Source organism: Salvelinus namaycush, chromosome 11, assembly GCF_016432855.1.
Source record: "Salvelinus namaycush isolate Seneca chromosome 11, SaNama_1.0, whole genome shotgun sequence".
NCBI lineage: Eukaryota > Metazoa > Chordata > Actinopteri > Salmoniformes > Salmonidae > Salvelinus > Salvelinus namaycush.
Window position 1 is genome coordinate 24,523,796 of NC_052317.1, and position 144,179 is coordinate 24,667,974.

Here is a 144,179-nt window from a genome sequence, read left to right on the forward strand (position 1 = left end):
AGGGGTTTTGTTTGTATATGAGTAACATGCTGTGAAGAGACAGAACAGGAAAAAGGCTTTATTTTTGGATATATATATATTTTGTATTCATTCTCGATAACCCTTGGGTTGAGATTTAGAGCCATTTATTTTGCCCGCTTTATGCACTTGAGCCATGGATCACTTCCATCTATAAAGAAAAATGGTGGATTCTGAACTGCTCTTGACCAGACTCCTGTGCTGTGGCCAGAGAATACAACTCTGACAACTCATCTCTATTGTTTCACTGTAAATAAGAAAGTTTTCAGGAAAAGTGCCAGAGAAAACTTTATTTTTATGTAACTTTATGTAACTAAGAAATCATGTAGAAATAACTGCAGTTTTAATATTGTTTTTGTAAATATATTGTGGCAATATAAGCCAATATAAATAAAGATAATTTATATTCAGAACAAGATGTACATGTGCAAGCATGAGAAACGACACTAACAGTTATGAATGTTATTTACTTTTCTATTTTTCTGCATGCAGAAAAATAAACGATGACACAATGTATTTTTAAGTAATGTGTTTATTGAATTTAGTTTTTGGCTGTAGATTTGCACCACCATATTTAACTGTTTTGCAATCCAAATTAAAAGTGTTTGGGTAAATCAATTTGCTTATTATGATAATCCTGAATGCGGCAGGTAGCCTAGTGGTTTGAGCGTTAGGCCAGTAACCGAAAGGTTGCTAGCTTGAATCCCTGAGCTGACAAGGTAAAAATCTGTTGTTCTGCCCCTGATCAAGGCAGTTAACCCACTGTTCCTAGGCGGTCATTGTAAATACGAATTTGTTCTTAACTGACTTGCCTAGTTAAATAAATAAAAATGGAATTGATGTAATCTTTTTATGACTGCCATGCACATTAATGATTTACCTTCATACAGTATAACACATTTTTATGCACTTCTCTAATAGACCTTATTTGACAGACATGTCTGAACACTGCCACCTACTAGTGGTTAAGAGCTGCACTGCAGGCATATCCACAGCTATTCTAAGATTGACCATCACGTGGAGTCCTGAGAGTACTCGAATTTAGATAGCAGGTTAAGTAAATTTAGTCTGAGGCTCAGAGCATACCAACAGAAGTTTCTCCCTTCTCTTTTGAAGTTCCATGCTAGAAACTATTGGAGTGCTCCTATGACATTGAAATTGTTTACACATTAGGGAGTTGCTTCTATAATTAGAATATTTCAAGGAAATAAAATGTCATCAAGCCACACACATACCAACAAACATCTCCCTCCAAAGCTGTTCTACATCAGCTTTCAAGTAAAGGGTAGAGTTCCTCGGAAAACACTATTGACCTTCCCAAGACCATTCCAAGGATTTCTGAACACCAGCCACAAGGTGACAGTCTAATACAAGTGGTATTTGTCACTAACCACCATGTGATTGTATGATATATAGACAGACTGTGAAGGTTAGCAGAATGTCATTTCATAGCACTCATATGACACCAGATATTCTGCTCCAAATTCACCAACAAAATAATATTTATTTATAGGCATGATATATTCCATATATTCACAGGCAAGATAAACAAGCAGGAGGCTGTCAGTCTGTATGTGGGGTAGGAATGGCACTGTAATCTCAATGGATCTGGATCTACTGCAAAGGTAAAAACTAGTATTTTTCTTGATACTGGTCTTGGATCAGCAGTGAGGATGAAATCTCCCAACACCTTGTAGCCCTAAAGCAGGAGGGCTTATTGGCTTGCTGGCCTGTGTCTGATCTGACTGCTTATCTCTCTCACACACACACAAAAACACACACTGGACGTTCCCTTGAAAGTGTAAGGGTGATTTAAAATTCTCCTTCTTCGAAGCTTGTCATGTATTTTATATGCATGGAGAGAAGGGCTTGAGAGGGGCTCAAACTCAAATGAACTTCACTCTGTTCCTCTCCTCAGGCATATCTCTCATTCTCTCTCTCCCTCTCTCTTTCTCTCTCTAGCATTAGTTTTACTGCATCATGCTGTTCACTAATTCTGTGAAGCAGCACACGTCCCTGGCCTTTGAAGACAAGTGTGATATGAATGAGGAGGAAAGTGTAAAATCCAGACCTCGGGGCATTTGGTTTTTACACGTTGCATTTATCTGCAGTCGGAGAGGGCTGAGAAACTGCGTTTCAGGGTGGGCTTTGATGTCTTGTGGGGTGCAGCTGCTGTTCCTCTACAGAGCTCATTAGAATAGGAGGCTGTGGGTCTCATACAGCCATGTCAAGCCAGCCACCCGTATGGACTGACTAGACAGCAGCACACAGCCACACAGATGAGGAAAAGCACTATGATCACACTTCTCATAAAGGTCTCACTCTTTCTCTTTCCCTTCCACTCCCTCCTCTCTCTCTTTTTCCCTCCCAATCCCTCTCTCTGTCATTCTCTCTATGTAGTAGTGCACAGACAGGGTGGATGCCATATTTGAGATCAATATTGGTGTCCATTATTTTTCCATAAACACAATATAACACAACACAATCTTAAATATTAAGGATTTTCTTTTGAGCAGAACATACATGCTGTATATATATCACCACCCAAAACAATACCAAACCACATGCCGAAAACACACATGACAAACTGCAAACTCATGCTGCAGGAAAGATGTGGTTTATTGGGAACAGCATGATCCCATCTAGCTTATTGTGATACATACATAGCATAAACAATGGTAACACATTTGATTTGACCTCTTAAGTGCCACAGGTTGAGGATTATATTTACAACACTATAACCATGGTGTGATGTAGGCTACATTAATTTAAACAGAATCACAGAAGGGAATATGAGAATGCTTCAAATGATTCCTCCTCACATACAAATCTTTACACATTTTATTTATGAACAAGTCAGTTAGTGACTTATTATCTTATTATACTCCTACTATACTCCTTATTATTAAACTCCTGAAAAAAATGTCATACTAATTTCTGTTTTCATATGTACATATCACTGGAGGGTTTATGATGAGTAGGGGGATTCACCTCTGGTATAATAGAGAAAGAAGGGTGCCCTTGGTTATGATGATAGAATCTAGCAGGTCAAAAGCACAAGATGTGGAGACTTGTCTGTCACTACATAAGCTTGAGAAGGAATTCATTACTATGTTAACAATTACCACACATACATGTTTATCAATAAAGCAGCGGTTAACACATGTCCAGTTGGATGCATTCGGGTGCTACGGTATCTACTGAAATGTTATGAACACCAAGCAGGCTAATATTTACTGTCTCCCAAATAGCACCCTATTCCTGACATAGTGCACTACTTTACTATGGAGCCCTTTGGTCCCTGGTCAAAAGTAGTGCACTATAAAGGGAATAGGTTGCCAGACAAACCCTTCCTGCAAAATCTCACTCCGACAATATTTAAAAGAAGTGAAAGTGAATTGGCATGTGTTTATCTCTTCATGCTACATCTTACTAACACAATGTTACTTACAGGTTCACTTTGGTTTACAGCTTTCTATAACAATATACTGTATCTGTGTGGCAGTTTGAAGCTGTGAGTTAAGTTAAATCAGGACTATACAGTACAGCAGTGTTAAACCAATATTAACACATTAACATGTCTTACACAGAAATGTTACTCTACTGTTGATACAATAGCAGCCCCAAATAGTGTATTGTTACAGTGTGGTTCCATTAATAAAACGAAAGATACAATTTATCAAGACATTTGAGTGTCTCCATGATCTTAACTTTTCATCTCATCTATGATTTAAATATCTGTGTTCTGGTACCTCTCAATAAATAAAAATCATAAGTTGGTATGTGTAACATTTAACATAAATATGGGTATACATAGTGAATACTCATTCTATGAAAACTTCAGACGACATATGTTTTGCGTTGATAAAAGAAGACTGAAACAAAGAGAGAGATTTTTGCTGAGAGAAATCATTGCGATGAGTTAACAACATGCTCTCTACACATGCTTATCTACATACACGTGTGTGTGTGTGTGTGTGTGTGTGTGTGTGTGTGTGTGTGTGTGTGTGTGTGTGTGTGTGTGTGTGTGTGTGTGTGTGTGTGAGAAAGAGAGAGCAAAATAGTAAATATTATGGATGGTAAGCCTTTCCAAGAAGGTTATGTCATCTCCAACACTAGACAACACCTAACGTATTCTGGGAAATGATTGTTTACTCTAAAGAGATGTTGTGATCTGTGCCATTGCAGCGACAGACTCGCAGCAAGGGGGTTCAAATATATCAGTTACTGGGAATACAATGGACACCACTTCAAAACAGAGAGTCTTTGTATCCAATAGGGATTTTTCTTGTTGGGTATCCCATGTTGGAGTCTGCTACGGTTTGAGAAACTGAGAGAGGTGCACATTGGGAGGTCCTCCTAAATGTGGAATCAACCATTAGCGTAGGCCGTGGGGGGGTATGTGGGGCCTCTTTGTCCCCTAGATCAGAGCCCAGCAGCAGCTGGAGGACATGTTCTGGGAGATTTGGCAGTTTGGTTCAGTCCCCTTTCAGCGGTGGCTTGACTTGGGTGGGTGAGACCTTGAGTTCTGGTCAGACATATGGGCAGCGGGGGAGACAGACACCAAGAGAGAGAGAGATTGAGAAAGGGAGAAAGAGAGCGAGAGAGAGAGTAATACAAAGAGGCTGTGAGAGTACAAGAAATGCATTTCAGAGACATCTGACGGGGAGGGAGTGACGTGAGGCCAAACAGAACCATGCCAGGCCATTCAGGGACACAGTTCTTCCTCCAAGTAAGACATCTTAGAACAGGCTGTAGAGGCGCCTCAAGCATCTGGAGAGGGAGGCTCACTGTCACTGAACCTTTGGAATGAATCCACATCTTCAGTTTGACCCCAACACCTTTATCTCTTTTTGTCTGTATCCACATTTCTGCTCATTCTATGACTTTCGCTCCCTCTTTTTGTCTCTTACACATTCTCTTTCTCTGTATCTACCTCTATCCCTCAATCCCGACTAAGCCAGAAACCCAGCTAGGTGGAATCATATTTTTCACTTTCTGTCAGTAACATCTGATCAAACAGGGGTTTGGGCTGCCAAAAGCTCTAACTAACCTGCTGTTCACGCCTTCAATACCTCCCTCTCTCCTCTTTTCAATACCTCCCTCTATCCTCTCTTCAATACCTCCCTCTATCCTCTCTTCAATACCTCCCTCTCTCCTCTCTTTAATACCTCCCTCTATCCTCTCTTCAATACCTCCCTCTCTCCTCTCTTTAATACCTCCCTCTATCCTCTCTTTAATACCTCCCTCTATCCTCTCTTTAATACCTCCCTCTATCCTCTCTTTAATACCTCCCTCTATTCTCTCTTTAATACCTCCCTCTATCCTCTCTTTAATACCTCCCTCTATCCTCTCTTTAATACCTCCCTCTATTATCTCTTTAATACCTCCCTCTATCCTCTCTTTAATACCTCCCTCTATTCTCTCTTTAATACCTCCCTTGATCCTCTCTTTAATACCTCCCTCTATTCTCTCTTTAATACCTCCCTCTATCCTCTCTTCAATACTTCCCTCTATCCTCTCTTTAATACCTCCCTCTATTCTCTCTTTAATACCTCCCTCGATCCTCTCTTTAATACCTCCCTCTATTCTCTCTTTAATACCTCCCTCTATCCTCTCTTTAATACCTCCCTCTATTCTCTCTTTAATACCTCCCTCTATCCTCTCTTTAATACCTCCCTCTATCCTCTCTTTAATACCTCCCTCTATCCTCTCTTTAATACCTCCCTCTATTCTCTCTTTAATACCTCCCTCTATTCTCTCTTTAATACCTCCCTCTATCCTCTCTTCAATACTTCCCTCTATCCTCTCTTTAATACCTCCCTCTATTCTCTCTTTAATACCTCCCTCTATCCTCTCTTCAATACTTCCCTCTATCCTCTCTTTAATACCTCCCTCTATTCTCTCTTTAATACCTCCCTCGATCCTCTCTTTAATACCTCCCTCTATTCTCTCTTTAATACCTCCCTCTATCCTCTCTTTAATACCTCCCTCTATTCTCTCTTTAATACCTCCCTCTATCCTCTCTTTAATACCTCCCTCTATCCTCTCTTTAATACCTCCCTCTATCCTCTCTTTAATACCTCCCTCTATCCTCTCTTTAATACCTCCCTCTATCCTCTCTTTAATACCTCCCTCTATCCTCTCTTTAATACCTCCCTCTATTCTCTCTTTAATACCTCCCTCTATCCTCTCTTCAATACCTCCCTCTATTCTCTCTTTAATACCTCCCTCTATCCTCTCTTTAATACCTCCCTCTATTCTCTCTTTAATACCTCCCTCTATTCTCTCTTTAATACCTCCCTCGATCTTTCTCTTATTACATTTCATATGGGTCAAATGCAAAAAAAGTGACTCTACTGCATTGTCCAACAGATCTCTCTAAGATCTCTGCAGAGCAAGTTGCGTCTGTGGCGCCTAGAAGACGTGTTGTCAGAGCTGGTGTGTGTAACTAACGGTTCTGTGTTCAGAGTTGTCATGCTCCTGGTATCCTGGTATATTGCAGTGTAGAAGCGGTGGGTGGACAGACACACCGTGCTGGTTAGAGCTCCTTCCATTATACATTCAGAGCAGCTGTTGTGTGGAGGAAGTCCTTTGAAGGCGGGTTGAAGGGAGTCCCCATAGCGGAACCTTTTGAAAAAAAATGTGGGGTTCCATGTAGAATCCTTTCCACAGAGGGTTCTACATGGAACACCAAACGGTTCTACCTGAAACCAAAAAGGGTTCTCCTATGGGGACAGTCGAGTAACCATTTTGGAACCCTTTTTCTAAGAGTGTCTATGCTTTCTTTTGCCTCACCGACACATGCTACACAAGTCTACACGAGCACACAAAGGTTTCATGCTACAACTAGTACTCAAGCAGGCAGAACAAAAACGACACCAACCCTCCCTTCCTCTCGTCTCTTTTCAAGCCAAACTTTTTGTGATGACAGTTAAATGGCACAACTTTCATGACATATTTTCGTCTGTGTGGGCAGTGACTCCGTTTCCTGCTGTTGTTTGATTTGTGCCTGTTTTTTAAGTGAGGAAGAGGGATGTTTTTTCGAGAACGGGGAGAGAAGCTTTGAAGACAGGCAGGTTGGGGATCTTGGAGGGGGCCTTTGAAAAGAGAAAGGAGTGAGAGCGGGAGGGAGGACAAAAAGAAAGAGAGAGAGAGGGGGACTCCTTCACTTCTGTGTAAGGTAAGCTCCGATGGTAAGGCTTGCGGCCCCCAGTGCAGCCAGGCCAAAGACAGTCTTGATGGACGGCCACGAACAGAACACGGAGTCCCTCTGTCTGTCATAGAGCTCAACAAAGGCCTCCTGAAAGATAGACAGTGAGAGAGGCAGAGTTAAAGAGACTGAACAGGATCTTAAGCACTTAGAAATTTGTAACATATTGTACGAATTTGAATTCGTAACATATCATACGAATTGCAGGAAACATTTTAAAAAATGTGTAAGACGTAACATATCATAAAAAATGAATGCCATTGTACACAATAGTGCACAAAATTCGGGGACCCGTTTTGTCTTGTGAGAACAACTTTCAAAACTACTGGCTGACATTATACAAAACCTTTATAATGCATCTTTAATACAAGCAGTGTGTGTATTCCCGTGTTCAAAGCTTGCTGGGGGGTCTCCTTTGGAAGTGCCTGCAGATCTAAATGCCCTTGGCCACCATCCAAATGCTGTGTTATTACATGCATGCAGGAAGCCGGATCCATTTCAAACCAGCGCCCCTCACACCCCTTGTGCCTACCCCTTCATAAACACCACACACACATGAAAGAACGCGCACACACACACACACACACACACACACACACACACACACACACACACACATACACACAAACCCTGGGATACTCATGGAAACAACCCAAGACAAACGCTCCACATGAAAACATACACTCTCAAACCCATGTCATGTGATACACTACTTCCTATTGATGTATTGATGGGAGCTACAGTATACTGTATGTCAGGGATCACGAACTAGATTCAGCCGCAGGCCGATTTTTTCTTGAGTGGAAGGTCGGGGGGCCAGAACATAATTACAAATAATTTGTAGATTGCAAAGAGACCACAAGAAGCCCAAACAGATATAATGTTTGACTCAAACATAATAATTTCAAATCTTGCTTACATTTGTGTACGATCACATGTCTCTCTATTATGTGTTGGAATACTTGCGAACAGATTTCTTAAATTAAAATAAATTGGAGCTGATTTCCTGGTGTTTTTACAGTCTTTTATGTCCAACAATTAATTGAAAATATATATTTTTTTATGCTCAGAAAACCTCGGGGGCCAAATAAAACCACCCGCGGGCCAAATTCGGCCCGCAAGCCACCAGTTGGTGTCATTAATATATTATTGGCAAACACCATATAGCAGCTGTGATTCTCCATATACAGTGAGCGCCAAATGTATTGGGACAGTAACACATGTTTTGTTGTTTTGGCTCTGTACTCCAGCACTTTGGATTTTAAATGATACAATGACTACGAGGTTAAAATGCAGACTGTCAGCTTTATTTTGAGGGTATTTTCAATCATATCAGGTGAACGGTTTTGAAATTACTGCACTTTTTGTACATAGTCCCCCCATTTTAGGGGACCGAAAGTATTAATACAAATTCACTTGTAAGTGTATTAAAGTACAGTAGTCAAAAGTGTAGTATTTGGGCCCATATTCCTAGCATGGAATGATTACATCAAGCTTGTGTCTCTACAAACTTGTTGGATGCATTTGCAGTTTGTTTTGCCTCTGTAACTTTCTCACTTATCATTATTCACGATTCATTCAGGATTATCCATAATCATGGTAGCATCCCACATTAATGTTGAAGTGTTTAGAAACATATTCTATTCTTATTTACAATAAAAGTGACTCCAAAATGACACAATACATTATTTACCATTCATTTCTATTGTGCACAAAATAATCTGAAACACATCCAAAACAAACAGCAAAGTCACAAGCTTGATGTAATCATCGTGTGCTAGGAATATGGGACCAAATATTAAACTTTTGACTACTTTAATGCACATATAAGTGAATTTGTCCCAATACTTTTGGTCCCCTAAAATGGGGGGACTATGTACAGAAAGTGTTCACCCGATACGGATGAAAATACCCTAAAATTAAAGCTGACAGTCTGCACTTTGACCTCATAGTCATTGTATCATTTCAACACGTGTCACTGTCTAAATACTTTAGGAGCTCACTGTAGATGCTTCATGGGCCTACAACAGTCTGTTAAAGGTGCAACTGCTTCTCCATAATCTCAGTGAAGACAGCCTGTTATAAAACGATCACATATTGTATGTCCTTTTCATGTACAGTGGGATATTCACCCTGGCTTAATGTATTTATGACCCATTTGTTGTATGAGGAAATCAAGACGTCCGTTTATAAGCCTTCAGGCCTTGACAGTGGAAACAGCTGTACAGGAAGCTACAGTACAAAGATCCCCCCCTGAAAACCCCATAAATGGTTGCTGTTGATTGTTCTGTATCAAACTGGTCAATGTGGGAAGGAGTGCACCATTGGCTATAAGAGGGGTGTGAGGGTTGAGGGATCAGCACACATGATTGTGTAGCCTTTTCCTCATAGCTGAAGGAGGCCCCGTTGCTCAAACCCCTGCCCTACAGTAAATCCCTAACCCTAGACTGGTAATACATTGTCGTTACAGCAGTAGCACTAACCCTAACTGTCTCAACACTGACAATCATATAAGATAATAAACAATTAATTTGAGATTCAATGGATTATAGGTACAAAACACATACCCATCACCTCAGTAGTGGAGTACTGTTATGACTGGTAACCTGATTATGGGTGAACTTAATTCAATTAAATTCTACTTTATTAGTACCCTGAAGACCAAGTCTACTTCAGCCTGTCTTGATTAGATCAAGGCTACATTTACCTACATGAATTATGTTATGCACTATTTGTAAAGCAACACAAATATATGTTTGTTTTAAATTTGCCCTTGAGAGAGAAACTGGGGCATCTTCTTTGAAGAGTCACACTGTTAGCAAATATTTCCAGTAAAGCAACGCAAAGCCTCACAGGATGACTAAAAAAGGCAATCTGTTTCAAATGGCTACAGAAAAGTATTTCCTGACTCCCTCCTCTCCCTCTCCTTTCCTGTAGCGTTCCTGGGGTCAGAGGCCATTGACACAGTCAGGAGAAAGATCAGATCAGCAGTTTCTTCACTTTAGGCCCTCTGGTATCGAAACAAACAACCATTCCTAGTCAGACACCATTCATTTAACCAACAGACATTTATCCTATTGTTAGCATTGTTATAATTCATTTTTTTGTTGTTGCTGAAATTAGTTTAATAGAAAAATATAGAATTTAATGCAAAAATGACCAATTGAAAAGGCATGTACTGTAGGTCATTCAACACACTGAAAATGCTCCCTCTCCCCTCCCTGATAATACCCACCCACCAACACACACCCTTCCATCCCTCTCCCTTCATCCTATAAGGCAGTTTTCAGGTATTAATTAGTGTGCGGGTACCTCAGTCAGACCTCCTACTGTGAGGAATGTGTTCACAGTAAGGCTCCTCTGGCAAAAACACAGGTTGCCTGATACCCCCCCCCCACCCACCAAAGGAAAAACAGTTTGCTGAGACAACTACACAGACCTGCTACTGGATGCTTCTACCAGCTGGTGCATGACACCTTACTGACCATAGTGTGATACAGCTACAGTAGGTACATGATTCAATGCCAGAGAACAGGCAAAGAGACAATGTGCATCATGTTTGAGCAACCAAAAATGCAATGTCAATGGGATTGTGCAGCCAGTCAAAATAATTAAAGTGGAACTAACAGCATTTTCGCAACATTAAATCTTATTAAAATATGTTCTTATAAACTCCCAGGAAGAATATGATACATTTTGAAAAATGTTCTGACAAGCCAGTACTTAGATATGGTCATTTTCACATTTTCACAAATTCTTAGAATGTTTGGGAATGACGTATACTAAGGCATTTGTTGAAATTCTACAGCAATATAGAGTGGGAAAGCGGTCATGCGTTTGAACAATTCATTGACACTGCAGTAAATAAAACCGAATAAAAACATCCGTCTCGTCCAGGACCGGTGTCTACGCAGACCGGTGCACCATAGCCAATCAAAGCTACAGAAGTCCTTTGCAAACAAGCCATTTGCCACACAGGCCTGCCATCATTCACTTTCAACTGGACTGTGTGGCGCAACAGCACAACTTTAGAACATTAGAACGCATTCGCCATAAGCCACAAAATACACCTGAATGGATTTCTGCAAATACAGTGCATTCAGAAAGTACTCAGGCCCCTTCCCTTTTTCCACATTTTGTTACGTTACAGCCTTATTCTAAAATCGGGTTAAATAAATAAAAATCCTCATCAATCTACACACAATACCCCATAATGACAAAGTGAAAACAGGTTTTTCGAAATGTTTGCAAATGTGTTAAAAATCAAAACAGTAATACCTTATTTACATAAGTATTCAGACCCTTTGTTATGAGACTCGAAATTGAGCTCAGGTGCATCCTGTTTCCATTGATCATCCTTGAGAGGTTTCTACAACTTGGTTGGAATCCACCTGTGGTAAATTCAATTGATTGGACATGATTTGGAAAGGCACACACCTGTGTATATAAGGTCCCACAGTTGACAGTGCATGTCAGAGCAAAAACCAGGCCATGAGGTTGAAGGAATTGTCCATAGAGATCTGAGACAGGATTGTGTCAAGGCACAGATCTGGGGAAGGGTACCAAAACATTTCTGCAGTATTGAAAGTCCCGAAGAACACAGTGGCCTCCATCATTCTTAAATGGAAGATGTTTGGAACCACCAAGACTCACCCTAGAGCTGGCCGCAAGGCCAAACTGAGCAATCGGAGGAGAAGGGCCTTGGTCAGGGAGGTGACCAAGAACCCGATGTGCACTCTGACATAGCTCCAGAGTTCCTCTGTGGAGATGGGAGAATCTTTCAGGAGGACAACCATCTCTGCAGCACTCCTCCAATCAGGCCTTTATGGTAGAGTGGCCAGACAGAAGCCACTCCTCATTAAAAGGCACATGACAAAAGGCCAAAAGGCAACTAAAGACTCTCAGACCATGAGAAACAAGATTCTCTTGTCTGATGCAACCAAGATTGAACTCTTTGGCCTGAATGCCAAGCGTCACGTCTGGAGGAAACCTGGCACCATCCCTACGGTGAAGCATGGTGGTGGCAGTATCATGCTGTGGGGATGTTTTTAGCGGCAGGGACTGGGAGACTCGTCAGGATAGAGGGAAAAATGAACGAAGCAAAGTACAGAGAGATCCTTGATGAAAACCTGCTCCAGAGCGCTCAGGACCTCAGAATGGGGAGAAGGTTCATCTTCCAACAGGACAACGACTCTAAGCACACAGCCAAGACAACACAGGAGTGACTTCGGGACAAGTCTCTGAATGTCCTTGAGTGGCACAGCCAGAGCCTGGACTTGAACTCGATCGAACATCTCTGGAGAGACCTGAAAATAGCTGTGCAGCGAAGCTCCCCTTCCAACCTGACAGAGCTTGAGAGGATCTGCAGAGAAGAATGGGAGAAACTCCCCAAATACAAGTGTGCCAAGCTTTTAGCGTCATACCCAAGAAGACCCGAGGCTGTAATCACTGCCAAACGTGCTTCAACAAAGTGCTGAGTAAAGGGTCTGAATACTTATGCAAATGTAATATCAGTTAATTTTTTGATATACACAAAAAAAAATGTTTTGCTTTGTCATTATGGGGTATAGATTGATGAGCGGGAAAAAACGATTTAATACATTTTAGAATAAGGCTGTAATGTAACAAAATGTGGAATAAGTCTGTGTCTGAATACTTTCCCAATGCACTGTACAATGAACAGAGTAGCAGCAGCGTATGTGAAGTGTGAAAGTGTATGTGTGGTGTCAATATGCATGTGTGTGTGTGTGTGTGTGTGTGTTGGAGTGTCAGTGAAGTATGTGTGAGCGTATTTAGTGTGCGTTTTGTGTGTGTGTGTGTGTGTGTGTGTGTGTGTGTGTGTGTGTGTGTGTGTGTGTGTGTGTGTGTGTGTGTGTCTGCGTGCGTGCATGTGTGTGTGTGTGTGTGGTTACTGGAGTGTGTGGGTAGAGTCTAGTGAGTGTGCATAGAGCCAGTGCAAGAGAGTCCAGTGCAAAACAATTAAGATGAATAAATAATAAAGGGGGTCAATGTAAATAGTCCGCTAGGCATTTGATTAACTGTTCAGCAGTCTTATGGCTTGGGGGTAGAAGGTGTTCAGGTGCCTTTTGGTCACTGACTTGGCGCTCCAGTACTGCTTGCTGTGCGCTAGCAGAGAGAGCAGTCTATGACTTCTGTGGCTGGAGTCTTTGACAATTTTTAGGTCCTTCCTCTGACACTGCCTGGTATAGAGGTCCTGGATGGCAGGAAGCTTGGCCCCAGTGATGTACTGGGCCGTACACACTACCCTCTGTAGTGCCTTGAGTTCGGATGCCAGGCAGTTGCCATACCAAGCCGTTATGCAGCCAGTCAAGATGCTCTCAATGGTGCAGCTGTATAACCTTTTGAGGATCTGAGGGCCCATGCCAAATCTTTTCAGCTTCCTGAAGCAAAAGAGGCGTTGTCGTGCCCTCTTCACGACTGTGTTGGTGTGTTTGGACCATGATAGGTCCTTAGTGATGTGGACACAGAGGAACTTGAAGCTCTCGACCCGCTCTACTACCACCCCGTCGATTTGAATGGGGGCTTTTTCGGCCCTCCATTTCCTGTAGTCCACGATCAACTCCTTTGTCTTGAGGGAGAGGTTGTTCTCCTGGCACCACACTGCCAGTTCTCTGACCTCCTCCCTATAGGTTGTCTCATCGTCGTCGGTGATCAGGCCTACCACCTTCACGTCGTCGGCAAACTTAATGATGGTGTTGGAGTCGTGCGTGGCCATGCAGTCGTGGGAAAATAAATTGCCTAACTCTCCAACTTTTTTTGGAATGGAAAGATCTCAAGAGTCAAATTGAATGTTTTACACGTACCTTATAAAGCTGGGCCGCACAACTGCATTCACTTAAACAATGGACAGCAGACTGGCCTTGTGGTTGGAAGAGTATTGAAACAATAACTGTAATACCCTATGATTTAAAATATATTCACTACTTTGGGTCCAAGGCTTTAAAGAAAAAAAGACAATCCAATGATTTTCAATTAAATTTGTATTTGGGAAAATGTACTTCATGAAATGGAAGAAACCCGTGTGGCCAGGCACCCCTTTTTGGAACAACCCCACATGACCTCCAAATCAAATCAAATCAAAGTTTATTTGTCACGTGCGCCGAATACAACAGGTGTAGACCTTACAGTGAAATGCTTACTTACAGGCTCTAACCAATAGTGCAAAAAAGGTATTAGGTGAACAATAGGTAAGTAAAGAAATAAAACAGTAAAATGACAATACTTTTAAGTCAAGGTTCCAAAGTGGCATCATGAATTTTGAGCATATGTGCTATGATGGCTCTCTACTGTCATTCAATCAATTACAAGAGAAATGTGGGTTATCCAAGACCAATTTCTTTGAAGTTCTTACAACTATGAAATCATATTCAATCGCTTCAACAGAATTTGGATTAACCTGAAGCATCTAGCATTGGAAAAAATGCTGAAAGAAGCTGTAACACCAAATAATTTGATTTCCAGTTTATATCAATTATATCAAGTTGAATCTCTACCTGATAGCTCAGAATATCAGAACTCAGGAAATTACCCAGATGCAGACAGCTAGAGTCACAGATGTTTATTGACCCAAACAGGGGGCAGGCAAAAGACAGGTCAAAGGCAGGCAGAGGTCTGTAATCCAGGTCAAAGTCCATACGGTACAGCACAGCAGGCAGTCAGGACAGGCAGAGGTTCGTAAACTTGTCAGGGCAGGCAGAATGGTCAGAAACACACATGGAGGGGGTGGCGACAAGCACAAAGACAGGTGAAACAGATCAGGGTGTGACACAGAACCTATAAATAAAAAATGGGAAACACATCTCAAGGAAGAAATGTATTGGTCACATATACAGTACCAGTCAAAAGTTTGGACACACCTACTCTCTTTGCTTATTTGAGCTGTTCTTGCCATAATATGGACTTGGTTTTTTACCAAATAGGGCTATCTTCTGTATACCACCCCTACCTTGTCACAACACAACTGATTGGCTCAAACGCATTAAGGAAAGAAATTCTACAAATGAACTTTTAACAGGGCACACCTGTTAATTGAAATGCATTCCAGGTGACTACCTCATTAAGCTGGTTGAGAGAATACCAAGAGTGTGCAAAGCTGTCATCAAGATCAAAGGGTAGCTACTTTGAAGAATCTCAAATATTTATTTGTTTAACACTTTTTTTGGTTACTACATGATTCCATGTGTGTTATTTCATAGTTTTGATGTCTTCACTATTATTCTACAATGTAGAAAATAGTCAAAATAAAGAAAAACCCTGGAATGAGTAGGTGTGTCCAAACTTTTGACTGGTACTGTATGTGAAAATTTTCATATTTTCTCCTACAACCTTATCAAGATAATCCGTACGATTTACTACAATCCTGAAAGAATGCATGTAAGGCACCCAGAAATGTGATATCTTTGTTGGAGATGCAAAAAACCCAAAAAGGAACCGTATTACGTATGCTGTGGTCCTTTGACAAACTGACACCATTTTGGGATAATGTCTGTGCTATCATATCATTGTGTCTAGTAATTTATATCCATCCATCTCCACAACTGTGTATGTTGGGAAAAGTAAATATTGGTGACCAAAGAAAGTTTTGTTAACCTAGGTGTAATTGCTGCAAACAAAATTATAACTATCATTTGAAAAGCATCATGCTCACCTTCAATAACTGGTGGCATGGAAGTGAAATGTAGGAGAGCAGAACTTGGTAAATAGCCGGAGCCGTTTAATGTACATAACTACCGGTATACAAAAATACCAAAACACATGGGCACAAAAACTCGTATCGCACCAGTCACATAAAGCACACATACTTACAATAAACAATTCCCGACAAGGACATGGGGGAAATATATACAACATGTAATTAGGGAATTGATACCAGGTGAGTGCGACAACCAGACAAAACAAATGGAAAATGAAAAATAGATCGATGATGGCTAAAAGACCGGTGACGTCGACCGCCGAACACCGTCCGAACAAGGAGAGTTTTGTATTGTTTCAGTTTATTTCTGTTTCATTTTTGCTTTGTTGTTTGTACTTATATTGTTTTTAAAGAGAGTTATTATATATTCCGGTCCTATACATTGAATGTTTTGTACGTGACAACTGGGTCAACATTCCATTTCAAAAAGGCCAGAAGGGTGATGTGTGTAATAACTTCTGACAGGGAGCATCAGGGGTTGAGGGGCAACAGAGGGTCAGTCAGTCAGGTGGATATCAAAAGACAATGGTGTGGTAAAGTATCATGCTCTAGTTCTCTAGTTCAGCTCCCAGACACCAGTTAGCATAACATGTGACTACTGTTGAAAAAAACAACAACTAGAGGTTAGTCTCTCTCTCTCCCTGTCCTCCCCTCTCCCCCTCTCCTTCTCTCTCTCTCTCTTGCTCCCTCCCTCTCACCCTTCCTCCCTCCCCTTTGCCAAATGCAAGGTCCGAGGAGACAGGGAAGTGGCCTTTGGCTTACGCTGAGATAGTGAAATATCATTACGCTATCCACAATAACAAAAACAAGACAAGTAGTTTGCCCTTCACCAAGACCATCTTCTAGCTTCAGTAGGTGATTGGCTGGGGAATCAGTCCAAGGTTACAGTCTTTCAGCGCTGAAGTTCACCAAGAGTGTTTTGTTGATTAACACTTTTTAAAAGGTCAGTAGGAGCCACACCGGTGCCAAGAATCTAACAAAAATCTACCTTCCAACCTTCAGTATCAGGCCTAATAAATCTTTTTTGCTTTATATTTATGACAACATTCACATTGCCACATTAACACATCCCTTGGAGACCCAGAGCAGCACTCTCTGGGAAAAAGGAGAGAAACAAAATGAGGGAAAGAGAGGATCACTGGCTTGACACCATGTAGTCACAGCGTCTTGGTTACCCCTGTAGCTTGCCACATCTCCTGATGCCATAATATTACGACATTAGGTTTACTTTTCTCACCAGCAGGACTGTCTTCTCCTGACCTCTGGTTTACTTTTCTCACCCGCAGGACTGTCTTCTCCTGACCTCTGGTTTACTTTTCTCACCCGCAGGACTGTCTTCTCCTGACCTCTGGTTTACTTTTCTCACCAGCAGGACTGTCTTCTCCTGACCTCTGGTTTACTTTTCTCACCCGCAGGACTGTCTTCTCCTGACCTCTGGTTTACTTTTCTCACCCGCAGGACTGTCTTCTCCTGACCTCTGGTTTACTTTTCTCACCAGCAGGACTGTCTTCTCCTGACCTCTGGTTTACTTTTCTCACCCGCAGGACTGTCTTCTCCTGACCTCTGGTTTACTTTTCTCACCCGCAGGACTGTCTTCTCCTGACCTCTGGTTTACTTTTCTCACCCGCAGGACTGTCTTCTCCTGACCTCTGGTTTACTTTTCTCACCAGCAGCACTGTCTTCTCCTGACCTCTGGTTTACTTTTCTCACCAGCAGGACTGTCTTCTCCTGACCTCTGGTTTACTTTTCTCACCAGCAGGACTGTCTTCTCCTGACCTCTGGTTTACTTTTCTCACCAGCAGGACTGTCTTCTCCTGACCTCTGGTTTACTTTTCTCACCAGCAGGACTGTCTTCTCCTGACCTCTGGTTTACTTTTCTCACCAGCAGGACTGTCTTCTCCTGACCTCTGGTTTACTTTTCTCACCAGCAGGACTGTCTTCTCCTGACCTCTGGTTTACTTTTCTCACCCGCAGGACTGTCTTCTCCTGACCTCTGGTTTACTTTTCTCACCAGCAGGACTGTCTTCTCCTGACCTCTGGTTTACTTTTCTCACCAGCAGAACTGTCTTCTCCTGACCTCTGGTTTACTTTTCTCACCAGCAGGACTGTCTTCTCTTGACCTCTGGTTTACTTTTCTCACCCGCAGGACTGTCTTCTCTTGACCTCTGGTTTACTTTTCTCATCAGCAGGACTGTCTTCTCCTGACCTCTGGTTTACTTTTCTCACCAGCAGGACTGTCTTCTCCTGACCTCTGGTTTACTTTTCTCACCAGCAGGACTGTCTTCTCTTGACCTCTGGTTTACTTTTCTCATCAGCAGGACTGTCTTCTCCTGACCTCTGGTTTACTTTTCTCACCAGCAGGACTGTCTTCTCCTGACCTCTGGTTTACTTTTCTCACCAGCAGGACTGTCTTCTCCTGACCTCTGGTTTAGTTTTCTCACCAGCAGGACTGTCTTCTCTTGACCTCTGGTTTGCTTTTCTCATGATGCAGATCTTCAGCATTGTCTCTTGTAGAGTGTACCTCAGTGTAGAGGGAGTTTAACTATACTGTCCCTAAGAGTGGAACAGGAAATTCCCAAATTCCTCTCCAGTCCTGGGTATCCTGGGTTTCCCCTGTTCGTTATTGTGAATGGATAACTAGCCCACACTTGCCTTGTGTGTGAAAGAGGAGTAGCCTTGTACGCTTGGCTGGCCTCTAAGACAGACAGACAGACAGACAGACAGACAGACAGACAGACAGACAGACAGACAGACAGACAGACAGACAGACAGACAGACAGACAGACAGACAGACAGACAGAGACAGACAGACAGACAGACAGACAGACAGACAGACAGACAGACAGACAGACAGACAGACAGACAGACAGACAGACAGACAGACAGACAGTTGATTTAAACACCACCAGGCAGCAGGGCCTTTGCCAAAACAGATAAATTATTAAGCCAGATATCTTTGTTGTTTTAAGACATTTCACTGGCTAAGTACGGCCAGCCTGGGAGTTCTCTTCTCCTTATTACGGCCACAGAGAAGGAGGGATGAGAGGAGGAGGAGGATAAATGTGGGTTAAAGTTCAGACATTCATTAAAGTGTCTCTAAACGTTGTGGCTTCAGAGCAACATCCACTAAAGCAAGCGTGTCCCAATGATGTGTCTGCACTACACTACCATAACATACACAAAGGGTATAGCACATACTCTGCAGACAGGATATTAAAGTGTGTTGTCTAATGAGGATCTTGCTGTTTCCCCAAAAGCTCATTAAACATAAAACTCATAGAGAAAGAAGTCTGTGAGGGGAAGAGGGTGGGCAGAGAGAAATAAGGAGCCAGATAAGGGAAAGGCTAAAAGTACAGAAAAACAGAAACTATAAGCAAGCTATTGGGGAGAATCTCTCATTGAGTAAATATTGCTACATATGTTTATTGATCAAGCAGGAAATCCTGCCTGTATCTATACATATTTCTGTTTACAATGTGCAACTATGGTTGTTGCTGTGACCATATTACCGCCACACCGGCGGTCACGAGTCATGAAGGCAGTCAAATTACACGTGACCGTTTAGTCACGGTAATTAGGTTTTTCCAAGCTCTGATGCTGCTGATGGTCATTAGTAGCCCACCAAACTTGCTAACAGCCTGTCACTCAACACTCTATTGTCCCTCTTTGTTAACCGCTCAACACAGAATAGCCGCATGTGCGCACTCCCTCAAATCGCTTGGAGAAAATACCCTTTCTATTTTATTCAGCTTTGTTCAATTGTATTCTTCATACTATAAAATAATGCCACGGATTCTAAGCAAATCTTGTCTGCTAAATGAACTAGTGTAGCCCACAGCCATTTGGCATAGCCAGATCAGGACCTAACATAAGGGCAACTCAGAGTATGCTATTCTGTTCTTCCGAAATGGACTACATTTTCCTCATTTCATACTGTTTAAAATAGTTGTAGGCTTTATTACATAGATTTGTTAGACTTTTTAAAATGTAGATGTTCCAAAAGTCTGCATCAGTGTGTGGGAGCCAGGAGATGCTAAATGTGTTTATGTTAATTAACGGTCAATTAACGTGAGACCGACTGTTATTTGCTTGACAATCACCGGCTGACAAACTTTTGTGACCGCCACAGCCCAAACAGATGCCGTCCAGACATCATCCACACGATCCTGTCCACTCCAGACAAAATAGGTGACAAGATGGCAACCTGGAGTCTGAGGCGACCAGGTCGCTCGGTGTGTTTAGAGTCTCTGGAGTGTCATCCATCGACCTGCTGCCTGCTCGAAAACAGATGACTGAGGAGTTTTCAGACACTCATTACCCAGAAAGAAACATGGCGTCAGCAGCATAGGCTCAGGAGATAAAGCTAGGGACACTGTCTGAGTCCTTGGATAGCATCGATAATAGGATACACCCAGAAGAAAACTGAAAGCCTGGCTGTACAGTCAACAAAGAAAATAGAGAAGGGGAGCTATAATCAATCAATATGGAATGTTTGTTATGTGGGGGGGTTTAAACAACAACAAGCAATATAACTTTTAATTTATCATATTAGCTACCAAATCATAGAGAATGAGTATTGAATGGGAAGAAAGGTCACTTAATGTCACGATCGTCATAATAAGCGGACCAAGGCGCAGCGGGATATGAAGACATCTTCTTTTATTAAAGATGACGAAACACGAAACGAACACTTTTACAAAACAAAACAACAAACGACCGTGAAGCTACAAACGTAAGTGCATACACAAGCTACAAACGTTCAACATAGACAATTACCCACAAACACCTAAAGCCTATGGCTGCCTTAAATATGGCTCCCAATCAGAGACAACAATAAACAGCTGTCTCTGATTGAGAATCAAATCAGGCAACCATAGACTTTCCTAAACACCTACACTGAACACAACCCCATACATACTAAAACCCCTAAACAATACACACACCCTAAACTAGACAAAACACACAAACATCCCCCATGTCACACCCTGACCTAACTAAACTAATAAAGAAAATCAATATAACAGAGGCCAGGGTGTGACACTTAACTGTACATTGCTACTGTAGAGATGCCTACTTAGGACCAGGACATACTGAAAAACATGTATTGCATTATCATGACAATATGCCTGCTTCCACCTAATGGCAAGTTTCAATGCTTGTCTGACCATGATCGTCTTTGATAAAGAGGACATGACTGTATGTATAAATGAAGTAATATCAGCAATCATGATGGATTGTTTGGGCATATGTCTGTGTTTTAGGTAGTGGCTGCACTATTGCTGGGGGAAAATGCCATGGAACAAGTGAACTCTATCCTCTCTCCAAAATAACCTGCAAATGGCCCTGTTGCTTCTGATAAATATTAAAATATGTGTCAGCATCATCGGTGTGTTTACAAAACAGTGAGCTCCCACGGGTCTTCTTCTCCTCTCCTGGAACATGTAACGTGAGAGCCCAGAAAATCACCAGAGGCTGTCATGACAGTTCACATTTTGATCATCTCAATTATTCATCTGTTAACACCACCAGCAGACCATGAGAAAGCTGTTATCTACACTTTATGCATGTGATACTGTTCCACGGGAGTCGGGAGAGGAGTAACTGTAGGCCTTAAGTGTATTTTGGATTTATGTTCCTCAGTGACTGTAAAACAAGAGTGAAATCAGATCCTATTTAGGTGGGTGTATGACACCTTGGCTCTTTCATATCATATGCTGTTGACTCTTTGAATTGTAAAAACAACTCTCATATTCTACAAACAACCTTTGTTACCCTTGACTGAACTCCAGTGTAATTTGATTATAGTTGGTCCTGTATTGTAACAGAATTAATTGTATGAGACATCTTTGATCCTGAAGCAAACCAAGAGCAGTTTGACCTGGCTGGATGCAGACAGATGCAGACTACCTCCTCCTGTCCAGGCTGGGTGGATTAGTTTATAGGCGCTCTGCAGCACACCTTAGTCTACGCTCAGAGCTCAGAGAGCATATTATTTACAGGCACAGTGGGGCACATTCTGAATAAACGTGACAGAGAAAATATATCAAAGGCTAAAAACTCCCCTTAGTGAGGTAACAAAAGGAGAGCATCAGCTGTGAGCCTCTGCTGTCTGTCTGTACACGCAGGGTAAGAAGAGGATCAGGAGCAGGAAGTGGCTGAAAGGAACACAACCCACTGCTGGTCTCTCTCCCTGCTATAAATAACAGCAGGCTAGCTGGCCAGGTCAGAGCTGCTGCTGCCCAATCTAATAAAGCTGCTCTCTCTCATCTCCCCATCTCCAGAGCCCTGGCTGTTTAAAAGGCCAGCGATGACACGTGAGGAGGAGAGGAGAGAATGGAACAGAACAGGGTGGCTGAGTCACCACGTACCTCACCCCGAAGGAGGGGTGAGGTATGGGTCATTTGGGCATGAGGATAGGAAGTCTGCCACTTTGTTCTCTCCCTGGATGCCCAGCCGAGTGGACTGATAGGATTGCTAGATATCCTAGTGATGACGTCTGTTGGCTTTAACAATTTAACACTGATACCATGGGGTCTACCGAAAATGAGTCAACTGTGGGTTCTTTGCCTGGATTAGGTGCATGAGAAGATTCTACCTAACTGGTTTGTTTTCTTGAATCATTCACTTGGACAAGAGAAGGAAATCTTGAAAAGAGGTACTTAGTGGTGTGTGTGGTATCTGAAGCACGTCAAAGTAAAATCCCCTTACATGGAAAAACGTATGCCGCAATGCTTGATTACCACCCTGTGGTAAATTGTTCAAGTAATGATTAGAAACCAGGTTTTACGGCTGCTCATTCCCAGTCCTGTGCTGCATTCCCCATTCACTGCCAGCACGCTATCAGCCTGAAATCAGTGCAACAAGGGGGTGGGATCCAGAATTATTGACACAAAGTGGTGGCAACTGAGCGAGCGTGGGATGCCCAAGCCCCAGTGCCACTGTAGGCCTGATACGGCCTCACAGACTGTGGGAACTGGCAGATTTTTAGGTGGCCTGTAGCTTCTCTTCTCTTGTGACAAGTACCCCCTGTGGGAGAGGTTCATTTCCTGTGACAGCGGCTGCACCCCAGGTCTGTCCTTCAGACCACACATCACACCATCTCTGTGGGCTTCTCTCATATGGTTTTTATGACGTGCTTATTACACTGCTTATGAGCACTTAGAGTGTTTTCTGTGGAGTGGATACTTGTGATTTTACTGTTTCCAGGCCCCTGACTGAGTTTTACGCAAACTTATTGGAAAAAGTTAGTGTTCTCTAGGAAAAGCATGGGTCAGTTCCCCCTTGTCTCCCCTGGCTAAACTCTCAGTAGATCAGTTGTTGTGAGATCACTTCCTGTGGGGGCGGGTGTGGAGATGACGATAACATCACTGTCTGGTTTGAGGCTGTATGGCTTCTCTGCTGTGGTAAAGCAAACCATGATCCATGGCCAAATCACAGAGGCTGTATGTTCCTGTAACTAAGGGAGGCCTCCAGACAAGCCAAACACTCCTTCAAACTAATACCATGGAGAAAGGGTGGAGGCACAGCTGGAGTGAACTCAAGCTAGGGTGGGCTATGATCTGCTAGTGTTTAATGTTTGTAGGCCTACCTAAAACCAGTAAGGCTAACCAACAGACTACACAGGCAGTTCAACTTCAAAGATAGCTCACACAATTTAATACAAAGAGCTACTAATATGCTTTTAATACTAATATTTTTCTTTAACCTTTATTTAACTAGGCAAGTCAGTTAAGAACAAATTCTTATTTTCAATGACGGCATAGGAACAGTGGGTTAACTGCCTTGTTCAGGGGCAGAACGATATATTTTTACATTGTCAGCTCGGGGATTCGATCTTGCAACCTTTCGGTTACTAGTCCAACACTCTATGCTTTTAATACTAATATGCTTTAAATACACACCAAAAAGGTAGTGTGGTGCTTGATTAACATTATATGCTTTAGTAAATGAAATCAAGCTTTTCAAGAGTGAGCTAATTACACCCCCTCAGTTTATGAGGTTTGGTAGTAGCCCACATTATCAGCATCCAAGAGAGACTTATCTAAGTCAGTGGAGGAGTAAGTATTAGCTAGAACATCAAAGCCTGACAGCTGCTGTATCACAGGAGTATCTCCTTTCATGACAGAGATGTCTTGTAATGTAGAGTGAGCCTGTGATGAGCTCTCGTCAGTTTTGGCATCAAGATAGAAGAAGGGAGCAGGTTTCGTGATGTGATTGGTGTACATGAGGCTGCAGTTTCAGGTTCGTCTTTTGGGACATGTAAATGAGAGGCCAGTCTGCTGGGAGCTGCAGGATCTCAGATGACTGCTTATTGTCAGGTAAAACAATCATTTTCATGAAGTAGGCTCTCCCTCTGGAACTGCTTTGGTGAGGAAAGGAGCTGAGATTCACTAACCTTCATCTGAAATAGCACCCTATTCCCTATATAGTATGGGCCCCTAGTCACAAGAAGAGCACTATATAAGGAATAAGGAAGGGAATTAGGGAAAGCTGAAGGACTACCCACAAAAGTTGTCGATTTACCGCAGACTGGGATTCTGGAATGCGTGACAAAGCTGTCTCTCTTTCTCGGAGCATGAGGTCATTGTCAAAGAGGGGGAGTACGAATGTGTTTCACACAAAACAATTTTCAGACTGAGTTTGACAGAAGCATGACCAAAACAATACTTTTTCAGTCGTTCAATATTGACAGAAACGTCCGTCATGCCAAAACCAACTAATTTTATGTCTCCAGCAACAACAAAAAAGACCCTCTCCTCCCCCTCCCCTTCCGCCTGGGAAACAAGGTAAAAGTTCACCAATCCAATCTCTCTCTCTCTCTCTCTCTCTCTCTCTCTCTCTCTCTCTCTCTCTCTCTCTCTCTCTCTCTCTCTCTCTCTCTCTCTCTCTCTCTCTCTCTCTCTCTCTCTCTCTCTCTCTCTCTCTCTCTCTCTCTCTCTCTCTCTCTCTCTCTCTCTCTCTCTCTCTCTCTCTCTCTCTCTCTCTCTCTCTCTCTCTCTCTCTCTCTCTCTCTCTCTCTCTCTCTCTCTCTCTCTCTGTCTTCAGAAACCAGCTGATTTTCATCCCAGACCAAGGGGAAGGAATGAGAAGAATGCATTGATGTGAGGAGACAAACAACTCCACTCAGTGTCTAAACTGAGGGGGCTATGACAGCTTTTCACCCTGTTCTCCCTCAGATGAGCTAGCTAGCTTGCTGCCCATGAAGAACATAGCTTAGCTCACTACTACACCAGCATTACACAATAAAAATAATACACCCTCGTTAAGGACAGGCCAACACTCCTCGATTGTCTGGTCTGATGTATTAAGACAATGAGAAGCAGAAGGACAGAAAGACACAATACACTGAGTACATATTTGCCTCTTATTTCTTTAGCCCTGCTGCAACTTTCTTCTGCTGCAACTAAAGACCTGAATAGCCTTCTCTGTTTGGTTAGCAATTTCTTCATTAACTACTCATTGGAGAGAGCATAACACATTGTAAATATTGGGCCTGTGACCTTCACTGTCTATGTGCAGAGAGTCAAAATGGAAACAGGCCCAGCCCGTCTGATGAACGTCAATAAATAGTCTATTGTGACATTATAAGTCTAATGTGAAAAAGTGTGGAGAGCTAGGTGTCACTTTCACAATAGAGTGAGGTTTCTAGCATTTTTTCAACAGCTCCTTACTCCCTAGTACACACATAAGGATCCACGGAATATGTCAATGGAGTGGCAACAAACGGCCTATTGGCTGTCTATTTAGAGGCCAAATAAACAAGTACATGATGGCCTGAGTGCTACAACTGAAAAGATCTGAACTAAAATGTTTGCTTTTCTTAAACCAAGAAGTTACTTCAAATTGCTTGACAAGTGAAAAATGTACTTGAGACTATGGGCCCATAATCCATTTTCTGATTATAACCATTTGTCATGTAATGTTTAACGACGTTACTGTTTTTCTTTGCCAGTTTATTATCAGCAGAAGAATCTGAGGGGAAACAGATGACTCGTGTCAGATTGCTTTTCACATTCAAAAAAAGTTGTACATCCAGTTCATTACACAAGTGTGTTCCAATTCTTGGTTTGGCATCAGTTATCCAGATTCTGTCATAATTTACCCTTAACCTATGCAATTACTTTCTGGCTGTGACAACCCTTTACCCTGGTGTTAAGCCATCCATCCCTCACTGGCCTTGCCACTCATTACCCTGGTGTTAAGCCATCCATCCCTCACTGGCCTTGCCACTCATTACCCTGGTGTTAAGCCATCCATCCCTCACTGGCCTTGCCACTCATTACCCTGGTGTTAAGCCATCCATCCCTCACTGGCCTTGCCACTCATTACCCTGGTGTTAAGCCATCCATCCCTCACTGGCCTTGCCACTCATTACCCTGGTGTTAAGCCATCCATCCCTCACTGGCCTTGCCACTCATTACCCTGGTGTTAAGCCATCCATCCCTCACTGGCCTTGCCACTCATTACCCTGGCGTAGCACAAGCTGTCTCTTCCTGGTCCTGCAGCTTGTGTGGCTGGATGCTATGCCAGAGGACCACAGTGTCTGTGTGATGTGGTGGAGCTAGAGCTCCTGTTTAGCCTGTGGTCCTGTACTATGGCCTTAATTAAGCAGACTGTTTGTAGTTTGATGAGCCCCCCACCCCTCAACCGGTCTCCTTCCTCACTCCAAACCCGCCTCTCCCTCCTCACCCAACCTCCCAATGCACCTCCTTCACTCCCTTGCCTCCCTCCCGACCCGTCTCCCAACCTGCCTCCCCAACCTTCCAACCCTTCCTCTCCTCTCCTCACCTGTTAACATCACCTATTGATCAAAGCCATTCTAATCACTACTTCTGTGGTCGGCCGTTTTATCCAGTGTCACTTTTTTACCCACACGCCCTTTTTGTAATGGAGCGCCGTGTGCGCAATATTCTTCATCCATTAACTTGGAGCTAGATTAAAGGACAGGAATGGAAGCTCCATGGGTCTTGTTTCTGCATGGCTGGACTGAACCTGTTGATGGTGGACATACTGTGTCAGTCCCAAATGGAACCCTATTCCCTATTTAGTGCACTACTTTTGACCAGGGCCCAAGAAGCCACTGTATGATGGATGGATGGATAGAGGGATAATCAAACAAGTCAAATGAATTGCCAACTGTTTTCCCTAGTCAGAATATAAATCAGAAGATGTGTCAAGAGTTTCTTGAGTGTTCTGTACTGAGTGTTCTGTACTGAATGTTCTGTACTGAGTGTTCTGTACTGAGTGTTCTGTACTGAGTGTTCTGTACTGAGTGTTCTGTACTGAGAGTTCTGTACTGAGTGTTCTGTACTGAGTGTTCTGTACTGAGTGTTCTGTACTGAGTGTTCTGTACTGAGTGTTCTGTACTGAGAGTTCTGTACTGAATGTTCTGTACTGAGTGTTCTGTACTGAGTGTTCTGTACTGAGTGTTCTGTACTGAGTGTTCTGTACTTGTGCCCTAACGGAAGGCCCTATGGGGAGTCAACAACATTTGAAAGAGAAAGGTGTTGTGGTTCTTTCTTCATAACACTGGGTGTTTTTCTTTTGTAGCGCTGCTGCTCACCACCAAGTGTCATAAAATTGCTGGGAAGATAAATTAAACCCGTTTATGGGTCTTATTACTGACTTAATGAACTTGTGTTGGCAATATTCAGGACGTAAACCCTGTCTAGACGTGTCTATGGGCTGCTTGTATTCTTCTTGTTTGGTCCTAACAAGCAAACAGGAGCACTTCATAACTGGATCTAGTCATAACAAGGTTGTTTGAACTTTCTCACTTAAAACTATGATGCTAAACAGACCAGTGTAGAATAGAGGGGTAGTGTGCCGTCTTCCTGATATACCGCAGTCTATCCCCGATACTCCTCCACCATCCCCTTGACAATGACAAGGTTCCTAGATTAACATAATGTAGATCCTTCAGAATAACATAGACATCTTCTAGGAGCCTGAGGAAGAGTGTGTCCCAAAATGGAATGTTTTCTCCCTTAAGCTGACAGGATCTGCTTGTTGGTGTGTGAGGAGGACATGTGGCTCATTGCTTGAGAAGTTTACATGAGTGAAGTTTACTTGATCGTTGTGGAACACTTTGGCGTACCCTCCCCGTACCGTAGGTGGGAACGATGCCCCAGTGAGCTTTCGTCTCTTTGACATCACATGCGCATCACTTTCCCCACACCATCAAAAGTCTGGAGGAGTTTCCTCGGTTACAAGAAATCACATGAAGAACGAGCAGAAAATATGCCTACCTCACAACACTATTGTGAGTCTATTTACCAATCATCCTAATTTATTTTGGACACATTGTGCTTTGCTCAGCATTTCAGAGAAATGTCGATAATGCCCAGGCTGTTTGTTAATGACCAGTGTTGTGCCCAGTGGCTTGTGGGATTTCCCAGCGGTGGAGGCTGGGCTGGGCTGATGTGGCTGTAGTTGTATCACCATGGTATCGCATGGCTAACAGGAAGCTAAGCTACGCAACCCAGGGCCATCTGCTCACTGCCCTCCATGGCACACATGTCACCCTGTGACAACACAACATTATTGATTCAGACCACTACAGCCGCTTCTCTCTATATGTGTGTACTGTATGTGTGTGTTTGTGTGTCTGCAGTGCGCAAGGCTACTGTGACAACAGAAGATAATTGATTCACACAAACACATCCACTACTGTATTTTCTGTGCTTGTGTGTGTACTGTATGTGTCTGTGTGTGTGCGTGCGCGCGCGCGCGTGCATGGCTACTATTTGGTCAGTGAACCTTAACAACTGCTAGGCTTACTCTCCATGCCACAGTCTCCCTGAGAGAGCTTTGTACGGCAATGATAAGGCACATATAGTAATATTATTATTATTATTTTATTGTGTCCCTTTCGGGAAACGTGCATCTCAACAAATCACCACATAAGTGCATAAATACATACATAAAGCATCACCAAGTGCATAAATACATACATAAAGCATCACCAAGTGCATAAATACATACATAAATCACAAGCAAGAACTACAGCAGACAACACATGTGGATACAGTTCCTAATTCAGATCGTAGGTTCACATTCCAGTGGGGCGGTGGGTGGGGTGGGGTGGGGTGGGGGGGGGGGTATATCGTTGATTGTATATTGTACAGCGTTAGCCAATAGCCATGGTTGCCTTCTAAATAATGACAAAGATGGAATTTTCCCTGCCAGCCTTTTTGGAACAGGTCCCAAAATATCCCTAGTAGCCAGCTACTGGGCGAACCATTCAACCTTCCCCACACTGATATATAATGGAACCCGTTGGGGTTTGCCCAGTGTCAAAGTCAACTTATGTCTCAATAGACCCCTCATTATCTACTACCAAGTGTGAATGTCTACTACCAAGTGTGACTGATATATGAAACAACCTTTTTATCTCCAACTTCAAATAGTTCATTAAAGGCACATAGATTATTCTAACTATGTGATGATGCGTGATGTTAGTAGTGGTGGTGCCATGATACCGTGCAGTGTTTTGTTCATATGGTAATAAGACAAATAAAGGGCGCAGGGGACCAGTAATAGCAACACATCTATATTTAGAGGCCTCTCACATGGCCCTGCATTTTTCATGGGACTCTACTGTCACCTGACACTGCAAGCCAGGTCACGAGGTAGTAAGTGTGTGTGTGTGTGTGTGTGTGCCTGTGTGTTTGTGTGTGTGTGTGTGTGTCTCTGTGTGTGTGTCTCTCTCTGTGTGTGTGTGTGTGTGTGTGTGTGTGTGTGTGTGTGTGTGTGTGTGTGTGTGTGTGTGTGTGTGTGTGTGTGTGTGTGTGTGTGTGTGTGTGTGTGTGTGTGTGTGTGTGTGTGTGTAAGGTATCTCCCCATCACTACATCAGCAGCCCTGGGGCTCTATTTGGGGGATATCCATTTAGTGTCAGAGTTTATTGTGCCCATATATTACTAATCTATGTGTTCTGAAATGGTAGTGCCTAAGAGACGCACAGTACAGCATAATGGAAGAATGGGTCAATAGACACAAGCACAGGGTAAACATGAACAACCACATCAAATACATACAGTGCTCTTAGGGCTATGGGCAGTATCCTGAATTTCCGGATGACTGACATGCCCAAAGTAAACTGCCTGAAAGTAAATGGCCCAGAAGCTAGGATATGCATATAATTGGTAGCATTAGATAGAAAACACTCTGAAGTTTCTAAAACTGTTAAAATAATGTCTGTGAGTATAACAGAACTGATATTGCAGGCAAAAACCAGAGGATTTTTAGGTCACAGGCCTTTTCAATGCTAGCCTATGGGATATACAGAAAATAGGCCCCAGATTGCAGTTCCTATGGCTTCCACTAGATGTCAACAGTCTTTAGAAAGGGTTTCAGGCTTGTTTCTTGAAAAACGAACAAGTAGTTCTCATCAGGACAGGTAGACTTTTGTCGCACGTGAACAAGGGCGTGTTCTTCGTTATTTTCCTTTTCTATTGAACACCATTCTTTCCGTCTGAATTATGATAATTTATTTACATATTAGGGTACCTGAGGATTGATTCGAAACATTGTTTGACTTGTTTGGACGAAGTTTACCGGTAGCTTTTTGGATTCCTTTGTATGCATGTTGAAGGAGTGGATTACTGAAATCAATGGCGCCAACTAAACTGACTTTTTGGGATATATAGAAGGACTTTATCTTAAAAAAAGAACATTCATTGTGTAGCTGGGACCCTTGGGATTGCAAACAGAGGAAGATCATCAAAGGTAAGTGATTTATTTTATTGCTATTTGTGATTTTTGTGAAGCCGGTGCTGGTTGAAAAGGTATTTTGATGTGGGGCGCTGTCCTCAGATAATCGCATGGTATGCTTTCGCTGTAAAGCCTTTTTGAAATCTGAAAACAAGGTTAGATTAACAAGAAGTGAAGCTTTTAAATGATGTAAGACTTGTATGTTCATGAATGTTTAATATTACAATTTTGCAATTTGAATTTGGCGCGCTCCAGCTAGCTCCCGCTAGCGGGATCTGAGCCCTAAGAGGTTTTTTAAAATGCACACACTGTGACAATGTACAATCACATGAACAACACTCATGCTGTATATGCAAGCATACAACCGATGGGCAAAACTTACAAAATACAATTACAAAATACCATAAAGATCAATGTATTAAAATAAACTTCAAAATACTTGTTATTTTGAAATATATTTAATTAAAATACATGCATTTTGTATTTTAAAATACAGAAATACATTTGCAAGTAGCCGGCCCGAACAGCAACAATATTTTCAGTAACCGTTACAGAAACGTCTTACTTGCTATGACAGTGATATGTGTTGTTTATCTAACTTAGTTGAATGCACTGACTGTAAATCACTCTGGATAAGAGTGTCTGCTAAATGACCAAAATGTAAATGTATATGTGAAAATGAACATACCAAATTGAACTGCAAAGCACACTGGGTATTATTATTGGCCTAATTTCAGGGTCATGTCTAGATGGGATACATTCATAATTCTCCTGACTTGCTGCATAAGTTTTCCTAAACCTGCTAAGTATTATTCTCATTAGAATAATACTCAGCATGATCTTCCTCTGTTTGCAATCCCAATTGTCCATTTGAACATAAACATTTGTATTTAGTTAATTTAGCAGATGCTCTTATCACACCATAGTGCCATCAGACTTCTGATACCAATGCAGGGGACTGCAAAATTATGAACCACTACAAAAAAATAGTATAGAAAGTATTTTGAAAATAGAAATTACAGCTCTCGAAAGTAGTTCAGCCCAGTGTAATACAAATGACAAAATACTCAGAAGTAATTGAAATACATATTTCAAATACATGGAACAGAAATACTACCCATCTCTGAGTTCAACCATGGACTAACAGGCCCACAATAACAGAAACACACTGATACACCCACACGGAAACAGACACACAGTCTACTGCTCTGGTGGTCTGTGTATGAACTATGCATGGCCTGGCCAAAGCGATTGTCCACGAAATAACAAACCGCCAAGCGTCCAGTGCCGTCCACATCCTTGGCTGTTCTGGTCTGGTCACTCAGGAAAGCTATACCCAGGACTTCTCCATTATTTATTTACAGTCTCTGTTCCTGAGCAGACATTCCAATGACTCTCCTAAGAAGAGCCAGAAATAAGCACAGGACAGGAGAGTTGTGTAGGGTTCTGGGGTAGGAGAGTTGTGTAGGGTTCTAGAGGGAGAGGACCATAGGCCATATCCTCTCCCTCTAGACATAAAACACAGAAAAAGTCACTTGTACGGTATTACCCATTCAAAGTTAGTTAGAAAGTGTTGGTTGTACACCGAGTATACAAAACATAAGGAAAACCTGCTTTTTCCATGACATAGACTGACCAGGGGAATCCAGGTAAAAGCTATGATCCCTTATTGATGTCACTTGTTAAATTCACTTCAATCAGTGTACATGAAGGGGATGAGACAGGTTAAAGAAGGATTTTTAAGCCTTGAGACGATTGAGACATGGATTGTGTATGTGTGCCATTCAGAGGGTGAATGGGCAAGACAAAATATTTAAGTGCCTTTGAATGGGGTATGGTAGTAGGTGCCAGGTTCACCGGTTTGTGTCAAGAACTGCAACGTTGCTGGGTTTTTCACGCTCAACAGTTTCCCGTGTGTATCAAGAATGGTCCACCACCCAAAGGACATCCAGCCAACTTGACACAACTGTGGGAAGCATTGGAGTCAACATGGGCCAGCAATGCTTTCGACAGAGTCCATGCCCTGACAAATTGAGGCTGTTCTGAGGGCAAAAGGTGGGGGGGGGGGGTGTCACTGAATATCAGGAAGGTGTTCTTAATGTTTGGTATACTCAGTGAGAGCTCATCTCAGGGGATTCATTTGGAGCTCAGGTGACTGTTGTAAATGAAAAGAAAAGTGTCCTTCAAACAGTATTATATTTATGATCTTGATTGATGTGCTATGGTAGCGTAACGTCATATAAAAACTAGTGAAGTCATGTCAGGGAAGATATATGCAACTTTATCACTCAGAGACAAACACAGTAAGGCAAGTTGCCTCTCCTTAGAAACACTCTAATAGCAAAATAAATGGTAGCCACTGAGAAAGGGGATGGAGAGAAGAAAGTGACTTCACCAGGCCTGGTACTGAAAGAGTGGATTCATGTCAGAGAGGTCTGAGTCAGAGAGTCAGAGACCTGGCTCTGTCAGTAGGAAATGTTTCTGACATTACAGTGGCTGACTCTCTGTCTCTCTCTCTCTCTCTTTTTCTCTCCCTCTCTTTCTCTCTTTCGTGCTGACGAGTGTAAACAGAGTGGCAGATGGTGAGCGACCAAGGCCCACTCAATCTCTGCTTTCTGCACTACACTCTGCAGAGGGGTACAACAGAGGGGGAACATTTGGCTGCTCTGGCTAAGGCTAAGCTCATATATGCTTTTAAATCTCCCTCATACAACCCCCATTCCCATAGTCCACATCCGCAGAGACTATGAGTCTCCCCAACATTGGGGTTGATTTGTGGTTAGAAAAGCATCTGGATTTGTTGATAGCTGGATCAGGCTTCTGAAGCCTCACCGATCATCTCTGGCTAATGGCTGCTTGTTCCCGTTCCATCATGATATAAACCTAAAAAGTATCAATCCCTGCAGTCCTCTGGGGCTTGGATGGACTCTATAAACAAACACATCTCTCAGGAGGAACGGCTGTCCATGCTTCCCAAATGACACCCTATTCCCTATTCAGTGCACTACTTTTGACCAGAACTCTGTGCACTATATAAGGAATCCTGTGTGATTCGGAACACAAGGTCTCCAATGTCAGCTAGGCACAGGAGAACCAGATTCTCCCTTTCATCCTGTGCAAACGTGTCACCCTGATGGATATTAATGACTTCCCAACTGTCCCAGTTCCCCTCAGTCCGAACAGAGAGGTAGAGAATAAGAAGAAGGGGGGCAGACAGACCATATGCCCACAGCAGCACACTGCCCTAGCAACACCTCCCCCGCTCACCCCACCTTATCGTGAAATTGGGATTACCCTCTTCATGATTGACCCAATCATATTTGTTCTCCATTATTACGAAAAACACCTGCCCTCAGACAAAAACACCTGGTTCACATCGTTCCAGACTACCCTGTATGTGGTGTTTAGTCTGGCCAGGGGGATGTCTGTCTCCCCCCACCCTCCAATCACCTGGCTCCAAACCTCCAGATGGGTTTTCCAGGTGCTCTCATCCCTTCTCCCTCTACCCCTCCACCTACCATATACACACCCAAAAATAAACAAGTGGTTAGAAGTGAGAGAGGAGTTCAGTGTCTTAAAATAAACTCTGAATCTTTTGTGAACCAGAATTTTTCAGAAAAGCAAACAATCATATGCTAAGGTTAAGCCATTATTTTTGCAATTGTGTTAACTGTAGGCCAGGACAAGCTGTGGGACCGGTGTTGTATTTTAGCAGAGTACATTTTGGCCAGACCCCCCTTCGCCCCCTCAACCAGACTACTCCTTGAGGTCAAGTGTGTAATTTCAGAAGGAAGTTGGCAGCTGTCTACCTGCCAGGCTGCCACTATCCAATCACTTGTTTTGAAGCGTCCCACAAATAAACACAGGTGTGCCACACGGAGCCACACGTAGGTGGACATGGAACCAAAACACGATGTCTATGTGTGACACTGTCTGTCTGTCTCACTAAGAGACATTATTATCCTATCAAAATATACCCTTTTAACCAGCTGCAATTACTCTTGCCACAAAAGACAGGAAATGGGTGAATTTATCCAGGTAAAGAACAGCAGGACAAAAAAAGGCACACAGACAGGACAGGATAACACAACACAAACTTATGAGCTATAGGCCTACAGGCACCAGGGTGAGTCTTAAGGAGTTTTGGTGTGTGGGGGAGTAATCATCACAACAATGTGAGCCATCCCAACCCAGACGGATTACAAACAATTGAGACCTTGTTCTTTCTGATGAGACAGATAGTTTTTGTTTTGGGAAAAGTATTATATTCGGCTCATGCACCGGTGATTCCCTGATTCTCAGACTCAACAACGGCCAGCGACTTACTTATTTAGAGCTTTGAGACTGTCTTCAAAATAACAGGAAGCATGCTGATGGTGAGCTTTTCCACACCACCCTCATGTGTCTTAATGTCACTATTAGGTTAATTAGCTTTCCACTTCTCTCTGTTTTTAGAGGAAAGGAAAACATCAACATGCAACTGGAATTACCTCAGTCTCAGACACACAATAGCACAATGTTCCCTATTCACTGCTGGTGACCCTATACTATATGTATATACTGTATACTATGCTACTGTATCTTAGTCCAATGCGGCTCTGACATAAACTCAACAAAAAAAGAAACGTCCTGTGTTAACTGTGTTCATTTTCAGCAAACTTAACATGTGGAAATATTTGTATGAACATAACAAGATTCAACAACTGAGACATAAACTGAACAAATTCCACAGACATGTGACTAACAGAAATGGATTAATGTGTCCCTGAACAAAGGGGGGGGGGGGGGGGGGGTCAAAATCAAAAGTAACAGTCAGTATCTGGTGTTGCCACCAGCTGCATTAAGTACTGCAGTGCATCTCCTCCTCATGGACTGCACCAGATTTGCCCGTTCTTGCTGTGAGATGTTACCCCACTCTTCCACCAAGGCACCTGAATGTTCCCGGACATTTCTGGGGGGGAATGGCCCTAGCCCTCACCCTCTGATCCAACCGGTCCCAGATGTGCTCAATGGGATTGAGATCAGGGCTCTTTGCTGGCCATGGCAGAACACTGACATTCCTGTCTTGCAGGAAATCACACACAGAATGAGCAGTATGGCTGGTGGCATTGTCATGCTGGAGGGTCATGTCAGGGGGTCATGTCCCCTCACCTCACCTCACCTGCAAAACATTTGAGTGGTACCCCTCTTGATGGCAGAGAGAAAAATGTAAAGACATGCTCCCGTATTTTGGCGACTAAGAAAGTATTTTTTAAAGCTCCCGCTTTTGGCAGGATGTGTCAATGTGTAGTTCATACGTGCATAATCTATGAGCAGAATTACTATAAATTACTTCAGTGACTGATTTCTTGAAGCTGTGCCGTGCCATTTTCTGTACATTTCCCTCCACGTGGGCCAGCCCCCTAGCTGGCCCTCGCAGTTGAGAGGCCTGCCCAGCGTTATCCAATGAGGTTGCAGAGCACGCCCAATGGCTCAGAGGATACATCAGAGAGAGAATGAGCAATGAGGTGGAGCACATATCTGCGCATACAACATGTGACGTGGTACGCAATTTTTGGGGACCACTTTTGGCTCATGAGCGCTACTTTCAGAACTACTGGCTAAAAAGTATACAAAAGTACCGGATAATCTCTTTAAAGCTGCAATATGTCACTTTTTGGGTGACCCAACCAAATTCATATAGAAATGTGAGTTATAGATCTGTCATTCTCATTGAAAGCAAGTCTTAGAAGCGGTATATACACTACCAGTCAAAAGTTTGGACACACCTACTCATTCCAGGGTTTTTCTTTATTTTACTATTTTCTACATTGTAGCATAATAGTAAAGACATCAAAACTATGAAATAACATATATGGAATCATGTAGTAACCAAAAAAGTGTTTTTAAAAAACTAATATATTTTACATTTGAGATTCTTCAAAGTAGCCACCCTTTGCCTTGATGACAGCTTTGCACAGCTTTTCATTTTTGAGTCTTTTACTTTCAGTTTTCTACACCAGCTTTAACCTCTCTTGGGCACGTGAGACGGTAGCGTCCCACCACTTCAACAGCCAGTGAAACTGCTGGGCGTCAAATTCAAAAACAGAAATACTCATTATAAAAATTCAGAAAACAAAACATATTTTACATAGGTTTAAAGATTAACTTCTTGTGAATCCAACCACGGTGTCAGATTTAGAAAATGCTTTACGGCGAAAGCATACATTAAGATTATGAGAACATAGCCCACAAGACAAATCATTACAAACAGTAGCCAGCCAGATAGAACAGTTACACAATTTAGAAATAGAGATAAAATTAATCCCTTACCTTTGATGATATTCATATGGTTGCACTCAGCAGACATTCATTTACTCAATAAATGTTCCTCTTGTTTGATAAAGTCTCTTTATACCCAAAAACCTCAGTTTTGTTCGCGCGTTTTCTTCAGTAATCCACAGGCTGAAACGCAGTCAAAACAGGAAGACAAAAAAATCCAAATTGTATCCGTAAAGTTCATAGAAACATGTCAAACGATGTTTATATTCAAACCTCAGGTTGTTTTTAGCCTAAATAATCGATACTATTTCAACCGGACAATAACGTCGTCAATATAAAATGTAAACAAGAAATGCACTCTCTCGGTCTTGCAAAGGAAAAAGCTCAGTGAAACTTTAGGGTCCACTCATTCAGACTGCTCTTACCTCCTCATTTTTCGGAATACAAGACTGAAACACATTCTAAAGACTGTTGACATCTAGTGGAAGGCATAGAAACTGCAAGTTGAGTCCTAAGTCAAGGGATACTGTAATGGCATTGAATAGAAAACTACAAACCAAAAAAAAAACGACTTCCTGAATGGATTTTTTCTCAGGTTTTCGCCTGACAAATCAGTTCTGTTAAACTCACAAACACTATTTTAACAGTATTGGAAACTTTAGAGTGTTTTCTATCCAAATCTACCAGTTATATGCATATCATATCTTCTGGGCCAAAGAAACAGGCCGTTTAATTTGGGCATGCATTTCATCCAAAATTCCGAATGCTGCCCCCTACCCTAGAGAAGTTAAACAGCTGAAAATACAATATCTGTGTCACACCCTGATCTGTTTCACCAGTCCTTGTGCTTGTCTCCAGCCCCCTCCAGGTGTCACCCTTCTTCCCCATTATCCCCTGGGTATTTATACCTGTGTTTTCTGTCTGGGTCTCGCCTTGTGTTGTTATAGTACAAACTGGCCATGACTGACCCAGCAGACTTGGACCAGCTCCGGCACACTGTCTCCCTGCAGGGAGCTATCATTAGGAGAGGAGGAGCTACTTCAGAACCTGATGGAAGGGTTCCGATCTCTGGCGGAACGCCACGACCTGGGGTTCAAGGCGTTGACGGAGCAATTCTGTGAATTAGCTCGCAAGCAGCACGCCACATCTGAGACCTCCCAGCCACTCGGTAACTTCCCTACTAGTGGTGGGTCTGTTCAGCCTACCCTGGCTCCCCAAGAGCCCCGCTTACCTCCTCCGGAGTGATATGCTGGTGATCCTAGAACCTGCCGGGCATTTCTTTCCCAGTGCTCCCTCAGTTTTGAGCTACAGCCATCTTTGTTCCCTTCGGATCGATCGAAGATAGAGTATCTAATTACGCTAATGTCCGGGAAGGGTACTCCCCTGGGCGACGGCCGTTTGGGAGCAACAATCCGCCATTTGTCATAACCTGGAAGATTTCATGGCGGAGGTGATGAAGGTATTCAATTCTCCGGTGCCCGGGAGAGAGGCGGCCCAAAAACTACTGAAGGTACATCAGAACTCCCGTAGTGTGGCAGACTATGCGGTAGAGTTTTGCACATTGGCTGCCAAGAGTGCCTGAAATCCGGAGGTTCTGTTCGATACCTTCCTTCACGGACTGTCGGGGGAAATAAAAGATGAGCTCGCAGCGCGGGAGTTACCATTGGACCTCGATTCCCTGTCCGGTTAAGATACCTATTTCTTTAGTAGGTACAAGTACACTGGGGAGCCAGACTGGAAATCCTCTAATTCCCATCAGCCGCACTCCTTTTTCTGTGATACTGCTGTGGGGAGACCAGTCTAAGTCTCTCCGGGTGCTCATTGACTCTGGGGCGGATGAGAGTTTTATGGACGCTACCTTAGTTTCTGAATTAGGTATTCCCACTCAACTCCTCTCTGTTCCAATGGACGCTAGAGCACTTGATGGCCGCTCCATTGGAAGAGTTACCCACAGCATTGTACCTGTTAATCTGCGGGTTTCAGGAAATCACAGTGAGGCTATACAGCTACTCCTCATTGAATACCCCATGTTCTTGTTGTTTTGGGATATTCTTGGCTCCAAAAACACAACCCCATTATTTACTGGACCACGAGTTCCATCCTGGGTTGGAGTCCGTTCTGCCATTCCCATTGCCTCAAAGCAGTGCAGCCTTCCCCGAGACGTCCTCCTCAGGGCTTAAGTCAATAAATTGCTATGTCCGTACTGTGAGAAGCCTAAGACAGCGCTACAGGGAGACAGGATGAACAGCTGATCGTCCTCGCAGTGGCAAACCACGTGTAACAACACCAGCACATCCGAACAGTACATCCGAACATCACAGCTGCGGGACAGGTACAGGATAGCAACAACAACTGCCCGAGTTACACCAGGAACGCACAATCCTTCCATCAGTGCTCAGACTGTCCGCAATAGGCTGAGAGAGGCTGGACTGAGGTCTTGTAGGCCTGTTGTAAGGCAGGTCCTCACCAGACATCACCGACAACAACGTCGCCTATGGGCACAAACTAGCATCAAAAGTAAATAAAAATAAAAAGTATTAATAGGAGACTAAATGCGATCGGACCACCATCTAATTGGCCTCCGTACACAGTAACTCTTACATAAATTCCATGTGGATTGGGATAAAGCCTATTGGATGACAATTTGTTCATAACTTAGACAAAATAATTCATAATTTACTTTTTTCTCCACAACATAGGTACAGCAGATCCCCTTATTGTATGGGACACTTTTAAATGTACTTTTAGAGGCCATTCAATACAATACAATTGTCACGACTCCCACCGAAGGTGGCTCCTCTTCCTGTTCGGGTGGCGCTCGGCGGTCGTCGTCACCGGTCTACTAGCTGCCACCGATCCCTTTTTCCCTTTTCTGTTGTTTTTGTCTTATTGGTTACACCTGTTTCTTGTTTAGGTTTTAGTTGGGCTATTTAAGCCTGTATGCCCGCCTGCTCTTTGTGCGGGCTTATTTTTCCTCTGTTCATGTTTGTGGTTGTGCGATTTCCTTTGTTTTTTCCTTCAGACTGGTTGGGTCCTGGTTTTGGGCCGGTCTTGTTATTTGCGCCTGGTGTTTTGGCGTGACCATTTTCCCTGCGCCGGAATAAAACATTGTTCTTTACCCTTTGCTTCCTGCGCCTGACTCCGCACCCACTACGCATAGATTGCATGACAACAATACTCACCATTAATTTAGGTCAAAAGAGATTAGACTAATAAAGGAAATAGAAGAAATAACAGTGCAGGTAGATGGGAATGGGAACTGTACTATAGAGGCACAAAATAAGTCAGCAGAAAAACAAAAATAATTGGAGTGTTACGACTTCCGCCGAAGTCGGCTCCTCTCCTTGTTCGGGTGGCGTTCGGCGGTCGACGTCACCGGCTTTCTAGCCATTGCCGCTCCATTTTTCCATTGTTCCATTTGTTTTGTCTTGTTCCCTGCACACCTGGTTTTCATTTCCTAATCACACTGTATGTATTTATTCCTCTGTTCCCCTTCATGTCTTTGTGTGAAATTGTTTTTGTTACATGTTCGTGTGTGGGTTTGGGTTTTTCCCCGTTATTCCGTGGTTTTTCACGAGGGATGTTTATTGTACAACATTTGCTCAATTTTTGTGACTGTTTCGCGCATAGCACTTTTACTTTTGCCTGGAGGTTGTGACGCAGTGGCGTCTGTCTGTTTTATTTGCCTCTGCCTTAATAAAGTGTGTGCCTGTTCACAACTCTCTGCTCTCCTGCACCTGACTTCTCCACCAGTAGCGCACTACGTGGCATGGAGGTACTTATTCAAGAACGATCAAGTGTAATGTATTACAAAAATAAAGCTAATCGGATGGAAAATGTGGAAAAATGCAACAAAAAAAGCAGGAATTTTCAACATAGAAAAGCTACCAAAAAGAATTTACAGAATCTTGTTACAAATGATCATCTATTATTCACCAAATTATATTTTGAAAGAGGAAGCAAAATATTTTAAGCATATGTTTTCTTTTCAGTCTCTTCCATTTACACTGAATGATGTTAACTGTAAGGTTTTCTTTCCTAATAATAATCATGTAAAATTAACAAATTTACAGAAAGACCTCTGTGAAGGCCAACTTACAGAAGAGGAACTTTTTGAGGCAATTAAATATTTTCAGTCTGTAAAAACACCAGGGCTGGATGGTACCAGTAGAGGTATATCAGACCTTTTTTGATGTACTCAAAGATCCATTATTGGCATGTTTTAATTACTCCTATAAAAATGGTAGACTTTCAGGTACTCAACAAGAAAGTCGGATTTCATTACTACTAAAACAGGACCCAGGTGGTACTGTAAGTATAAAGATCCAGTCCATTAAAAAAATTGGAGGTCTCTACCACTTTAATGTTGTGATGCGAAAATCCTGGCGAAATGCATAGCACATAGAATAAAAAAGGTCTTACCATATATTGTTCATCCTGATCAGACAGGTTTTTTACATGGACGATATATTGGAGATATACTTACTTGATTAATTACTTGAAACAATTGAACATTATGAAACATCAAAGATACCAGGCCTGGTCTTCATAGCAGATTTTGAAAAGGCATTTGATAAAGTACGAATACAATTTATATATAAATGGCTGGATTACATTAATTTCGGTGAATCTCTTATACAATGATTTAAAGTTATGTACAGCAACCGAAGATGTAAAATAGTAAATAATTGTTACTTCTCAGAAAGTATTGAGCTTTTAAGATGAATAAAACAAGGCTGTCCGTTGTCTCCATATCTATTTATTATGACCATTGAAATGCTAGCTATTAAAATTAGATCCAACAAGAACATCAAGGGGTTAGAAATTCAGGGGATAAAAACAAAAGTGTCAATGTATGCCGATGACTCAAGTTTTTTCATTAGTCCTCAATCTGGATCCCTGCACAGTCTCATTGAAGATCTTGATCACTTTTATAGACTCTCTGGACTAAAACTTAATTATGACAAGTGTACCATATTATGTGTTAGATCGTTAAAAGGGAAAGGGGGATACCTAGTCAGTTGTCCAACTGAATGTATTCAACTGAAATGTGTCTTCCGCATTTAACCCAACCCCTCTGAATCAGATAGTTGCGGGGTGCTGCCTTAATCGACATCCATGTATTAGTCGCCCGGGGAACAGTGGATTACCTGCCTTGCTCAGGGGCAGAATGACAGATTTTTACTTTGTTAGCTTGGGGATTTGATCCAGCAACCTTAAGACACAGTGTTTACACTACCTTGAAGTTTACCAATAAAGTGTGTATATGGTGAAGTAGACAAACTTGGTATTCACATCTCAAAAAATATAAATTAACTTACCACAATCAATTTCAATAGAAAGTTTGCAAAAATAGATAAGCCCCTCAACCATGGAGAGGTACATTTTAAAAATCACATTGATTAACTCTTTGGTCCTATCACAGTTTACTTACTAATGGCACTGCCTACTCCAGACGACTCGTTTTTTAAATCATATGAGCAAAATATATTTCATTTTATTTGGAATGCTAAGCCAGACAAAATTAAACGTACCTATTTATATAATGAATATGAGTTTGGGGGGCTACAATTATTAAATATTAAACCTTTAAACCTCTTACTAAAAGCTTCACTCATACATAAATTATACTTAAACCCAAAATGGTTCTCCAGTAGATTATTAAGAAAGGCTCATCCCGTTGCTCAAAAATTGCCTTTTTCATTCATACAGATTACAATTTCTCATTTCTGACTGATTGAAAATGAAATTTTGTTTAAGGTATCACCCTTTCTTAAACAAGCCATACAAAGCTGGTTATAATTTCAGTTTATCCTCCAGAAAAGATAGAACAAATATTACAACAAATGTTATGGTTAAACTCAAATATACTGATAAATTTAAAAAAGTATATTTATTAGTTATATTATGAATATAAACGGTGGAGTTATGTCACATCAGCAGCTATCGAAAATATATGGGAATGTCTGCTCAATCAAAATGTATAACCAACTGATTGCAACATTACCACAAAAATGGAAGAGGCAAATGGAAAGGGAGAAGGTAGGGAACTTGTTTGCCTGCCATATATTAAAGATACAAATTGGCTGAAAGGAATTGGCATAAATAGAAAAATATACCAGTTTCATCTGAGGACAAAACTGTTGACAGCTGCGCTATACAGGTTGCAAAATAAATGGGAGGAGATTTTCGATGTACCGATTCCATGGCACATGGTTTATGAACTGGTCCAAAAAACTACACTTGATTCAACACTTTGAGTTTTTCAATTTAAATGATTATACAAAATTCTTGCCACCAACAGAATGATATATATATAAATATGTGGCATACAACAATCTCAGCTCTGTAGATTTTGCTGCGAAGAGACAGAATCACTAGATAATTTATTCAGATATTTCCCCTATGTAGCTTGTTTCTGGTCACAGGTTCACAAATGGTTAAAAAATCCCAACATTCACTTAAAAAAGACAAGGCTGCCTATCATACATTCTTTCACTCATTGCACCTTGTTGTGCCTTGTATCGTCCGTAGTTGCAATGCAACCACAACAGATAGACTTCAGTGCTCAGCGTTTGTCCAGGTCCCTTTTCCACATGACCTCGGGAGATGCCTTCAATACCGTCCAATAGGGGCAAGTTAACTGTACATTTTTTAATGCTTAACCATCAAGCTTTTTCTGTTTTAACAACCCTTACCTACTTTCACTCCACTCATAGACGTTTATCCCTCCCTGGACAAATGTTGAATTTTCCTCACGTGAGACCATCTTGTCGAGCTGATCATTTCAAACCACACTGCTCTCATTGGGCAAAAACTGGTTGAATCAACATTGTTTCCATGCAATTTACACCAACTATGTCAATGTGCTGATGTTGAATCAACGTAGAAAACTGCTTGGATTTACAAGAAGCCATCAACGTAAGGGAATTTCGTCTTTTTCTCACCCAACTTTTAACCTAAATCCAATGACAGGTGACATTTTAGGTTAATTTCACGTTGAATTCATGGTAGTTGGCAACTCAATCAAATGTAAATCAAGACTAGACGTTGAACTGACGTCTGTTCCCAGTGGTCTGTTTCATCCATGGCAATGATGTTGCTCTCCTTTCTCTTCTTTTGCACAATCTTTACGATTACTGAAGTTCACTTGTAAATAATTCATTTCGACCCGTCGTTAATTTAAAACAAGTGTTTATTTTCTGAAATGTGTGCCGATGCCCAGCTGTTAAAAGGGACAGGCGGCTATCTGAGACTCAGCGGTTAATTGATATTTTAAGTGACAAACACATTTAATTAATTGTTTCTGGCATGTCATCTGAGGCTCACTTACATCACAGACAATTTTTGGGTGGGATGTTCAATTTGGTCACTTATCACAAGTCCCTGGCAAAATGACACAGAAAATTGGTTGCATATACTTTCCCATAATACGGAATAAACCTTCGGATTAAAAGATTCCGTGTCCTTCAGTTCTCATAGATATAGCACATGAATATCCTGTCGCCTCAGCCTCAGCCTTGAAACACTACTGTCTATTCTGACCTACATACAACAGTACATAGTGAGACGGGTAGTCGGGTATACAGGCTCCAGAGACCTCTAACACACAGACACACACGGCAGCCACAGCCGTATCCCGTCATCCCAGGCACAGGTATCAAAAGAGACAAAAGGGCTCCAACTGAACCAAAATGCACTGGAGAGTGCATGTTACATGTTAAATATACATACAGGCTGGCTGTAGTCTGTGGTTCTGTAATCCTGGAGGCCCCTCTCTCCTCTCCGTGCTTCCCTTTGATATGTGGCACAACCTGCCACCTTCAGGGGCAGACGAGACTCAAGGGGAATGTTAAACGCTCCTTCCTTTAGAGATGAAATGCTCCACATAAATCATTGATTAGCCTCCAACCCTCCAATACCCACCCCCCTCTACCACCTTGCGTCCAGCTCGATAGCTGAAATGGTGCAAACAAATGTTATGTTATCATTAAGAGTACTTTTGTCAATTAGGGACTACTTTTTGGCAGTTCGGCCTAATATCTGCTGAGCTGTAGAAGAGAGCAGTCGTAAAGGAGTGGCCACGCTGTTCATCTTCAGAGGGGAAAAAGCAGTAACAAAAGAAAAACAGAACAGAGGTTGTTGTGGATGTGAAGTTGGTGATGCATGCTCAGTTATTTGATGATAGATGATAAATGCATTGTATGTGCGCGTGCGTGTGTGTGTGTGTGTGTGTGTGTGTGTGTGTGTGTGTGTGTGTGTGTGTGTGTGTGTGTGTGTGTGGGGGGCTCTCAACTTTGTTTTGGTTGGAGGATTCTATGGGTCATGTGAATATCTGACAGTGGTCCTCATCTCTTGTCCTGTCTTGCCTGAGGGCTGGTAGCCTATACTGTTAATTTGATGGCACCCATTCCCCTGACATGTGTCTGTCCAGCTCTGTCCAGCTCTGTCCCGCCACGGATGTGGAGCGAGACAGATACTGTATAATGATCCTGTCCTACTAGTGCCTCATCAGCTCTGGTTACAGTACAGACTGTTCTCTGCAGATAGTGTCACAGACATCTACAGTGGGGAGAACAAGTATTTGATACACTGCCGATTTTGCAGGTTTTCCTACTTACAAAGCATGTAGAGGTCTGTAATTTGTATCATAGGTACACTTCAACTGTGAGATACGGAATCTAAAACAAAAATCCAGAAAATCACATTGTATGATTTTTAAGTAATTAATTTGCATTTTATTGCATGACAAGTATTTGATCACCTACCAACCAGTAAGAATTCCGGCTCTCACAGACCTGTTAGTTTTTCTTTAAGAAGCCCTCCTGTTCTCCACTCATTACCTGTATTAACTGCACCTGTTTGAACTCGTTACCTGTATAAAAGACACCTGTCCACACACTCAATCAAACAGACTCCAATCTCTCCACAATGGCCAAGACCAGAGAGCTGTGTAAGGACATCAGGGATAAAATTGTAGACTTGCACAAGGCTGGGATGGGCTACAGGACAATAGGCAAGCAGCTTGGTGAGAAGGCAACAACTGTACTTTTCGCACCAAAGTACGTTCATCTTTAGGAAACAGAACACGTCTCCTTCCTGAGCGGTTTGACGGCTGCGTGGTCCCATGGTGTTTATACTTGCGTACTATTGTTTGTACAGATGAACGTGGTACCTTCAGGCATTTGGAAATTGCTCCCAAGGATGAATCAGACTTGTGGAGGTCTACAATTTTTTCTCTGAGGTCTTGGCTGATTTCTTTTGAATTTCCCATGATGTCAAGCAAAGAGGCACTGAGTTTGAAGGTAGGCCTTGAAATACATCCACAGGTACACCTCCAATTGACTCAAATGATGTCAATTAGCCTATCAGAATCTTCTAAAGAAATTACGTCATTTTCTGGAATTTCCCAAGCTGTTTAAAGGCACAATAAATTTAGTGTATGTAAACTTCTGACCCACAGGAATTGTGATACACTGAATTATAAGGGAAATAGTCTGTCTGTAAACAATTGTTGGAAAAATGACTTGTGTTATGCACAAAGTAGATGTCCTAACCGACTTGCCAAAACTATAGTTTGTTAACAAGAAATTTGTGGAGTGGTTGAAAAACTAGTTTTAATGACTCGAACCTAAGTGTATATAAACTTCAGACTTTAACTGTAGATAGATAGATAGATGAGTGCATTAGTCACATGCACATGGTTGTAGATGTAATTGCAGGGTACAGTGGAATTCTTATGCTCTGAGCTCAAACAGTGCTGGTCAAAAAAAGAGAAGTGAATGACACAATAATAAACATAACAATAATAAAAATATACACCAAATGTACAAAACATTATGAACACCTGGTCTTTCCATGACATAAACTGACCAGGTGAATCCAGGTGAAAGCTATGATCCCTTATTGATGTCATGTGTTAAATCCACTTCAATCAGTGTAGATGAAGGGGAGAAGACAGCTTAAAGAAGGATTATTAAGCCTTGAGACAATTGAGACATGGATTGTATATGTGTGCCATTCAGAGAGTGAATGGGCAAGACACAATATGTATGTGCCTTTGAATGGGGTAAGGTAGTAAGTGCCAGGCGCACATGTTTGTTTCAAAAACTACAATGCTGCTGGGTTTTCAAGCTCAAGAGTTTCCTGTGTGTATCAAGAATGGTCCACCACCCAAGGGCCTTCCAGTCAATTTGACACAACTGTGGGAAGCATTGGAGTCAACATGGGCCAGTATCTGCTTTCAGACCTTATAGAGCATGCCCCGACGAATTGAGTCCGTTCTAAGTGCAAAATGGCAAAAAAACTCAATATTTGTAAGGTGTTCTGCCTTCAGTCGGCTACAGTCGGCTGAGGCGGGCTTTAGAGCGTGGGGAGGTGTGACAGATACTGTAATATCTTATTGGCCAGACATGCTAGACAAACAGTCTGAACATCAAATCAGGAACACTAAAATATGATGTCGTTAATATCCAGACATTCCCACCGCATCATACGTAATGTAGCCTAGCCTACGGATAAATCAACGTGATATCGGGCAATTCAAAGCAGAGATTACACCTACCCATCCCCCGTTCTCTTGAATCCAGCTGTGCAGCGGTCCATTTAGATACTCCGTCATCCACCCGGCGATGTGGTCAACCTGCGACGTCATTTCCTTGTTCACGCATTCCACACATATTGTGCCCCCGAACTCGAAGAAGGCGACAATTCGTCCCCAGTTAACCCCGTCCCTGAACAGCTCGTCTATCACCTCTCTGAATCTCCTTTCTGCCATAGAAGACGTGAGATACAATTGGTGTGACATCTCCGCAAAGTCGGGCTGGTACAGTCGTTCGAGTTCGTCCCCGGCCTCACGCAAAACTCTGTGAATAGCTGCATGCGGGTCCGTTTGGGAGAGCCGTTTGGAAAGATGGGGGACGCTGCCCGATCTGGCGTTATTGGCCCCGTGGCACCGCCGTGCCAAACCAGGCGGAGGAGAAATCATTGACCCATTATTATCAGCATCTTCCTCATCCTCGGCATTTTCGAAATCCCACGCATATCCCCTTTTCAAGAGTTTGTGACAAATGTACTTTTCCACTATACAGCGGTTGTCGTCGTTTGCCATTATGATTGGCACTGATAATGACCTCCACAATCCTAGTTTTTAAGAATAATACATCGTACTTATAAACATGCACTGCGCCGCGCAATACATCAGATCAAACGAAAAGTGTATTTCTGAGAAAATGCTCTGGTCAAGTTTATAGGATACTATCGAACCGTGCAGAACGAAACACTGCAACGGGAGCGATGTGCGTGGATTGAAAAACTGTCCCTTCACCCAACTAGGTTGAAACCGTGAAAAAGTCCAAGTATATCCACGTAAGAATATCAAAATGTTTCCCCAATTGTGCTATCAAAAGGAAATATTCGAAGCCTTGATCAAAAAGTGGCTACAGTTATCTGTAGACTCCCAAATCCAGACAGCCAGAAATACGGAAGAGATTAAAATATTCTCGATATGCACATAATGTAGCCTACACTACAAAAAAAATACATGACCGAAAAACCACATAAGAAGATCAACGTCGCATGCATCCAGAATATGATACCGCAAACTATTCTAGCGCCTTGTTACGCGTACGGAGAGCCGTTTCGAGGGACTGTGCAGTGAAGACTGTATCCCACAATAATATTGCTGCCTGTGTTCCAGCTACACACTGGGTTGGTTGAACATTCTTTGCTGCTTTGCTGGTGAGGTATTTCTTACGTCACCCATTGAAAGTTATCACTTGTGCATTTGGAAACTCCAAGTAGGCCTACGTGTCCCTCCTATTTGGTTACGTTTGATCTGTAGAGAAATGTATGCCATGATAGGCATGATAGGATTTTAACCTTTAATTCTTATCTAATGCAGAAAATGTTGATATAATCCTAACATTTCCCCAATATTTTATGGCTCGAAATATGGTGAATAGCCATTTCAACTGTTACGAACAGTAGCCTATCAATTCAGATCAAGTTGTAGAAATTGGTGAATCTTGCCTTATTTGAAGAATTAGAAGCGTCAAGCTTGCTTTCTTTAGCCCTGCCTGATTAATAATTGCTGAGCCCTTACTAGACAGGACTACACCATTCTGATTCCCCATGAGGGGACTGCTTTTATCTAGCATCCTTATGGACATCCATCCATCTCATTGGTGGACATATATTTTGATGTTCTCTGTTTTTCTCTCTCTTCCAGTGTGTCTGTGTATATCTCGCTCAGTCTCTACCTGCCTATATCTTCTACACATTCACTTACAGGGCAACACAGCCTCTAAATCCCCATGCAGTCTTCCTGCTGATCTGAGGGCACTATACAATAGCTACCGTCTGCCCAGGCTGTTCTGTTCCCATCATGGAAGATGAAAGCCTACTCAAACAGAACACGTAAAACTGAACACCTGTCCCCCCCCAACAACTGCCCGGCCACACGTACCTACTGTACATCAAAACTGTATAATGGTATGGAGTGGCACAGAACACCTACTCAGCTTCTGAATACACAGGAGTCAGGATTGATCAACTGTAGCCGTAGTCCAACCCTCAGCAACTGAATAATGTAAGTTCAGAATCCAGCAAACACAGCTACACATACAGTATAGGTTATACAGAATCACATAAAAGTTCTTAAAAAGAATAGGAGACTAACCATAGTTGAGTTTTAAAAGGCCTGTATCAACAGTACTGAGAGCAGACAAAAACATAGCGGGCATTTAGCAGAGGATATGTCATTTTCCAAAGTTATTAATTTAGTTTTATCATGTAAGAAAATAAGACAAAGCAACATTGTTCTACTCCTTACATTTTTCTTTTCAATGGCACACTAGGTGAAATTCATACACATTTGGCCAAAACAAAACAAAACACAACCAATAAGATAGGAACAGAAGCAGAATGATAATATTCAGTAGCACTGTACTTAAACATTTTATAATCTTCTTTTAAATATCTCTGGACAACACCAACAAATGGGAAAACTAGAGTGTGACTGAGCATTTTAACAATGGTACAACTTGGTTGTAGTGTTTTAACATATTGTAAGCATAGGCTTGATTTTCAAAGCTTAAAATGTGTTCAAACAAAATAGCTTTTTCCATGAGCTACATATTATATCAAATGTCTATAAACTTCAACATATATGTGTTGCTACCTAAAGATGACAGTGAGTCAAAGCTAACAAGGTACAGATGAGGAAATGACAGGTATCGACACACTAAGCGCTGGACAGTGACAATGTGCCTTGAACCAATGTCAAATGAGAACCTCAGAGTTGGATCATCCATTCTCACGTTCTTATTTTGGGTTTGAGTAAGGCCTTTTTGTACAAAAACTAAACTGAAATTGACAAACAAAATACACCAACAGTTGGCATTTTCGCTGAAAAATCAAATTAACTGGTAAACCACAAGCGGCTTAAGCCACATTATTTTCTGTGAATAAATTCCATTATTTTATCATTAACATCATTCGTAGTTCTCTCTTAAGGCTTGGAATGGGTCCCCACAATTGTAGTGCTTGGTTGAACTACAAACTGTTTCTAGGATAGTACAGACCAGCAACATCAAACAAAATAAATCACAAGTAGTTGCATTGCATTTACAGAAATGGTCTCTTAATACATTTTGGCATTCAAATATTGGTGGATAAAAAAAAGCATACTTTCTGATTTGTAGCCTATGGTTTGCATTAAAGGTCAGTACATTCTGCCCACAGTTGATGGATGGAAGGAAGACTTGCATGAGTTCACATTTGATCTTTTCTCGCCCCATTAAGCAGAATGTTGAGAAGGTAAGAAGGTAAGGTAAATACGGGATGTTTAAAAGGCTTGGAGTTAGAGGACTTCAGGAAGGAACTGTGAATACTTACTGAGACAAATTACACTCAGTTAAGAGAGTATAGGATAGTGTCCATGGTGACTGTGGATGAAATGTAAAATTAGACAATACAATAGCACACATAGCTCCTTTATGTTGCTTTGCACAGACTGAGTTTGCCAGTCCCTCTTTATCTCTTGGCCTCTATATAAAATAGAGCTCTAGTGCCCTCTCCAGGCCTGAAGGGTCTTTGCTGGAACCTGCGAGTCACACCCCACGCCTTGTCCAGACACCACCCCATCACTTTAATCACAGACCCCACTTGGATGCTACATGGCAAAATATGTGCACAGATCACACATACACAGAGATCAGCAACTGATAAGACATCATAGGAAGACAGGAAAGAGTGAATGAGGCTGGCATCAGATGTTAGCGGATTTGTTCTCATACTACATCGCACGACTGTCCTATGCCTACCTTTTACATACCGCTTCTACCTCGGGTAAGAAACACAAGTCAAATGTGAAAGTGGCATGCAAATAAGAGGAATAGAGGTTTTTCTTTTTTCCCCAGCCACCACCAGTGTCCAATGGCTTCTCTCTCCCTGGAGTGGGTTTGGTCAGTCATTTAAACACATTGTAACAACACTGCATTAAAATCTTTCCCCTCGGCTTCTTCACACGGCTCCTACACAGCACACACATTCTCTAGTACTTGCACATACAATCATTTTACCTAAAAATGCCTTGGATGATAATTTCCTGGAACCAAATGTATATTTTTGCTTTGCCCTCTCTCATCACTGTTAAATCACATCAAAGTTCTGTTGATGCATCCACAGCACGGGCCAATACATCACTCTACATAAACAGCACATGGAAGGGCACCGGGTGACACAGAGTGAATAAAGAGAAGCTTTGCCTGCAAAGCTTGGGAAGGAAAGAGGAACACATTTGGTGAAAATAACAGTAGTTTGACGTGATAAAGATAGCTTACTCAAAATGGTCTGTATGACATGGTTTGTTAGTGTTCTTGTTTCTTCTGATTCTTGGGAAGGGATTGCAGGTCAACATGCTGACATAAGCAGTCAGACTGGCAATCCCTTACTTTCCTCTGCATGGACAAAAATAGGAGGATAGGGTGGCCCAAAAGTAGGCTAAAGTTTCAGGTGTTGACAAGGCCTACTTTAACAGCAAGCTAGTAGTGTTTAGTCTGCCCTCATAGACCCTTGGGTAAAGCAGCCTTAACAATAAAAGCAGGTATACAGTTACAATTCAAACGTTTCACAGAGCACTTGAGTAAACAATATCACTGGAATGATGAAAAAAGACGGACAAACAAAATAACTGCCAAGAATTATATGCGTTACATAATAAGTAACAGGACACCCGCCATTTTCTTTACTTCAGTATTATCACTGGCGCACGAGATATCTGGCCATTTAGCCTGTCCAGGGTTGTGCCCTCTAAGGAATGGAGGGGAGGGGAGAGGAGGGCTGGCTGGGGTGAGTTCTCCAGTGGCTATAATAGTGGAGGATGGAGGGGGGGGGGGGGGTTGTTACTCCCTCTTGTCCGCTGCTTTGGCCTGCTCCCTCTGGATCATACAGCGACGCACAATGCTGTCAAAACTCCCCAGGTAGAACAGAGCAATGGTCCGGAACAGCCCCATGGTTACAATCTGCACAGAGATCAGAGGCCACATTAACAATTTGGGCTCTAGACAGTAACAGACAGTTTTGTGAGAATCTATTTTTATGTTATAACCATAGAATTGTCATATTTCTGTCTCTATGGTTACAATAGATGTGTAATAGATACAAAATGGCTTTGGTAAGTTGATAGTTAAGGTTCAGTTAACACATGTTTACCAAAATAGTAATATTTGGGTGTGTTGTAGTGGGACAGTGACAGTGCTGTTCCTGTCCTGTAGTGTAGTTACCTGCTGGAGGCCCTCTGTGATGGAGGTGACTGGTGACATTCCACAGGTGAGAGCTGAGAGCATGTAGCCGTCAGGCCCCACAGAGCTGTTAAAGTTCCCCTGCTGTGGGGGGCACAAACACATGACCGTCAGAAAAACTGCTTTATCACACTTTTAGAGAGCACATTTCTCAATGTTTTTGACTGGAAGGTATTTATTGATGAAGGTTTTTATGTAGGCCTGAGGCCTGGTGAATTTCATAGTGACACTTGCTGAGAATGCAATGTCTTACCACTGCATCCTTGACAACGATCTTAGCCACCTGCTCCGGCTGAGTCACCCCAGATGTCTCAGAGATCAGCCTAGTCTCTAAGGGCTATGGAAGGACAAAGAGACAAAATATAACTTGAGGCATTAGAATAAAATACAAAATATGAGAGAGTTTACACTTTCCCCTTTTCATGAGGAGACTCACCTTTGTCCTATTCTCCTCTGCTAGTCCTGGAGTGTCAGTGTCAGGGGGGTAGGCCACCGTTACATAAATGTTATATGGCTTCATCTGCAGGGACGAGTAGAGGAAAGAGTGCTTTCAGCCTTAAAGAGACTTATCCAAATTTTATGTTGAGAATTTGACCTATTGGCCCCAAATGTGGGCAGGAAAAGGAACTATTGGATACTACTCACCTCCATCTGCAGGGACTCAGCCAGCCCACGCAGGGCAAATTTGGACGGAGAGTAGGCTGTGTAGCCGAACAGGCCGATCTGGCCAGCCTGGGAGGAGATAAACATGATGCGTCCCATCCTACGCTCCTTCATTGTGGTGATTACAGCCCGTGTGGGATACACACTGCCCAGGTAGTTCACCTCCATCATACTCTGTTATAGACAAGGGAAGGATCACAAAAAGTAATGAATATATTATTATTAATAAAATGTATATTATTACTCATAGACTGAATAATATACATCATATCAAAGAGTATTCACTTGAGAAAAACAGCCTCCTGACATGGTAATTGTTATATTTCTGAGCAGTTTCCATGGTAATAGCATTTCTATGGGGTGAGGTCTAATGACTTCAGACCCTTAACGAGGCATGTGACCAGCAATGGAATGCCAGGATGAGAAGGAACTAGCTAGCAGCACCAGCACAGCCTAGCTCCCTCCAGGAAATCTAATGAAGCACATTAAATACATTAGGATGTGGGGAACACACACACAATCACATTTTCTATTGGTCATGATTATTATCTTAGTATCAGAATAATCCCTTCATGCACACACACTCGCAATGTGTACACACAACCTAATTTTCCCTGGGTCATTATTTAGGTATTGGTACCATCCCTTCACTGTCAGAGAGAGTGAAGAAACCTGCCACCTCTTCAGCCTGGAATTAAACCTCTCTCTCATTCTTCCACTGCAATTAAATCTGCAGCAGACCTAGACTGCAATCGAATCTAACCTTCTGGCTCACTAGCTGCCTCTAAACTGAAAACTGAACCCTTGGTTCCACCTTGGACAGACATCAAACCCTTTGAATCTTTAATCTGGGAAACATCTTGTCTCATTGCCTATTCAGAGTTAGTTTCAAATTATGTTCATTTTGGCACAACATCAAAGTTTTCTGAGGCACACACTGTAAAGAGTTGGGTTTCTGCGTTCTCCCTTCCAGACCTGTCGGTCTATTCCCCTCATTAGTTACAGTACTTACTCTGAAGCGCTCCACCTCCACCTCCTCAAACTTCCCAGAGAAGGACGTCCCAGCACAGTTCACCAGCATGTCCACCGGACCAAGCTTTTCTTGACACTAGATGGATGAAATTATATTGACATTGTTCCTTGCAGACAATTATAAAAAAAAAATAGGAATTGATATGATGAAAAAGGCCCCCATCACTTGTGATTTACCTGCTTAATCACACTTTCCACCTGTCTGTAGTCCTTGGACACGTCAACTGATATGCAGAGCACCACCTGAGTGGAAGAGGAATACAAATACCAAAACAGTCAGCGGTCAAGTGAGTTGCTAATGAGATCATCCGGGTCAACATTCAATGATTTGCTTGCACCCCCCCCAAAAAGCAAGAACAACAAAAACATTGTCTTTCTTCCACGTTGTCCCAAGACATGTACTGTAGCAACGTAATACATACCTGCTTGTCATTAATGGCACATTTCTCCACTTCTTTTTTCGCTTGAACCAATTTACTCTGAAGGAAATTAAAGAATGATTGATAAATGTGCTGGCTGAGTGATGCGCTGAAAAAATATATGTACACTACCGTTCAAAAGTTTGGGGTCACTTCAAAATGTCCTTGTTTTTGAAAGAAAAGCAATTTTTTTGTCCATTAAAATAACATCAAATTGATCAGAAATACAGTGTAGACATTGTTAATGTTGTAAATGAATATTGCAGCTGGAAACTGTAGTTTTTTTAATGGAATATCTACATAGGCGTACAAAAGCCCATTATCAGCCACCATCACTCCTGTGTTCCAACAGACGCCTCACAAGTCCTAAACTGGCAGCTTCATTAAATAGTACCCGCAAAACACCAGTCTCAACGTCAACAGTGAAGAGGTGACTCTGGGATGCTGGCCTTCTAGGCAGAGTTGCAAAGAAAAAGCCATATCTCAGACTGGCCAATAAAAATAAAAGATGTGCAAACTAACACAGACACTGGACAGAGGAACTCTGCCTAGAAGGCCAGCATCCCGGAGTCGCCTCTTCACTGTTGACGTCGAGACTGGTGTTTTGCGGGTACTATTTAATGAGCTGCCAGTTAAGGACTTGTGAGGTGTCTGTTTCTCAAACTAGATACTCTTGTACTTGTCCTCTTGCTCAGTTGTGCACTGGGGCCTCCCACTCCTCTTTCTACTCTGGTTAGAGCCAGTTTGCACTGTTCTGTGAAGGGAGTGCTACATAGCGTTGTATGAGATCTTCAGTTTCTTGACAATTTCTCACATGGATTAGCCTTCATTTCTCAGAACAAGAATAGACTGATGAGTTTCAGAAGAAAGTTATTTGTTTCTGGCAATTTTGAGCCTGTAATCAAACCCACAAATACTGATGCCCCAGATACTCAACTAGGCTAAAGAAGGCCAGTTTTATTGCTTCTTTAATCAGAACAGTTTTCAGCTGTGCTAACATAATTGCAAAAGGGTTTTCTAATGATCAATTAGCCTTTTAAAATGATAAACTTGGATTAGCTAACACAACGTGCCATTGGAACACAGGAGTGATGGTTGCTGATAAAGGGCCTCTATACGCCTATGTAGATATTCCATAAAAAATCTGCCGTTTCCAGCTACAATAGTCATTTACAACATTAACAATGTCTACACTGTATTTCTGATCAATTTTATGTTATTTTAATGGACAATTTTTTTGTTGCTTTTCTTTCAAAAACAAGGACATTTCTAAGTGACCCCAAACTTTTTAACATTTACATTACATTTAAGTCATTTAGCAGACGCTCTTATCCAGAGCGACTTACAAATTGGAAAGTTCATACATATTCATCCTGGTCCCCCCGTGGGGAATGAACCCACAACCCTGGCGTTGCAAGCGCCATGCTCTACCAACTGAGCCACACGGGACCACAGTAACGGTAGTGTATATAATTATACGAAGCATGTGTGCACCTAAATTGGGAAATGTAGACGCACACAAAGACATTTTGGAGCACAATAAAACATATGAGGTAATCAAGCTAGAATCCTTAATTTTTCTAGGCGCACCAGTGTTCCTAAATAAAAGTTCCAGGTCACAGCAAAATATTTAGCCGCATATGCAAGTAAAATGGTTGCACTGTAGAGTCCTGCAAGGATGTTGATTTGAAGTGGATTTCTACTCACCTCGTCTCTTGCCACTAGTGTGATGAAGGCTCCTTGTCTGTAGCACTCCATAGCAATGCTTTTCCCTATTCCACTGGAACCTCCAGTGACCTGTGGGTTGAAAGGTGGTGGTAGGTGAGAGAGGAGGGTCATTCCCTTTAAAAAGTTAAATACAAGGGATGGTCCCCTAGGGTCAAAGTCCAACTTACAGTATATACAGTAGGTCATTAGAATGTTGCTTTTTTCCCAAGTTAGAACATGTGTTTCTGCTAAAATGTATAGTCATTTCTATGAACTTGAGTGTCATTGACTGGCTGGCCTACTTATTGCCATACTAGAGTTTTCACTTTAAGCTTGCAACATGTTGCAAAAGACGATACATTATCAACTCTTGTTACAAGATGTTAATTAATTGTGGGCGTGTCGTACTTGTAGATGATCTGCTGTGTGCAAGCGCCTTTACTTACGAAACACCTTCAACTGCAACACCCTATAAAATCTACGGTGCAATGGTTATGCAATGCAACGTAACTAGCAAGTCTGAATATGATACCGTTGTCTAGTTAGGACAATGAGCACTTACCACGACGTGGGCCCCATTTAATTTGAGAGGTTTGGGGCTAATCAAAGGGGATATCATGTATAATAGCAACACGAAGGCAACGACGAATGCAACAACGACTAGAAGCATAATGAAAGGCAAAAGGAGCCACCAGGAACTGAAGAAAAGCCAATCCGTGATCGTTGAACTCAAGCCTTCCTCAGAGGACATGGGTGAAGCTGGCAGTTCGGTTAGCTTCTAGACTCAGTAGGAGCGAATCGCGGGGGCTTGCGCTTGTCAAAAGGGGTGGCGATGAAACACACAGAGGAGGAGTTTTCTAGCAGTATATTTAGCAGTGTGTCAGAGGGTTTACTTCCAAGATAAAATGCCGTGGTGGACCTTGGATCTACGATATTTTCCTGCCTAGCTGCAATATGAACCAAAACAAGTCGTATTGTGCACTTTGAACGGATGCGACAATTTGACAACCGTTCTAGGTATTTGTAGTTTTTAAAACACGAAGCAAACTACCACCTGACAGAGGTTCTCTCAGATTAAGGACAACACTTCCCAAAATGCAATGGTGTACTTCCTTATTGTTGGTGCACCCATTTTATTCTACCGACATAACCATCTCCATCGCCAGATCTAGATCCCCCTCAATGTTGTCAAATTAGATATTTGTTTTAGCTTTATTTAACTAGGCAAGTCAGTTAAGAACACAGTCTTATTTACAATGACGGATATTGGCATTTGTAAAGATTCATTTGAATCCTCAACCTGGACCATGAGACAATACTTTGTTAAAAAGTCAAGTTCTAAATATTACTTTTATTTACATATGCATGGGAAAGAAAACCATATACATTGACTTTTCCACTCACTGATACATACAGATATCATATACTGTATCATTCTCTACACTTTTATAGTGAGTTAAAAAGATAACACAAAAGATGTCCAACACTTTGAAAGATTTGTCTTCGGAATACAATAAGAGTTTACATGAAATGTGCAAATATATTACATTTCAATACAACGATGACAAAACACACAATATAGCTGTGCCTCTGGATATCAACTTCCATGTTTTTAAATGAACCAAACAAAATAATAATGTATATGTTCTTACTACCTAAACTTGTTTCAGAAGGCACATGGTGCGCATTGCTACGTCTTAAAAGGTAGTACTGTAAGTTCAAGCGAGCTGCATTCCACCAATGCCATAACAAAAAGGACATGACGCTGTTATGTGCCTAAAATGTCAATTTCAGGTTACTTCTACAATTCCATTCACAAAAGTATTAACCCCGTTGTTTCTTCAGCACTGTTAGACAGTGTGACTGGATCTCCATAAGGCATCTCTTTTCAGTAGTTCATGTTGGGAAGATAAGCAATATGTAACAGGGAAATATGTATGGTGTGGATGGTCAGGGGGAAAAGTATTGAATCCTAGTCTATAAGGTGTCTGGTCCAATACTTTTGGTGATCCTGACAGTTTAATTAGAGTGACAATGAACAAACCAGAGTAGCCTTCCTGAGAAAAAAAAAAAAAGTACATATACACAATATGTCCCAAAGTAGTTTCCATCCCGATTGTTGTCGGTAGTTCTTTTAACCCTAGCTGAAGCCCCACAAATATCTTGTATTTGTCATTCTACATACACATTTGCAGTGCTTCAGCTACCCAAACCCATGTATTTTACACCACCTTGAGACTGCAAAGGCCTTTGAAAGTACAAATGGCATGCATTGTAAGTTTAATTCTCTCCAGACCAAAGAGCCATACATCTCCATAAAGTATCTACTATAAAATGAGTTCTCTCTTGTGTACAAAAATAAGTAGAGTATATGGGTGCTTACACTGACAAGTGAGGTGCAATTTGATTGATGGCAAGTGGTACTTGAAAACTGAGCTTAGATATTTATTGGGGAAGTTAGATAAGCACTCTGCACAATAAGCAGCATCTTAATTTGGTTAACAAGCTTGTATCGGTAACTTCGAATCAAACTCCTATTGACTTCAAAGCATGACATATGCAAATGTTTGAGTTGAGCATTGTTCTCAAGTTAGGATTCGGGCCAAGATGCTGCTAAACAGATTCCACAGAACATATGCCTATGTAACATCAAGGTTCTTAATTTCCATGCAGCGTTCCATCCACCAATCAAGTCTACCTCAGACATCTTGCAGTGAAGTGATCCGTAATTCTTTGGACATGGGGGGCATCTAAGAAAATATCCGCCTTTGTTTAACCCCTTATGTGTCCAATAGTCAAGCTCAGTAGAGCCATAGAAATAGATTTGACTTAAATGGGGATATCTGTCCTAGTAATTCTATTTCTATGAGTAGAGCAGTCACGTGGCACACTTCTGATGAGCCAACAGAGCCTGAAGGGGAGAATGAACACTTTAATACAATCATAATATTTGCTTTGGTAAAAAAAAAAAAGCCACATTTAGCCCTCCTGTCCAAAGTCATCTGTGAATTTTCTCAGTTTGTCCAAATCATGATCGTTGACAGTTGGCTTCGTGCTGGACAGGGACCTTAGCATGTCAGACTGCAAAGAATAAAGAGACACATGATCAAGGGTTATTCAACAGTCTTGTTCTCCCAAAAACATTACCATTGAGGCAGAGAAACAGATAACTGAATAATATTAATAACTTAATTTTGCACACTCACCATACAAACGACTGGCTCACATAGCTTTTCCCCAGGTACCTCCATCCATGTCATCTCGATGCCGTTCGGGTCTCCCGGGGAGCACGGGGTCAAAAAGTCATCTACCAGGATTTTGGGGTTGTCTCTCAATGGCCCTTGTACCTTCAATAACAAATGCAATTTATTGTGTTAAAAATAACAAAACTCAATAGAAAAATGGCATAGCTTGATATAAAGATTAACACTGAAGAATACACAGACGTTGTTCACTGGTCGTCATTATGGAGACGTACCCGTTTGAAGTGAGTGGCTGATTGAACTTTCCTGACGGGCTGCATAAGCGCATCTCTGACGATGACGCTGATGTCGGCCCCCGAGTACCCGTCTGTCTTCTTTCCCAGGGTGACAAAGTCAGAGTCGTTGAGGCTGGTGGGGGTGGCGCCTAGGTGGAGCTTGAACATGAAGGTGCGGGCGTGTTCCTCTGGCAGGGGGATGTAGATCCTCTTCTCAAATCTGAGATAATTAAAAGTTCCAATGCAGTTTTTATCTCAATAGCAAATCATTTCTGGGTAACAACTAAGTACCTTACTGTGATTGGTCAAAAATAAACAAAAATTGCTTATTAGCAAAGAGCAATTTCTCAAGCAAGAATTCTGCTAGGACTGTCTGGGAGTGGTCTGAGTGGAGAGTAGGGCAGTTGGTGGTCATGACATTTTGTCAGTCGGTTATTGCCATGGAAAAGACTGCCGGTCACACGGTAATTGACCGTTAATTAACAAACACGTTTAGCATCTCCGGACCTCCACACATACAAGCCGCTGATGTGCGCCCTTGGTATCGTCTACATTTAAAAAAGTCTAATAAATCAGTTAAATATACACCATCACAATAAATCCATTATTTTAGGCAGGTCTAAAAAAACATTATGATATGAAGAACATGGATTTCAGAAGAACAGAATATGAGTTGGCCTACTGTATGTTATCTGGCTATGCGCCATGCCATAGGCTTGTTCATTTAGCAGACAAGATATGCTTTTAAGTCCAGTGCCATTATATGATTTTATAGTAAGAAGAATCCAAAGGAAAGGAGTAGGTGGCCAGTACATTGCAATAAACTTGAGTCAACTACTAACAGAATATATTTACAAAATAATGCATATGGGAGCAGCCAGCATAGTACATCAGGACGTACAACTGCAATGCGTTTCGACTACTAGTCTTCCTCAGGCTGAATTCTGTAAGAAGAATATAACAGAACTTAGCAGAATAAAATAGAAAGAATATTTTTCTGATTCCAGAGCGAGAGTGTGCAAATGAAGTGGCTAGGTTGAGCGTAAAAGTGATAATTTGAAACAGGTCCTATATGCTAGATTTACAGTTATTTGGCAACTTCCGTTGTGAATGATACAAACCATAGAATGCCTTCGAAATCAAGATATGGGCTGCATAATGAGACTATAGGCTATTGAGGATTTGAGAAAGTCGCAAAAAAAGCTCAAGCTCTGTTCCTTGCCTCAGGCTGCACATGCTGTTCTCTCATCAAGTGATCATACTTTCACCCATCAGACTATTCTCAATTTAATCTTGTCTTTACCAATACATTAAATGAGTTTAGATTTAGAATGATCAAATGGGCAGGAACAGGGGCAAGAGAAAAAAAGACATGTCATCTATATGCACTTGAATAGCGAATGGAGGCCACTTTCCCACTGGTTCGTTTCACTCATTTTGGGTAGGCTACTCCGGTTATTTCAGTGGTACAGGTGATATTCCACCCAAACTCTGTATGCCATGAGCTCTCCAACTCTGTTCCTGCAGCTACCGAGTGCTTAATTTGGGAAACCAAGTGAAATCTGTTCAGGGACATCAATAGTAACATGTTTTCACAACGAAACATGTTTCATTAAACTGTTGACAGCTCTCTCTGCGCACTGGAGAACGGAATGAAGGAGAGGGGGAGGAGATGGAAATGCATGGCAGGGAGAAATTCTCTAGCTAAAAAGGTAATGTAATCGCTCTGGATAAGAGCATCTGCTAAATGACTTAAATGTAATGTGTCAGGCTATTATAAAATAAAATAAAATCCCTAATATTCAACATCAAATACATTATAATTGTTGGCTAACTCTGAATTTGTTTAATTTAGGCTAGACCAATTATGCACGAAAGATATCTTAAATCTGCATTTCTTTTAAGCTAACATGCATATGGGTGTTTTTAATTAATCATCACCTTAGAAAGCACTGTCCATTTCGTTGTGTTAGGCTTTGAAACAGCATCCACAACGACCATATTCTCCACTTCGTTTCAACCCGTTGTTGAACATTTCTTCAAATGATCAACCACAGCAAGGTGAGTTTTAAAAGCACATACAAGTGATTGATGTGATTTTCGATTTCATTTGCATTGATGTCAGAGTGGTTAGAGGGACAATAGAGCCCTGAGTACCAGGCCATTAGCGATCTGATGATCATTAGCGAGTTGGGTACCATCTCCAGAGTGCATAAAAGGAGATTACCATGACTCAAATGTCGCATAGAATTTTACTGCGGTCATGACTGCCGGTAATATGGTCACCGCAACAACCCTAGTAGGGAGGTGTAAAACTGAAAACTAGCTGTTATTGGTGGGTAGTTCATATCTCCCTTTTTTGCATTGGGCTATCAACGATATCCCAACTTGTGATGTCACCAGGCAGGCCAAAACCCCATCCAACCAAAACAGGCTGACATTTCAGGCAGTCTTTTCAAACAGCTCTTACGCTAAAAGGGCATTATCATAATGTTCACAATATTATTCCAACCTCATAGGTGTGGAAATATATATGAAATCATATACTCCACAGGAAGAAGAAGAATACATTTACATCCCCTACAGGGTAGATCTGAGCAGCAACACAAAGATAAGAAGCAGTGCTGCTGAGTCACAGTATTCTAACTTCAGCGATTTCACATTATTATTACCCAAACAAGTTAAATCCGGGTGGTACATGTTACCATACATTTGTAAGGCTGTTGTGTCAGTCAATAACCATAAAGGACAAGTTATTTGCTACACAGTTTGGATGGTAAGCTAAGCCAGTGTAAGAATGTGTCATTACCGTCTTCTGATGGCAGAGTCCAACGTCCAAGGGATGTTGGTGGCCCCTAATACCAGTACCCCATCGTTGTCATTCCCCACTCCTGAGGAAAAATATCTTATTAACATTTCAAAACCATTTTAACTTAATATGACCAAAGAGTCCACTATAATCTACATACACACACAAGTTTGGGCACACCTACTCATTCCAGGGTTATTCTTGATTTTACTATTTTCTACATAGCAGAATAATAGTGAAGACATCAAAACAATTAAATAAACACATTGAATCATGTAGTAACCCAAACAAGTCAATATATTTTATATTTGAGATTCTCAAAGTAGCCACCCTTTGCCTTGACAGCTTTGCACACTCTTGGCATTCTCTCAACAAGCTTCATGAGATAGTCACATGGAATGCATTTCAATTAACAGGTGTGCCTTCTTAAAAGTTAATTTGTGAAATTTCTTTCCTTCTTAATGTGTTTGACCCACTCAGTTGTGTTGTGACAAGGGGTGGTATACAGAAGATAGCCCTATTTGGTAAAAGACCAAGTCCATACTATGGCAAGAATAGCTCAAATAAGCAAAGAGAAACCACAGTCCATCAATACTTTAACACATGAAGGTCAGTCAATACAGAAAATTAAGAACTTTGAAAGTTTCTTCAAGTGCAGTCGCAAAACCCATCAAGCGCTGTGATGAAACTGGCTCTCCACAGGAAAGGAAGACCCAGAGTTACCTCTGCTGCAGAGGATAAGTTCATTAGAGTTACCAACCTCAGAAATTACAGCCCAAATAAATACTTCAGAGTTCAAGTAACAGACACATCAACAGTTCAGAGGAGACTGCATGAGTCAGGCCTTCATGGTCAAATTGCTGCAAAGAAACAACTACTAAAAAGGACAATAAGAAGAAGAGACTTGCTTGAGCCAAGAAACACAAGCAATGGACATTACACCGGTGGAAATCTGTCCTTTGGTCTGATAAGTCCAAATTTGTTCCAACCGCCATGTCTTAGTGAGACGCAGAGTAGGTGAAAGGATGATCTCCACATGTGTGGTTCCCACCGTGAAGCATGGATGAGGTGTGATGGTGGTGACAACGTCTGTAATTTATTTAGAATTCAAGGCACACTTAACCAGCATGGCTACCACAGCATTCTGCAGCGATACGTCACCCCATCTGGTTTGTGCTTAGTGGGACTATCATTTGTTTTTCAACAGGACAATGACGCAATACACCTCCAGGCTGTGTAAGGGCTATTTGACCAAGAAGGAGAGTGATGGGTGTGCTGCATCAGATGACCTGGCCTCCACCAAATTGAGATGGTTTGGGATGAGTTGGACTGCAGAGTGAAGGAAAAGCAGCCAACAAGTGCTCAGCATATGTGGGAACTCCTTCAAGACTGTTGTAAAAGCATTCCTCACAAAGCTGGTTGAGAGAATGCCAATAGTGCGCAAAGCTGTCATCAAGGCAAGGGGTGGCTTCTTTGAAGAATCTCAAATATAATTTGATTTGTTTAACAATTTTTTGGTTACTAAACGATTCCTTATGTGCTATTTCATAGTTTTGATGTCTTCACTGTTACTTTACAATGTAGAAAATAGTAAAAAGAAAAGAAAAACCAACGAATGAGTAGGTGTCCAAACTTTTGACTGGTTGTGTGTTTGTGTGTGTGCATAATGCCTTCGGAAAGTATTCAGACACCTTGACTTTTTCCACATTGTGACATTACAGCCTTATTCTAAACCTGATTTTTTTAAAATAGAAATCCTCAGCAATCTATACACAATACCCCATAATGGCAAAGCGAAAACAGGTTTAGAAATGTAAGCAAATGTATTCAGATCCTTTGCTATGACACTGGAAATTGAGCACAGATGCATCCTGTTTCCATTAATCATCTTTGAGATGTTTCTTCAACTTAATTGGAGTCCACCTGTGGTAAATTCAATTGATTGGACATGATTTAGAAAGTTTGGAACCAAGATTCCTCCTAGAGCTGGCCGCCCAGCCAAACTGAGAAATTGGGGGCCTTTATCAGGGAGGTGACCAAGAACCCCATATTCATTGACAGAGCTCCAGAGTTTCTCTGTGGAGATGGGAGAAACTTCCAGAAGGACAACCATCTCTGCAGCACATCGCCAATCAGAACATTATGATATAGCGGCCAGACGGAAGCCACTCCTCAGTAAAAGGCATGACAGCCCACTTGGAGTTTGCCAAAAAGCACCTAAAGACATAGACCATGAGAAACAAGATTCTCTGGTCTGATGCAACCAAGATTGAACTCTTTGGCCTGAAGGCCAAGCATCACGCCTGGAGGAAACCTGGCGGTGAAGCATGGTGGTGGCACATCATGCTGTGGGGATGTTTTTCAGCGGCAGGGACTGGAAGAGTAGTCAGGATTGAGGGAAAGATGAACGGAGCAAAGTACAGAGAGATCCTTGATGAAATCCTGCTCCAGAACACTAAGTACCTCACACTAGGGGAGAAGGGCCAGGAAGCAGCAGTGACTCGATCAATAAAAAAGTGGTCAGATGAAGCAGATGCTAAGCTACAGGACTGTTTTGCTAGCACAGACGGAAATATGTTATGGGATTCCTCCAATGTCATCGAGGAGTACACTACATCAGGCATTGGCTTCATCAATAAGAAATCCTTAGATGCCCTCCGACAAATAAGAAATCCGGCTATGCCCTCCGACGAATCATCAAACAGGCAATGCGCCAATACAGGACTAAGATCGAATCGTACTACACCGGCGCTCGTCGGATATGGCAGGGCTTGCAAACCATTACAGACTACAAAGGGAAGCACAGCCGAGAGCTGCCCAGGGACACGAGCCTACCTGACGAGCTAAACTACTTCTATGCTCGCTTCGAGGCAAATAACACTGAAACATGCATGAGAGCACCAGCTGTTCCGGAAGACCGATCACGCTCTCCGCAGCCGATGTGAGTAAGACCTTTAAACAGGTCAACATTCACAAGGCCGCAGGGGCAAGACGGATTACCAGGACATGTACTGCGAGCATGCGCTGACCAACTGGCAAGTGTCTTCACTGACATTTTCAACCTCTCCATGTCCGAGTCTGTAATACCAACATGTTTCAAGCAGACCACCATAGTCCCTGTGGCCAAGAACACTAAGGTAACCTGCCTAAATGACTACCGACCCGTAGCACTCACGTCTGTAGCCATGAAGTGCTTTGAAAAGCTGGTCATGTCTCACAACATCATTATCCCAGAAACCCTAGACCCACTCCAATTTGCATACTGCCCTAACAGATAATTTTTTATTTTATTTCACCTTTATTTAACCAGGTAGGCAAGTTGAGAACAAGTTCTCATTTACAATTGCGACCTGGCCAAGATAAAGCAAAGCAGTTCGACACATACAACAACACAGAGTTACAAATAGAGTAAAACAAACATAGTCAATAATATTGTAGAAAAATAAGTCTATATACAATGTGAGCAAATGAGGTGAGATAAGGGAGGTAAATGCCATGGTGGCGAAGTAAATACAATATAGCAAGTAAAACACTGGAATGGTAGATTTGCAGTGGAAGAATGTGCAAAGTAGAAATAGAAATAATGGGGTGCAAAGGAGCAAAATAAATAAATACAGTAGAGGAAGAGGTAGTTGTTTGGGCTAAATTATAGATGGGCTATGTACAGGTGCAGTAATCTGTGAGCTGCTCTAACAGCTGGTGCTTAAAGCTAGTGAGGGAGATAAGTGTTTCCAGTTTCAGAGATTTTTGTAGTTTGTTCCAGTCATTGGCAGCAGAGAACTGGAAGGAAAGGAGGAATTGGCTTTGGGGGTGACCAGAGATATACCTGCTGGAGCGCGTGCTACAGGTGGGTGCTGCTATGGTGACCAGCGAGCTGAGAAGGGGGGACTTTAACTAGCAGGGTCTTGTAGCTGACCTGGAGCCAGTGGGTTTGGCGACGAGTATGAAGCGAGGGCCAGCCAACGAGAGCTTACAGGTCTCAGTGGTGGGTAGTAAATGGGGCTTTGGTGACAAAACGGATGGCACTGAGAGACTGCATCCAATTTATTGAGTAGGGACTTGGAGACTATTTTGTTAATTACATTGCCTAAGTCGAGGATCGGTAGGATGGTCAGTTTTACGAGTGTGTGTTTGGCAGCATGAGTGAAGGATGCTTTGTTGCGAAATAGGAAGCCAATTCTAGATTTAACTTTGGATTGGAGATGTTTGATGTGAGTCTGGAAGGAGAGTTTACAGTCTAACCAGACATCTAGGTATTTGTAGTTGTCCACATATTCTAAGTCAGAATTGTCCAGAGTAGTGACGCTGGACGGGCGGGCAGGTGCAGGCAGCGATCGTTGAAGAGCATGCATTTAGTTTTTCTTGTATTTAAGAGCAGTTGGAGGCCACGGAAGGAGAGTTGTATGGCATTGAAGCTCATCTGGAGGGTAGTTAACAGTGTCCAAAGAAGGGCCAGAAGTATTGCACGGAACGCAAGATAATTGATACAATTTCCCTAGTTAACTGAAATTCATGTTAGCAGGCAATATTAACTAAATATGCAGGTTTAAAAATATATACTTGTGTATTGATTTTAAAGAAAGGCATTGATGTTTATGGTTAGGTACATTGGTGCAACGGCAGTGCTTTTTTCTCAAATGCGCTTGTTAAATCATCACCCGTTTGCCAAAGTAGGCTGTGATTCGATGAGAAATTAACAGGCACTGCATCGATTATATGCAACGCAGGACACGCTAGATAAACTAGTAATATCATCAACCATGTGTAGTTAACTAGTGATTATGTTAAGATTGATTGTTTTTATAAGATAAGTTTAGTGCTAGCTAGCAACTTACCTTGGCTTCTTGCTGCCCTCACGTAACAGGTAGTCAGCCTGCCACGCAGGCTCCTCGTGGAGTGCAATGTAAGGCAGGTGGTTAGAGCGTTGGACTAGTAACCGGAAGGTTGCAAAAACGAATCCCCGAGCTGACAAGGTAAAAATCTGTCATTCTGCCCCTGAACAAGGCAGTTAACCCACCGTTCCTAGGCCGTCATTGAAAATAAGAATGTGTTCTTAACTGACTTGCCTAGTTAAAAAAATAACATAATAATAATAATAATAATAATAATATCGGCATATCGGTGTCCAAAAATACCGATTGTTATGAAAACTTGAAATCGGCCCTAATTAATCGGCCATGGGGACGAGGCCGATTATCGGTCGACCTCTACTACAGAGGGTAGTGCGTACGGCCCAGTAAATCACTGGGGCCAAGCTTCCTGCCATCCAGGACCTCTATACCAGGCGGTGTCAGAGGAAGGCCCTAAAAATTGTCAAAAACTCCAGTCACTCTAGTCAGACTGTTCTCTGCTACCGCACGGCAAGTGGTACCGGAGCGCCAAGTCTAGGTCCAAGAGGCTTCTAAACAGCTTCTACCCCCAAGCCAACATCTAATCAAATGGTTACCCAGACTATTTGCATTGCCCCCTCGTCCCCTTTCCCCTCATTTACACCGCTGCTACTCTGTTGTCATCATCTATGCATAGTCACTTTAATAATGTACATATTACCTTGACTAACCAGTGCCCCCACACATTGACTCTGTACTGGTACCCCACTGTATATAGTCTCGCTATTGTTCTTTTTCTGCTGCTCTTTAATTACTTGTTACTTTTATTTATTTTTAAACTGCATTGTTGGTTAGGGGCTCGTAAGTAAGCATTTCACTGTGACGTCTACTCCTGTTGTATTCGGTGCATGTGACTAATAAAATTTGATTTGGGGTGAAGGCTCACTTTCCAATAGGACAACAACCCTAAGCACACAACCAAGGAGTGGTTTCAGGACAAATCTCTGAATGTCCTCAAGTAGCCCAGCCAGAGCACAGACTTGAGCCCGATCGAACATCTCTGAAGAGACCTGAAAATAGCTGTGCAGCAATGCTCCACATCCAACCTGACAGGGGTTGAGAGGATCTGCAGAGAATGGGAGAAACTCCCCAAATACAGGTGTGCCAAGCTTGTAGCGTCATACCAAAGACTCAATGCTGTAATTACTGCCAAAGGTGCTTCAACAAAGTACTGAGTAAAGGGTCTGAATATTTATGTAAATGTAATATTTAAAAAAATGTTTTGCTTTATCATTATGGGGCATTGTGTGTGTAGATTGAGGGGGAAAAAACATTTAATCAATTTTAGAATAAGGCTGTAACATAACAAAATGTGGAAAAAGCCAAGGGGTCTGAATACTTTCCGAAGGCACTGTGTATGTATTTATGTATGTAAATTGTTTTCTGTCGCTCTCACCCTGCATCTGAACCAGAAACTCTGTCTTGATGCGGCGAGCTGCCTCACTCTCATTCTCACTCCTGGAGCCGCACAGTGAGTCTATCTCATCTATGAAGATGATGGAGGGTTTGTGCTCCCGTGCAAGAGTGAACAAGTTCTTTACTAACCTGGAGAGGAGAAAGGAGGCTCAAAGAAACATAAAGCTGATCATATGCTTTTCCCCCAATGGACACATGGAGCTGGTGTCCCGCACACAGATTAAACTTAAATCCAGGACAAAAAATGTTTTTTCCCCCAACAGAGAATAGAATCTCTATCGAGTTTGCTTTTTAGTCTAGGACTAGGCTTAATCTAGGCCAAATTTACAACCATTAAAACAGCATCATTGGATTTATATCTATAAATAATCACTAATGCTTCCATGGATTAAGAGTAAAATCTCACTTTTCGCTCTCTCCCAGCCACTTGGACACCAGGTCAGAGGAGGAGATAGAGAAAAAGGTGGAGTTGTTGGCCTCTGTGGCCACAGCTTTAGCCAGGTAGGACTTTCCTGTACCAGGAGGACCAAAGAGCAGGATCCCCCTCCATGGCGTTCTTTTACCTGACAGACAGAGACATGTCTTTGGGAGTGGTCGTGAATAACAGTGGGGAAGAAATAGGCTAAGCTTCTCATTTTCAAATGAATAGAATCAATTGATTCTATACAATGTCGTTAGATAGACTCATTTTCAGTAGGTTCCAAAGGCCGAACAAATTAGCCAATAGTGGAAGTTTCAGCATGTTTTTCATACATTCTGATATGACATCATCATTAATTCTCTGGAGATCTGAGGCAGTAAGACTGTATTACCTGTGAAAAGATGTGGGAATTTAATTGGCAAAATAACAGCTTCTTTCAGGGCCTCTTTGGCTCCCTCTAAACCGGCAACATCATTCCACTTGATGTTTGGCTTTTCCATAACGATGGCGCCTAAAAAAACAAAATCCAGTATGAAGGGAACATACAAATCATTTTACAGTAAAAGAAAATAATCAGATACATTCATGTGAAAGCTTAATAATACATTTATTTATTAGACACCTCAACCGGGTGAGGTAAAAGTAAAGTGGAACTGAGCTAAATAACCTTTGGCATCCTATAAAATTGTGACAGAGCGTTGTAATGGGTTAAAAATTTCACACAGTATGTCAATGATACAACTAACCTGAAAGTTGGTTCTGGAACTTCTTTTTTTCTGGGTCGTCTCCTTCATCGCTCTCATTTCTGCACAATAATAATCCATCTCAATTATACTGAAGAGCACACGTGTACACAGAACCACAATATGTTTTTGATCCAACTTGACTCATCACATTCCAATAACCCCCCCCCCCCCCCCCCCACACACACACACACAGCCAAGCGTCATTGCATGAGCAAAAACTGCGTGCGCACACACACACCCTTTGTCGTCAGCTTGGGACTCCTTCACAGGCTTGGCGGGTGGAGCCTTCTCTTTCTTCTTCAGATATTCTTTGAGCTTCTCTGCTCTGTCAAGGTACTCGGCACACTTGGCCCTGATGCTCTGTTTGGCTTTCTCACCCTGGGCTTCATCTGGCAGGAGAGGAATGCAAGGATTGTATTAAATTCTGTCTCAAGTATCTGTTTTTATTTAGAAAATAATCACAATTACAGTAATCCCCTTGGACTGTGTGAAATGGAAAAATGCATTCTGCTGACAAGCATTACAACTCTAAAAGAGGAAATAGCAGCATGCAAATATCTCATTGTCTTGAAGCATACATTTTACTACGTGAAGGAAGTACTGAACAGCGTGTTGGTATAGACGCAGGGCCTCGTCGTAGTTCTTAGCTTTATCCTCCTGGGCTGCCTTGCTGGCCAGATCTATGGCTTTCTAAAAAACAGATATGAGAAAGTTATTAAAAAGCAAATACATAAGGAAATCAACAAATTGAAAGTGTAGGAAGCTGCAAGAAGTTTGATCTTGCTAATCAGAATTAATTGACTCTTCAAAGCTATGGGACTTTCACTAGGGACAGGGGGACATGTCATGAATTTAATGCAATTGTAATCTTCTTTCTATGAATTTGGCGCTAGCGTTTAATATAATACAAGTAATATAATACAGAAAACACTTAGTATTCAGAGGAATATACTGTACATCAAAGCTGGGACCGAGAGACTGAAAAACAGCTTCTATCTCAAGGCCATCAGACTGTTAAACAGCCATCACTAACATTGAGTGGCTGCTGCCAACATACTGACTCAAATCTCTAGCCACTTTAATAATAAAACATTTGATGTAATAAACGTATCACTAGTCACTTATCACTACTTATCACGCATCACTACTTCATCTTGCCTATGCAGCTCGGCCATCGCTTATTCATATATTTTTATGCACATATTCTTATTCCATCCCCTTACATTGTGTGTGTATGAAGGTAGTTGTTGTGAAATTGTTACATTACTAGTTAGATATTACTGCATGGTTGGAACTAGAAGCACAATCATTTCACTACACTCGCATTAACATCTGCTAACCATGTGTATGTGACCAATAAAATTTGATTTGATTTAAAGGCCTGTCACATCTGCTGCTGGCTTTCACCATCCCTAAAGAGTGGTTATCAATCAGAGCCCTAATAAAAAGGTGCTCGTCAAAGGTGAGACCAATATCATCACAAAATGCATCTTCAATGACATGAATCAGCCAGGAACTCCTCCTTTCAACCTGGTCACAGAGCCTTTCGAATTATTCTGCATGTACACTACATGATCATGTGGACACCTGCTCATCGAACATCATTAATATGGAGTTGGTCACCCCCTTTGCTGCTTTAACTTTTTATGGCTGCAGGGGCAGTATTGAGTAGCTCTGATTAAAGGTGCCCATTTCAAACGGCCTCGTACTCAATTCTTGCTCGTACAATATGCATATTATTATTACTATTGGATAGAAAACACTCTCTAGTTTCTAAAACCGTTTGAATTATATCTGTGAGTCAAACAGAACTCATTTGGCACAAACTTCCTGACCAGGAAGTGGAAAGTCTGAAATCGATGCTCTGTTCTACTTCCTGCCTATACATGGGCATGATACGTAAGAGTCTACGTGCACTTCATAGACCTTCCCCTGGATGTCAAGAGGCTGTGAGAGAAGAAATTTAGTGTTTATCTTGGTCTGAAGTTGAATACAAGCTCTTTGTATGACGTGTCCCTCATTTCCGGTACTCTTGGGAGCGCGAGGTGGACAGTGGGATTGCCTTCTGTTTAGCTGCCGTTATGGACGACCAATATCTCCGGCTTTGATTTTATTTGATACATGTGACCATATCATCGTAAAGTATGTTTTTTCAATATAGTTTAATCAGATTGACATTTTTTCGGGAGTTTTGCCGTGTTCCGTTCTCTGACTTTGTTGACGATGGAGAGATCCGTGCCACTTGGCTAGTGCGCGTGCTAATTGAAGAGGGAAAGTTGCCGTTCTAAATCCAAACAACGATTGTTCTGGACAAAGGACACCTTGTCCAACATTCTGATGGAAGATCAGCAAAAGTAAGAAACATTTTATGATGCTATTTCATATATCTGTCGTACATGTGAACTAGTCGTGGGCGCCCAACGTTTGGGTACTCTAGCTATACCGAAGCTGCATATCGTAATTAAGTTATTTTTAGAATTCTAACACTGCGATTTCATTAAGAACTAATGGATCTATCATTTCCTATACAACATGTATTTTTTAGTTATGTTTATGAATAGCTATTTGGTCAGAATATGTGTGTCAGAAAAAGTGTCAGGAAAAATCGACGTAGTGGGAAAAAGTAGCTAAGTTAGCACAATGTGTAACCATTGATTTCAGCTCTAAATATGCACATTTTCGAACAAAACATAAGTGTATGTATAACCTGATGTTATAGGACTGTCATCTGAGGAAGAAAATCAAGGTTAGTCAAATTATATATATTTTGCTCGTTTGTTACGATCGCTTACTTTTGCTACTGGGAAATTGCTTGTGTTTTTGGCTATTGTGGTAAGCTAATATAACGCTATATTGTGTTTTCGCTGTAAAACACTTGATAAATCGGAAATATGGCTGGAATCACAAGATGCCTGTCTTTCAATTGCTGTACACTATGTATTTTTCAGAAATGTTTTATGATGAGTATTTAGTTATTTGGCGTTGGTGTCTGTAATTATTCTGTCTGCTTTCGGTGCAATTTCTGATTGTAGCTGCAATGTAAACTATGATTTATACCTGAAATATGCACATTTTTCGAACAAAACATAGATTTATTGAATAACATGTTATAAGACTGTCATCTGATGAAGTTGTTTGTTGGTTAGTTTGGTTGGTTCTTGGTTAGTTAGGTTGGCTTTGTGCATGCTACCTGTGCTGTGAAAAATGTCTGTCCTTTTTTGTATTTGGTGGTGAGCTAACATAAATATACGTGGTGTTTTCGCTGTAAAACATTTTAAAAATCGGACATGTTGGCTGGATTCACAAGATGTGTACCTTTCATATGCTGTATTGGACTTGTTAATGTGTGAAAGTTAAATATTTAAAAAATATATATTTTGAATTTCGCGCCCTGCACTTGAGCTGGCTGTTGTCATAAGTGTACCGACGTCGGGCTTGCAGCCATAAGAAGATAACAGCCTCCAATCTTCTGGGAAGGAGTTCCACTAGATGTTGGAACATTGCTGCGGAGACTTGCTTCCATTCAGCCATAAGCATTAGTGAGGTCAGGCACTAATGTTGGGCGATTAGGCCTGGCTCGCAGTCGGCGCTCCAATTCATCCCAAAGGTGTTCGATGGGGTTGAGGTCAGGGCTCTGTACAGGCCAGTCAGGTTCTTTTACACCGATCCCAACAAAAGATTTCTGTATGAACCTCGCTTTGTGCACGGGGGCATTGTCATGCTGAAACAGGAAAGGGCATTCCCCAAACTGTTACCAAAGTTGGAAGCACAATCATCAAGAATGTCAGTGTGCTGTAGAGTTAAGATACCCCTTCACTGGAATTAAGGGGCCTAGCCCGAACCATGAAAAACAACCCCAGACCAATATTCCTTCACCAAACTTACATTTGGCACTACGCATTGGGGCAGGTAGTGTTCTCCTGGCATCCGCCAAACCCAGATTAATCCGTCGGACTGCCAGATGGTGAAGCTTGACTCATCACTCAAGAGAACACGTTTCCACTGCTGCCAACGGCGACAAGTTTTACACCACTCCAGCCGACGCTTGGCATTGCACATGGAGATATGGGTTTTCATGCTCAGCCATGGAAACCCATTTAAATGAGGCCTTGGCGAATAATTAATTTTGCTGAAGTTGATTCCAGAGGCAGTTTGGAACTCGGCATTGAGTGTTGCAACTGAGGAAAGATTATTTTTTACACTCTACGTGTTTCAGCACTCGGCGGTTCAGTTTCTCACCACTTCACAGGTGAGCCGTTGTTGCTCCTAGAAGTTTCTACTTCACAATAACAGCACTTACAGTTGACCGGGGCAGCTCTAGTAGGGCAGAAATTTGATGAACTGACTTGGAAAGGTGGCATCCTATAACAGTGCCATGTTGAAAGTCACTGAGCTCTTCAGTAAGGTCATTCTACTGCCAATGTTTGTCTATGGAGATTGCATGGCTGTGTGCTACATTTTACACACCCATCAGCAACGGGTGTGGCTGAAATAGCCAAATGCACTAATTTGAAGAGCTGTCCACATACTTGTGTGTGTATGTATACGTATATACATACACCAGTCAAGTTTTAGAACACCTAGTTATTAAAGGGTTTTTCTTTATTTTCACAATTTTTCTACCAGTAATAATAGTGAAGAGATAAAAACTATGAAATAACACATATGGAATCATGTAGTAACCCCCCCCCCCCAAAAAAAATAGTTTTTATATTTGAGATTCTACAAATAGCCACCCTTTGACTTGACAGCTTTAAAACACTCTTGGCCTTCTCTCAACCATTTTCACCTTAAATGCTTTTCCAATAGTCTTGAAGTTCTCACAAATGCTGAGCAATGATTGGCTGCTTTTCATTCACTCTGCAGTCCAACTCATCCCAAACCATCTCAATTTGGTTGAGATCGGAGGGATTGTGGAGGCCAGGTCATCTGATGCAGCACTCCATCACTCTCCTTCTTGGTAAAATAGCCCTTACACAGCCTGGAGGTGTGTTGGGTCATTGTCCTGTTGATAAACAAATGATAGTGGGACTAAGCCCAAACCAGATGGGATGGCGTATCACTGCAGAATGCCCTGGTAGCCATGCTGGTTAAGTGTGCCTTGAATTAAAAAAAAAAAAAAAAAATCACTGACAGTATCACCAGGAAAGCGCCTCCACACCTCCTCCTGTATTTCACGGTGGGAAATACACATGCAGAGATAATCTGTTCACCCAAACCGCGTCTCACAAAGACATGGCGGTTGGAAACAAAACTCTCAAATTTGGACTCATGAGACCAAAGGGCAGATTTCCACCGGTCTAATGTCCATTGCTCGTGTTTCTTGGCCCAAGCAAGTATTCTTATTGGTGTGCTTTGGTAGTGGTTTCTTTGCAGCAATTCGACCATGAAGGCCTGATTCACGCAGTCTCCTCTGAACAGTTGATGTTGAGATGTCTGTTACTTGAACTCGGAAGCATTTATTTGGGCTGTAATTTCTAAGGCTGATGACTCTAATTAACTTATCCTCTGCAGCAGAGGTTACTCTAGGTCTTCCTTTCCTGTGGCGGTCCCCATGAGAACCAGTGTTTTCATAGCGCTTGATGGATTTTGCGACTGCACTTGAAGAAACTTTCAAAGTTCATGAAATTTTACGGATTGACTGACCTTCATGTAATGATGGACTGTCGTTTCTCTTTGCTTATTTGAGCTGTCCTTGCCATAATATGGACTTGGTCTTTTACCAAATAGAGCCATCTTCTGTATACCCCCCCCTACCTTGTCACAGCACAACTGATTGGCTCAAAACACATTAAGGGAAGAAATTCCACAACTTAAGGCACACCTGTTAATTGAAATGCATTCCAGGTGACTACCTCATGAATCTGGTTGAGAGAATGCCAAGAGAGTGCAAGCTGTCAAGACAAAGGGTTGCTATTTGAAGAATTGCAAATATATTTAGAAATTGTTTAACAATTTTTTGGTTACTATATGATTCCATGTGTTATTTCATAGTTTTGATGTCTTCACTATTGTTCAACAATGTAAAAAAAAAAAAAAAAAAGGTAAAATAAAGAAAAACCCTTGAATGAGTAGGTGTTCTAAAACTTTTGACCGGTAGTGTAAATAGTGTAAATCCAAGACACTCCATTTAGTATGATGTGTTACTAATTACAATTCGTATTAAATGTAAAAAAAATAATTCTAAAAAGTCCATTATGTTACAAATTTGCTAAATGTATGTTATGTTACAAATTCTAGGTAGCTAGGGGTTAGTGTTACATTTGGGAGTTAGGTTAAAGGGTTTTAAGGTTAGGGTTAGCTAAAATGATTACGTGTAGGGTTAGCTAACATGCCAAGTAGTTGCAAGGTTGCTAAAAAGTAATAAGTAATTGAAAAGTTGCAAATTAGCTAAAATTGTCCGTGATGAGATTCAAACTAACAACCTTTGGGATGCTAAACATTCGCATTATGTAACCATACCAAACTTAACATGTCATACTAATTTGAGTGTTTTTTAATTTTATTTAAACCTTTATTACACTAGGCAAGTCAGTTAAGAACAAATTCTGATTTACAATGATGGCCTAACCAGGTCAAACCCGGACAACGCTGTGCCAATTGTGCGCCGCCCTGGGGGACTCCCAATCGCGGCCGGATGTGAAGCAGCCTGGATTTAAACCAGGTACTGCAGTGCACAGATGCAATGCCTTGACTGCTGCGCCACACGGGAGCCCAAAGATACCGGTGTCCAGTACTTTACTATGTTATTTCTAGTCTGAGACCAGGCTGCTCATTCAGATAAAGGCCTGCTAAAGTTAAAGCACATTATTTTATAAAATGCTGAGGGTATGAAACAAAATATTGTTCCAGAGCTAAGATGTTTAAATTAGTGTTTTGAGAAGCCCAAATAAAATGTTAAGGATGTTTTTTTTTGTTTGGACTTCCATTTTCCATGTACCCTGAAAAAAGTATATGGGCCAGGAGAGACTAATGCACCGCTTTGTTTTGTTTCAAATGCTACTGCTAAGCGTAACAAAATTATGTGAACAAATCAACTGAAAGACTTGGTTTGAAGCAGAATTTCCATTAGGAAATTGTGGCGCCTGATATTTGACAGAATTTTTTGTTTACCGACATTTGAGAAATTTACCAGACCCATATGCATTGGGTGCGTAACCAGATTAGGGCGTCCAGCCACGGTGCTCAGCAATGTCAGAAATCACATTTAGATAATGGTTACACATCTTACCTAATTTCGATGCCGACTGCCACATTTACTTTTCCTCTAGAAACAAGACTAGTAACAAACAGTAAAATCACCAGCCTATGTCAACCTAATATTCCCCATAGTAGAAAAGTATACATATTCTATTGGCGAAATCAAATTCTATTTGTCACATGCGCCGAATACAACAGGTGTAGTAGACCTTACAGTGAAATGCTTACTTACTAGCCCTTAACCAACAATGCAGTTAAGAAAAAGAAGTGTTAGGTAAAAAAGCAGCAGTAAAATAACAGTCACGAGACTATATACAGGGATACTGGTACAGAGTCAATGTTCGGGGGCACTGGTTAGTTGAGGTAATTGAGGCAATATGTACATGTAGGTAGAGTTAAAGTGACTATGCATAGATAATAAACAGAGGATAGCAGCAGCGTAAAATAGGGGGTGGGCAATGCAAATAATCTGGGTAGCCATTTGATTAGATGTTCAGGAGTCTTATGGCTTGGGGGTAGAAGCTTCTTAACAGCCTCTTGGACCTAGACTTGGCGCTCCGGTACCACTTGCCGTGCAGTAGCAACGAGAACAGTATGACTAGGACGGCTGGGGTCTTTGATAATTTTTTGGGCCTTCCTTTGACACCGCCTGGTATAGAGGTCCTGGATGGCAGGAAGCTTGGCCTCAGTGATGTACTGGGCCGTATCCACTACCCTCTGTAGTGTCTTGCGGTCGGAGGCCGAGCAGTTGCTATACCAGCCAGTGATGCAACCAGTCAGGATGCTCTCGATGGTGCAGCTGTAGAAACTTTTGAGGATCCGAGGACCCATGCCAAATCTTTTCAGTCTCCTGAGGGGGAATAGGTTTTGACGTGCCCTCTTCACAACTGTCTTGGTGTGCTTGGACCATGTTAGTTTGTTGGTGATGTGGACGCCAAGGAGTAATTCAACATAATGATGTTTGATATAGAAGTCTTCATAAAGACCATAAAAAAATAAATAAAAGCTAAATACAACAACTTAGAGTTATTTGGTTCAAGGTGCAACACAATTGATTATTTAATGACCTTTGCTCAAGTTCGGTCTTTATCAATCACTTAAATATGTTAAATAATTATCTTGTACCTACCTCGATGCTTATTTTTGTTATAAAAATAACTACATTGAACAAAAATAAACGCAACATGTGAAGTGTTGGTCCCATGTTTCATGAGCTAAAATAAAATCTTAGAAATGTTAGAAATGTTCCAAAAAGCTTCTCAAATTGTGTGCACAAATTTGTTTACGTCCCTGTTAGTGAGCATTTCTCTTTTGCCAAGATAATCCATCCACCTGACAGGTGTGGCATATCAAAAAGCTGCTTAAACAGCATGATAATTACACAGGTGCACCTTGTGCTCTGGACAATGAAAGGCCACTGTAAAACAAGCAGTTGTGTCACACAACACAATGCCATGTCTCAAGTTGAGGGAGGGTGCAATTAGCACGCTGACTGCTAGAATGTCTACCAGAGCTGTTGCCGGAAAATTTAATGTTAATTTCTCTAACATAAGCTGCCTCCAACGTCGTTTTAGAGAATTTGGCAGTACGTCCAACCCACTTCACAACCGCAGACCACATGAATGGCGTCATGTGAGCGAGCAGTTTGCTGATGTCAATGTTGTGAACAGAATGCCCCACGGTGGTGGTGTGGTTGTGGTATGGGCAAGCATAAGCTACGGACAACAAACACAATTGCATTTTATCAATGGCAATTTGAACGCACAGAGATACTGTGACGCGATCCTGAGGCCCATAGTCGTGCCATTCATCCACCACCATCACCTCATGTTTCAGCATTATAATGCACAGCCCCATGTCGCAAGGATCTGTACACAATTCCTGGAAGCTGAAAAACATACTCAGACATGCGAGTATGTTAAGGCAAGGGCTGATTTTACTGCTAACCTACAAAGCATTACATGGGCTTGCTCCTACCCATCTTTACGATTTGGTCCTGCCGTACATACCTACATGTACGCTACGGTCACAAGACGCAGACCTCCTTACTGTCCCTAGAATTTCTAAGCAAACAGCTGGAGGCAGGGCTTTCTCCTATAGAGCTCCATTTGTATGAAATGGTCTGCCTATCTATGTGAGAGACGCAGACTCGGTCTCAACCTTTGAGTCTTTATTGAAGACTTATCTCTTCAGTAGGTCCTATGATTCAGTGTAGTCTGGCCCAGGAGTGTGAAGGTGAACGTAAAGACACTGGAGCAACGAACCGCCATTGCTGTCTCTGCCTGGCTGGTTCCCTCTCTCTCCACTGGGATTCTCTGCCTCTAACCCTATTACAGGGGCTGAGTCACTGGCTCTTAGTCCCTAGGAGGGGTGCGTAACTTGAGTCACTGACGTGATCTTCCTGTCCCGGTTGGCGCCCCCCCCTTGGGTTGTGCCGTGGCAGAGATCTTTGTGGGCTATACTCGGCCTTGTCTCAGGATGGTAAGTTGGTGGTTGAAGATATCCTTCTAGTGGTGTGGAGGCTGTGCTTTGGCTAAGTGGGTGGGGTTATATCCTGCCTGTTTGGACCTGTCCGGGGGTATCGTCGGATGGGGCCACAGTGTCTCCCGACCCCTCCTGTCTCAGCCTCCAGTATTTATGCTGCAGTAGTTTGTGTCGGGGGGCTAGGGTCAGTCTGTTATATCTGGAGTATTTCTCCTGTCTTATCCAGTCTCCTGTGTGAATTTAAGTATGCTCTCTCTAATTCTCTCTCTGAGGACCTGAGCCCTAGCACCATGCCTCAGGACTACCTTGCCTGATGACTCCTTGCTGACCCCCAGTCCACCTGGCCGTGCTGCTGCTCCAGTTTCAACTGTTCTGCCTGTGGCTATGGAACCCTGACCTGTTCACCGGACGTGCTACCTGTCCCAGATCTGCTGTTTTCAACTCTCTAGAGACAGCAAGAGCGGTAGAGATACTCTTAATGATCGGCTATGAAAAGCCAACTGACATTTACTCCTGAGGTGCTGACCGGTTGCACCCTCGACAACCACTGTGATTATTATTATTTGACCCTGCTGGTCATCTATGAACATTTGAACATCTTGGCCATGTTCTGTTATAATCTCCACCCGGCACAGCCAGAAGAGGACTGTCAACCCCTCATAGCCTGGTTCCTCTCTAGGTTTCTTCCTAGGTTCTGGCCTTTCTAGGGAGTTTTTCCTAGCCGCCGTGCTTCTACACCTGCATTGCTTGCCGTTTGGGGTTTTAGGCTGTACAGCACTTTGACATCAGCTGATGTAAGAAGGGCTTTATAAATACATTTGATTGATGTCACCCATTGAGCATGTTTGGGAAGCCCTGGATCGACAGCGTGTATCCAGAAAATATCAAGACACTTCACACAGCCATTGAAGGAGTGGGACAGCATTCCACAGACCACAATCAACAGCCTGATTAACTCTATGGTAAACATTATTTTTTTTAAATTAAAATTAGTTTGGCAGAAATGCCATCTGGAACAATATTCATGTGCCTTAATAAGAAACTTGTATGCCATCTGTAAATACAACAATTGTTAAATTACAAGCCTAGTTGGTTTAGCCACAGAACAAGACAGGGACTTTCCTGTTAGCCATGATTAGCTGTGATAATGGTTGAGCTGGATATGGCGAGAGATGAGTTCGGATTGGTCTGCCATGTAGCACGTTTGTCTATAAAATGAGCTGCTCAGTATGTGTAGGTAATCCTTTATAACATGTTTTTTTTTAAAGATGCTCTTTGCTTTCTGGAGGATCAAGTTTTGAAATCAGTGGAATGTCCGATGGAAGCAGAGTATGATAGCTAAGGATTAGATGGGGACGATTCTGGCGTTTGATTGCAAATATGAAGAGGGAGTTGAAAAGAGAACATGCAAAAGGCTGTTGTATAAAACACCTGTCTCCAGACTTTATCTTCAAACTAAGGGCCACCATGGCATCCGTGACAGAGGGAGAAGCGCTCATCCATGTATTCGTGTAAAACAGAGTCTAGCTAGCTACTTTTTTCAGATATTCTAAATTTCTAATTTTGTCAGAAAGCGGTTCCCTTTTCAAGTTAAAGCGTACTGTTAGATAGCTGGCTCCCTAACTAAGATTACGTGTATGATCTGTGTAGTAATATTTGTATTTCAGAGCCATCTGCATTGCTAGTTATAGCCTAATGTTAGCTAACATTGAACCTAGTTTGTTAATATTAGCTGCCAGCAAATTCATGCAGGGTATTAACGTCATGAGTTGGGATTATGGTTCATTGCTTAGCTAGCTAGATAACTGTCTAAACAAGACTCCACTATGCAAGTAACCATTTCACTGTACCGTTTACATCTTCTGTATCCTGTGCATGTGACAAACATTGATTTTATTTGAAATGGTGTTTACCAGTGACGGTAATGTGAATAACAACATGACCTGCACCAAAGTCAAATTAGGATATAACGTTAGGCCAACGAGACAGTGTCCCAAGTTTTAAAATTCTCCGGGGAATGCCCTGCTTTTATATCGTCACACTCACAAGCGTAAGCTATTTTCTGTCATTAGCTCGCCATTAACGCTTATTTCATGTGAGTTTATTTTCCTGTAATAATGAATACTAATTATCTAAAGTTAAGATGTCGTCAGCTAACGTTGTGTGATATGATCATTAATTGAACTGGCTAGCCAGCTAACTTAGCATTAGCTAGCTAACAAACTAGACACGAACCAAAACATTGTTTATTTGCTTCCCCTCGATGCCCAAAATTGTGCACAATCTAACGTTAACTAAGAGAGCGTGGCTGCAGTTTCACTTCCTACAAACAGTTGGACTGACAGGGAACCAAATTAGCTAAATATCAACAATCAGCTCACGACAGGTTTTGTTAGATAGTTAACTAGTCGATTACATTATCATGGTACTAGTTTATTGACATTTCAGATTGTCTTGGCCTTGCTGGGGGGAGCGCTAGTCATCGAGAACACAAGGCAAGGGGTCAATTATTGTACACATTTAAACCAACATGAACATGTCAACTTTGCTACTGTAACTAGCTTCTAGGAAACGTGCATGCAATCAAGTTTCAGGTAAAAGTTAACGTTAAAAAGTGAGCTAGTTAAACAGGCTTCAACGAATTTGAGTGACTAATGTTAACGTTAGTTGTTGCTCTGTCCTCAAATTGGCAAGCTCGCAGTAACAAAATAACTAACGTTACTCAGCTAGCTAGCTAGCGTTACCTAACACGCTAACATAACTTTATCGTAGCCAGATAGCTAAAGCTAGCTAGCTCACATCAACACTGGTATAAAGGCTAGTTGGTCATTTGATTACCTAGTTAACAAGATAACCAAAAACGAATCACGAACAAACGTTAGTTAGATAGCTAAACTGTGTGGGTTGCTAACTAGCTACAATAGTAGGCAGTTTCCCAACTTACCTGTAAATTGTTGTTGGCAGCCATAATGGCTAATTACTTGTCAATAAAATAGTTTAGAATATAATAAGCTGCAAAACAGGCCTTATATTTGTCAATAATTAAAACTACAGCCCATCAGTCGCCATTTAATTTAAAATCAACTGGATTGTTTTCCTTTTTCAGGTAGTTGAATAACACTGAAGCTTAAAAAAGAAATCCGCATTCAGGGTCGCCACAGTCATAAACCCCGCCCATTTATACAATTTATCTTATTAAAATATTATTTTAAACCTAACAGTAAATGCTTAGACTTAAATTTTGTTTTCACTAATATTTACGATAGACATTTTTTGGAGTTTGTGGCTGTGCTATCCCAGTGGAAACACTGGTAGTTGATGTAGTTGATTTCCGTAAAACGCGAACAGGAAATGACGTAACTGGTCGTCAGAGGTGCGTTCAGTTTGCTTAAATGTTTGTTACATTGTTAACTGGAGTCCAATTAGTCTTTTTAATAGTGACTATGAGACATTAGCCTTACTACTTGCACAAATAATTGAAGAAGTCCTGGATGCAATCATTGATGAAACACAGTCTGGCTTTGAGGAACAGACATATTTCTAACAATATCAGACTAGTATTAGACATACTTGAGTACTCAGAACTAATAACCAAGGATAGGTTCATAAACTCAGCGAAAAAAGAAACGTCCTCACTGTCAACTGCATTTATTTTCAGCAAACTTAACATGTGTAAATATTTGTATGAACATAATTCAACAACTGAGACATACACTGAACACTTTCCACAGACATGTGACTAACAGAAATTGAATAATGTGTCCCTGAACAAAGGGAGGGGGTCAAAAAATCAAAGTAACAATCAGTATCTGGTGTGGCCACCAGTTGCATCAAGTACTGCAGTGTATCTCCTCCTCATGGACTGCACCAGATTTGCCAGTTCTTGCTGTGAGATGTTACATTACATTTTACATTTAAGTCATTTAGCAGACGCTCTTATCCAGAGCGACTTACAAATTGGAAAGTTCATACATATTGATCCTGGTCCCCCCATGGGAATTGAACCCTGGTCCCCCCGTGGGAATTGAACCCACAACCCTGGCGTTGCAAGCGCCATGCTCTACCAACTGAGCCACACGGGACCACAGTGTTACCCCACTCTTCCACCAAGGCACCTGCAAGTTCCCAGACTTTTCTGGGGGTAATGGCCCTGGCCCTCACCCTCCGATCCAACAGGTCCCAGACGTGCTCAATGGGTTTGAGATCCGGGCTCTTCGCTGGCCATCTCAGAACACTGACATTCCTGTCTTGCAGGAAATCACGCACAGAACGAGCAGTATGGCTGGTGGCATTGTCATGCTGGAGGGTCATGTCAGGATGAGCCTGCAGGAAGGGTACCACATGAGGGAGGAGGATGTCTTCCCTGTAACGCACAGTGTTGAGATTGCCTGCAATGACAACAAGCTCAGTCCGATGATGCTGTGACACATCGCCCCAGACCATGACGGACCCTCCACCTCCAAATCGATCCTGCTCCAAAGTACAGGCCTCGGTGTAACGCTCATTCCTTCGACGATAAATGCGAATCCCGACCATCACCCCTGGTGAGACAAAACCGCGACTCGTCAGTGAAGAGCACTTTTTGCCAGGCCTGTCTGGTCCAGTGACGGTGGGTTTGTGCCCATAGGCAATGTTTTTGCCGGTGATGTCTGGTGAGGACCTGCCTTACAACAGGCCTACAAGCCCTCAGTCCCGCATCTCTCAGCCTATTGCGGACAGTCTGAGCACTGATGGAAGGATTGTGCGTTCCTGGTGTAACTCGGGCAGTTGTTGTTGCCATCCTTTACCTGTCCCGCAGGTGTGGTGTTCGGATGTACCGATCCTGTGCGGGTGTTGTTACATGTGGTCTGCCACTGCGAGGACGATCAGCTGTCCGTCCTGTCTCCATGTAGCGCTGTCTTAGGCGTGTCACAGTACGGACATTGCAATTTATTGCCCTGGCTAGATCTGCAGTCCTCATGCCTCCTTGCAGCATGCCCAAGGCACGTTCACGCAGATGAGCAGGGACCCTGGGCATCTTTCTTTTGGTGTTTTTCAGAGTCAGTAGAAAGGCTTCTTTAGTGTCCTAAGTTTTCATAACTGTGACCTTAATTGCCTACCGTCTGTAAGCTGTTAGTGTCTTAATGACCGTTCCACAGGTGCATGTTCATTAATTGTTTATGGTTCATTGAACAAGCGTGGGAAACAGTGTTTGAACCCTTTACAGTGAAAATCTGTTAAGTTATTTTGATTTTTACAAATTATCTTTGAAAGACAGTTTCTTCTTTTGCTGAGTTTATTATTATTTTTTATAAAGCATTTGACACAGTAGAGCATTAGTTCCTCTTCCACTCCCTTGAGAAATTTGGTTTGGGGATTTTTTCTGTAAGGCTATTAAGACTCTATACAAATGGTAATAGCTCTATCAAATTTAAATATGGCACCTCCCCTAGATTTGAGTTAAAGAGAGGAATTAGGCAAGGTTGTCCTATCTCTCCGTATCTGTTTTTATGAAATCACCCAAATTCTTACAAATTCTTTAAATAACAGTCCTTTACAAGGTATTTCCACTTAATTTTAAGAATGTGAAATGTCAGAAAAAAAGTGATTTATTTCAGCTTTTATTTCTTTCATCACATTCCCAGTGGGTCAGAAGTTTACATACACTCAATTAGTATTTGGTAGCATTGCCTATAAATTGTTTAACTTTGTTCAAACGTTTCAGGTAGCCTTCCACAAGCTTCCCACAATAAGTTGGGTGAAATTTGGCCCATTCCTTCTGACAGAGCTGGTGTAACTGAGTCAGGTTTGTAGGCCTCCTTGCGCACACACATTTTTTTAGTTCTGCTCACAATTTTTCTATAGGATTGAGGTCAGGGCTTTGTGATGGCCACTCCAATACCTTGACTTTGTTGTCCTTAAGCCATTTTGCCACAACTTTGGAAGTATGCTTGGGGTCATTTTCCATTTGGAAGACCCATTTGCAACCAAGCTTTAGCTTCCTGACTGATGTCTTGAGCTGTTGCTTCAATATATCCACATAATTTTCCTACCTCATGATGCCATCTATTTTGTGAAGTGCACCATTCCCTCCTGCAGCAAAGCACCCCCACAACAGGATGCTGCCACCCCTGTGCTTCACAGTTGGGATGGTGTTCTTCGGCTTGCAAGCCTCCCCCTTTTTCCTCCAAACATAACGTCATTATGGCCAAACAGTTATACTTTTGTTTCATCAGACCAGAGGACATTAACCAAAAAATTACAATCTTTGTCCCCATGTGCAGTTGCAAACCGTAGTCTGGCTTTTTTAAATGGTGGTTTTGGAGCAGTGGCTTCTTCCTTGCTAAGTGGCCTTTCAGGTTATGTCGATATAGGACTCATTTTACTGTGGTAATAGATACTTTTGTACGTGTTTCCTCCAGCATCTTCACAAGGTCCTTTGCTGTTGTTCTGGGATTTATTTGCACTTTTCACACCAAAGTACGTTCATCTCTAGGAGACAGAACGCGTCTCCTTCCTGAGCGGTATGATGGCTGCGTGGTCCCATGGTGTTATACTTGCGTACTATTGTTTGTACAGATGAACGTGGTACCTTCAGGAAAATTTCTCCCAAGGATGAACCAGACTTGTGGAGGTCTACAATTTCATTTCTGAAGTCTTGGCTGATTTCTTTTGATTTTCCCATAATGTCAAGCAAAGAGGCACTGAGTTTGAAGGTAGGCCTTGAAATACATCCACAGGTACACCTCCAATTGACTCAAATGATGTCAATTAGCCTATCAGAAGCTTCTAAAGCCATTACACAATTTTCTGGAATTTTCCAAGCAGTTTAAAGGCACAGTCAACTTAGTGTATGTAAACTTCTGACCAACTGGAATTGTGATACAGTGAATTATAAGTGAAATAATCTGTCTGTAAACAATTGTTGGAAAAATTACTTGTGTCATGAACAAAGTAGATGTCCTAACCGACTTGCCAAAACTATAGTTTGTTAACAAGAAATTTGTGGAGTGGTTGAAAAACTAGTTTTATTGACTCCAACCTAAGTGTATGTAAACTTCCGACTTCAACTGTATATGGAATAATCGGGATATATTGTATAAAAACTTTGTTTTTAGAATATTGGTTCCGAAATAATATCCTATTGGTGAGCCAACTTGTAAATGCAGAGGTTTTTTTACTTAGTTGTAAGGAATTCTTATCACTTTACAAGGTAAAGTAGCACCTAAAGATTTTTCAATTGTTTTAGATGCCATTCCCTCAGGTGTTGCTTTATTATTCAGGAACCTGTCAAGACCTGACCCTCAGAGCTTACTTTCCGCTAACCCTGTTGACTCATCAATAGAAAAGATTTGTTTCTCTTTTGGTCCATTCAACAACCTTGTTTCAGCAGGATGTTGTATCTATACCTTATGCCATGCCTTATTGGAATGGTTTGATTGATAATATCTGTTGGGAAAAAGTTTGGATGTTGCCACACACATACCTACTATTAACAAAATTAAGGAAGTTTCCTTTTAAATTGTTCATAAATATTATCCTGCCAACCACTATATGAAGAAGTTTAAGGAAAACATGAACTCAAATTGTACCTTTTGTAATGACTACCCAGAAGCGATGTTGCATCTTTTTTGGCATTGTATTCATTTAAGGAAACTGTGGCAAGACATCAGTAGATTTATAATTTAACACATTTATGAAGATTTTACACTATTGTGGAGAGATGTACTGCTTGGATTCTTTACCTACGATAGAAATAAGCTGAAACAATTTTATGTAATTCATTTAATTATTCTTTTGGCCAAATTTCATATTCACAAATGTAAATTTACAAACAAAACACCACATTTCAACCTATATTTTAAGACAATTAAATACTCTAACAAAAAAGCTGTTAGAATAATAAGTGTATGTATGTCCCTTAAAGACCTTGTTTAATGTGATATTGTACCCCTAGCCCAATTGTCCTTTGTATATTATTTATATATACTTGTGTTCCCACATGTACTTCCTGTATTGATTTGTTGTTATAAAAAAGTATGTTACATTGTGGAACGACTTGTACTGAAGACACGTTTCCGCAAAACATTGTTGAACAGGCTTTGAGGTATGTTTGGTGGGTGTGGTTTGAAGCTGTAAGTGTCGTTTTTAAAGGGCAGTGGCCATGCTGACAGTGTTCCTCAACTCCTCTCCGTTTTTCAACTGGTCATTCAGTACAGCACCGTTTCCGTTCAATTGAACGTCCTAGAATGTTAACTTCACGCAGCCCTGTTACCACAGCGACAAAGTCATAATTATGGCTAAAACCCGCTTATTTCCAACATTTCTCTTCTTAACATCTGATTATAAACCTAACCATAACCACACTGCTAATCTTATACCTAACCCTAAATTAAGAACAAAAAGCAAATTTTTGTTTTCATGATTTGTTAAGATATAGCCAGTGATATAGCCAGCCCCTTAAAGGGCAACTGCACTTTCTGATTTTGCTTTGCTTTCGGGCATCAAAGGTGAGTTGGTTTAGGGGTGTGGTTTGATGTGGGTGTCTCTTGTGTGTGTTCACAGGTGGGAAGAGTTAGACAAATTATTTGTCAAATTAGCTTCAGCTGGCTGGTGTGCACCCCTGGCAAAATTGGTTTGACTTTTGATAGCCTATCTGAGGAGCTAGTTAGGGACTGCCAATAAATTACACAATGTAAATGAGGCAATATTTTCATGTTGCACACCTTTTAGTTCTCATTAAATACTTTCAATATTTGTATATGAATTTCTACAATTTATAGTTGGTTTGACGTTGTCCCATGTACATTGTGTAATTTACAGATGGTCCCTAACTAGCCCCATAGGGATATCCAAAGTCAAACCAAATTTACCACAGGCATTAAGATTATGTCAAGTGAAGCTGTACTCTGAATTGATTATTAATTGTGTGCTGCCAGCTGTGGGCAGGATTGAAACAAACCCAACCTTCATTTACCACAAGTCTCACAAAACTCAACACTGACTTTATAACCAAAATTATTTTTAGTCAATTTTGTCAGTAGACTAAATGTTTCTGACTCATATCGAGCTGCAGAGGTTGTTTTCTAAATGAGAAGTTGTTTTTTAGGGGCAGTTGCTCTTTAAGACATTCATTTACAAAAGCGGTTAGTTATCAGTATCTTTTCACTCACCTTGTATTCTTCTTCAGTGGGGTTTATCGTTGGTTGGGATCCAACCTTGTATTGTAGAGGGATGAAATGTCAAATGTGTAGGTCAGATAAGGATGATTCATGTTGACATGTGAAGGATATGCACATCTCCTATTAGCTTTATCCTTACCACAGAGTTGCCGGTCAGATTCATGTTAAATATATATAGTAGGCATAACATTGGACCTACTTGTTAGACTACATTATTTATAAAATGTTTAACTGTCTAATAACCTCTTTCTTTTCTAGATACTCCTGTAGTTCTTCCACTCTGTCCAGGTACAGTTTGCACTTGTCCCTGATCTTCTGGTTGCCCTCTTTACCCTGTGGTTGACCTGAGAGGGAGAGAAGTTGGAAGAGACGGTTAACACTGTGTTAAGGCAATGGTTTTACCCAGGTAGTGGCTCACGGTATTTGACATTATCAGACGCTCTTATCCAGAACGACTTACAGTAGTTAGTGCAACCTTTTTCTTACTGGTTCTCTGGTGGCAATCAAACCCACAACCCTGGTGTCATGCTTTACCAACTGAACCACACGGCTATACCAGTAGCCTGTAAACTCAAGGCTAGAGTAGTAGCAGAGATGGAAGTGAGATATCCCACTCACTAATTTGTTGTGGTTCAATGGTCAAAGTCAATAAACTAAGCAGATCAGAGCCAGCTGTTGTCTATGGGAGAGTCACCCAATAAGCAGACTGGACATTTATTTTCGATGGCCTGAGTGAACGATCTTCAATTATCCACCATCTTTGGTAGTAGGTGGTGACAATATACCTAATAGGTGTAGAAGTAGGCATATACCTGTTTATGGGTAAACTGTAAGCCCCTTTTGTTTCACAGTAGGCTGTTGCCTTAGGCCAAACCCTGATTTAGATTTCTGTAGTGAAATTCCTTTTTTGTGGCCTGCCTGTCAAGACTGTAATAAAGATTTACCCTTTTACAAAACTATTTTGTTTAACTTGTGATTCACAAAACAAAAGCATCTTTCCACCATGTTGTATATCAGTTAATTGTATTGACTCCTTGTTTGTCACTGGCTCCCTGAGTACCAGAAAGTGACCATTACCTAAATTAGGCTACAATTTATCAGTAGGCCTAGGCCTAAATAGTATATATTTCTTTGTAATTTAGCAGATTCTCTTATTTAGAGTGACTTACAGGAGCAATTGGGGTTAAGTGCCTTGCTCAAGGGAACAGTGACAGATTTTTCACCTATTCAAGTTGGGGATTTGAACCAGCAACCTTTCGGTTACTGGTCCAATGCTGTTCACCACTAGGCTACCTGTTGCTGCTGCATGCAAGTACGAGCTGTAGGCTAAATAATATGCATTTCCTTACTCAGCATGCATTGACATGTGGCTCAGTTTGTAGAGCATGGCACTTGCAATGCTAGGGTTGTGGGTTTGATTCCCATGGGGGACCCGTATGAAAAAGTAAGAAAATGTGTGCACTCACTACTAAGTTGCTCTGGATAAGAGTGTCTGTTAAAATGTAATATTCAGAGACTAGACTGTCTGTATGACATTTCCTCAGGAGTCATGGTTACATACATTTTACAATGTGCAGGAAGTACTTGACAGCATGTTGGTAAGATTTGATAGCCTCCTGGTAGTTCCCAGCCTGGTCCTCTTGGGAGGCTTTCTGTGCTACAGCGATAGCTTTCTGAAAAGGGCAGAAAAGAGTGGGATATAGGGATGAGTAAGGTAGAAAAGAGAAGGAGAGAGGGATGAGTTGGTGGAAGAGAGGGATGAGTTGGGAACTGCTGCACTCAGTCAAAGCATCATTCCCTGTCATTGTTCATCACATATTTTGCTATTATGTCTATATTGCTTCATTTGAACGAGACAGACTCATACAATTCTTATGCTCTGATTAGATAATAGAATACATTGGATGGAGCATCAACATCACAAGCCACATGGAATTTCTCTTAGCTGTGTGAAAGTTAAACACTATTTTAAGTGGCTCACAATGGCTTTTACTTGTTTGCATGTTTTTCATTTAGACCTATTTATAACATACTGTGCTCTATTACTCTATAAACAAGTTGATTAGCTGATCAAAAGTGACAACACAGCATGAACACAAGCAACATTTGCTTGACTATAGTTCTATGTTGGCACTATCCCCAAGACGGCTTGACAGTCTCATTCTGACAAGTGGAATCAAACCCATAGGCCCATAAACATTTATTAATAATTTACAATAAAACATAGATCAGCCTACCAAGCTAATCACATAAGTTGTCAGTTACTCTATACCTGTAGATTTGTTGGCTCCATGGGAAGTTTCATACGGTCAGTTGCTCCAGAGAACCAACACAGTCTTAGCCCCTTGCCTTGATGTTACTGTTTCGTTTACACAGCTATTTCCTTGTTGCTCATTTCACAGCACACACGCGTCAGAGACTTGCCTGTAGAAAATAATGACAATAATGCTGAGGGCTGAGACTAGTGCCGCGTTCAAAACTACTCGGAACTCGGAAATCTCCGACATGCGACTTTAGTGCGTCGGAGCTCTAGAAAGATGCCAGAGTTTCCGACTTGGAATTCCGAGTTGGATAACCGTTCAAATTATTTTTTCCCAGTTAGAGCTTGTTTTTTCCCCAAGTTAAAAGTTGTCTTGAATGCACTGAAGACGGAAGTCGACGATTTCAGAGTTTCCAGTTGTTTTAAACAAGGCATGAGAATCCGCCTGCCTGTGAGTCATGATGATAAGATTGTTACATTGAGACAGATAGAGGACTCATCTTTATGTCTGTGCCATTATAGCGTATGTGACAGCTTGGGAATTGCAATTGAAGCTCAATGGCTCTGCCCATGCTAAAACTGCCTTTTGGCCACTAGAGGCCTCTATCATTATTCATGGATGTTATGTAAATTTAGTCAGCAGTCCAGGAAAACATGAGAAGCACCATTCACGGTAGGCTAATGGGTTACCCTTAATATCTTTCTCCCATATCTGTCCTTCAGTTTGAAACTCCCCTAGAGGGGATATAAACCAGAAACAAGTATACATCAAATCTAGATAAAGTGCAAGTATAAGGGAAGTACATAATATGATCTACCGGTATGAGGTCATCAACAGCAACAGGCTAAAACAGTTTTTTGCTCGGGAATATTGTAAATTCCTCTCTTGCAAAACACCCTCATGCAGTGGTGTTGATCCCCACAAGGTGTCCCCCTAGCACCAGTGGTTTACATTGGGATAATGTGGAATCTACTGCCTCACGGGTGGGCTTATTAGGTAGTGCAGTATATATATATATTGACCTTTATTTAACTTGGCAAGTCAGTTAAGAACAAATTCTTATTTTCAATGACGGCCTAGGAACAGTGCCTTCTTCAGGGGCAGAACGACAGATTTTTACCTTCTCAGCTCGGGGATTCGATCTCGCAACCTTTCAGTTACTAGTCCAACACTCTAACCACTAGGCTACTTTCCACCCCATGTGAGTAGAGCATGTATTTTTAAGATACTTTTGATCATGAAGTGTATGTGAACACCTGCTCGTCTCATTCCAAAACCATGGGCATTAATATGGAGTTGGTCCTCCCTTTGCTGCTATAACATCCTCCACTCTTGTGGGAAGGCTTTCCACTAGATGTTAGAACATTGCTGGGGGGACTTGCTTCCATTCAGCCACAAGAGCATTAGTGAGGTCGGGCACTGATGTTGGGTGATTAGGCCTGGCTCGCAGTCAGCGTTCCAATTCATCCCAAAGGTGTTTGGTGGGATTGAGGTCAACGCTCTGTGCAGGCCAGTCAAGTTTTTCTACACCGATCTCGACAAACCATTTCTGTATGGACCTTGCTTTGTGCACGGGGGCATTGTCATGCTGAAACAGGAAAGGGCCTTCCCCAAACTGTTGCCACAAAGTTGGAAGTACAGAATTGTCTAGAATGTCATTGTATGCTGTAGCGTTAAGATTTCCCTTCATTGGAACTAAGGGCCCAAACCATGAAAAACAGCCCCAGACCATTATTCCTCCTCCACTGAACTTTACAGTTGGCACTATACATTCGGGCAGGTATCATTTTTCCTGGCATCCGCCAAACCCAGATTTGTCCGTCAGACTGCCAGATGGTGAATCGTGATTCATCACTCCAGAGAATGCGATTCCACTGCTCCAGAGTCCAATGGCAGGGACCTTTACACCACACCAGCCGACGCTTGGCATTGCGCATGGGGATCTTAGGCTTGTGTGCAGCAGCTTGGCCATGGAAACCCATTTCATGAAGCTCTCAACGAACAGTTATTGTGCTGACATTGCTTCCAGAGGCAGTTTGGAATTCAGTAGTAAGTGTTGCAACTGAAGACAGACGATGTTTACTCGCAATGCGCTTCAGCACCCGGCGGTCCCGTTCTGTGAGCATGTATGGCCTACAACTTCGTGACTGAGGCATTGTTGCTCCTAGATGTTTCCACTTCAAAATAAAAGCACTTACAATTGACCGGGGCAGCTGTAGCAGGGTAGAAATTTGACTGACTTGTTGGAAAGGTGGCATCCTACGACGGTGCCACGTTGAAAGTCACTGAGCTCTTCAGTAAGGCCATTCTACTGCCAATGTTTGTCTATGGAGATTGCATGGCTGTATGCTCGATTTTATACACCTGTCAGCAACGGGTGTGGCCGAAATGGCCGAATCCACTATTTTGAAGGGGTGTCCACATACCTTTGTATATACGTATAGTGTATCTGAACTGCAAATGTAATATCAGTGAGTGAATGTTGTACTTGCAACGAATAGTTCACAAAGGTGGGAGCTGATAACACAAACAATCTAAACAGCACATTATTTATGTTGCCCAATTGAATATATATGCCCAATGTGTAATTTGACAAATTCTGTAGAGGCTATAACTACCTTTGGGTGGTATTTAATCTGATCATAATCCACTATGTTTACATCCTGCACATAATCCCTGACCATGGCACTGGAAATAGCAATGGTATGCAAGAGAAAGGAGTGTATCTCTGGATGAATCTGGGTTATGTTTGCTCGGGTTGGGTGTGGCACAGAATGGCCTGCTGGGGTGTGTTGAGGGTGAGGAGTCTGTTTTTGGATGAGATGGATGGATGTGTTTTCGAACATTGTGATCTGCCGGTTACATTCCACTTTTTCTCTCTGTCAACAAATGCTCATACAGCCTACTTTATTTGCAGCTAATTAAATCAAGATTCAGTGGATCCCTGCACATTCATATACTGTTTGTGTGGTCTTATTATAGTGGCATTAATGCAATCTTACATTTTACTGTGAAACAAATCAGTGGTCAGTTGAAGAATGGACATAATTCAGAAATCACAATTATTTTATGATGCTGTATTTTGAAAGAATTGTCAACTTTCCAAAGGAAATTCTCTATATATACAAAGAATATATACAAAGAAACATCTTAAGCACACACAGAAGGACCGAAAATACAATAAACAATCACTCACAAAAACCATGTGGGGAACAGAGGGTTAAATAATGAACAAGTGATTGTGGGATTAAAAACAGGTGTTTGAAACAAAGACAAAACAAATGGAAAATGAAAAGTGGATCGGCAGTAGCTAGAAAGCCGGTGACGTCGACCGCCGAACGCCGCCCGGACAAGGAGAGGGACCGACTTCGGCGGAAGTCGTGACAGTATCTGTATTTGTCGTAGATGTCTCCATACCACCACAGACCGATGCTGGCACTAAGACCGCACTCAATGAGCTGTAAAGCAAACAGGAAAATGCTCATCCAGAGGTGGTGCTCCTAGTGGCCGGGAACTTTAATGCAGGGAAACTTAAATAATTTTTACCAAATTTCAATCAGCATGTTAAATGTGCAACCAGAGGGAAAGAAACTCTGGACCACCTTTACTCCACACACAGAGACACGTACAAAGCTCTCCTTCCCTCTCCATTTGGCAAATCTGACCATAATTCTATCCTCTTGATTCCTGCTTACAAGCAAAAATTAAAGCAGGAAGCACCAGGGACTCAGTCAATAAAAAAAGTGGTCAGATGAAGCGGATGCTAAACTACAGGACTGTTTTGCTAGCACAGACTGGAATATGTTCTGGGATTCTTCCGATGGGGGAGTACACCACATCAGTCATTGGCTTCATCAATAAGTGCATCGACGATGTCGTCCCCACGGTGACCGTACGTACATACCCCAACCAGAAGCTATGGATTACAAGCAACATCCTCACTGAGCTAAACGCGAGAGCTGCCGCTTTCAAGGAGCGGGACTCTAACCCGGAAGCTTATAAGAAATCCCGCTATGGCCTTCGACGTACCATCAAACAGGCAAAGCATCAATACAGGACTAAGATCGAATGGTACTACACCGGCTCCGACGCTCGTCAGATGTGGCAGGGCTTGCAAACCATTACAGACTACAAAGGAAATCACAGCCGAGAGCTGCCCAGTGACCCAAGCCTACCAGACGAGCTAAACTACTTCTTTGCTCGCTTCGAGGCAAATAACACTGAAATATGCATGAGAGCACCAGCTGTTCCGGATGACTGTGTGATCACACTCTCCGCAGCCGATGTGAGTAAGACCTTTAAACAGGTCAACATTCACAAGGCCGCAGGGCCAGACGGAATACCAGGATGTGTACTGCGAGCATGCGCTGACCAACTGGCAAGTGTCTTCACTGACATTTTCAAACTGTCCCTGTCCGAGTCTGCAATACCAACATGTTTTAAGCAGACCACCATAGTCCCTGTGCCCAAGAACACAAAGGTAACCTGTCTAAATGATTACTGACCCGTAGCACTCACGTCTGTAGTCATGAAGTGCTTTGAAAGGCTGGTCATGGCTCACATCGACACTATTATCCCAGAAACCCTAGACCCACTACAATTTGCATTCAGTCCCAACAGATCCACAGATGATGCAATCTCTATTGCACTCCACACTGCCCTATCCCACCTGGACAAAAGGAACACCTATGTGAGAATGCTATTCATTGACTACAGCTCAGCGTTCAACACCATAGTGCCCTCAAAGCTCATCAATAAGCTAAGGACCCTGGGACTAAACACCTCCCTCTGCAACTGGATCCTGGCCTTCCTGATGGGCCGCCTGCAGGTGGTAAGGGTAGGTAACAACACATCCGCCACGCTGATCCTCAACACAGGCCCCTCAGCAGTGGGTGCTCAGTCCCCCCCTGTACTCCCTGTTCACTCATGACTGCATGGCCAGGCAGGACTCCAACACCATCATTAAGTTTGTTGATGACACACCAGTGGTAGGCCTGATCACCGACAACGACGAGACAACTTGCAGGGAGGAGGTCAGAGACCTGGCCGTGTGGTGCCAGGACAACAATCTCTCCCTCAACATGATCAAGACAAAGGAGATGATTGTGGACTACAGGAAAAAGAGGACCGAGCACACTCCCATTCTCATCGACGGGGCTGTAGTGGAACAGGTTGAGAGCTTCAAGTTCCTTGGTGTCCACATCACCATCAAACTAACATGGTCCAAGGACACCAAGACAGTTGTGAAGAGGGCATGACAACACCTATTCCCCCTCAGGAGACTTAATAGATTTGGCATGGGTCCTCAGATCCTAAAAAGGTTCTACAGCTGCACCATCGAGAGCATCCTGACTGGTTGCGTCACCGACTGGTATGGTAACTGCTCAGCCTCTGACCGCAAGGTACTACAGAGGGTAGTGCGTACAGCCCAGTACATCACTGGGGCCAAGCTTCCTGGCATCCAGGAGCTCTATACCAGGCAGCGTCAGAGGAAGGCCCTAAAAATGGTCAAAGACTCCAGCCACCCTAGTCATAGACAAGTCAAGGTCCAAGAGGCTTCTTAACAGCTTCTACCCCCAAGCCATAAGACGCCTGAACATCTAATCAAATGGCTACCCAGGCTATTTGAATATTTATGCATAGTCACTTTAATAACTCTACCTACATGTACATATTACCTCAATTACCTCAACTAACTGGTGCCCCCCGCACATTGACTCTGTACCGGTACCCCCTGTATGTAGTCCCTCTATTGTTATTTTACTGCTGCTCTTTAATTACTTGTTCCTTTTATTTCTTAGTCTTATTCTGATTTTTTAAACTGCATTGTTAGTTAGGGGCATGTAAGTAAGCATTTCACTGTAAGGTCTACTACACCTGTTGTATTTGGCGCATGTGACTAATAAAATTTGATTTGATGTCATAGCTGACAAACCATCCTTTTTGCAGACATTTTTTAAACTTAATTCGGAGGAGATATTTGAGTGTTTGGAAAACATGGTAGCATTAAAACCTGAGGGGAGATTTTACCATAATTCTGTTAGCAAAGTTTTCATCTTCAAAGTTCTTCCACTAAATTTGTTTTGTACATTTTTAAGTGGAAGTTGTTACAAGTAGTCATTGTGCATAGACTTGAATGGTTTGTTAAACTTTGAAATCAAGGTTTTGTGTTTGGTAAACGTTTTAAAGTAAAAAAACGGAGTCAACGCGTAATTCCATTATCGTGGAATTGTCCTCTAAAATGTCTACTCTGAATTAGGCATACTAATTCTTTTCATTTTGGCTGTGATTCAGTGCTGACATTTCTAGAAACCTTTGGACCGAAGTAGTCACTGTTGACACCTGATACGGCCCTGGGTGGCAGAGTTTGGTCAGGGAGAAACGTGAACATGCGCTTTTTCACGAAGAAACATGTTGTCGAAGGGGATCACAGAGGCAACAGCAGCAGAGCAACAAGTCTAACTTTTACATCAAGAGCCGCACACTGGACGCACGAGTCGTTCCATTGCCAGGATCAAAGGAACCGTAGTGTTTCATGCGTGGAGAGTGCATATTATTTCATTACGATCTAGAAAACATGAACTTGAACTGCGAGTTGCTATTTGAATTCAGCATCTACAGGGATTATTGAGGTGGAACATGGCGAGGGGGGTGAAGGGAGCTCATTCCGACGCTTTATTATGTACTTTTACGCTCTTGCTTTGGGGGGACGTTTACGCGCAAGTGTCTTTTAACGAAATAACGGGGTTTAGTTTGAGTCCTCCGTACTTCAACCTCGCGGAGGGGTCACGGATCTCCGCCACAGCAACGTGCGGTCAAGATGAAACGGGGAGACCGAGATCTGATTTGTACTGTAAACTTGTCGGAGGACCTACATTCGGACTTCCTAGTCAAACCATACAGGTGAAGAGTAAACAAAATTGACAGTTTTATGATTGTGGTTTCATTTTGAAACGTTAATATTGTTGACAACTTTTCTGCCTTTGCTTTTTCAGACAGCTAATAATGTTTACAGTTCAAATGTAAGTTGTAAGTACGCAAGAAATTGGCATGATGAGTGCGTGCGTAAAATACTAAATATTAATGCGCATGTGTTGAAGTGGATGGAAAGCCTATCAACAGATAAACAACAATCCATAAAATCGTATTTGTATTATCCAATCGAATTGGAATCAAGTTGGTTCCTTGCAAACTAGTGATTTTCTTATGATTTTGCCTTCCATACATAAATATATATATATTCCCATGTGAACTACCATATTTAGTTACACTGTTATTACAGTTGAATCAATGCTCCTTCCTTCCTTTCTCTTGCGCCCAGGCTCCAGAATGAGTCACTATAGCACTATGGGAAACATTGGCAATTCTGCCTGCTCTGACCAAGTTTACACCATTGTACACCACTGTAACACTCCTGAGGCCTCTAAAGCGAATGCCCTCTTAATAAACTTGCCCCTTCAGGAGTTTGAATACCTTTGGAACACTTAAGGCCCAGGGGCTTTAGAACCTACACAAACAAGGCCTATATATTGCTTTTTAGCATTATTGTATAGAAAGACTGTTACAGTAATTCCAGATATATTTTTTACCGTTTTTCATACTATGCATGTAATTACTTGCACTGTCTGCAAAGTGTTTGTCTATGTTTGCATGTTTCGTATTTTGTGTAACTTTTATGTACGCTATGACTGGCCTATTCATGGACTTGAATACATGTTTACTATGCACTGAATGTGTTGCTTTGTGTTGGTGGGACTCTTTATATGTGTTTTGGGCTCAGAGTAACAACATTTAATGTGCCCTTTCCCTGCAGGGACAGTATTGTGACCGATGCAACTCCAACGAGCCTAACAAGGCCCACCCGGTGAGCAACGCAATCGATGGCACCGAGCGCTGGTGGCAGAGCCCACCTCTCTCCCGTGGACCCATGTACAATGAGGTTAACGTCACCTTGGACCTCGGACAGGTGAGTGAGAAACCCTGGTGGTCTTACATTGGTTCCTACTCAGCCAAGTGCTGTACCTTCACGGTAGCTGTTGTTTGATTGACAACGTTACCATGTTGAGAGTATGAAATGTGACAGTGGGATGTCATGGGGTGAATAGAGACAAGGTTTTCCCTTTCTCAGCTAATTCAAGGTGCATTATGTCATTGGTGTGAGGTGGCAACCTGCCTTCAGTGATGTAGACAGACATCACACTACCTAGTGGTCATCTTAAAGAGGGACTGAGAGGATGAATGGCAATGAGTGGGAAGTTAGTTTTTCTGCTTCTTCAGTGTACTGTTCAGTGTTTTGTAGTTGATTCTAGCCATCGTCGACATGAGTGTGTGGAGATCATTGCTGAATGCTGATGTGAAGCAGAGTGGCTGTGTGTAATGTTCACTCAAATAGTTTTTGGCACTGAGCAAATTTCAGGTCTGCGCAGCGCAAACTTGAACATTGTGAAAATTCTGTGCAACTTCCAGCACGCGCTTACTGTGAACACTGAGGCTGTACCCGCTTTAAGTTATAGTTTTAACATTGGCCAAGTAGGCTACTCTGGTTATCAGTGGAGGCTGGTGGGAGGAGCTATAGGAGGACAGGCTCATTGTAATGGCTGGAATGGAATAAATGGAATGGTATCAGACCACATGTTTGACTCCATTCCATTTATTCCATTCTAGCCATTACAATGAGCCTGTCCTCCTATAGCTCCTCCCACCAGCCTCCACTGGTGGTTATTTAATCATAATGAAGGCCTACCAGAGTAGCCTACCATCAAGAACAATAGAGAAAATGCATCCCATGACATTTGAACTTGGAAATAAGTGTTCTATCATTCAGCCTACAATAGCAGACAATATGTGGTGTTCAATGTAGGCCTACATTCCATGAGACTTAAAACAAAAAGTATGCAGGGCTTGACATTAACCTGGCTATCCACTTGACCTTCAGACAAGGAGGTGACTGAAAATGTTTTTGTGTTGTTTTGATGAAAGAAACCACATTACAAAATAAAATGCATTATTATTCTCATACCATTCTTACAGAGAATCTGACAAATTATGCTACCCTCTGCCTATTGGCTACTTATCTTATTCAAGCAAGTCTCTAAATACAGCACTGCCTATTTAAGAAGAAAAAAAGCTTTTCACCTGACTTGCTTTCCAAAGATGTCTAGCAATGTACACGTTTTATTCTCTTGTAGGAAGCAAACACTCCCCTATTGCTGACTACAAATGATCTATAACTGGGCTAATAACTCACTAACTAGCAAAGGATATGAACAAAATGTGCACATGTGGCAACATGCAGCTCTAGCTTTAAACTCAAAACAAGCGCATCTACTCACGACAGCTCATGTTGTATACACAGTCCAGTTCAATGTAAATGGCACAGATCCATATATGGCAATGATCTATTTGCAAATAGGCCTACTGCAGCTTTGATTGGTTATGCCGCACCGTCTATGTAGAGTACGGGCTGAGTTGTGCATGTCAATGCAATTGAATCCTACTCCGATCCATTATGCCTACAACAAAATATCTTGCATCGTTTGTTTTGTTTCGGTATGTTGGATTGAAAGCTAATATTGCATTTATTCGATCACAATTGCCACAATAAAGGAAAATAGTTGATAGTGTTAACAGGGAAAACTCAGGGAAAACTCAAGAACAGTGGTCACCAAACTTTTCTGAGTCATGATCACTTTCTGAGTCAAAATGCAACCCGAGATCTACCTTTTTTTTTACCATGACTTAAAAAACGAAAGCTTATGCAACATTAACCAAATAAAAACAGTACTAGCAATGAGGTTTGTGCAGTAAGCTAATAGGCCCAATACATTATCACCGCATATTGGCTTTGCTGGAAGATGCCCTGCCAATGCATTGTTGTTCGGACCATTTCAAAAAAAATCTATATATTTTTTAAACGAGGTAGGCTATATGATCACACCAGTAATATATCCGTTATTACTTGTGAGGCACAACTGAGTGAGCATACATTTAAATAATTTATATTTTAGTGGGCTGATGATGCCTGCATCTGGTGGTCAGTCTCAGCGGAGGGAGAGAGCAGCAGACTGAGGGTACGCTGACACTGACACTGAACAAAAAAGGACACCATCTTCCAGCTGATGGCGGAACTTGAGTCTCACTGCATTATTTCTGCCTCATGCACAAATTCATGTTACTCCTTTGAACAAAGAAAGTGAGATATTCCTTGATATTAAAAAATACCCAAGCCGCTGATTATACAACAACGCAAGCACATCAATACATTTTCCTACTCATTCATTACTGCTGCAGTGCTTGTTGTAGCACTGAGTGGAAATAGGAAGATCGCGCATTTTATGGCTTGTAAACGTGTTGAATACAAAGTGTTGACAGTGCTGAGTAGGAATTTAAACATGAACTCACTCATAAAAACAGCAGCTCTTTGCTGTATTCGTTGACATTCTCTCTCTAGTCATGGTTTTAAACGTTTTGAAATCTCACAGTATCAACTTTGCTGTAGCTCTCTGTTATGCCTGCTACATTACTGCAGACACGTTAATCTGAGCCATCCAATTGGCCAGTGGTAGGCCTATAGTGGATTTGATTTTCTCTCCGGGCCTGCCGGGAAGGCAGAGTTTGTACCTTCAGACACATGAAATGGTTCAAAATGGCAACAGTTCACCTACCCGGCGTGCAGGGCAACTGAATCAAGTGCACCTATTGCCAACAGCCTGAGACAAAAAAAAATTTGGAACAAGGCTTTATCATTTGTTTTTTTGCAGAAATGTTTGGCGATCGACTAGGAATGCCTTGGAGAACGATCAGTCGATCACTATTGGCCGGATGGTGACCACTGCTCTAGAAAGTTGAGTGAAGTTCAATCTTGTGCTTCTCTCCGTGGGCTGTTATTTCTTCTGTGTGGCAGTCCTGGGGAAGCTGTGAGGCCGTCTCGGGCTACTGCGCACATTGGCTGTGTGTATGTGTGAATGCATTTGGGATTGCGATTGACTCTCCGCATACAGTCAATGGTGGGTTTTCTTCTGTCAGTCTGCTTATGCTTTAAGTTACAAGTGTAAGTAAGCCTGTCTGAGAAAGACGGGCAGCTGTAGTCATGTGAGTGATGTCCCACATCTGGCTGCGTGCCAGGAATCAGACTCAGATCATGCCCCTGTGGCTGGAGGATAGGTAACCATTAGGACCTGTGGCTGCAGCAGGAGTTTGGCTCATAGTCCATGAAATTGCACCTTACGCTCAATTGTCCACAGTGAGGGGGAAAAGGGAGGAATTGTGTCCAGGGATTAGGGATCAGAGGGATTTTAAAGTCTGATCTGGGGGAGTAGGTCCGGGTTGGGTGGGTGGAGTGGGTTCAGGGCTGGACCTGTTGTGATTTGGAAACAGGTTTTGTCTGCGGTTAAGGGGTGGGAACCAAATGGAGACACCTATAAAGTAAATCTTCCTAAAAGTGAGTACCACACTTCATCCATGTTCCCCAGGAGCACTGTGGGAAGAGAATGGGTAGCAGTGGCGAATTCTTCCATATCTGTTTTTAGCTGGGCTGAGCTGAGTTGTGCGGAGCAGCGGGGCTTGAGAGAGGCTAAATATAGTGCCCGCATGGCTTGAAAAAGCGTGGACGCATGCAGGGCGCGAGGGACGTCTGCGTTTAAGATGTGGTAATGCTCAGTTTATTTGGGAGCGGGGAAAGTGGCATTACTGCATTAAGGCGTGCTATAAAGGGCATGGGGATGAAGTATTCTCAGAAACTACCAACCACACGGCTCCCCCCTCCCCATTTGTACCACCCAAACAGCAACTGACTGATTCCTCACGAAGCCTGGACAAAACAAAACGAACATGCTTTTTGGTATTTTCACGAGATTTAACCCATAAAATGGTCCTTTGGTGAAACGATTGTTGACATATATTTGACATTTGTATATAAAAGCATAATTGAGAAATAATTAATACAAGTTTGTGGAGTTTAAAAGTTCCTTTTAAACTAGTGTTTAATCTGTAGGTGCTAAAAAGCTTTTAAAAAATTAATGAAGTGTTACGCTTGCTCTGTAATATAAGTTGCATTATGATTTCAATAACAATTTGCTTATTTATTTATGAATATTGAAAAATATATACATGCATATTGAAAATAAACCATTTTTGATTTGGCAAATTTGGCAATTAATTGTTGAATATAATACACTCCACAGACATATCAAAGTTCCAGAGTGGGATCTCTGCTAGCTTAAAAGTTATGGCCCATTTTATACAGAGAAAGTAGGCAATGTAACCAATAACAGCCTCCTTTTACTTGTATCATTGCACATCCTGCAAATTAGCAGCAGAGGGCGACCATTTTGAATACATTTTCATATTCATTTAGCTGGAAATGCTTACAAATTTGATCATAACTCTAAAAGTAGCAAAGATCCCACTTTGAAACTTTGATATGCCCATAGAGAATATTATGTTCAACAATTTCTTCTTTGTAGCACCTACAGATTAAACATTATGGAGTCTTAAAGGAGGCCTGTCATAAATATGCCAACTTTAATTATTTCTCAATTATTCTTTAAGATATGTCAACAACCTTCCAAAGGACCATTCTATGGATTAAATATATATTTTTTGTCCATGAGGAGTCACTCAACTGTGATCCAGTGAGGCTCCAGACCAAGCTCACCTGGCACCTCCCCCCTTATGTCATCCATTTGTTTTTAGCTTCCACTAAGTATTTTGTCAATGCCAAGAATGTATTTATGAGGCTGTGTGTGCTGAGATTCAATCTGCTTTCATTAAAAAGCTTGCAGCTTTAAAACAGTTGGTTTCATTGGAGTGTTGCCTTCCAAGTTTATTGTTTCACAAATTAGAGCAGACTGATTTGGCAGCATTGACCTGAGACTTATCAATTCAATGCGAGGCAAAAAAAAAAAAACTAGATTGAGTGCCAATCTATGCTAATTAGTTAAACTGCATAGATATTATGTTCTTCACAAAATCATCCTACCTAATAGAGAAACAGCTGAAAACTGAAAAACAAAGTTAAAGCAGTATTCTTCCATGATAATTGTTAAATACTGTATCCCATAGAATAATTCAGTTTGGTAAAGTTGTACAATGTTATTTTGTGGTTATTAACTCTGGGTATGCATTCTTGTGTAGGCCATGTGTTCACATCAGAGGTGTATGTAGATAAGAAAGGTGTTTGTCAATGCCTCTGAAAGAATTCAGTCAACCACACTTCCATGTGCTTTCAGCACAGATGTCTGTCAAATAGTGTTGGTTCCTATAACACTTTGATGATTTTACAGTCATAACAAAGCATTTGTCAAAATAACTAAATGTACCTCCAAGAAACAGAAAGATAAAGAATGTCAAGTTTATTTCAGACTAACTTGCCGGATCCTTGGTCACTCCCTTTCGCCCTTAACTATCTATGCCTACTCCTGCTCAGGTTTATTTAATGCTTGGATAGAATTGATCAGATGTATGTTGCCTGAGAGAAGCAGTTCAAAGCCTTTGTAGATTCAGTTAAGGCACGGAACAGATGATGCAGTCACTGATATTTGTAAGGGCTGGATCCAGTTGAATGAATGGTCTTTGTGGTCTCTTCTAAGACTAACACAGGTGCTTGCTCCCTTCTTCCCTCCCTTTGCCAGTCTTATCTCCATCTCTCCAAGCGGATAAATTAGATAATGGCACTGTCATTGTTTATGTCAAACCAACCAAGTTCAAAGGGAAGCCGGGTGGTTTTTGACGTGGCCATTTCTGATGGTTCTGTAAAGCATTGGCACGTTTGAAGCAGCACCAATCCGTCAAGGGCTGATTCCAGCTAAGCTTTTGTGGAATGTTGAATGATATAATAATAGCACAGAAAGGTGAATCCATTTCCTTTGTGGATTAACATGATCATACGTTTGAAGTTTTTAGAAAAGGAAAGAGTCAGAATTGGCCTGGAACTCTGTATTAGACAAAACACAGTATGTCTTTGTATTTACTTGCTATAAATCTTGTAGTCAGTCAATCAGTGTGAAAGAGTACAACTCCCTTGGGTGTAGCTCCTTGTGCAAATCAACCCAACCACACCGCTGGATTATGTTGACTGAGGCGAGCAGCTCTCACACTTAAGTAGCCGCCTGCCTGTGTTATCTTGTGGGCTTTTGACCTGTGACCCGTGACAAAGCCTGCCATAAATCAGGAGATGACTTTCAACTCCCTCCTACTATGGGCAGATCCTGGGTGTAGGGGTGCTTCTTGATTTGTGTACTCTACAGTAACTGGATCTAGTGGAGGGTATTGCCTTAGCCAGTTTGTCTTCAGGGCATTGGAGCAGCTCACCCAGAAAGACAGTCAACACATTGATTAGAGCCTTCTGCTGTGAGTTTCATGATGCAGTAGATTTTACCCAATAAATCTAATTCAACTCATCTTGTTAATTTTTTTATTGACTTAACAGAGGCACATTTTCTTAATTACAATATAAATTAGAACTCTTCAAAACCACATATGTCCTCCCCAAACGAACACAATGAAATCCTCTCCACAAAACAGCCTGTTTACCTGTACAGCGAGACTTGTCCTCCCTTGTTAAAACTATTTACAGGCTGTTGTGGCGACTCTTTGTCCTAGTGAACATTGGCACCACGGATGGATCGGCCCCACAGCCGCCCATGCAGTCTGTTTTTTCTGGGGAATGTATTTTAGGAGCCCTGACCACATGTGCTTATCTGCCTGAGTGCCCTGGACCATGTGAGACAGAGATGCCTGGGCTTACTGCTGTCTGTCATACCACGTTACTGAAAGGCCTCTGATTGGTGGGCGCTATCCCATTGAATGGACACTAATTGGTTTGTGTGAAGCTCTGATTGAACCCTGATTGGTTGCTATTTCAGGGGGTTAGGATTTGTTTGTGTGAGATTTGGTATTTGTCATAGCATGTACAACACTGATGTGAGGTGGGCTGCGATTGGCTAGGTGTGAGGTACTCATGGTTCTGAATGGTGAGCGTAGGTATCTGATTGGAGAGTGTCTCTGATAAGTGAGAGTTTGTTCTGATAGGTGGGTTTTAATGCTGGGTGTCAGGTACTTGTTCCCTACTCTGTAGGGTTTGGTAATGAGTGTGTGGTAGTTGTTGCTGGATGGCTGAGTGACTTGATGGTAAGATAAAAAAGTACTATATCAGGAGCTGTGCTAGTTTAGGATGACCGCATTTCTGAAGCTTGCTGGTAGTAGTTAATTTATTGTAAGTTATGAAGACTTCCTGTTGAACTTAATCCACTCTCTATCTTTCCAGGCCCTGCTGCCTCCCACTGAAGTTTTGTCTGATTGTTTTATACCCACATTTGTCCTGGAATCGATGTAGGCTGTATTGTGTGACATCCTTTCTGTGCTGTTTACACAAAGGGTTGGTTCTTTTCAAGGCTTCTCTGAAAGTGATCTGGCCTTTTCTTTACAGTGGGTAAATGGTTTGAGGAGGTGCAGTGAATTGGGCAGACTGTGTGGAAAAGACCCTCCTGTTTGCCTCCCCCGTCTTCACACACACACACACACACACACACACACACACACACACACACACACACACACACACACACACACACACACACACACACACACACACACACACACACACACACAGAGCTTCATACGAAATTCTCCATCCCCACCCCACCCTGAATACCTACCCACCTTCCATGATAGCTGCATATGATGGAGTAAAATATGATTCCCTGTGTGTCTGGTTCTGTGTTTGAGTATTCATGGTGCAAATGCCTTCTAATGCGATGCAGTAGCAAACAGCTAATGCTAACTATCAAAATGATACATAGACAGTGATAACGTTGATTGTTCAGAGGATTGTGTTATAGCAGATATATAGGTATGTGTATTGTGATGTTGTTGCAACAGCAGCCTGCAGTATTAACTGTATATGTGTTTGTTGTGTTGCTAAGGTGAGCGTACAGGACTGAGTTGAGCAGGGTTTTGTTCCCTCACTGACCGCTCCTACAGTCTTTTTCCCCTGACAGCCTTGGTACTGATTCAACATGCATATATCAGCAGCATAACTTCACAATTAGGCCCTGGAAAGAACCAGGTGCTTATCAAACCACAGAATACTTTTAGGCGCAAGTACTCTATCATACATGGAATGGAATCAGAACGTAGATCATAAAAAGCAAGAATCAAAATAATCAAAAACATATTTGGAATGGAATAACTTGTGTTACCACTTACTGCATGTTACCAATTTTGTTCAAATACAGTGTCATCATTATTTGGTTCTTAACAAAATCTTAAATGTAATATCCTTTCCTTATGTTGGTGGTGGTAATATTGATGATACTGTACCATTGTCTAAATAGGCTTCCAATATCATTCCTATACCTTTGTCAGTGTTTACTGTATAGCTGGCATAGTCTAACACTTGGGACACATGTTTGGCTCCCTAGCTGTTGCTGTGGTGATGATGGAGGTGATGTAAGTAGGTGTGTTTAGCTGGTGGGCTCTGCTCTGCTCCGCTCTGTGGTGGGCGCCATGCCAGCTGCAGTCGGGTGTCTGTTGCACATATTTACAGCCCCGCTCCCTGGGCTCGGCCTTGCAGGCAGGCAGCCACACAGTCTGGTTAGCAACCTCACCCCGGCTTCATGTCTGGATCACATTGTTGGACAGGAATGCCACTACCTCCTAAACCTGGAGCTCCGTTGTGGAAAAGCAGAATGGGTTTATCTTAACTCACCTGTTCAAGGCTCGTGGAGGCGATATGCATAGTGCTACATAGAAAAGCTTATCAGAGGTTGTAGGCCTACTGATACAGTCATTGACGCAGGTGTGGACAAAGATTTTTCCTATATGTCTTTTTGATATATGGCACGATCACTGATGCGTCCTGTTTGTTCTAATTTAGATCGGTTGTTATAGTTTTATAGTGGTGCTGGTTTCAAACACAATATGTTGTAATCGGGTGTTTAAGTATTCCGTTTACTAAACGAGAACTCTGAACAAGCCATTATAATGGGTAAGCCACCAACACAATCATACCTACTGAACAAACATACAGGAAACATTCTCAGTCAATTGCAGAGCAGCAGCTGTACCTTTTTACAATAGGTTCCTTGCTTGTATAAACTTGCATTCATCACATTTTCATAGTGCATAAAATTACCTCTTGTGACTATCTTTGGGCCAAGCCCACATGTTTGGAGAGACTATTTTGAGTATATAGCTTTAAAAAGGATCACTGAGTCCCTGGAAAGAGGTGGAATGTATGCCCACCATGGAGACAGAGGGAAATACACCCACGACCCACCCCCCTCGCCACTATCACCACCTGTTCCACTTCAGACAAACAGTTGTAGATTGCATTGTTTCAATCCAGACTAAAAACACCCCAGCCCCATTGCGCTGCAACTGTCTGTCTGTCTGTCTGTCTGGCAGGCAGGGCCTGATCCGCTCCAACAGAAGGTGATGGCTCCTAGCTCTGCCGTGGTGCATTCCTCTGCCCTAACATCAGACACAAAGAGATCTCTGTCAGATAGATTCTACTGTATCTGTTAGGATTTTGCTTTTTACAGTAGCCCCCCTGAACCCTCCTGGCTGACTGGTTCCTTCCTGCCTAAAGCTTGGAGATTATTTGTTTCTGGACTGCAACTGAACACCTGTCTGTCCTACATTTTCAGAATAACAAGCACATGTAATAACAAACAATGTTATCTAGAGACCATAGACAGTAGGATTTCAACTCTATTAGTTCATTTAAATGAACTTCTTTAAGCCCAGTAATAGACCTATTGGCAGCAGACATCATAGTAGGTGGTGTCTTACTGTAACAATCTCACAGAGTACTCAGTATTAAATTAATGAAAGACTATATCAACCCAGTTCATTGAGTTAATTTGATCGACATGGTTAGATCACAGTATGATTGGACAGATCCACAAGGCAGGCATGGCATTAAGTCATAAAGTCACGCTATCAGCCTATTTTCCATAGGCTCTAATACTGTATTAGTTTCTAATAGTGTAGACTATTTGTTCAGTGGGAGTAAAACCCTGACTGCCAGGCTCCGTTAGCTGAAGCACAGGCCTGTGTGAAGTCGGTGCAGGAATTCTGCATGGAGCCAACAACACGGCAGTTGTCCGTCATTATACAATTGCTAATGTGCTATAATTCAGTCAATATTTCATGATTTTTTTTTTCTCTCAATAAAACATTGAGTATCTCACTCCATTATGCGGCTGTGTTACATTTATCAGAACTGTATTGTTTTGGTGAGAAGGTGAGACCACTCAGTAAACATGCAGTGAGAGGAAAGTGAGAACACTAGGGTGTGATTAGGCTTGGCCGGTATCCAGATTTTCATATCGTCATTCCCTCCTTCATACCCTCCTCGTGATTTACGGTATTAACGGCATAGCTCACGAGGGGGCGCTAAAAATGCAAGAAAAGCCCATTGGGCTTCTGTTACACAAACTAATAATCACATAGATGCTGTTAGCTAAATGCTAACAAGCGAAAACTAACATAAACTAATTGTAAAGACAGGCAAATCCAGCTCATAAAGTTATAAAAGCATAGCTAGTAGCTACCGAATATCATTTTCGGTGAGTGGGGACATAACAAGTGAAAGTGAATGAGAGAATACAAGTGTAACGTCATCACCTCATGTGCACCACACAACAGAGACTCTGATAGATGTAGACTGCTATGGACTCACCAGCTCCCGACGTCTGCTATTTACAAACAAACACATGACTGGCTCAACTGTTCTGGGGAACTACGATAAGCTTCATATTGTAAAATAATGTGACAGGTGAAATGAAGAACACAATCTGCTTCATCTCCTAATGTATTGCCCAAGTTGACTGCCGGTATTAACTTAAAAAGTAGCTACAAATATTCAAATTTATTGAAAAACTTCAAATAAATAGTTTTGTTGGTATTGACGTTGTTGAAAAACCATCCTGTGTCTTTTTCCAAATACCCTAGTATACGGTATTTACGGTATACCGCCCAAGCCTAGGCATGATGGTGCGAACACTCAGTAAACATGCAGTGAGAGGAAGGTGACAACACTGGGGCATGATGGTGAGAACGGTGTAATGGTGGGAGGTTGCTGAGGCCTCTGCCTGCTCTATTCTCTGGGGTGATAACTGGAGTTTAGATGAGAGATCTGGACACTTAACGCCCTGTGTATATGGCTTGTTTATGGGGGTCACCGGCAGGAATTTGGACTGGGGCTAAAAGCTGAAGGAGTGAGATGTGACAACTCAACCTTTTTGACCCTCCACACCCACCGTCCTCCATAGATATGACTAACACTCCTGTTCCTGTGGCCCAGGCATTTAGATTTAGGGTGGAGATCACTTCAAGTGTTATGATGAATAAGACCAATATCCCAGTTCATGTTGAGTTTTATTGTTCACAGGGCTTGTCTATTCAATTCTGCTTCATGTCTTTGCAGCACATACCAGGAGTCTGGACCGGGACTGTTATCATGTCACCAAAATATTTCAGGCTGTTCCAAACAGAAAGTGCTGGATATAAGTCAAGTATGAATATTTAGACTGGCAGGACGGGGGGATGGAAACAGAGCCCTGAGACAGAAAAGAACAGAGCACTGCCAGGCCATTCTCTCTCTCTTGTTCTCTCGCTCTCTCTCTGTCTGCCAGGAGACAGTTGTATTCTTCTGACAGGTTGTCTCTAAGCCTTTTCTCAGTCATTATTTTTTTCTCTATGGATTATACACTCTGTCCTGTCGTATTTTATTGTTTTATTAATAGGGGAGAGAGAGACAGAGGGAAAATACTTGTTTTAAGAAGGCCAGTGGGGCCGGGATTCGATCCCACACAGGTAGCACAGGTAGGGGCACATACTGTGTACTGTATGTGTGTTTGAGGCAGAAGCCTCAGCTGCTAGAACTAACTCATGTTCTGTCTTTCTGATGGGTTGGTTTGTTGTGAGGTTGAGTCATCATGGTTTTCATGCCAATCAGGGTTTGGCTCAATTGATAATTGAATTGAGAATGCCTCAAATTCCAATTCTTGAATTTGAATTGAGGTAGTAAACAGGATACAGAATTGCAATTTGAATTTGAATTAAAGGAAATAGAATTGAATTCAGTGAAATTCTATTTTATATCAGGTGTAGTCTATACAAATATCTTGTAGATAAAAACATTGTTAAAAGTTCATTTGTGGAATTCAAATCAAATTCTATTTGTCACATACACATGGTTAGCAGATGTTAATGCGAGTGTAGCGAAATGCTTGTGCTTCTAGTTCCGACCATGCAGTAATATCTAACAAGTAATCTAACAATTTCACAACAACTACCTTATACACACAAGTGTAAAGGAATGAATAAGAATATGTACATAAAAATATATGGATGAGCGATGGCCGAACGGCATAGGCAAGATGCAGTAGATGGTATAGATTACAGTATATACATATGAGATGAGTAATGTAGGGTATGTAAACATTATATAAAGTGGATTGTTTAAAGTGACTAGTGATACATTTATTACATCCCATTTTTTATTATTAAAGTGGCTAGAGATTTGAGTCAGTATGTTGGCAGCAGCCACTCAATGTTAGTGATGGCTGTTTAACAGTCTGATGGCCTTGAGATAGAAGCTGTTTTTCAGTCTCTCGGTCCCTGCTTTGATGCACCTGTACTGACCTTGCCTTCTGGATGATAGCGGGGTGAACAGGCAGTGGCACGGGTGGTTGTTGTCCTTGATTATCTTTTTGGCCTTCCTGTGACATCGGGTGGTGTAGGTGTCCTGGGTAGCAGGTAGTTTGCACCCAGTGATTCGTTGTGCAGACCTCACTACCCTATGGAGAGCCTTACGGTTGTGGGCGGAGCAGTTGCCATACCAGGCGGTGATACACCCCGACAGGATGCTCTCGAATGTGCATCTGTAGAAGTTTGTGAGTGTTTTTGGTGACAAGCCACATTTCTTCAGCCTCCTGAGGTTGAAGAGGCGCTGCTGCGCCTTCTTCACCACCCTGTCTGTGTGGGTGGACCATTTCAGTTTGTCCGTGATGTGTACGCCGAGGAACTTAAAACTTTCCACCCTCTCCACTACTGTCCCGTCGATGTGGATAGGGGGCTGCTCCCTCTGCTGTTTCCTGTCCACGATCATCTCCTTTGTTTTGTTGACATTGAGTGCGAGGTAATTTTCCTGACACCACACTCCGAGGGCCCTCACCTCCTCCCTGTAGGCCGTCTCAACGTTGTTGGTAATCAATTCTACCACTGTAGTGTCGCCTGCAAACTTGATGATTTAGTTGGAGGCGTGCATGGCCACGCAGTCATGGGTGAACAGGGAGTACAGGAGAGGGCTGAGAAAGCCCTTCAGGAAGTCCAGGACCCAGTTGCACAGGGCGGGGTCGAGACCCAGGGTCTTGAGCTTAATGACGAGTTTGGAGGTTACTATGGCATTAAATGCTGAGCTGTAGTCGATGACCAGCATTCTTACATAGGTATTGCTCTTGTCCAGATGGGTTAGGGCAGTGTTCAGTGTGATTGCGATTGCATCGTCTGTGGACCTATTGGGGCGGTAAGCAAATTGGAATGGGTCTAGGGTGTCAGGTAGGGTGGAGGTGATATGGTCCTTGACTAGTCTCTCAAAGCACTTCATGATGACGGAAGTGAGTGCTACAGGGCGATAGTCATTTAGCTCAGTTACCTTAGCTTTCTTGGGAACAGGAACAATGGTGGCCCTCTTGAAGCATGTGGGAACAGCAGACTGGGATAGGGATTGATTGAATATGTCTGTAAACACACCAGCCAACTGGTCTGCGCATGCTCTGAGGACGCGGCTAGGGATGCCGCCTGGGCCGGCAACCCTGCGAGGGTTAACACGTTTAAATGTTTTACTCACGTTGGCTGCAGTGAAGGAGAGCATGCAGGTTTTGGTAGCGGGCCGTGTCGGTGGCACTGTATTGTCCTCAAAGCGAGAAAATACGTTGTTTAGTTTGTCTGGGAGCAAGACATTGTGGTCCGCGACGGGGCTGGTTTTCTTTTTGTAGTCCGTGATTGACTGTAGACCCTGCCACATACCTCTCGTGTCTGAGCCGTTGAATTGCGACTCTACTTTGTCTCTATACTGATGCTTAGCTTGTTTGACTGCCTTGCGCAATGAATAGCTACACTGTTTGTATTCGGTCATGTTTCCGGTCGCCTTGCCCTGATTAAAAGCAGGGGTTCGCGCTTTCAGTTTTGCGCAAATGCTGCCATCAATCCACGATTTCTGGTTGGGGAAGGTTTTGATAGTCGCTGTGGGTACAACATCACTGATGCACTTGCTAATAAACTCGCTCACCCGAATCAGCGTATTCATCAATGTTATTGTCCGATGCTTCTTGGAACATATCCCAGTCCACGTGATCGAAGCAATCTTGAAGCGTGGAGTCCGATTGGTTGGACCAGCGTTGAACAGACCTGAGCATGGGCGTTTCCTGTTTTAGTTTCTGTCTATAGGCTGGGAGCAACAAAATGGAGTCGTGGTCAGATTTTCCGAAAGGAGGGCAGGGGAGGGCTTTGTATGCGTCGCGGAAGTTAGAGTAACAATGATCCAGGGTTTACCTGACCAGGTCGTGCATTCGATATGCTGATAAAATTTAGGGAGCCTTGTTTTCAGATTAGCCTTGTTAAAATCCCCAGCTACAATAAATGCAGCCTCAGGATATGTGGTTTCCAGTTTACATAGAGTCCAATTAATTTCTTTCAGGGCCGTCGAGGTGTCTGCTTGCGGGGGGATATACACGACTGTGATTATAATCGAAGAGAATTCTCTTGGAAGATAATGCGGACGGCATTTGATTGTAAGGAATTCTAGGTCAGGTGAACAAAAGGACTTGAGTTCCTGTATGTTGTTATGATCACACCACGTCTCGTTAATCATAAGGCATACACCCCTGCCCTTCTTCTTACCTAGAGAGATGTTTGTTTCTGTCGGCGCGATGCGTGAAGAAACCAGGTGGCTGTACCGACTCTGATAACGTATCCCGAGTGAGCCATGTTTCCTTGAAACAAAGAGCGTTACATTTTCTGATGTCTCTCTGGAAGGCAACCCTTGCTCGGATTTCGTCTACCTTGTTGTCAAGAGACTGGACATTGACGAGTAGTATACTCGGGAGCAGTGCGCAATGTGCCCGTCTATGGAACCTGACCAGAAGACCGCTCAGTCTGCCCCTTCTGCGGTGCCGTTGTTTTGGGTCGCCGGCTGGGATCCGATCCATTGCCCTGGGTGGTGGACCAAACAGAGGATCCGCCTCGGGAAAGTTGTATTCCTGGTTGTAATGTTGGTAAGTTGACGTTGCTCTTATATCCAATAGTTCCTCCCGGATGTATGTAATAAAACGTTAGATTTTCTAGGGTAACAATGTAAGAAATAATACAAAAAAAAAAAATACTGCATAGTTTCCTAAGAACGCGAAGCGAGGCGGCCATCTCTGTCGGCGCCGGAAGTATGCGTTTGAGCCAATCAGTTGTGTTTTGACATGGTAGGGGTGGTATATAGAGATATCCCTATTTGGTAAAAGACCAAGTCCATATTATGGCAAGAACAGCTCAAATAAGCAAAGAGAAATGACAGTACATCATTACTATAAGACAATAAAGTCAGTCAGTCATAAAAACCATCAAGCACTCTATCTTGAGAATACAGGGGGTGCTGTTTTCGCATTAGCATAATTTGCTCTACAGATTAAACTGCCTCTTATTCAATTATTGCTCTTACTATATGCATATAATTAATACCATTGGATAGAAAACAATCTCTAGTTTCTAAAACCGTTTCAATTTTGTCTCTGAGTGAAACAGAAGTCATTTGACAGCACTTTCCCTGACCAAGAAGAAGAATGCAAGATGTGTATGCTCGCTTCAACGCTCTGCCTATATATGGTCACGCCACCTATGACCCGAAACACACTTCATTCGTCTTCCTCTGGGTGTCAAGAGGACGTCAGAGGAGAAATTTTTTGTTTATCTTGTACTGACGTGAAATAAGACCTATTTCTTTGGCGTGACCGACAACTTCCGGTTCTCTGAATCGCGCGATTTGGAGGTGCGATTGTCTACTGTTTTGCTGCCGTTACGGATGAAAACTATCTCCGTCTCGAAGTTTGTTTGATACATGTGACCATATCATCGTAATGTATGTTTTTTCAATATAGTTTAATCAGATTATTTGAATTTTTTCGGGAGTTTTGCCGTGTTCCGTTCTGTGACTTTTTTTACTTTGGACAGATCCGTGCCAGTCGACCAGTACCTATGCTAAATGAAGAGGGAAAGTTGCCATTATGAATGGATTGAACGACTCATCAGGACTAAGGACACCTTGATCAACATTCTGATGAAAGATCAGCAATAGTAAGACCCAATTTACGATGTTATTTCATATATCTGTCGTGCATGTGAACTGGTCGTGGGCGCCCAGCTGGTTCTGGCTGGCGTGGCTATGCTAATTTAGCGCTACATTTTGTTTTCGCTATAAAACATTTAATAAATCTGAAATATTGTTTGGATTCACCAGATGTTGGGCTTTCAATATCTGTACGCTGTGTATTTTTCTGAAATGTTTTAAGATAAGTAATTAGTTATATGACGTTGGTCTCTGTAATTGTTCTGGCTGCGTCGGCACTATTTCAGATTGCAGCTGCAATGTAGAACTGTGATTTATACCTGAAAAATGCACATTTTTCAAAAAAAAACTATGCTATACCATAAATATGTTATCAGACTGTCATCTTATGAAGTTGTTTCTTGGTTAGTGGCTATATATATTTTTATTTAGTCGAATTAGTGATAGCTACTGACGCAGGAAAAAACTGTTGGAGTAAAAATATTGTGTCTTATGCTAACGTGGTTAGCTAATAGATTTACATATTGTGTCTTCCCTGTAAAACATTTTAAAAATCTGAAATGGTGGCTTTATTCACAAGATCTGTATCTTTCATCTGGTGTCTTGGACTTGTGATTTAATGATATTTAGATGCTACAATTTACTTGTGACGCTATGCTAGCTATGCTACTCAGTGGGGGGGGAGTGGGGGGTGATCCCGGATCCGGGTTGGTGACTCGTTAAAGGATAATGAAACTGGCTCGCATGAGGACCCCCACAGGAAAGGAAGACACAAAGTTACCTTTGCTGCAGAGTTCATTAGAGTTATCAGCCTCAGAAATTGCAGCCCCAAAAAATGCTTCACAGAGTTCAAGTAACAGACACATATCAACATCAACTGTTCAGAGGAGACTGCATGAATCAGGCCTTCATTTTTGAATTGCTGCAAAGAAACCACTATTAAAGGACACCAATAATACGAAGAGACTTGCTTGGGCCAAGAAACACGAGCAACAGACATTAGACCGGTGGAAATCTGTGCTTTGGTCTGATGAGTCCAAATTGGAGATTTTTGGTTCTAACCGCCGTGTCTTTGTGAGACATGATGATCTCCGCATGTGTGGTTCCCACCGTGAAGCATGGAGGAGGAGGTGTGATGTGTGGGGGTGCTTTGCTGGTCACACTCTCAGTGATTTATTTAGAATTCAAGGCACACTTAACCAGCATGGCTACCACAGCATTCTGTAGTGATACGCCATCCTGTCACGTTCTGACCATAGTTCTTGTGTGTTTTGCTTGTTTTAGTGTTGGTCAGGACGTGAGCTGGGTGGGCATTCTATGTTGTGTGTCTAGTTTGTCTGTTTCTATGTTTGGCCTAATATGGTTCTCAATCAGAGGCAGATGTTTTGTGTTGTCTCTGATTGGGAATCATATATAGGTGGCTTGTTTTGTGTTGGGATTTTGTGGGTGGTTGTTTCCTGTCTCTGTGTTTTCTCTGCACCAGATAGGGCTGTATCGGTTTGCCACATTTGTTATTTTGTATTGTGTTAAGTGTTCACGTTTATTCTTTCGTAATTAAACATGTTGAGCACAAGCTACGCTGCGTCTTGGTCCGATCCCTGTTACACCTCCTCTTCAGACGAAGAGGAGGAGGCTGCCGTTACAGAACCACCCACCAATCTCGGACCAAGCAGCGTAGCAACGGGCAGCAGCAGCAGCGGCCCATTACACAGGACTCCTGGACATGGGAGGAAATTCTGGAGGGTAAGGGACCCTGGGCTAAGGTTGGAGAATATTGCCGCTCTCGTGAAGAGCTGGAGGCAGCTAAAGCCGAGGAGCGGTGGTATGAGGAGGCAGCACGGAAGCGTGGCTGGAAGCCCGAGAAGAAACCCCAAACATTTCTTGGGGGGGGGGGGGGGGGGGCTAAAGGGGAGTGTGGCGAAGTCAGGTAGGAGACCTGCGCCAACTTCCCGGGCTTACCGTGGAAAGCGAGAGTACGGGCAGACACCGTGTTGTGCGGAAGAGCGCACGGTGTCTCCTGTACGTATGCATAGCCCGGTGCGGTACATCCCAGCTCCACGTATCGGCCGGGCTAGATTGAGCATTGAGCCAGGTGTCATGAAGCCGGCTCAACATATCTGGTCTCCAGTATGTCTCCTCGGGCTGGTGTACATGGCACCAGCCTTACGCATGGTGTCCCCGGTTCGCCAGCACAGCCCAGTGCGGGCTATTCCACCTCGCCGCACTGGCCTGGCTACGGGGAGCATTAAACCAGGTAAGGTTGGGCAGGCTCGGTGCTTAAGAGCTCCTGTACGCCTCCACGGTCCGGTATATCCGGCGCCACCTCCTCGCTCCAGCCCAGTAACACCAGTGCCTACACCACGCACTAGGCTTCCTGTGCTTCTCCAGAACTCTGTTCCTCCTCCACGCACTCTCCCTGTGGTGCGTGTCTCCAGCCCGGTACCACCAGTTCCGGCACCACGCACCAGGTGTATAGTGCGCCTCGAGAGTCCAGTGTGTCCTGTTCCTGCTCCCCGCACTAGCCTTGAGGTGCGTGTCTACAAACCGGTACCACCAGTTCCGGCAACACGCACCAGGCCTACTGTGCGCCTCAGCAGGTCTGAACTACCCGCCTGCCCAGCGCCGTCTGAGCTGCCTGCCTGCCCAGCGCCGTCTGAGCTGCCTGCCTGCCCAGCGCCGTCTGAGCTGCTTGCCTGCCCAGCGCCGTCTGAGCTGCCTGCCTGCCCAGCGCCGTCTGAGCTGCCTGCCTGCCCAGTGCCATCTGAGCCATCCGTCTGCCCAGCGCCGTCAGAGCCGCCCGTCTGTCCCGAGCCGTCAGAGCCGCCCGTCTGTCCCGAGCCGTCAGAGCCGCCCGTCTGTCCCGAGCCATTAGAGCCGCCCGTCTGTCCCGAGCCATTAGAGCCGCCCGTCTGTCCCGAGCCATTAGAGCCGTCCGTCAGTCAGGAGCCGCCAGAGCCGCCAGCCAGTCAGGAGCCGCGAGAGCCGCCAGCCAGTCAGGAGCCGCCAGCCAGTCAGGAGCCGCCAGAGCCGCCAGCCAGTCAGGAGCCGCCAGAGCCGGCAGCCAGTCAGGAGCTGCCAGAGCCGCCAGCCAGTCAGGAGCTGCCAGAGCCGCCAGCCAGTCAGGAGCTGCCAGAGCCGCCAGCCAGTCAGGAGCTGCCAGAGCCGCCAGCCAGTCAGGAGCTGCCAGAGCCGCCAGCCAGTCAGGAGCTGCCAGAGCCGCCAGCCAGTCAGGAGCTGCCAGAGCCGCCAGTCAGTCAGGAGCTGCCAGAGCCGCCCGCCAGTCCAGAGCTGCCTTCCAGTCATGAGCTGCCTTCCAGTCATGAGCTGCCCTCCAGTCATGAGCTGCCCTCCAGTCATGAGCTGCCCTCCAGTCATGAGCTGCACTCCAGTCATGAGCTGCCCTCCAGTCATGAGCTGCCATTCAGTCCGGAGCTGCCATTCAGTCCGGAGTTGCCATTCAGTCCGGAGCTGCCATTCAGTCAGGAGCTGCCATTCAGTCCGGAGCTGCCATTCGTCCTGAGCTACCTCTCTGTCCTGAGCTACCTCTCTGTCCTGAGCTACCTCTCTGTCCTAAGCTACCTCTCGGTTCGGAGCTGTCTCCTCAGTCTGATGGGGCCCTTTGTGAGGGTTCCTAGGCCAAGGTCGGCGGCGAGGGTCGCCACTCAAAGGACGCTAAGGAGGGGGACAAAGACAATGGTGGAGTGGTGTCCTCGTCCAGCGCCGGAGCCGCCACCGCGGACAGATGCCCACCCAGACCCTCCCCTAGAGTTTTAGGGGGTGCGTTCGGAGTCCGCACCTCAGGAGGGGGGTACTGTCACGTTCTGACCATAGTTCTTGTGTGTTTTGCTTGTTTTAGTGTTGGTCAGGACGAGAGCTGGGTGGGCATTCTATGTTGTGTGTCTAGTTTGTCTGTTTCTATGTTTGGCCTAATATGGTTCTCAATCAGAGGCAGATGTTTTGTGTTGTCTCTGATTGGGAATCATATATAGGTGGCTTGTTTTGTGTTGGGATTTTGTGGGTGGTTGTTTCCTTTCTCTGTGTTTTCTCTGCACCAGATAGGGCTGTATCGGTTTGCCACATTTGTTATTTTGTATTGTGTTAAGTGTTCACGTTTATTCTTTCGTAATAAACATGTTGAGCACAAGCTACGCTGCGTCTTGGTCCGATCCCTGTTACACAGGGAGGCTGCCGTTACACATCCCATCTGGTTTGCACTTAGTGGGACTATCATTTGTTTTTCAACAAGACAATGACTTCAACCACACCTCCAGGCTGTGTAAGGGCTATTTGACGAAGAAGGAGAGTGATGGTGCTGCATCAGATGACCTGGCCTCCACAATCACCCGACCTCAACCCATTTGAGATGGTTTGAGATGAGTTGGACTGCAGAGTGAAGGAAAAGCAGTCAACAAGTGCTCAGCATATGTGGGAACTCCTTCAAGACTGTTGGAAAAGCATTCCTCATGAACATGGTTGAGAGAATGCAAAAAGTGTGCCATCAAGGGAAAGGGTGGCTACTTTGAAGAATCTAAAATTTAAAATATGTTTTTGGGTACTACATGATTCTATCTAAAATATATTTTGATTTGTTTAACACTTTTTTTGGTTACTACATGATTCCATATGTGTTATTTCATAATGTTGATGTCTTCATTATTATTCTACAATGTAGAAAATAGTAAAAATAAAGAAAAACTCTTGATTGAGTAGATGTGTCCAACATTTTGACTGGTACTGTACATGCATATAAACTATTGTTAAAACAATTGATTTTCAGGGCAAACTGAATGATCAAGTAAAGCAAAACCTGTATGCGATTTTTCAAAGTTATTATATTTCATTAATCACTTTTTTCAGAATGCATAACATCCTCAAGTTGACCCTGAGGCCTTCAAAAAGAAGCAAAACAAATGACATGGTTGGTGGAAATATAATTTGCTATTCTAAGCACTGAGGTTAAAAGAGTATACATGAACATTGTTTTCAGAGAAAGTTATATATTCTTTGGTATCTGAAAGTGTGTCCTGTCAGATTTAATGAAACGCTCATGTTCTATGACTGAGTGGAATTTCTAGAGTTAAATTCTACTTCCCGTCACTCAAACTCATATTCAAATTCTACATCCTGTGGGGTGTGGCCAGTTTAAATTGAATTTCAACTCATGAATCACAGATTATCCATTATATTGATTGACCAGATGTTCGAGTGGCCGCTCTAACAATGGAAATACATGTCCTCATTGGGAGGAGGTGAGATCAGGTGGGACAATTCTAGCCATTGAGAGGGCAGATAGGCCTGTGAACAACAGGCACAACCCCAGGCGCAACTCCAATATAAAGTGTTTTTTATCAACGTCTGCGGGATGTCACGTGTCCTACTTATATCAGTACACTCGTCACAACCTAAGTCTTACGAAACTCCTATTCTATCAAATTAGCCTCATGTTGCAAATAAACCATAGTGTTTTTTGTTGACTAAATTCAACACTCTCTCAATGACTTCAAAACACAACCTGATTGCTTGGTGGGTGAAAAACTAAAAAACACCACATGCTGGAGGAGACAGATTTTGGACTGAGTTTCCCCTCTCGCTTCGCCTCTTCATCTCTGGTTGAATGCAAGGGGCCAGGGTTCCGGTCGAGAGGCACGGTTTCAACTGCTCCTACAGTCTTGCTTCGGTACTGCAGTTTAAGTGATGACTGGCTCAGAAAGACTATTTCCATAGATGACACATAGAGAAGTCAGATTAGAAAATTCCTAATAAGACATTTTAGTTGTAATCTTTGTGCACCAATAATACATAATAATTCAAATAGTTGTTGCTGAGGCAGTTTTTTTTTCTTCATCACTCAGCCAAAGACATTAACATTTTATATTCACCCAATGTCTGCCATGTTTTTGGATGACGTGATGACACGAATGCGATGTTGGTCTGTCAAAACCGAATGCAACCCGTTTATAGACAGTCGATGAATTGGCATATGCGAACGCGAGTAGATTATCTAAAAAGCAATGGTCAGACTTGAGTTCTTTATACCTCATTGGTTGACTGTTTGATTGTTTGGTCGATAGGCTGTTGGTCGACCGAGATTTCTTTAGTACAAGACACCTGTCTGATTCATGCCAGTCTTAGTGGACTAATCCATTGTGGAGGTCATGGGGATGGCACAGTCCATCACTAAGACATGTGCTACTGAAGTTGTATAGGGTTATATTACGTAAGAACAATGATGCAACACTAATAAAAAATGCTATTATTTTATAACATGCGTTTCTCCCACGTTGGATAGCGGTCGCTGTCCGCGGTACTGAAACACATCAGTGTGCTGTTGAATTGGTGCCTTTTCCTAGACCATGTTGCTACAGTATGTGCATATTAGCAAAGTTAACCAGCATATTGGTTTTGAGAACTATGTGTCGCAGGCAGCAGCGGAGTTAGGAGATGAGAAAACAGCACTTAATTGTCAAAAAAAATTGAGGAGAAAGGAAACGCCAACTTAATTATGTCTATAATCAATAGCCTAACTGTTAAATGTCCCTGGCTTTATAAATCATTCATATATATATCTCTCTACAGAAATAAGACCGATCCTGCTTCTGTTTGAATGTTTGTTTAATAGCCTACTGATTCTGTGATTCAATTCCAAAATTCTGAATTGAGCCCAACCCTGATGCCAATCCACAGACTGGATTTGCTTTTATTCTATGAAGTAATTCATGTTTTATACCTGTACAAAGAAAGGAGAGTTCACTTTTTTATTTATTTTTGATTACATCATTTTGTGATTTTTGTTGGACTTTAGGGATATTTCATAGGTCGTTACTAGAGAATCAGTTTGTGGCGGGTATTTTTATTCTCACTAATTTATCTGTTTGGTCTCTGTTTTATGTGTGAGCTGCGTTCCTCTGGCCTAGAAGATTGTCGCTGTTGTGTGCCACTTGTCAGGGACAGGTTCCTGAAAGCAGTGGCATGCCCTGGCATGGTGACATGGGGGAAGAGGGGGGAGAAATGTGACGGCATGGCAGGAATCTGAAACAGGCCCACATGCCAGTCGGCACGTCTCTGGATACCCCCCCCCCCCCCCCCACCCCCCCACCCCAGTCCCACCATCATCGCATCCCAACACGTGTGAACGAACATCTTCCTGCTCCTTCCTCTTCAACAAACCCAGTCTATTGATAGCAACCTCTCAGCTCTCAGCCAAGACTTTGCCTTGTGTCTGTTTTTAGGTCTGACAATATGCAGCCTACGTTTTGTTTGTGTACTCAGAATCTCAGATTATATTTTTTTGTTCCTTGTGCATCCTGTAGCATGGTGGTGGAAGTGTTCTCTGATTAGCTTTGAGACACTCCCATGAGCAATAGAGGTCAGAACAGGGTGTTTGCCAACAGGGTTAAGACAAGAGCTATAAAATTGCTCACAAATCATTGTCTTTAAGACTTCCACTCATTCATTTTGCTTCTAAACTTAGATCTTTGCACACTTATCTAGGCTACTTGTTGAAAGCAGAGGTTTTGACCAGCTGCTTGGAGTGTTCTGTAATGGTTTTTGTGTGTTGACTTGACAAGACAAGAACATACTATCTGACCCCCTGAACCATCCTCAGATCAATCAAAGCCAAATGAACTACTGGTCATTTCTCAAGGTGGGGGGATGCAATCCTTCCAAGTTAATTGTGGAGCCTGGTTGACAAGTCTCAGACTCCTCGGCCAAGAGTTTGCTTTGCTTTGATATCACTATTAGCACAGCTCTTCCTCGTGCAAGGAGAGACAAGGGGAGACGGAGAACTTGAACTCCAATCACAAAAGCATGCTGGGGTTTTGAAGACTCTGAAGTATCCCCGACTAGTGTGGGCCTGCCTTTATCCTTTTCAACTCTGCCAAAAGCAGACAGTTTTAAAGCAGGGCCATTCTTTTTGAAGATCATGTTCTTTGTTAGATACAGTTTTCATGCAGTATGTCAAGCTCATGTGTGCATGCTCTTTTATGTTTCTCTCTGCTAATAATGGATCTCTGCTAATAATGAAATCTTTTGGAAATAATTTCAGCTTGCAGCCTTAAAAGCAGAAAAGTGAGGGTGGGGTGGTCAGGTGTGTTTGTTTGTTTACATTGCAATTGCCACGTCTGTGTGGTCTGATGTCATAAGTTCTAATTCCGAGCCGTGCAAGCTCCATGGCAACCACCACAAAGATGGCATTGACTGTTGAAAAAAAGCAGCTTTTCAATTCTATGTAATGGAACTGAAGCAACCCACTCTTGAGCCCTGATGATGATGATGGCGAGAGAGGAACATTGAGTGTGGAAACAGCCGTGAGGGTCGTAGAGAAAGGGTAGTGTACACTGGGGAACAATCATCATCATCCGGTGCTCTTGTAAAGCCTGTGTTTTTTGAAGGGAGAAATCTCTCTCCAGAGGGCATGGAGGATGGGTGCTTCAGAAGCACCTGCAGCAGTTCCATCCACCCCCAACACAGGTCTCATTGAGCCTCTATAATTTCCAATGGTTGTATTTTACTGTACCATACTATATGAGCACTTGAGGGCCACATGGTTGTGATATGAGAAATACAAGTTTCAAGTCAACTGTTATTAAAAAGGAAGGAAAGCAGACACAGAATTTGATTAGAACGTTTGACCCAATGCCCAACGGCTAAGCCAGCAGATTTCAGGGCATTAGGCTGTGGTGGTTTTCGCTAGCCGAAGGAGGTACAGGTCGAGTAGAATATTGTTGTTGAAGTGATTGTGCTCTAGCCTTCACGTGAAAGGAAATGGAGTATTGTCTGAGGCTGAGCCGTCTGCCAAGACTGAGCTGGTGATAGTGGACCAAGGCACAGGAAACCACAGCGTTTTGAACCAACAACTTCTACTGCCAGAATCCATTAACAACTTGTTTGTAGCCCTTTGTTTCACACTGCTGTACTCTTTGTGTTAATCTTGTTTTCAGCTCTTCCATGTGGCCTACGTCCTGATCAAGTTTGCCAACGCCCCGCGGCCTGACCTGTGGGTCCTGGAGCGCTCCCTGGACCATGGGAAAACATACGCTTCATGGCAGTACTTTGCTCGTAAGTGTTGCTGTTTATTTTCAAATTCACACCATGTGCACAGTATACACATTTGTGTATTATGCTTGTGCTTTTCAAGGCTCTTGGTTGGGCAGAACTGACAATTACATTTGAGTCATTTAGCAGACGCTCTTATCCAGAGAGACTTACAGGATCAATTAGGGTTAAGTAATTTGCTCAAAGGCACATCGTCAGATTTCTCACCTAGTTGGCTCTGGGATTCGAACCAGCAACCTTTTGATTACTGGCCCAGGCTAGGCTACCTGCCGCCCTAACTTGGAAGCTTTTGAAACAGTTGAAAACAGCATTATTGGATCATGAAGATGCCCTATCGTCCAGTACATGTTTTTTCATATACCTTGAAATTCAGATGTGTTGCTGCTTAATGCAGACTAGAGGGAACTGGAAAACATTACCACACAGATGAAAATCTCATATTGTGACGAAATGTTTTCGTAAAAGATTTGTGAAGCCCAAAACCTGCTGTTCTACAGAGCTGTAATACTAATACTTAACCATGAGGGCAAAGAGCTTGGTTTATGAGTGACTTATGATGCATCTATGATCCAGTCAGTAGGCCTAGTCTCTCCTATATGCCGCCCCCTGGCCTACACAGACTCACCAGCCTGCTCTCAAAGGGAAGACATGTCCAGTCCCTGTGAGGCACCTGTGTGAGCACACACACCTTCCCAGCAGAAACAGCTGTTTCTCTCCTTTTGAATTTCATTTTAGGATTTTCTCTCTCTCGAAGATTTATACACTCCTGTCTCTATTTATTAAATAGTCTTGATTCTTGGTATTCAGTAGATGTATCTTCACAAAAAGGGCAACGATTTGTCACTGTTCAACATTCCAATTTCGATTCAGGGTTACAATCAAGGCCCTGCAATAGACTAGCGTCCTCTCCAGGGAGTGTACTTGTACATCAAGCTGCCTCATGCTACAGAAACAGGATATAGACTCCTGCCCTATGGGCCGTTCCGGCTCAGACAAGGCTACATGCTTTCTTCTTATAGTGATGGATAATATCAGAGGCAAAAGATGCAGATGAAGAATTTGATGAAGAAAGTATTTTAGACAAATAACCACCAAGGCCTGTCACGGTGGGCCCCTGATAGAGAGATTATGGTATTTGACCACAGGAGGCTGCTGAGGGGAGGACAGCTCATATTAATGACTGGAATGGAGTCAATGGAATGGTATAAAAACACATGGAAACATTGTGTTTGAGCTCGATACCATTCCATATATTCCGTTCCATCAATTACTATGAGCCCGTCCTCCTTCCAATTAAGGGGCCACCAACCTCCTGTGTATTTGACAGACCACTCTTTGTGTTCTTGATATCAGATTCTGAAAGGGAGTGCATTGAGAGGTTTGGCAAACAACCGAATGGACGCATAGTTGGAGATGACGACCAGATCTGCACCACAGAGTACTCTAAAACTGTCCCATTGGAGAACGGAGAGGTGAGAAACTGAATTGGGAATGGGAATTGCTGAATCCTGTGAAATGTACCTAAAGACTACTACTTCTGTAGATTGATGGGGATATTGATGTCTGAGTGATGTTGTGTTGTTGTCCAGATTGTGGTGTCCCTGGTCAACGGTCGCCCGGGCTCTAAGAACTTCAGCTATTCTCCAGTGCTGAAAGATTTCACCAAAGCCACGAACATCCGCCTGCACTTCCTCAGGACCAGCACTCTGTTGGGGCACCTCATCTCCAAGGCCCAGAGGGACCCCACTGTCACACGCAGGGTGAGACTGAGTCGCACAACAGCAGGACAGGCACCCAATTCAGTTCATTACAGTTCAGATCAATTCAGTTCAGTTCAGTACAGCTCAGCTCAACTCAACAAGGGATGCATCGTCAGCAGAGTACAAAACACAATGACATTGTCTCACACCAACCTGTTATATGCAGCCTACCTGCTGCCTCATCAAATCAAATGTAGCGAAATGCTTGTGTTCCTAGTTCCAACAGTGCAGTAATTTCTAACAATTCACAACAATACATACAAATGCAATTAAAAAAGAGGAATTAAGAAATATATCAATATTAGGACGAGCAATGTCCGGAGTATAAGTGTGTGTGTGTGTGTGTGTGTGTGTGTGTGTGTGTGTGTGTGTGTGTGTGTGTGTGTGTGTGTGTGTGTGTGTGTGTGTGTGTGTGTGTGTGTGTGTGTGTGTGTGTGTGTGTGTGTGTGTTGTGTGTGTGTGTGTGTGTGTACAGTACCAGTCAAAACGTTTGACACACCTACTCATTCCAGGGTTTTTCTTTATTTTATTATTTTCTACATTGTAGAATAATAGTGAAGACATTTTTTGGTTACCCTGGAATGAGAAGGCGTGTCCAAATGTTTGACTGGTACTGTACCTGTATAAATGCATCTTAAATGATGCTAGTGAGGGTCTGTGGCCTAGACCATGACTAAAAACCAGTTAACCCAATCTGACAGCTGCGGTGCCAGAAAATGGCTGGGTATGTTTAGGTGAGGTTGATATGTAGTGTTTCAAATAGAGCTGATTGTTTTGGTTCTGCTACAATATTCTGACGGTGTTGTTCCCTCTCTGTGTTGTTGACAGTATTACTACAGCATCAAAGACATCAGTGTCGGGGGACGCTGCGTTTGTCACGGCCATGCACAGGTGTGTGGGGGACGTAACCAAGGCAACCCGAATCGGTGAGTTGAGCCCTTTTCTTATCTTTACCTGTAACATTTGTAAGCCTATGCCCTTGTTTTTGACTAGCTTAAACATTGTGTCATGCCCTGACCTTAGAGAGCCTTTTTATAGAGAGCCTTTTTACTCTATTTGGTTAGGTCAGGGTGTGATTTGGGTGGGCATTCTAGTTTTCTATTTCTTTGTTGGCCGGGTATGGTTCCCAATCAGAGGCAGCTGTCTATCGTTGTCTCTGATTGAGAATCATACTTAGGCAGCATGTTTTCCACCCTAGTTTGTGGGATCTTGTTTTTGCATAGTTACTGTTTAGCCTGCAGAACGTTACGTTCGTTTATTATTTTGTTGTTTTGTTGGTGTTCATCTTAATAAAGAAAGATGTACACTTACCACGCTGCACCTTGATCTCCTTCTAACGACGGACATAACACATTGTTTATTTTTAACTTAGTTTCTTATTGTTGATGCTTACAATTTAATTATTTGTCTATCATTCATTCACTGTAATACGCCTATTATGTATGCAAACATTTCCCAAAAGAAAGAGGAGAGGATTCATTGAGTAATCCAGAATGATAAACTCTTCTTTTGTAGATTGTTTATTCATCATTTACAGGTTTGAATGGATGTGTTGTGTTCAGTCAGTTGGTTTTCTGGAATGTATGGGATGAGATTACAACTGAACAAATTGTTGGTGTAATTTAGAGCATCTGTGTCTGAGATTGAAGAGATAGTTGGTGGTTTGATAGAAAGGAAATGACCTCATCTGTTTGTTTCCTGGCATTGCCATTGTAAAAAGGCAACAGGTTATTTTAGTTATACTGATTAGTAGTAATTGTAAGTGTGGCGTAAACCATTGGCAAGAGGCCAAGATGATGTTGTTATAGAGGTGATGTATTTTATCGGCAATGAAAAACAATAAGGGTTAATGACATCATACTGTAGTTTGACAGTGACAACTGATCTATCCATTGTATTGGCTTCACTCACTTTGGAAGTTATTTTACTGTTTTACACCTTACACTGCATGAAGATGCTTTTGAGTAGAGATGCTCTATATTGATTATATACAGGTAGGCTACATGACATCCTCTTTTCAAAATTAAATTACATTTTATTTTCACATGATCTGAATACAACAGTGAATGCAGTTTTACGAAAGGAGCAACAATAAAATAACAGTAGCAGTAGCTATATACAGGGGGTTCATGTACAGTCAATGTGCGGGGGCACCGGTTAGTTGAGGTAATTGAGGTAATATGTAAATGTAGGTAGAAGTAAAGTGACTATGCATGGATAATAAACAGAGAGTAGCAGCAGCGTAAAATGGAGGGTAGGGTGGGGACAATGCAAATAGTCCGGGTAGCCATTTCATTAACTGTTCAAGAGTCTTATGGCTTGGGGGTAGAAGCTGTTAAGAAGCCTTTTTGTCCTAGACTTGGCACTCTGCTACCGCTTGCCGTGTGGTAGCAGAGAGGACAGTCAATGACTAGTGTGGCTGGAGTCCTTGGCAATTTTTTGTGCCTTCCTCTGACTCTGCCTGGTATAGAGGTCTTGGATGGCAGGAAGCTTGGCCCCATTGATGTACTGGGCCATACGCACTACTCTCTGTAGTGTCTTGCGGTTGGAGGTCGAGCAGTTACCATACCAGGCGGTGATGCAACCAGTTAGGATGATCTCGATGGTGCAGCTGTAGACCTTTTTGAGGATTTGAGGACCCATGACAAATCTTTTCAGTCTCCTGAGGGGGACTAGGCGTTGTCATGCCCTCTTCCCGAATGTCTTGGTGTGTTTGGACCATGTTAGTTTGTTGATGATGTGGACACCAAGGAACTTGAAGCTCTCAACCTGCTCCTCTACAGCCCCGTTGATGAGAATGGGGACGAGCTCGGTCCTCCTTTTTCTGTAGTCCACAATCATCTCCTTTGTCTTGATCACGTTGAGGGAGAGGTTGTTATCCTGGCACCACACTGCCAGGTCTCTGACCTCCTCACTGTAAGCTGTCTGTGATCACACTGTTGTGTCGTTGGCAAACTTAATGATGGTGTTAGAGTCGTGCTTGGCCATGCAGTCATGGGTGAACAGGGAGTACATTGAAACATGTTGGTATTACAGACTCGGTCAGGGACAGGTTGAAAATGACACTTGTCAGTGCATGCTCAGAGTACACATCCTGGTAATCTGTCTGGCCCTGCGGCCTTGTGAATGTTGACCAGTTTAAAGGTCCTACTCACATCGGCTACGGTGAGCGTGATCACACAGTCATCCAGAACATCTGATGTTCTCATGCATGCTTCAGTGTTGCTTGCCTCGAAGCAAGCAGAGAAGTTATTTTGCTCGTCTGGTAGGCTCGTGTCACTGGGCAGCTCGCGGCTGTGTTTCCCTTTGTAGTCCATAATAGTTTTCAAGCCCTGCCACATCCGACAAGCATCGGAGCCGGTGTAGTACGATTCGATTTTAGTCCTGTTTTGTTGCTTTGCCTGTATGATTGTCCGTCGGAGAGCATAGCGGGATTTCTTATAAGCGTCCGAGTTAGTGTCCCGCTCCTTGAATGCGGCAGCTCTATCATATAGCTCAGTGCGGATGTTGCCTGTAATCCATGGCTTTTGGTTGGGGTATGTACGTACGGTCACTGGGGACAACGTCATCAATGCACTTATTGATGAAGCCAGTGACTGTTGTGGTGTACTCCTCAATGCCATCGGAAGAATCCCGAAACGTATTCCTGTCTGTGCTAGCAAAACAGTCCTGTAGCTTAGCATCTGAGTCCTCTGACCACTTCCTTATTGAGGGAGTCACTGGTACTTCCTGCTTTAGTTTTCGCTTGTAAGCAGGAATCAGGAGGATAGCGTTATGGTCAGATTTCCCAAATGGAGGGCGAGGAAGAGCTTTGTACGCATCTCTGTGTGTGGAGTAACGGTGGTCTCCATTTTTTTTTTTGTCTTCCTCTTGTTGCACATTTATCATGACACAAGGCGAGACCCAGATGCAGACACAGGAGGCAGATGGTTGGAGTCTTACAATGTTTATTAATCCAAAAGGAGTAGGCAAGAGAATGGTCGTGGACAGGCAAAAGGTCAAAACCAGATCAGAGTCCAGGAGGTACAGAGTGGCAGACAGGCTCGTGGTAAGGCAGGCAGAATGGTCAGGCAGGCGGGTACAACGTCCAGAAACAGGCAAGGGTCAAAACCGGAAGGACTAGAAAAAGAAGAAATGCAAAAAGCAGGAGAATGGGAAAAACGCTGGATGACTTGGAAACATACAAGACGAACTGTCACAGAGAGCCAAGAAACACAGGGATAAATACACTTGGGAAAATCAGCGACACCTGGAGGGGGTGGAGACAATCACAAGGACAGGTGAAACAGATCAGGGCGTGACACATTTAACATGCTAGTAGAAATGAGGTAAAACAGATTTAAGTTTCCCTGCATTAAAGTCCCCGGCCACTAGGAGCACCGCCTCTGGATGAGAATTTCCTGTTTGCTTCTGGCCCTATACAGCTTGTTGAGTGCCGTCTTAGTTCCAGCATCGGTTTGTGGTGGTAAATAGACAACTACGAAAAATATAGATGAAAACTCCCTTGGTAAATAGTGTGGTCTACAGCATATCATGAGATACTCTGCCCCAGGTGAGCAAAACATCGAGACTTCCTTAATATTAGATTTCGTGCACCGAGACTTCCTTAATATTAGATTTGGTGCACCAGCTGTTATTTACAAATAGACACAGACCTCCACCCCTTGTCTTACCGGAGGAAGCTGTTCTGTCTTGCCGATGGACCGAAAACCCTGCCAGCTGTATGTTATACATGTTGTCGTTCAGCCACGACTCGGTGAAACATAAGATATTACCGTTTTTAATGTCCCGTTGGTAGGATATCCTTAATCGGAGCTCATCCATTTTGTTATCCAATGATTGCACGTTGGCTAATAGGACTGACGGAGAGGGGGTTTACTTACTCTCCTACGAATTCTCAGAAGGCAGCCGACCTCCGCCCCCTTTTTCTCTGTATTTTCTTCACGCAAATGATGTTGATTTGGGCCTGTTCCAGAGAAAGCAGTATATCCTTCGTGTCAGACTCGTTAAAGAAAAATCTTCTTCGTCCAGTTCGAGGTGAGTAATTGCTGTGCTAATGTCCAGAAGTTATTTTTGGTCATAAGTGATGGTAGCAGCAACATTATGTACAAAATCAACGCAAAAAAATTTACAAAATATCACAGTTGGTTAGGAGCATGTAAAACGGCAGCCATCCCCTCCGGCGCCGTTCTTGGAGAGTCATAAATGTGAAAGAATGATGCAGGAAACCCAGATGTCTCTTCTTTTCTCCTCCTGTCTTTAGGCTGCAGTGCGAGTGCAAACACAACACTTGTGGTGAGTCATGTGATCGTTGCTGTCCAGGGTTCAACCAGAAGCCATGGCGGGTGGCGACGACAGACAGCCCCAACGAGTGCCAACGTGAGTACCACCCTCCACCATCACTCTCCTTTCTTTGCCACCCTCCACCCTCACCCTCCTCTGTTTGTTCCCCTCAACTCTCCTCTCATTGTCACACTCCATCTCCTCTCTTTGTCACCCTCCATTGTCACCCTCTTCTCTTAGTCAGTCTCCATCCTCACCCTCTTCTCTTTGTTCTCTGACTGTTCTGTCTGTGTCCCAACGTTAGTGCCATGCTCCACCCTCACTCTGCTGTATCTGTTCTCTATTCACACTACTGAGCCAAACCAAGCCAAACCAAGCTGTACTGACCTGCCCTGCTTGCACATCCACGACAATACATAATTTCTGGAACTGTGCTGAAAAGTACAACGTGTAAAGAACTAATAGCCAAGCCAGCATAGTTTGGTTTGTGATGCCACGATATTGTTAACTAGGTATATCGATATTCAAAACAGACTATCTCTGTTTTGTCACAAAGGAGTTTTTCAGTGTCATGGGAAAGCAGAGCCACAGAATATATATATGCTGCAATTATTTGGTTGTCATTTTGGGTAGAGCAGACATTTCCATATATTTTTGTTAGCTGCATATGTGACAACTCCACCAGCATTATTTATTAGTCCTATCATTTCACAATTTTTTTAAAAATCAATTAATGTATTTGAGTTTAAGCATAATATTTGTTGTAATATTTGTTCTGTCTTTGCTGGTGGATTAAACTGAAATTGCAAACAACTTTCTATGGCTTGTTTTAAAAGTAGCGATATTTTGGAGATTATTTCATTTTCAAATGACTGAAAGTGAGAGGTTGTAATCTGAATAAAGGGAAAAAGGCCATTCTTGAACATGAAATGAGACATTCTGGCTAATCTGCTGGAGAACCAGTGCGGATTTAAGTATAACTTTTGTATGACTGAAGCCTTTAGTGAGAGGTCTAATACTTTAATATTTAATAATTTCTGTCCTCCAATCTCATATTCATTTTATAAGTAGGCCTGTTTAATTTTGTCTGGCTTGCCGTTCCAAATAAAATTGAATATTTTTTGCTCATATAATTTAAAAAACAAGTTGCTAGGTATAGGCAAGGCCATAAGCAAATAGGTAAACTGGTGATATTTCTAAAGAGTTAATTCCACTAATATACATGTATTTTTCCTTTCCATGGTAGCAATATCTTATCTTTATGATTCTCCCACCATCTCTTCTACCGTTAGCTTCAGTGCTAAATGCCCTGATATGGTGTTGGAACTAGGAAGAGTCCTCAGCAATCTGTTGAGGGCGTTACTCATGTGGTATGTGGTGATGAACTGCACTGTATGCAGTCTACTGTAGCTAGCCCAGCGCCACTACTGCTGTACTCTATACAGCCAGCCAGTCAGTCCCAATGCCAGCTGGTTCCAAATTGCCTTGGCCTGTTGACAAGATCCTGAGTCGGAGATGCTGAAACTTGACCCTGCAACTCTACAACCGCAGAACAAGAGAGAGCGAAAGAGAGATAGCAAGGGAGAAGTCTGTAATTCAATCAGTACACTCATGTATTACAAATGCACCCTAACCATTCATAAACATTAACCAGGCAGATTTAGGAGGGGGTTTTACAGGAGAAATTAGAGGAAGTACAGTCCTGTTAAAAAGCCTCACATAACAGAGAACAAAACAGAAACAGTCTGATAAAACTGTAGTTCCTCACAATAAAATGACAGCTCTTAATAAAGATTGTTTAAAAAAAGAAACCGCTCTATACGACATTAAAACAAATCGTTTTGAGCTTGATAGACTTTATAGTTGCACTTTTTGGAACGCATAGTAATAACTAGATATAATATATACAATACAGTACTGACTTACCTGTCTGTGTGTCTGTTTCGTGTGTGTCTCTGATTTGTGTGTTTGTGTCTGTTTCTGTTTTTTCCCACAGCCTGCCAGTGCCATTCACATGCCACTGAGTGTTATTATGACCCAGAGGTGGAGCAGAGGACAGCAAGTTTAGACACCTTCGGCAGTTACAACGGCGGAGGAGTGTGCATCAACTGCCAGGTATGAAGTCCGTTTCTAGTCCGAAAAGATTCCTGTGTGTGTGTGTGTGTGTGTGTGTGTGTGTGTGTGTGTGTGTGTGTGTGTGTGTGTGTGTGTGTGTGTGTGTGTGTGTGTGTGTGTGTGTGTGTGTGTGTGTGTGTGTGTGTGCGCGCATGAGAGATAAGCGCCATAGACTATATTTTGATATCCTCATCAATATATGTCCATCTTTTGGATTTTATGCGTGACATGCAACATTGTAATTTGGCATTCTGTATGGTATGTATAGCATGCATGTGGGTGCTCTTTAAGATGAACCGGGAGTATGCCTACACTAGAATGAGAACAGGGGTAGTGTTCAGTAGGCACAAAACAGAAGAATGAATGGAGTGAAACTAGGCACTACTTCCATTTGATATGATTTATTAGGATCCCCATTACCCGACGCCAAAGGCGACAGCTAGTCTTACTGTGGTCCGACATTAAACGAAAAAGACATTACAGACAAAATAGTTTACAATTTACATACATTTAAAAACATTAACGTGTAGTGTGTGTGCATCTATCAGTTACACATACATGTCAGTACATACACACAACAAGTAGGTCACAACAACAAACAGCAGGGGTCTAGACAGCCACAAGCCCGGGACAATTCATGGTCCCAGCCACAATGGCTAACCGCGTCCCGGGCTGCGTTCAACCCCTCATGAAAACCTTGCTAGCTTGATAGGCAGCTAGCTAGCATGATGCCAACCGCGTTGCGGGATCCAGACTCGAAATGTAGCTAGCTAGTAACCAAACTTTTTCAATAGACTTTCAAAACAAAAAACTTTCCAAAACAACAAATCGAGCTCTCTCTCGTTCCGTGTTCAACAGGAAGTGGTCACAGATCTGTTAGCAGCATTTGTCCAATAAAAAACACAGATCTTTTCTGTACCATTGGAAAACGTTTTGCTATGTTGTGCCCTAATGAACATGACCCAGATCTACGAGCAGGCATGGAGGTCTGTAATGGAAATTTCAATAAGCAAGGATCAGTTTTAAGTCAATGTACACACGGTGGATATTCTCTGTATTAAACTCCTTGTGCAAACGGCATGAAGATAAATCCCTCTCTGTGCAGGGGTTGGCATGTCTTCCAAATCAAACAAGATGTCAGCCAGCTCATTTTGACTAAATCTCCCAAGACAAAGTAATGTTTCTCAAAAACAATTATGAGATGCACTATTATCATTTGGGACTAAAATACCCTTGCAGGAAGCATGTTAAAACATGTTAAAACATCTACAATGCATGCACACTCAGTGTGAAAGAAGATCATGTCTCAAATGCAAACAGATAGATTAGCAACTGTAAGGTGTGCTTGATACAAACATTTATCTATAGTTTTAGAAAACAGTTTTGCATTTTGTCTTCTTGCTTTAGAGGAACCTTAGTTGCCCTCCAAAACAAAGCAGGACAGGAGTGTGTTGTGTGACGTTTGTCTGATATCTGTGTCTATTTCCCTCTCACTAGCACAACACGGCGGGGGTGAACTGTGAGCTTTGTGCTGATGGATTCTACAGACCCCATGGAGTACCTCCACAGTCTCACAGTGGCTGTATACGTGAGTGAGACCCTTCCTTCTCTTCAAACTGTATTTCTCAGTTTTTCCTTTCTCTATGGCCGTAGTGTCTTCCTTTTTTCCTAGGTGCCTAATGATGTGAACGTATCACATTTAGTTGCAGTACAGTACCAGTCAAAAGTTTGGACACACCTACTTATTCAAGGGTTTTTCTTTATTTTTTACTATTTTCTACATTGTAGAATAATAGTGAAGACATCAAAACCTTGAAATAACACATATGGAATCATGTAGTATCCAAGAGTTAAACAAATCAAATATAGTTTATATTTGAGATTCTTCGAAGTAGCCACCCTTTGCCTTGATGACAGCTTTGCACACTCTTGACATTCTCTCAACCAGCTTCATGAGGTAGTCACCTGGAATGCATTTCAATTAACAGGTGTGCCTTGTTAAAAGTTCATTTGTGGAATTTCTTTCCTTCTTAATGTGTTTGAGCCAATCAGTTGTGTTGTGACAAGGTAGGGGTGGTATACAGAACATAGCGACAGTCCATTATTACTTTAAGACATGAAGGTCAGTCAATCCAGAAAATGTCAAGAACTTTGAACGTTTCTTCAAGTGCAGTCGCAAAAACCATCAAGCGCTATGATGAAACTGGCTCTCATGAGGACCGCCACAGGAAATGAACACTCAGAGTTACCTCTGCTGCAGAGGATAAGTTCATTAGAGTTAACTGCACCTCAGATTGCAGCCCAAATAAATGATTTACAGAGTTCAAGTAATAGACACATCTCAACATCAACTGTTCAGAGGAGACTGCGTGAATCAAGCCTTCGTGGTCAAATTGACACCAATAAGAAGACGAGACTTGCAACACAAGCAATGGACATTAGGCTGGTGTAAATCTGTCCTTTGGTCTAATGAGTCCAAATTTGAGATTTTTGGTTCCAACCGCCGTGTCTTTGTGAGACGCAGAGTAGGTGAACAGATGATCTCAGCATGTGTGGTTCCAACCGTAAAGCATGGAGGTGGTGTGATGGTGTGGGGGTGCTTTGCTGGTGACACTGTTGGTGATTTATTTAGAATTCAAGGCACACTTAACCAGCATGGCTAACACAGCATTCTGCAGCGATATGCCATCCCATCTGGTTTGCAGTTAGTGGGAGTATCATTTGTTTTTCAACAGGACAATGACCCAACACACTTCCAGGCTGTGTAAAGGCTGTTTGACCAAGAAGGAGAGTGATGGTGCTGCATCAGATGACCTGGCCTCCACAATCACCCGACCTCAACCCAATTGAGATGGTTTGGGATGAGTTGACCGCAAAGTGAAGGAAAAGCAGACAACAAGTGCTTAGCATATGTGGGAACTCCTTCAAGACTGTTGGAAAAGCATTCCTCATGAAGAATGCCAAGAGTGTGCAAAGCTGTCATCAAGGCAAAGGGTGGCTACTTTGAAGAATCTCAGATATAAAATATATTTTTGGTTACTACATGATTCCATATGTGTTATTTCCTAGTTTTGATGTCTTCACTATTGTTCTACGATGTAGAAAATAGTAAAAATAAAGAAAAACCCATGAATGAGTAGGTGTCCAAACTTTTGACTGGTACTGTATATCAAATAGTTGGGGTATTAATGTTTAGTAAATGGCTAGTGTAGCTTGCTTTTTGACCTATGACTAATACGTAAGACCAAAATGGAACAGAGACTTCCATAGACTTTGGTGTTGTTTCTGACAGGCACACACACACACGCACCAACCACTATTGCTAGCATAGTATGTCGTTGTTCCTCCTCGCCACATAAATAGCTGCACGTTGTGATTGGGCTTTGAGAGGTGATGGAATTAAAATGGTTGCCCTCAGTGCTTAGAAAACCATAGAAGCCACAAACTCAATTAAGGTCAATGCTCATTCGCCACTCACTGTGCTGTTGCAAACTGTAACCTGTTCCGTTGGCTGATATTGAAACCTGTAACAAATTATTTACAAATGAATGATTTAACGTGATAGAAAATCCATAGATATTGTTTTACCTGCTCATAGCTTACAAAGACAATGGGGATCATTTATACTGAACCCTTTTGGACTCCCATTGTATAGTATATGAAGACATGTTATTGTATATGGTGACATGTTAGGGACAATTGCTGTTTTCCTCATTCGATACTACCTCGACCAATTAGTGACTCATTCTGCTGAGCATATGTAAACCAGTGCTCAGTAGTTGTAAACCAAGCCTGTGTTAGGGTAGGTGGCAACGAGCCACGTTCAAGTGATTCATTATACATAGATAAAAGTAAAGGGGCTAACTTGGTATAGAATTTCTTAAAGAACTCAGTTGGAAACCCATCAGGCCCTGGAGCCTTGCTGCTCTGCATTGACTTGATAGACTGAAAGCTGAGAGGAGAATCAAGGTCATCTGCAGTTTCAGCCTCAACTGTGGGAGTCTCCAGTTCACCCAAAATGTAATCATAGTGGCAGTATCTGATGGAAATAGAAAGGAATAGAAAGATTTGAAGGTGTCATTGATCCCCATAGGGTCAGAAATCAAGCTATGAGAGGAATCATTAATTTTGGGAATCAGATGGGTAAACTGTGTTTTAACTGGTGTACAAGCAGACTACTTGCCCTGTCGCCATGTTCATAGTAGGTACCACGTGAATGCAATAGTAACCGTTTTGCATCTGTAGTGGACAAGAGATCGAATTCATATTGTAAGTTCAAGCGTTGCTTATATAGCTCTGGGGATGGCGTCAGGGCATACTGATGGTCTGAGTCAAGGATGGCTTAAGAGTTCTTCTAGTTTAGCTTTCTGAGTTTTGTTTAAATTAGAAGAATAAGAAATCATTTCTCCTCTAAGATAGGCCTTAAGTGATTCCCATAAGGGAGAATGAGAGGTTGAGCTTGTCTGATTTGAAAAAAGGAAATGATCAATAGAAGTGGAGATAACGTTACAGAAGTCTGCATCAGACAGAAGAGAATTTCATCTCCAGAGAGGAGTACGAGTCTGTCGAGGGCTAAAGCTCCATAGTCAGAAATTACAACGGGTAAATATTCAGAAGAGGTGACATTTGGAAGTAACTTATGATCAATAAAGAAATATTCAATACGAGAAAAAGAATGGTGTACATGTGAAAAGAAAGAATACTCTCTTGCCTGGGGATTCTGACATCTCCAGGGATCTGTACACCCATTCTGAACCATAAAATCTGAGACGGACTTTGACATAGAAGGAGACATAGTTCTGTGGTTGGAGCGGTCTAAAGCAGGGCTAATAACACAATTCAGATCCCCGACAAATATCAAAAGATGGGTGTTCAGAGAAGTGATTTTCCTCAGCAACCCATTGGCAAATTCAACATCATCAAAATTAGGAGCATATACATAGACCAATAATACAGGTGTGTGCCAAATGGTGCCAGTTATGATTAAATATCTCCCATTACTGTCTGAAATAACATTAGTAGTAGAGAAATGTATTATTTTACTAACCAAAATTGCAACCCCTCCGGCTTTGGAGTTAGTCTGAATGGAAAACCTGACTAAACCTGGAGTTTTGCAGCCTTGAGTGATCTTTACTGCGTAAATGGGTCTCTTGTAAAAATACCACATCTGCTTTTAGCTTTTTCAAATGAGAGAAGACCCTAGACCTCATGACAGGATTGTTCATTGCCTTAGTTTTCCAAGATAAAAGCTTTATAGGATTAAGCCTACCGGTAGTACTATTATTAGTGTTGTAGCGTTCTAAAATATTGAAATGAAAAAGGTGTGAAAACAGACCAAGCATTTGCAAAGATAAGAGAAAACTGCTGAAAAAAGCTTATTATTTTTTTTTTTAGAATACATTTGGACCGAAAATGTCACTCCCCCTCCCCTCCCCAGCGAATAGAAACAGCGCAGCGTCGGTGCATATAAACAGAAAACCTTCCTATCCTAACGCGGAGAGGCTCCGTAGCACCAGTCGTGAAATATATTTGAAAAGGCATTCACAAAATGGTAAAGTAGGTCAACAGATAACCAAAACAAAGGATGGGGAAATAAGTGTCCCACAGTATGTTACCCTGTTACAAAAAATAAAAGGGGCCGAGTGTCTGTAGATGTACGACTGATCAATAGGGCGTAATAAAGTGGTGAAAAGTCCTTCAGTAAGTATCTAGATGAAAGTAAAGAAAAAAAACAGAGTAAAGCTCTGCAAAAGCCTGGAATTGTAGCCATGCATTACTACGTTATCCATCTAGCCAAATAAAAAGGACCTCCTGTAACGATGTACGCTGAGAGTCGGGAAGCAATCTCAGGGAGTGAATACATTTAATAAATAAATGAACAAAACAAGAAACACAAACAGCGTACCGACATGACAGATACAGGAACAATGACGACTGGGGAATAAACCAAAGGGAGTGACATATATATATAGGGCAGGTAATCAAGGAGGTGATGGAGTCCAGGTGAGTGTCATTATGCACCTAACGCTGGTGACAGGTGTGTGCCCTAACGAGCAGCCTGGTGACCTAGAGGCCAGAGAGGGAGCACACGTGACAGTACCCCCTCCCCAACGCGCGGCTCCAGCTGCAGGACGCCAACCAAGATGATGATCCCGCGGATCAGGAGCGGACCGGTCACCTCTGCTAAGGCGCGGGAACCTATCGAACTGGCTGAGGCGCGGGAGCATGACGACCTACAACACTGGAGAGAGAGCATACGTGACAGTACCCCCTCTCCGGCGCGTTCGGCTCCAGCCACAGGACGCCAACCCCAGGAACGATCCTGGGGATCCGGAGCGGACTGGTTGCCTCTCTATTTAATAAATAAATGAACAAAACAAGAAACACAAACAGCGTACCGACATGACAGATACAGGAACAATGACGACTGGAGAAGAAACCAAAGGGAGTGACATATATACAGTTGAAGTCTGAAGTTTACATACACCTTAGCCAAATACATTTAAACTCAGTTTTTCACAATTCCTGACATTTAATCCTAGTAAAAATTCCCTGTCTTAAGCCAGTTAGGATCACCACTTTATTTTAAGAATGTGAAATGTCGGAATAATAGTAGAGAATGATTTATTTCAGCTTTTATTTCTATCATCAAAATCCATAGTGGGTCAGTTGTTTACGTACACTCAATTAGTATTTGCTAGCATTGCCGTTAAATTGTTTAACTTGGGTAAAACATTTCGGGTAGCTTTCCACAAGCTTCCCACAATAAGTTGGGTGAATTTTGGCCCATTCCTCCTGACAGAGCTGGTGTAACTGAGTCAGGTTTGTAGGCCTCCTTGCTCGCATACGCATTTTCAGTTCTGCCCACAAATTTTCAATAGGATTGAGGTCAGGGCTTTGTGATGGCCACTCCAATACCTTGACTTTGTTGTCCTTAAGCCATTTTGCCACAACTTTGGAAGTATGCTTGGGGTCATTGTCCATTTGCGACCAAGCTTTAACTTCCTGTCTAATGTCTTGAGATTTTGCTTCAATGTATCCACATCATTTTCCTGCTTCATGATGCCATCTATTTTGTGAAGTGCACCATTCCCTCCTGCAGCAAAGCACCCCCACAACATGATGCTGCCACACCCATGCTTCACGGTTGGGCTGGTGTTCTTCGGCTTGCAAGCCTCCTCCTTTTACCTCACAACATAACAATGGTCATTATGGCCAAATAGTTCAATTTTTGTTTCATCAGTCCAGAGGACATTTCTCCAAAAAGTATGATCTTTATCCCCATGTGCAGTTGCAAACGGTTTTGGAGCAGTGGCTTCTTCCTTGCTGAGCGGCCTTTCAGGTTATGTCGATATATGACTTGTTTTACTGTGGATATACATACTTTTGTACCTGTTTTCTCCAGCATCTTCACAAGGTCCTTTGCTGTTGTTCTGGGATTGATTTGCACTTTTCGCACCAAAGTACATTCTTCTCTAGGAGACAGAACGCGTCTCCTTCCAGAGCTGTATGACGGCTGCGTGGCCCCATGGTGCTTATACTTGCGTACCCATGTTTGTACAGATGAACGTGGTACGTTCAGGCATTTGGAAAGTGCTGGATGAAGGATGAACCAGACTTGTAGAGGTGTACAATTTTTTTTCTGAGGTCTTGGCTGATTTCTTTTGATTTTCCCATGATGTCAAGAAAAGAGGCACTGAGTTTGAAGGTAGGCCTTGAAATACATCCACAGGTACACCTCCAATTGACTCAAATTATGTCAGTTAACCTATCAGAAGCTTCTAAAGCCATGACATAATTTTCTGGAATTTTCCAAGCAGTTTAAAGGCACAGTCAACTTAGTGTATGTAAACTTCTGACCCACTGGAATTGTGATACAGTGAATTAAGTGAAATAATCTGTCTGTAAACAATTGTTGGAAAAATGACTTGTGTCATGCACAAAGTAGATGTCCTAACCGACTTGCCAAAACTATAGTTTGTTCACAAGAAATTTGTAGAGTGGTTGAGAAACGAGTTTTAATGACTAAGCGAATGTAAAATTCCGACTTCAACTGTATATCAAATGGACCGTCATGATGGTTTGGAAGAGGCCTCTATCTTAGTCAACCAGTGTTCAAATTATTGATTGTCAAATTATAAGTGTTTCGCTTGTTCACATAAACATAGACAAGAACAATTTGTTTTGTAGTTAGTCATAATTCAGCAAGAAAATTATATTGCCTTCCATACATTCTGTTCTATATAATAATTGCCTTTTTTCTCCAAGAAGCCCACACAGGTTCTTCTTACTTGAATGAACAAAAAATATGTATCCTGACAAATACCAAATTACCTTCACTTTACACATTACTTCTATTCTCTAACAAGGTCCGTAGGGCTTTTTACAATAGATGGTATCTGCTGTGCTGGTACAGCCAAAAACTGCTTCTGTCATTTGTCACACAGTAGGGGTGGTTTTCTAGGATAATCTATGGCCCTATTCCTACTTTATAGTGAACTAATTCTCACCTTTTTAGATGAACAAAGATACAGTTTAGGCTATAAAAAATATATATTTAGTTTTAATGTTGAATGTTTTTCAGGTGTTCAAATGGGTTACCTGGTAAACCATATCTCCTGATTTCTAGAATAATCTCAAAATGCTGTATTGCTTTAGTAAAGCCTGCTGTAACTCTGGGGAGGCATCTATCAACATGAATTAACCCTGTTGATCTCTGTTGTGCTTTCAAGGGCTCACAAGCCACATGTCAACCTGTTACTGTCATTAATTTACTATTATTAGTTGGGCTACGACAGCTGTACATGGATTATTACAGTACATGGGTTACTCCAGTACCACATTAATTTGCCTGTTGTATGACATGTTCCCTTCATAATTATGATGGATCTGCATTTCAAATGGTCACATAGGCTAGTGTTTACAATCTCAAATTGAAACATCATTGTTTTCCTTGAAGTTACAGTATTTGATTGAATATGAGAACAATATACTAAAACGTAAGATTCATATGAATGTCCTCTCATCTGAGGTTTTAGATGCAGAGGAGTTCTAACACGGTGACTATGGGAACACAGTTTTACTGTTGGTCTTGTTACTTCACTCCAGAATAACCCAGGCCTCTACCTCTCCCCCTCCCTCCATCCCCCCTTTCATCCTGATGCAACATTTAACAGAGATGGAGTAGGAAAGACTTGAGGACAGAAACTTCAAGTTTAAAATAGGAGGGCTGTATTTATTCTCTGGGTTCTAGACTTAGAAAACGGGATGTGACGCATCTTTCATCTACCGACCTAGGAAGATTATGACTTCTGACAGCTACAGTACGCAGTATATATGCTGCATTGACAAATATTATGTATTACACAGATCACGAATCACAAGCCCTTATGAAATTCACACATGATGTACCAAATATGCATGAATATCTGCATTGGAATCCACTGTGTTGTTGCCACTTTATGACGTAGGCCTAGCGTATGATCAGAAAAAATATAATTCTTGGAGTTCCGGATCAGCATGTGAATGGAGAAAAAGCTTGTGGATAAGGCTCCTACCCATTAGTTAATTTTGCCAAATTTGTCATTTGCATTCCACTCTCTTACATATCATATTTAATTGATGAGTTCGTAAGTTACCTTTTTGATTAAAATGTCACACGACCTGAGGAGCAGAAGACCTGTAACTAGCGTTTCAACTGCGATGGCAAATGTGAATGGTAATGGCGCCGACTCCAGTCCAACTGTTACAGAGCCTCATGCGGTCACACTCTCCAGAGATCTTCAGAACCTCCGTATGGTTCTGGTCTCGGAAATTACAGCTACCATTGCCACTCAGCTCAAAACTGCCATCGATGCTGCTCTGGCCCACTTCTCCGCCGTCCTAGATGGTGTCCGAGCCGCTGCGGATGAACAAGGCCGCCAAATTGATGGCTTTGAACATGACCTGTGTGAGTACAGTGACCGCAGAGTAGGACTTGAGAAAACGGTTGCCTGTCTGAGCTCCGAAAACCAAAAGCTGATTGACAAGACCGATGACCTGGAATCCCGTTCTCGCCGTTGCAATCTTCGTGTTGTTGGTATACCAGAGAAACGTGAAGGAGGGGACTCAGTTAAGTTCATGTCAGAATTCTTTGCGGATGTGCTGGGTGCCCGCCATCGTTCCATCACCCCGAAGCTGGATAGAGCCCACTGCATTGGCCCCGCCCCAGCCGG

General features: G+C 42.4%; 4 protein-coding genes across 5 annotated transcripts in view; 1 reads left to right on the forward strand and 3 right to left on the reverse strand.

Annotated features, from left to right (window-relative positions):
* Nucleotides 1-6,268: 6,268 nt before the first annotated feature.
* Nucleotides 6,269-48,600, reverse strand: LOC120055940 (apoptosis regulator Bcl-2-like). The gene is made up of 2 exons (XM_039004007.1): nt 47,483-48,600; nt 6,269-7,321 (listed from the first exon to the last, which is right to left on the reverse strand). The coding sequence occupies exons 1-2, from the start codon at nt 48,026-48,028 to the stop codon at nt 7,187-7,189; spliced, it is 681 nt and encodes a 226-aa protein (XP_038859935.1). The 5' UTR covers nt 48,029-48,600; the 3' UTR covers nt 6,269-7,186.
* Nucleotides 48,601-49,674: 1,074 nt separating this feature from the next.
* On the reverse strand, nt 49,675-57,519 carry LOC120055941 (3-ketodihydrosphingosine reductase-like). The gene is made up of 10 exons (XM_039004008.1): nt 57,105-57,519; nt 56,543-56,632; nt 54,839-54,895; nt 54,594-54,659; nt 54,397-54,492; nt 53,367-53,558; nt 53,158-53,241; nt 52,975-53,058; nt 52,704-52,805; nt 49,675-52,442 (listed from the first exon to the last, which is right to left on the reverse strand). The coding sequence occupies exons 1-10, from the start codon at nt 57,291-57,293 to the stop codon at nt 52,323-52,325; spliced, it is 1,080 nt and encodes a 359-aa protein (XP_038859936.1). The 5' UTR covers nt 57,294-57,519; the 3' UTR covers nt 49,675-52,322.
* Nucleotides 57,520-57,873: 354 nt separating this feature from the next.
* On the reverse strand, nt 57,874-91,759 carry LOC120055942 (vacuolar protein sorting-associated protein 4B-like). 2 transcript variants are annotated; one of them, XM_039004009.1, is made up of 14 exons: nt 91,419-91,759; nt 90,708-90,819; nt 89,390-89,490; nt 89,138-89,182; nt 70,880-70,991; nt 70,540-70,690; nt 70,302-70,360; nt 69,947-70,066; nt 69,541-69,697; nt 69,115-69,263; nt 62,830-62,911; nt 60,021-60,240; nt 59,749-59,889; nt 57,874-59,623 (listed from the first exon to the last, which is right to left on the reverse strand). In XM_039004009.1, the coding sequence occupies exons 1-14, from the start codon at nt 91,449-91,451 to the stop codon at nt 59,522-59,524; spliced, it is 1,584 nt and encodes a 527-aa protein (XP_038859937.1). In that variant the 5' UTR covers nt 91,452-91,759; the 3' UTR covers nt 57,874-59,521. The 2 variants fall into 2 exon arrangements, with proteins under 2 accessions (XP_038859937.1, XP_038859939.1); XM_039004011.1 differs by lacking the exons at nt 89,138-89,182; nt 89,390-89,490; nt 90,708-90,819; nt 91,419-91,759 and adding an exon at nt 82,930-83,289.
* A 6,058-nt stretch (nt 91,760-97,817) lies between these two features.
* LOC120055943 (laminin subunit alpha-3-like) overlaps nt 97,818-144,179 on the forward strand; it is a 114,170-nt gene continuing 67,808 nt past the window's right edge. Inside the window, exons 1-9 of the mRNA XM_039004012.1 lie at nt 97,818-98,310; nt 99,221-99,373; nt 124,693-124,810; nt 126,161-126,279; nt 126,397-126,567; nt 127,396-127,493; nt 131,831-131,946; nt 133,847-133,965; nt 135,463-135,553. Of these exons, the coding sequence (XP_038859940.1) occupies nt 98,047-98,310; nt 99,221-99,373; nt 124,693-124,810; nt 126,161-126,279; nt 126,397-126,567; nt 127,396-127,493; nt 131,831-131,946; nt 133,847-133,965; nt 135,463-135,553 (1,249 nt within the window). The 5' untranslated portion in view covers nt 97,818-98,046. The remainder of the gene's footprint in view (nt 98,311-99,220; nt 99,374-124,692; nt 124,811-126,160; nt 126,280-126,396; nt 126,568-127,395; nt 127,494-131,830; nt 131,947-133,846; nt 133,966-135,462; nt 135,554-144,179) is intronic.

Coding starts and splice junctions, on each gene's coding strand:
- LOC120055940 (XM_039004007.1), bottom strand. CDS start 48,028: ATGGCAAACGACGACAACCGCTGTATAGTGGAAAAGTACATTTGTCAC. Junction 7,322..47,482: donor TTCAAGAGAACGGGGGATGG/GTAGGTGTAATC, acceptor TCTATCTTTCAG/GAGGCCTTTGTTGAGCTCTA.
- LOC120055941 (XM_039004008.1), bottom strand. CDS start 57,293: ATGTCCTCTGAGGAAGGCTTGAGTTCAACGATCACGGATTGGCTTTTC. Junction 53,559..54,396: donor TGGAGGTGGAGCGCTTCAGA/GTAAGTACTGTA, acceptor TGTCTATAACAG/AGTATGATGGAGGTGAACTA. Junction 52,443..52,703: donor TCACAGAGGGCCTCCAGCAG/GTAACTACACTA, acceptor ATCTCTGTGCAG/ATTGTAACCATGGGGCTGTT.
- LOC120055942 (XM_039004009.1), bottom strand. CDS start 91,451: ATGAAACTTCCCATGGAGCCAACAAATCTACAG. Junction 70,691..70,879: donor CTTCCTTCACGTAGTAAAAT/GTATGCTTCAAG, acceptor CTCTCCTGCCAG/ATGAAGCCCAGGGTGAGAAA. Junction 60,241..62,829: donor GACTCTGCCATCAGAAGACG/GTAATGACACAT, acceptor TAATTATCTCAG/ATTTGAGAAGAGGATCTACA.